The 106,680-nt window shown below is 40.8% G+C and overlaps 1 protein-coding gene across 4 annotated transcripts; it reads right to left on the reverse strand.

The window, feature by feature from the left end:
- Positions 1-1,410: 1,410 nt before the first annotated feature.
- asah2 (N-acylsphingosine amidohydrolase 2) lies at positions 1,411-101,024 on the reverse strand. 4 transcript variants are annotated; one of them, XM_078565924.1, is made up of 21 exons: positions 100,954-101,024; positions 91,931-92,065; positions 86,364-86,452; positions 76,309-76,458; positions 74,974-75,150; positions 69,436-69,563; positions 67,399-67,476; positions 60,149-60,269; positions 57,964-58,089; positions 57,343-57,429; positions 56,484-56,591; positions 53,447-53,528; positions 53,153-53,268; positions 51,764-51,858; positions 50,755-50,794; positions 46,699-46,797; positions 30,961-31,056; positions 29,191-29,343; positions 25,369-25,428; positions 24,167-24,255; positions 1,411-2,616 (listed from the first exon to the last, which is right to left on the reverse strand). In XM_078565924.1, exons 2-21 carry the CDS (start codon positions 92,049-92,051, stop codon positions 2,433-2,435), a joined length of 2,199 nt encoding a protein of 732 aa, XP_078422050.1. In that variant the 5' UTR covers positions 92,052-92,065; positions 100,954-101,024; the 3' UTR covers positions 1,411-2,432. The 4 variants fall into 4 exon arrangements, with proteins under 4 accessions (XP_078422050.1, XP_078422051.1, XP_078422052.1 ...); XM_078565925.1 differs by lacking the exon at positions 100,954-101,024 and adding an exon at positions 98,373-98,504; XM_078565926.1 differs by lacking the exon at positions 100,954-101,024 and having other exon boundaries at positions 91,931-92,162.
- Positions 101,025-106,680: the final 5,656 nt, after the last annotated feature.

A 106,680-nucleotide genomic window follows, 5' to 3' on the forward strand; every position in this document is an offset into this window, starting at 1 on the left:
GTTTTAGTTGGGACATTTTGATATATTAAAAGGTGCTATGCAAATGAATGTCGTTGCTGACTCAATATACTCTATTAAAGGGATACAAAATACAAATTACAAAACAATTAGCTTATGAAGCTGAAAACTATATTTAAAAATGTTGGAGCAGTCAATTTTGTTTTAAGTAGAATGAGCAGCCACTATACATGTAATGCATGGTTAATACCTGCGTTAAAACAGCAGACATTCCATACCACCAAGGTAAGCAAATGCCTACCAATTTTTTTTTTTGAGTGGATCGTCCATTTTCTTGTGATTACAATAATGTTGAAACTGTTTATTCAATTCCAATTACATTCTGCACATGGCTGTTACCAATCAAGATAATATTGTTTCATGGCACATGTCTAACTTTCTTACAGAAGTCCCACATTCTGATGTGTACGTCTCCTGGCAATTTGCAATAACTCTTAACAAGAACAAATTGACCTGCCTTTCAAAGTTACATATATTTTTTTTCACAACTAAAGCTTTATTTATTGTAATAGGGCTTTGGACATGATTTCTCCCCTGGAGATAATGGTTTATCTTCCAATTTTTGCCAAGTAAATCTTGAGAATCTGACCAATGCCAAGGTGATAATTAAATTTAAGCTCACTGCAAAGGTGGTGAAATAACCATGCTATCAGCAGATAACAGTTGGTGAAATATTTAAATTGGGGTGAACCTTGGCATGATTACTGATTGGCAGAACATATGGCAATTAATCAAAGGTGGCTGCCATGGACAAGTCAATTTTCTAGAACGTTGGCAAGGTGGTAATGTCATGCTTTGGTCACATTAGCGAAACCCACCTCAAAGAAGTGAGGTTTGGCATGATATCTGTCCACTAAGAATTTGCATTTCCCCTTTAATCCAAATATAGTAAAGGTAATTATTTAATGAACTATTCTTTGACTTAAAACATTTCAATTGTTTGTCTGTGAGTAGACAGTTTGGAAAGATCATGGAGGAACAGCACCTCATCTTCCGACTAGGCACTTTACAGCCTTCCGGACTGAATATTGGGTTCAACAATTTTAGATCATGAACTCTCTCCTCCATCCCCACCCACTTTTTTCCAATAATTTATATAGATTTTTCTTTCCCCACCTATTTCCATTATTTTTAAATGTATTTCCAAACATCATTTTATCTCTACCTTTTAGTCTATTTCGATCCCTTCCCCCCACCCCACCCCCACTAGGGCTATCTGTACCTTGCTCATTCTGCTTTCTACCCTTAATGTCACCATTAGCACATTCCTTAGACAATATCACCACCTTCAACACCTCTTTGTCCTTTTGTCTATGACATCTTTTGGTTATCTCCACCTATCACTGGCCCTCTATCCAGCTCTACCTGTCCCCCCCGCCCCTTAAACCAGCTTATATTTCACCTCTTTTCTATTTTTCCTTAGTTCTGTTGAAGAGTCATAACGGACTCAAAACGCTAACTGTGTTCCTCTCCGCAGATGCTGTCAGACCTGCTGGGTTTTTCCAGGTATTTTTATTTTTGTTTCAGAAAGATCATGCGTATTTTCTAAATTTACATTTAATAATTTTGTTTAAACTCTTGAGAAGTCCCCACCTTTTAATGTTAATAATTATAAATGTCCTTTAATCTATAAATTTGAAGACATAAAGATTTTTACTGAAGGCTAATGTCTGCAATCTTAACCATAACAGCAGCTTACTATAGTAAGTGAAGGAAGATAATTACTACTGAATATTAGCATGCTAATTCAAGGTTTTTAAAAAAAAAGCCACGCTTGCTTTGTTAATACTGTTTTTTTAATTAAACAGGAGTGTAACTGTGTAAATGTTTAATGATTGTGTGGTTTCAATTAGAAAAGCCAAATCAAATACAACTAATTGAATCTATTTTTTTATTAATTGACAGTCCTGCTTCAGGAAAACCAATTATTTAGGGATTAAACCAATTATCCAGTTATCACTTATTATGGTGCGTACAATTTCAGGCATTTTAAATCTGCCTGCTTCTCCTTTTCATCTCAATGTACAAGATATATTGAAAAATGTTTCCAATTTAAACCAAGGCCATTTGTTATGGAAAACTATCAGCTTTGTTAATATTACTATTTCATTTATTTTACTGGCTATTTATTAACTACACACAGCGTGGGAAGTTAAGCAGTCTTCCAGATGTTACAACAATTTATGGATGTTTTTGCACAGTTTGAAAATTCCTGTCATATTTCTGTCCCAGAAATATGCTTTATGACCATCAATAGCGAATCACTCAACCAGGCTGTGAGTATAATGCATAACTTTATCTTTTAAATTCAGTGCCCTACACTATGGTAAACAGAATTTTTTAAAACAAAACAAATAAAATTTAAATTGCAAAGTGTGAATTGTCTACTGAAATGATGTTATTGTCTATGAATTTCACTTTCTCACTTCAAAAGGGGATGAGGAGCCCTCATAAGGAGTGAAGACCGGTTTCAGAAACTTTAGTTTCTTAAAATGTCCAAAATGGCGTATTTTGTATGTTCCAAGCTCCGCAGTGTTTGGGATGTGCCAGGCCACTGTAACATTGCTATAACCTTTAGGTGCTTTGTTCCAGTACAATCTAAAAACAAAAACAAACCACAGTTATAAAATGCAAACAGAATAAACCACTTGAAGTGCCACAATCACCTGCAGAGAATCTCTCGACATTAACATTAATAAGTGAATACAAAATCAAGATGCAGAGTGTTTGCTGATCAATGTGTGCAAGGGGATTGTCACTGGCACTCATCAGGGTAGAAATTCAGTGCAAAACGGATGGTATTTAATTGGCTGCCTGTTCTATACAGTGCCTGGTATTTAACACCATCGACTGCGAAACTGAATACTGGGTGCGGCGTATAATGGACTCTAATTTGATATCTCCTATTTTGCACCACCACCCAAGACATATTTCTACTCCATCATTTCTATTGTCAAATACTTGGCACACAGAAAGTCAAACGAGGCTGACAGTGTCGTTTAACCAGAGATGACAAGTGATTAAGGAGAGTTTTGAAGATAGTGTTGCTGAGCAAGTTTATATACAGTTCCAGTGCAACAGACACAATTGCCAGAGCTGCCTATTAACAATGGTTTCATGTACATGAACCTCAGAATCGCTACAGCACAGAAGGAAGCTATTCGGCCATTGTGTCTTCGCTGGCTGGCTGCAGGAGCAATTTACCTAGCGCCACTCCCTGTAACCCTGCACATTCTTAATTTTCAAATAATGATCCAATTCCCTTTTAAATGCCTGGATTGAACCTGCCTCCATGACACTCTCAGGCAGCGCATTCCAGGTCCTAACCACTCACTGCATGAAAAAGTTTCTCCTCATGTCTCCATTGCTTCTTTTGCCAATTACCTTAATTCTGTGCCTCTTGTTCTTGATCCTTCCACCAATGGGAACAATTCTTCCCAATCTACTCAGTCTAGACGCCTCTGATTTTGAATATATCTATCAAATCATCTCCCTACCTTCTCTTCCCCAAGGAAAACAGTCCCAACCTCTCCAATCTACCTACATGACTGAATTACCACATACCTGGAACCATTTTTGTAAATCTTTTCTACACTTTCTCTAATTCCTTCAAATCTTTCTTAAAATGCGCCTCCCCAGAACTGGACACAATACTCCAGTTGAGGCCGAACCAGTGTTCTATATAAGTTTAACATAATCTCCTGATGTGCATGCTCCATGCCCCTATTAATAAAGCTGAGGATCCTGTATGCTGTATTAAGTGTGCTCTCAAATTGTCCTGCCACTTTCAATGACATATGCACATATACAGCCAACTCCTATAACCCTTTTAGAATTGTAGCCTTTATTTTATATTGTCTCTCTGCATTATTCCTACCAAAATGAATCACTTTACACTTCTCTGCAGCAAATTTCATCTCCCACTTGATCGCCCATTCCACCAATCTGTCTATGTCCTTTTAAAGTTCCTCACTATCCTCACAGTTCACAAAGATTCCAAGTTTCGTATCATCCAAAATTTTGAAATGGTGCCCTGTGCATCAAGGTCTGGTTCATTAATTTATATCAGGAAGAGCAAGGGTCCTGACACTAATCCCTGGGGAGCTCCATTACAAACCTTCCTCCAGTCCAAAAAACATCCATTAACCTCTACTCTCTGTTTTCTGTCACTCAGCCAACCTTGTATTCATGCCACTACTGTCCCTTTTCTTCCATAAGTTATAGTTTTGCTCACAATCTGTTGTGCGGCACTTCATCAGATGCCTTTGGAAGTCCATGTACGTCACATCAACAGCATTACCCTCATCAACCCTCTCTGTTAATTCTTCAAAAAAACTCCAGTAAGTTAGTTCAACATGATTTGCCTTTAACAAATCCATACTGGTTTTCTTTAATTCACTCATACTCGCCCAAGAGACAATGGACTTTGTCCTACATTATCACTTCAAGTACCTTTCCCACCACCAAGGTTAAAGTGACTCTCCTGTAGTTGCTGGGCTTTTCTTTACACCCTTTTTTGAACCAGGGTGTAACATTTAGAAATGTCCAGACCCCTGGCACCATCCATGATTCTAAGGAAGACTGGAAAATTATGGCCAGTGCCTCTACAATTTCCACTCTCTTCCCTCAGTATCCTTGACTGCGTCTCACCTGGTGCCTTATCAACTTTAAGTTCAGACATCTTATCCAGTACCTACTCTTCATCAATTTTAAACCCTTCAAGTGTCTGATTTACCTCCTCTTTCACCATGAGCTTCACAGTATCTTATTCCTTGGTAAAGACAGATGCAAAGTATTCATTTATTAACTCAGCTATGCCTCCTGCCTCCACGTGTTCCTAATCAGCCCAGTCCTCCTTTTACTAAGACTGTCTGTAGTATGCTGGGTTATAGCGAGTACTAGAAACTCAATCAACTGTATCTAACTGTGGTTAAAAATATTTCTGGAGGTTTCATTAGGCTCTTAATCAAACAATGTGACGGTGTTTAACTCTTATATACACAGCATTTTAATCCTCTCTCCAATGTCTTTAATAGGAAATGAAAAACAGTTTTTTAATGTTCCTATAATTTTTCTCCTGGTTCGCTCATCACAGTGTTCTGGAGATTAATCTTCAATCCCTGGAGATTCCAGGACAATCTTGAAGGGTTGGCAACATTAATCAAAGTGCTTAGTAACTTTTCTTTTGCCTCTTCCTGCAGTAAAGTGTTGTTGGTTTTGAACTGGAAAACGAATAAAGCAAACCCTCTCCAAGCATGTACACTTTCAGTTTAGCTGCATAATCATTTAAACCCAGTAGAACTTGCTTTGACTAAACTACAAATACACATTTTCTCGCTGTTTAATACATGTAAACTGTGCTGTGTTCCAGTCACAGATTAGCTTGTATTTTAAATGCACTTTCAAACACATTTATTTCAGGTCTTAAACCATTTCTAGCTTTGCAACATACTTCCCATATCTCTATCTCCATGCAGGGTATGGCTTGAATAGTGATAATCTCCTGATGCCTGCACAAATTCATACTGTTAGCAGTTATTATCAATACAAGATTGCACCAGCTCTCAATTTCAGCAGTCAGGCTCTGTTAATATTCTCTGTGATGAAAGTCTCTTACAGACCCCTGAGCCAATCAGAGAAGGATTGTCAGAGGTCATTGAACCAGCTTAAGCAGGCAAGGTTCCATGGGGTAACTGGACTACAGTTTCTCAACATCAGTTCAAAATTTGTATAGTGCCTGTAAACATTGCACTGGGGCAATTTAAATAGACCAGAGACAAGTTCTAATGTTCCTATTTTTAACACATGCCGAGGATAAATGAGATAATTTTGTTTCAGGTACATACAACCAATAATATACTATGCTTACAGCAATAGGCAGAAATATGATGCTTTAAATTCTCATTTTGAGACTGATGGACATATATTTACGAAGACATATTCCTTCTAAATTACCACAGTAACCACAGGGGGCAACAAGAATCCAGTTTCATGTGTGATGTTGCAAATGCATTTAAACTTGCCTGTGGCCAATTGTGGGTGAAATTAGTTTTAAACCTACAGACCACCCAAGGTGTCACATTTATACCTACAATCTTATTATGGTTTACTTCACTGCAGTTACACATTGGGTCAGAAGTATTAAGCTTAATTAGCACATTCCTTAGATAATATCACCACCTTCAACACCTCTTTGTCCTTTTATCTATGACATCTTTTGGCTATCTCCAACTATCACTGGCCCTCTATCCAGCTCTACTTGTCCCACCCTCCCTTACACCAGCTTATATTTCACCTCTCTTCTATTATTACTTAGTTCTGTTGAAAAGTCATATGGACTCAAAACGTTAACTCTGTTCCTCTCCGCAGATGCTGCCAGACCTGCTGAGTTTTTCCAGGTATTTTTATTGTGGACCTGATGTCCTGTATCCTAGGGCTTTAAAAAAGGTAGCTGCAGAGAAATTGAATGCCTTCGTTTTGATCTTTCAGAATTCTCTAGATTCTAGATCAGTTCCCAAGAATTGGAAAATAGGAAGTCTAACCCCTCTATTCAAGAAGGGGGAGAGAGAAAACAAAATTAGGGTTCATGATATGATCATGGATTGAGGATTGGTTAATGGGCAGAAAACAGAGTAGGAATGAGCAAGTCATGTTTTTTTAGCTGGCTGTAATTCATGAGAAACCACAAGGACCAGTGCTTGGGCCTCAGCCATTTACAATCTACAATCAATGACTTAGATGAGGGGACTGAGTGGAACATAGCCACATCTGCTGATGATACAAAGTTAGGTGGGAAAGTAAACTGTGAAGATGGTGCAAAGAGGCTGCCAAGATAGGTTAAGTGAGTAGTCAAGAGCATGGCAGATGGAATATAAAGTGTGGAACTGTTTCATACCCCTGCTCATTCCCCATATCCCTGCAAATTTTATAATTTCATCTATATATGTAAATCCCTTTACAACGTTGTTATTGAATCTGTTTCCAGCAACTTTTCAGATAGCGGATTTCAGATTGTAACAATTCTCCTTATCTCCCTTTTGGTTCTTTTGCTGGAACCTTCATTTTTAGTTTCTAGATACTCGCTGTAGCCTTAAGCCATCAGAACCTTCTTTAGATGGTTTAACTTTTCACTGCTAAAACTGTTGCTTTGAAGAAATTCAAACTCCCAGTTGTTTCCTGAAAGAACCATGCCACAGGGTTTCACATTTTAAACAAAAACTTTTATTGCACAAGAATTAAACAAATGACTAATTTAACACTTCATTTTATAAATCTTAATTTTATCAAACTGCTTCCCATTTTGTTTTTAATTCCACTCAAGAGTTATTTTCCAGGTTTTTTCACTTCTCCTGGGACCTAGCCAAAGCGTGCCACAGTTCTCAGGAATTCACTCTGACTCTTTTCAATTTCCCAATCTCACACTTAGACTTCCAGAGCTCTCTCACTCTGTGAGGATTCCATGACCAATCTCTTCCACTAGCTTTACCAGGCAGATCTGACAATTTTAATTCCTCATGAATTTGAATTTTTCATTCCAAGCATGGGCCTCAATCACAATCCCTGCTTAGTGTCTCCAACCCAGAAATACTCTAGGTTCTTAATGGTTCTATGCTCTCTGTTCTGGCTGCTGTCCGGTACACAACTCCCTTCTCACAGCCTTCCAAGCTGACCCATTGTTTTTGAGAAAACATACAGACAAACCCAAAGAGAGTGACTGCCCTTGACATCAAGGCTGCATTTGATTGAGTGTGGCATCGAAGAGCCCTAGCAAAGCTGGAATCAATGGGAATCAGACGGAAAACTCTCCACTGGTTGGAGTCACACCTAGCACAAAGGAATATGGCTGTGGTTGTTGGAGGTCAGTCATCTCAACTCCAGGGCATCACTGTAGGAATTCCTCAGGGTAGTGTCCTCAGCCCAAACATCTTCAGCTGCTTCATCATAGGCCTTCCTTTCATCATAAGGTCAGAGTGGGGATGTTCGCTGATGATTGCACAATGTTCAGCACCATTCGCGACTCCTCAGATACTGAAGAAGTCTATGTCCAAATGCAGCAAGACCTGGACAATGTCCAGGCTTGGGCTCACAAGTGGCAAGTAACATTCACGCCACACAAGTGTCAGGCAATGACCATGTCCAACAAGAGAGAATCTAACCACTGCCCCTTGATGTTCAATGGCATTACCATCACTGAATCCCCCATTATCAACATGCTGGGGGTTACCATTGACCAGAAACTGAACTGGACTAGCCATATAAATACTGTGGGTACAAGAGCAGGTCAGAGGCTAGGAATCCTGCGACAAGCAACTCACCTCCTGACTCCCTAAAGCCTGTCCACCATCTACAAGGCACAAGTCAGGAGTGTGATGGAATACTCCCCACTTGCCTGGATGAGTGCAGCTCCCACAACACTCAAGAAGCTTGACACCATCCAGGACAAAGCAGTCCACTTGATTGGCACATCCACAAACATTCACTCCCTCCACCACCGACACACAGTAGCAGCAGTATGTGCCCTCTACAAGATGCATTTCAGGAATTCACCAAGTCTCCTTCGACAGCACCTTCCAAACCCACGACCAATAGCATCTAGAAGGACAAGGGCAGCAGACACATGGGAACACCACCACCTGGAAGTTCCCCTCCAAGTCACTCGCCATCCTGACTTGGAAATATATCGCTGTTCCTTCACTGTCACTGGGTCAAAATCCTGGAACTGCCTTCCTAACAGTACTGTGGGTGTAATGGACTGCAGCAGTTCAAGAAGGCAGCTCACCATCACCTTCTCAGGGGCAACTAGGGATGGGCAATAAATGCTGGCCCAGCCAGCGAGGCCCACATCCCGTGAATGAATAAAAAAAGAACAAAAGGGTCCCTCCCTGCAATCTATCCCCAGGTGGCACACCTGGGATATCCCACAGAGAGATTGCAACTAATTAACTTCCATTCCAAATTTGTCCTTTAATCTGAAAATTATATGGATAGTTTAAGACCTTCCCTTGTTTACTCTTTGCTTTCATCTTTTCTTTGATATGGCACCCACATGAACAATTTAAAACCTTATCAAGACTCCTTATTCCGCAGGCATCTTGGCTCCACCAAGACTCAGTAAGAGCTCATTCCATCGGTCAGTGTTTTCCCAATTCCAACTCGGACCTCATTAATTAAACATTGATGATCCTTTGAATGGTGATCATACTCGGGGTGTTTACCAATTTCTCAAACCCAAGATGTCTCCCACTTATCTTACATTTAAAAATCCAATTTCCACAAAGATAAAAGTTTGTACAATAGGAAAATAGATGTTTTCATAACACCAGACAGGCCCTTGGTTTAACATCTCATCTGAAAGACAATTACTAGACCCATAATGTTTTCACTAATTGGACGTCCTTTTATCTGCTTTACACAGATTGTTGCTTTAATACTCATGCTTTCAGATTTTCATGAGCCATATTTAGTCTTGTGTTTAAATTAGTACTAATACAATGGCTGCAGAAATATGAATTCATCTTGATTGAAATTATTACATAGACAGTGCTCCAGGCAGGAAGGATGTGCAGGTCTGGGCTCAGGGAATAATATGCTCAAGGAAACCAATATACCTAGGACTTAACTAACTACGTACTATGATAAGTACCACATGGAGGCATTTGGTCAGGATAATACAAAGTGTCTTTTACCGAGAAACTGTAGTAATGAATGCCTCAGAGTAAGCTGATTTACCCACTGTGATTACATTTTATGTTAAACAATGTTTATCGTGAGAAAGGTGGAAGTTGTTTAATTGGTGGCTGGTCTGTGTCAAAACAAATCAACTTTAATGTGTTGCTATGGCAATATTTTTGAATGCTGCATAACTTGGAATTCATAGTATGCAGCTTGCATTACAATAGTGGTTTTCATTGGTAGTTTTTACTTCAAATACATCAGTTACATTGTTAATATACCCTTAACACATTAACGATACATGTAGGGTATCATGAGATTAAACCAAAAGTGGAAATAAACTCTATTTTGAAGTACACACTTGTGGATTTATCCTAGCGGTCTATTCAACCAACATGATACTATCTATGACATCAACTGTGGTTCAAGCTTAGAGATAACTGCAATGGCTGGGCGTAATACCTTGCATGTTCACCCAATACTCATTGCTTTCACTGGACTAGAACATAACATAAGAACATAAGTAGTAGGAGCAGGAGTAGGCAATTCAGCCCCTCGAGCCTGCCCCGCCATTCATTATGATCATGGCTGATCTCATTTCGCCCTCAACTAGCTATCAAGCCAGTTCATAGATTTCTCAAAAGAACTTGTAAACAGAAAAAGAGCCATGAATAATATAGGTTTTGACAAATTTCTTCTAGCAGGAATATCTTCTTGGTCCGCTCATTATGTTACATTTATATTTTAAGTTTTAAGGCCTGACTTTGGTGTTCACGCACCAACAAGAATTGGCTCACGGCTCATGGGATCTTTGGCTTTATAAATAAAGACACAGAGTGCATAAGTAAAGAAGTTATGATGAACCTTTATGAAACTCTGATTCTGTCTCAACTGGAGTAGTGTGTCCAATTCTGGGCACTGCATTTTAGGAAGGATGTGACGACTTTAGCGAGGGTGCAGAAAAGGTTCATGAGAATGATTCGAGGGATGAGGGACTTCAGTTATGAGGATAGACTGGAGAAGCTGGGGTTGCTGTCCAGAGAAAGTTGAGAGGGAATTTGATAGATGTGTTCAAAATCATGAGGGGTCTAGACAGAGAGAAACTATTCCCATTGGTGAAAGGTTTGAGAACCAGATGACACAGACATAAGATGACTGGCAAAAGGGCCAAAAATGACAAGAGGAAAAGCTTTTTTACTCAGTGACTGATTAGGATCTGAAATGCACTGCCTGAAAGAATGGAGGCAGATTAAATTGTGGCTTTCAAAAGGGAATTGGATAATCAGCTGAAGATAAAAAATTGCAGTGCTATGACGAAAGGGCTGGGGGATAGGACTTGCTGCTTTTGCAGAGAGGCAGAATGGCCTCCTTCTGTGCTGTAACCATTCTATGACACAATTATTACCTGCTTCACTATCATAACAATCAGAACTGAGGGATTCTCTCAGATCATTGTCTGAATCTGCACTGTCAACATATTAAATAAGCTCACACTTGACTTCATTAGTTCAATTTTTCTGCCTAACATTGTTGAACTTTTCCCAGTGCTGAACTGAAGGAGAAAGGGACTTTTAACTCAAGAATAACTCATTTAGATAAACAGCTTCAGGATTTTACCATCACGACTGTACAACTGGGAGGTATCAGTTCGTGCATTAATGACAATGACTGTCAATGATAGTCATATAAATCTGCATTGAGATGTAATCATTAACTAAACACGAGGCAGTTCAGTGACATTGGTTACTGACAAATATGAGCAGCAATGAATAGTTTAAAAGTTTGAGATTGATCAAATTAGTCAAACGTCCATCCTGTACTAGAACTAAATGACTGAATCACGTTAAAACATTTATTGCTTGATCAGGGCTTATCACCAGGCCTACAAATTACTTCTCTGAAATATTCCACCTGTGTTTACATTGGAATCATACAAGCACAGAAAGAAACCACTTGCGTCATTGTGGCTATGCTGGCTCTTTGAAAGAGCTATTTAATTTGTCCCACTCCCCGCCCTTTTCCCATAATCCAGCACTTTTTCCCTTCAAATACTTACCTGCCTATAATTCCTTTTTGAAAGCCCTGATTGAATCTGCCTCCATTACACTCTCAGGTAGCGCATACCAGATCCTATCCACTCACTGTGTAAAAAGGTTTTTCCTCATGTGATCTTTAGATGTCTGCCAATCTATTTAAATTTGTGTCCTCCAGTCCTAGACACTTCCACCAACGGAAGCAGTTTCTCCCTGTCTGCTCTGTCTAGACCCCTCATGATTTTAAGCACATCTATCCAATCTCTTCTCAGCTTCTCTGTTCCAAGAACAACCACAGTAGCTGAAGTCCCTCATCTCTTGAATCATTCTCATGTATCATTATAACACAACAAAAAGATCTAATACCTTGGGATTATCTCCTGTACAAGGCATTAGGCACCAATCACTCATAAGGGATTGGGTAAACATGTGTGGGTTCATTTATTAAGACTAGACATGTGAGAACAGTTAACCATTGGCACAAAGCTTGAAGTAGCATCAGCAGAGCTGTCTGTGCTGTGCTCTGTTCAAAGCAAAAGTGAAACTAAGACAGGATCACAGGGCACATCTCCCTTCTAGTGTCATACGGTGATCCCTTAAAGGCATATTACAGCATCCCTCTTCTTTTTTAATGATACTTGCCCCTGCCTTCCAAAGAAGTATCACTATTTACAAAACATTTTCATGTTTAGTTACCATTACATAAGTGCATAGAACTGATCAATCTATGAGTCTCTAAAGTGTGAAGGTAATCTGCTGGTACACCCAGACCTTGTAATGGTAACTTTGTCTGGGGGTTTCATTAAGGGCTCACAGTGATCTGTGGGATTGTCATTCTTGGATGTTGTTCCTGGTTGCATTTGGGATCTTGTCCTAGATGCAATAGGACTGTACTGTGTTTGAGGAGCTGGAATGGATCTGATTTGTCCTTGGTGATGCCTCACCATTGCATCCTTGAGTGTAATGCCTTCAAAGGACCTTGATTCTGAGCAAATCCTTGTCACCTCAGCTGGTTGCCACCTACCTTCTGTGGGATCCTGGATGTGAACTTGTTGCCCCAATGTAAACTTGGCAATTCTGTACCTGCATTGTTATCATTCAAGAAGTTTTCAAGACTGTCCTCTGGTTTCTGAGAGAGTAAAATTGATGAGAGTAGGTAAATTGATATGCATTAGTCTGCCAGATATAAACTCTGCCAGTGATGCAATAGTTGCATTTAAAGGTGTTGCACTCAGATGTAACATTGCAATATGTAGAGCTTGCTTGGTCTGTCTTCATTTGAGAATTGGGGATCTCACTGTGAATTAGTTGTTCAGATAGGCCATTAGATCTAGAGTAATGAGGAGAAGAAGTAGGTTGATCGATATTCCACTTCTCGCACATATCCTGAAATGGCTTACAAACAAATTGCTGACCGTTATCCATAATGATCTTTCTATGCACACCAAACAAACTGAAAATAGCACTTAGAATGTGTGTGCAACAGTTGTGCTTGACATATTGTGCAATTGTCGAATAATGAGGTACTTGGTAAAATAGTCAATGATGACAATGAAGTCAGTGCCATGGACATGAAAGAAGTCGGATGCGATTTTTCACCAAGGATAGGTGGGAACTTCATGTGGAATCAGTGGTGCTTTGCGCTGACTTGGCATATGCTCTTGACAAGCCTTGCAATTCTTGACGATGACTTCACTGTCATTGTTCATACCCGGCCAATAGAATGTCTCTCTTGCGAGTCTTCTCGACTGATCTATGTCCATGTGTGAGTGATGAAGTTGATGAAGAATATCAGGTCGCAAAGATTACAGTATGATGACCTGCCTCTACCTTTAAAAGTGACTTCCTAGGAGATGCCTAGCTCATCCTGATTAGGCCAAAATGGTCCCACGTATTTGTGGACATGCTGGATTGAATCAGACCATCCTTCGATAATGGTTTTCCACAGTTTCTGTCGTGTGGAATCTTTCAGGATTTCTTCTTGCAGCTGTTAGCATTTGCATTGCACAAAATGTACCAGATCAATTTGGAGAAAGTCTTCAAGTTCAACATCAATGAAGTCAACTTGTAGATCTAAGGGTATATCTTCTGCTATCACTGAGTTAGGCAATCTGCTAAATGTATCTGATGTGATCGCCAGGTTACCTGGCTTGTACCTAATCTCAGTCATAGGGCAGAATATTAAACTCGGCATGTGGGTGCATGCTTGACACTCTAGAGTGTAAAATGACGTGCGATCACGTTGGGCGTGCGTCCCGACATCATCGCGCAGTCTTGCGATGTTTCATTTGGCGGGCATGCGCCGGAGTCAGCTGTGTGCCTGCTGATAATTAAAAGGCCTATTAAGGCCATTAACAATCTAATTAAATTTAAATTTACGCTGCCTGTCCAACCTAACGGTTGGCGGGCAAGCGAAAAGGCCAAGTGGCTTTTACGTTTTTTAGGGAACCTCATCCACAAGTGGGGTGGCGTTTCCCAAATCAAATAAATATTAAATAAAAACTTTATTTTTGAATTAAAAACTTGTCCAACTCATGTGACAGAGTCACACGAGGGGACATGTATTATTAAATTTTTATTCTCTTCACTTTTTTTTTTATAAAACACAGCCCTTCAGTCTCCCTGAGGCAGCTCCGTGCCCGCCCGCCTCCGCCGAGCACCCCCGCCAAGAGCTAAATCCTGCTCATAACCTTGAATCTTTATCAAGAGGCATTGCAATCTAGGCAGTGCACTGGTCAATGGTTTTCACCAGATCATCTCCAGTGGCTTGTGGTCGTCTCTACCACAAATCTTTTGCCAAATAGACAGGTATGAAAATGCATGATTCCAGACACTAAAGATATCGTTTCCTGTTTGATGTTGGAGTCGTGGGATGGTGTTACAGACAGGGATTTTGAAGCAAATGCAATCACTTTGCCTTTTCGTAGTATGTATGCTCCCAGACCTTTCTCCGTTGTAACTATCTCCAGGGTAGTTGTCTCCTTAGCATTGTAATACTGCCTCTGATAATGGCTGTTCCAGAGCTTTGAAGAGGTATTGGGGGTCTTCGTGTCACAGGAATGGTACATCCATTCGCAATAATTCCCTTAGCAATAACGGTCTTTGAGCGAAATTGGGAATGTATGGAGACAAGAAATTAAAGAGGCCGACGATACCTTGAAGTTTATCCTTATCTTGAGGTGTTGGCATGGATTTAATATCTGCTTTACTTGGGTTGGGACATATGCCAGCACTGAAATAAATAGAACCAAAAAAATTGATCTGCTGCACATTGATATTGCACTTCAGACTGTTGAACACCAATCCTTCAGTATGTGCTGTTTGCATCAATAAGTGCAGATCATGGTCATGTTCTTGTGCCGTTCTTAAAACAGCTATGTCAACTGCGATACAGATGCACCCTGGTACCGTGAGCTTGAAAGTGTTCCTGATTGACAGATAGCCCATTGAAAACAGTATTGTCTGAAAAGAGTATGAAATGTACTATGCTCTTGGGACTTCTCTGCAACGTGTCCTGACCAATGACTATGCTTGGCATCAAGCTTTGCAATAAATTTTGTACCTGCAAATCTTGGATTCAACTCCTCTTTTGTGGCTATTTTGTAAGGACAACATTTCAAAGCTGCATTTAAACATTGTGAATCAAGGCATACTCTCAATGATCCATCCTTCTTAATGATACATGTGATTGAGCTGCACAAATCTGTATGCTCTTATACTCTTCTGATGACTCTATTTCTCAATTTTGTCTAGCTCGACCTTCACTTTGTTTTCTAAGTGGATGTTGCACTTATTTGGTCGATCAGTTGATGGACCTGCATTCACCTGCAAGTGTAATATTGCAGCTCCCTTGAAATTGCCTGTATACTTTGATGTTAGATCATGAGCTGAGGTGATGGGGTAGCTTCTGAACTTGATCTACCTTGTGATGTCTGACTGATTCCATGGATTGTTACTAGTATGAGGTCACGACATGCCGATAGACTTACAATTGCTGGGCCTTTAGTTTCCACAATGTAAAACATCTGTGACACCCAGAGGATTGATTGTACTTGTACTCTCAAACTTTGTGCCATCTGCAAAAGCAGAGACGTCCCAGTACCGACAACTGGGGAACACTACTGTGTAGCTTCTTCCTGTTCAAAAAAAAACTGTTCATCACTATTTTCTATTTCTTATCCTTTAATCAATTTCATATCCAAGCTGTCACTGCTTCATTTATTCCATTATTTCAACTTTGCTAACAAGTCTAATGTGTGTCAGTTTTTCAAATACCAATAGGAAGTCCACTTACACCTCATCAACCACATGAGCCTCATTAAAAAAACTCAATGAAGTTCGATAAATATGATTTGCTTTTAATAAATTTGTGTTGGGTTTCCTTCATTAATCCACACTTGTCCACGTGACTGTTAATTGTGCCTCGTAATAAAGTAGTAGATTTCACCAATTCAGGGGTTGATCCCACAATCTAGAGGGTACAAGGGCCATATGCTAACCACTTCAGCTGGACAGTGTGCACTTTGTTTTAATAAAGTGTCTATACTTTGTTGATTCACTATGAAACCCAACATACAGAGTTCAACATCAAAGAAAAACTGCAAACTGTCAGGCAAATACTAGCAGACTTTCCACAGCATTCTCCAAGGTCACAATGAAACAAATTTTCCACAGAGTGCAATATTGCTTCTGCAGGTATATTTATATGGGGTCGGCTGCCTCTGGAGCTCATTAAGCCCCACATAAGTGTAGAAATATGCAGCTGCAGGAATCAATACATCACAGAATTATTTTTATTTATTCTCGGAATATGGGTGTTGCTGGAAATGATTGCATTTATTGCCCATCCTTTGTTGCCCTGAGATGATCTTAGTGCTTTTTTTTAAATTGGCTGACTTGCTAGGTCTACTATTTGGTTTGAGACTGGAGTCACATATTGCCCATAAGGATGGCAAGTTTTCTTCCCTAATGACAAGAGTGAAGCCATTGGGTTCTTAACAATCCAACAGCTTCTGATCCCTTTTTGCTGATGCCTGTTGGTATTTCCAGATATTTTTGGAAAATGATTTTTTATTCTCAATCTGCCACTGTGGGATTTGAACTCTCATTCTCTGGATTATTAGTCCAGGCCTCTGAGTTTTGAATTCACTTTTTGATTCATTAGCAGGCCCAAAACGTTTCCTGAACTTGCAGCAGTTACAATGACTAATTCAGTTGGAGTGCAGGGTATAAGGAGTAGTGCAAGATTAGCAAATAGGTTTACAGACAGAAGAACCTAACAGAATCAGTAACATTCTCTTCCCCAGGAAGTTTCCTATGATCCCTCTGACATTTCATGATAGTCCCATACAAGTGAAAGGTTACAGATAGAAAGACCAGCTGTTCTATCGATAGTCAAGTACCAGCAAGACTGTCTTAGTCCATGGGTTTAGCAAATCACAGGCTTAACCTGCCAGCAAAGAAGTGACAAGAACAAAGTTGATTTAGATCCAGTCTGTTAAGTAGTTCATAGAATAGTTGATTTAGATCCAGTCTGTTAAGTAGTTCATAGATTAATGGTCTCTAACAACCTAATTCTAATTTCAATCTTGCCAAACTTGGGATACAGGGAAATGCAAATGACATTTGCATTCTAATCTAATCTAGGCTTTCATTCCAGTGCAGTACTGGGGAGGTGCTGCTCTTTTGGAGTTGCGGTTTTTCAAATGAGACGATAAACCAAGACCCTGTCTACCCTCTCAGGAGGTGCAAAAGATCTCATGGCACTATTTCAGAGAATAGGGGGTTATCCCTGTTGTTGTAGCAGTCAAGCTGGTACTTGACTATCGATAGAACAGCTGGTCTTTCTATCTGCAACCTTTCGCTTGTATGGGACTATCACGAAACGTCAAAGGGGTCATAGGAAACTACCCGGGAAAGGGATTATTACTGATTCTGTTAGTGCTTCTGTCTGTAAATCTATTTACTAATCTTGTGCTACTCCTCTACCTCCCCCATTGAACTAGTCATGGTAACTGCTGCAAGTTTGGGAAGCGTTTTGGGCTTAATAATCAATTAACAAGTTGATCCTCAACTAAAATCACTGAAACAATTTATCTAGTCATCATCCCATTGCTGTTTGCGGGAGATTGTGCACAAATTGACTGCTATATTTCCTACATTACAATAATGATGACACTTCAAAAGCACTCAGTTGGCTCTAATGCACTTTGGAACATCCTGAGGTTGTGAAAGGTGCTGCAGAAATACAAGTTCTTTCTTTACAGTAACCATGGCATTCTGTCCATAAGTTAAAAGTTATAAGTTCACATTTTCATCTAAACAAATTAGATTTGAAATATAAACATGACAGAATGGAACATTTTCTATAAAGAGATGGAAAGGTCATTGGCCTAATTATAGTTTTTGAGTTATTTACTTCAGGGTGAAGTCTTCAGATTTAAAAATGACAAAGGTCACTTTGTAAATCTGAGTAATACGTGAGAAGCCCAAGATTTCTGCCTTGTTTATTTTAGCAGAAAAAGTAGTCACATATAAAGCGTTGGGACGTCTTACTACATTAAAGATGCTATGTAAATGCAAGTTCTTGTTGTATAAATGATCGCCAGGTAGTAATGGACTATTAACCCCTAAAGAATCCTTCCTTTCCAAAACAGATCAACATCATTAACAAAAATGGCCACTTTAACCCATTGAGGCCTTGTTAATAATTGGACTACCAGCCTGGATTATTGTAACAATCCCTTAGCGTTTAGACAGGTATGCCTCCTCTCCAGCAGGCAAGCCAGGAATCCTGCTCTGCCACACCCTGGAATTTCAGCTCTCTGCATCACCCAAACAGAAAAACTTGATGAGTTTACCATCTTCTTCTACATCATGAGGACTACTTTACTTAAATGCTATTGTCCAGGGCTTCCATCTCACTTCAATGAAAGAGAAGATTTCAAAGATTCCACAGCAAGAGGATTGTCTGTTTTGTGTATCTATTTTATGTGGTGCAGTGTTGGAAAGATTTGCAGGCTGACTAGCAACCTGTTCAATCATATTTTGAACGCTGTGGGAGTTGAACCCAAGCGAGCCAGAGTGCCACCAACTGAGCCACGAGACCACCACTGCAAAAAGGGAATCACGCAAATGAGTTTTGTGCCCAAAGGCAATGGTGAAGCAACTGTTGCTGGATAACCCTCAGGGTCACAAAGAGAAAGGGGAGCCCAGAAATACAGGGAAAGTAGGAAGCTCAGAGTAGGATTAAGCAAAAGCATTGGGCGGAATATTCTGCTTTCACTGGTGGAGTGGGGTGGTGGTGGACCTGAGCCCCACTGGCTTTTCGCCTCCACCAGAATTAAGTTCTGGGCAGGAAGGCCCATGCAACTAAATACTACTTAAGGGCCTCATCCTTCTGTCACTGGTATTAACCCAGCTACAAGCAGGGCCCATCTCTATGTGGCGTGCATGGCAGGTGAAACTGTGTGGGCCGCTTGTCAACTGGGCGGGGGGGTGGGGTGGTTGGAGAAGAGGGGGTCCCTGGACCAAAGGCAATCAGTGCCTGATGCCGGATCGAAGGGCTGGACATCAGGAAGGGGCGGTTCCCACTGAAAGCCACCCCCCCCAACCCCACCGCTTGCTTCTGAACCCCTTGCTCCTTCTCCCTGCGATCTCCATCCCACAAACACCTGCCCTCCCCACATTACTTACCTGTATCCTTGGTCCTCCGTTAGCATCTGATTGGCTGGCAGCTCTTGCCAGGTGGGGCTTCTGCCACCGGGGTCTTGATTCCAGGGAATGGCCCACCAGTAGTCTTGCCATTGCCTGATTGTAGTTTGGCGGGCTTTCCCAAAAAGAGGTACCGTGGGTGTCTTGCCGGCCCTCCAACTGGCAGGCAAGACCCCCGGTGCCATAACAAGATTCCATTATTGTGTTCTACTGCAACAGAATCAGTAAACTTGACATGCCAAGAGGGGCAATGGATGAGAGGTTCAGGGTCATACTGAACATCTCAGGAGTTGGCTGCTTTGTCACATACCAGTCATTGAAAAGGCAACTATAACCTTCCATAAAGCACCTTGCTACATACAGTTCGTGCAGCATCAAAAATGGAGGCAGCAGCAATTCTTCAAGACACAGAGCACTATGGTCTGTATGCATTAAGGTATTTACACACCCTCCAATTCTATAGCATGCTCAAAAGGAAAGGATATCTTCCATCGCTATGCCAATGGTATGCAACCTCCTCCAATAAATTATTCAGTGACCTGGGAATCACCAATAATGTTTTCATCCGGAGAGGACCTTTAGAGGAGGAAGGGTGACAATGGCTGGTTCTTCAGATGTACTGATAGCTGCAAATGGGAAGGCTAATTGGAATTTGAGGGCACTCAGTGAGCGGGTATTTGAGGTGAAGCAACACTTAAATTCTTGAATCAGTCATAGAGAGCTTTACTGTATCTTATTTCCCTTTGAAGCATCTCAATTACATCTGCACCTATGACCTCCAGCAGCAGTACATCCCATATTCTCTCACCCCTTTCTAAAGATTACTTTTTGGCTTCTCTTGTAGCTACTTTGCCCAATATCTAAGATTGTGAGCAGAAATTAGTCTGGACTATTTGTGTCACATGAATTTGGCCTGGTAATATGTGAGTGCACAGGAAGGCTTTTAGAAAATGCACTGAGGTGAAAACAGGCAAATAAAACATTTCCCCTAGTGTTAATGCAGGCTAATTCAGTGAGAGATGGTCAACCCTTGCATCTGAACTTCTTCATACAGACAACTAAGCTCCAGCAGACAAATTGGGAAGAAATAACCCAAGTTGGGTGAAACCTTCTTGTCTGTACAGGTTTTATTTCAGATTTCCAGCTTCCGCAGTATTTTGCTTTTATCTTTATGTCTGTATAGACACTTTGGCTTGATGCAGGATATTGAGGTACGACTATAACCGCTCGATTGTGCTAGCTCAAAACTGGCAAGTCTGGCTGCCACTCTTGCCATGCTACCCAAACCATTTTGTGGAGGAGTGATAGTCTGGACAGAACACAATAAAACACAGATTCTAACATGGAATAGAGCTGTTTGTCACTGGGAGGTGGTTCCTTAAAAAAAATTGATAACTTGAGACAGGTGTCTGATCCTATAATAATGAATGTATTGTTTTATTAGTCGATCTAAAGGTACAATGCCCATTCTTCTATCCCAAGGTATTCTTAGGTTCAAAGCACACGTTACTGTCTTATATCAAAGACTGCTTCCAATTAAAATAAAATACATTTATGATCTTTTAAGCAAAGCTACAAATATCAGAAGTTGCAGCTGATTTGTTTCAGTGTCTGACATGAGCTACAGAATATTTTCTTTTTACAGACATTTTGCAACAGTTCCCGCTTTGCAAGTTATCAACAAATAAAATAGTTTCTATTTGATTTTGAATCTTTAGGTTTTTGTTCATGTGAAAATCCTTGTGTAAAGTTTTCACAAAATAGAATTGGAAGAAATTCTTCATTTAGAATCTTCGATCTAATCTTGCTAGTGTTCTTAAAGGGATCTTACAAGCACAGCTCAGCAATAATATGAAAATCAGCGCAGATGTGAATCAAAGATCAAGTACACAAATGGAGATTTTGCAGAAGTATCCCTTTACATTCATAGTCCGATTATATCACTAACATGTCCATCACGTATTGTCACTTCCCTAACTAATGCACATTCACTCAAGCAGCCTATCAATTTAAACATACAGACTTGCAGTGAACCAGCTATTCAAACATACAAATGAACTCAATGTTAGAATCTGACATGATCAAACTCTCCTATCTTCAGCCATACAAAGAAAGGCCTGTCTACTGTGGGATCATTGGAGCTCAATCACTTCCCGCAATAATATTGAGAGATCAATTGCTCTATTGCTTCTTCTAACTCGAGATTTTTTTTCCTGGCACAATACCAGCATTAGCCTCATGGAATTAATCATTTCTCACTCCAGCAGTTTGATTACGTTGAACAGAAACATGAACTAACAATTTTGATAAATAACCACTCATATCATCAACAATGGCACTATCTTGGAACTGTCCTTGAAAGTTTAAAGTTCAGTAACTTCAGATGCTGACGTCTAGTCAGGTCATGAACTTCTATCTCAAAGGTGCTTGTCACTTCCACTCCCTCACTATTGGCAAACTAGTTTATGTAGGGTTTTTCTTGCAATAGAGCACACATATTAGATTAGATTAGTTCTCCCCTTTAACATAGAAAAATCTACAAGCACATTGACTTGAATCATTTAAATCACATCTCCCTATTTGGTGACTGGGCAGCAATTGTGAATGAGTCTGCAATCAATGCAACCTTGAAATTCTGAACTTCTACACAACAGGAAGGAGGAAGTACAAGGGAAAAAGCAAAACAGGGTGGCAATGAGAGAATATTCAATATTTGTAAAGGCACTTTTCCATTTTTATTGACCCTTATCAGTTCAAGATATTCCAAATGACTGACCATGATTCACAGCTTGATGCCATTTATGGAGATTGTGGGTTGAATTTTGATGTTTGTTTTGCTGATGGTGCAGACTTATTGTAAACTTTAATAAATTAACAACTAAAACCTTCCTGTCATAGTGCATCAAAATAGATAGGAAAATTGATCTGCGTGCAAAATAAAAACCAGGTTCTTGTTGCTCAGTACACAATTTAGACTTAAAAAAAAATTGCCTGGTCCAAAGCAGACATAGCAACAAGGGCTCCTCTTCAGAATTATGGGAGACATGTGGCTCTTTATTAATAACTGGCTTTTATACAGTGCCTTTAACAATCTCATAAGGTGATCCTTCACAGAGGCACTCTTATATATTATTGTATTATCTGTAAATATCTGTCGAGAGCTAGGAACCAATTAGCTGGAAATTAAGTGTTATGTGTAAGTGTTCCAGTGGGCCACATTTCATGGCTGCACTAGAGATTCGTGAGATATGTAACAGAACCTGTTCAAACCAGTCCTTCTATTGTGCAAGGCAGCATGGCAAGTTATAGATAAAGAGTTCTGATCTTTCTGAGCTTAAAGTGTGATTACTATCAACATCTGGGAACCAAAAGACAAAAAGAACATATAGCAGCACATTGAGAGAAATGGCCACTGAGCAAAGCAGATTTTGGAGGGTTGACTAAAAGCTTGGTCAAAGAGGTGGTTTTAAGGAGGGTTTTAATGAAGCAGAGGCAAATGGAGAAGCGGAGGACTGAGACAGGGAAATTCAGAGCAAAGAGCTGAGTAAGGTGAACTTTCACACCAAAACTGTTCATTCATCTTATATGCTGAATGTTCAAAATTCTCTCAATCATTAAATTTTTCCAAAGAAATATTAAATATTTGTAACAATGTCTTTGCTATTTCATCCCTATTTATTTTAAAATACAATCTGCCCAGACTGGGGTTCTTATCCTTTGAGTTGGGAGCAAATTTAATATTTCTCCTCTTCTTATTTTAAATGCGCTTATATCAATACAAATTTCATCTTCCAATGTCATGTCTAACATTCCCTCCAATTTCTATTTGCTGTGTGCAGCCTGCTCATTGCACTGGATAGTGTCTTTGTGGTTACCATACAGCCACACATGTGCGCATCTTAAAAGGAACATTGTTGGCGTGCGACTGCTTTCTTCCCTGCACAGTACAATTGCAGCTAGTCATGCACTTGCACAGCTTAGAGGAAACATTGGCCATATCCACCTGACCAGTCCCAAAGCAAAATAATTATTTAATATTTCTGTCATTTAACCATCACTATATATGATTTTGTCCTGACCAATCCTAGTGGCCCTATTTCCATCTCAACTCTCCTTTTTTTATTTACAACTTAGTTCATTATTTTTCTTTTATGATTCTTGATAATTTAGTTTCATAGTTCCTCTTTGCCATCCAATTAATTTTTGTTAACTTCTTTTCTCTTCCAATTTTCCCTGTGCCCTCCCCTGCTGCACTTGCAATTAATGTATGTCTTTCCCTACCCCCAACTTTTCCCTTATGTTTTTATTTATCCATGTTTAGTGAAATTTCATTGGCTTTGATACAGTGAACTCTTAACCTGGATGGATACAAATCACATCTGGTCACATGTTTGTGTTTGTTACAGGGAGATGTTGCAGAAGTGACGTTTGCGAGTGGGAATCCCAGGAACATACTTTTTCTGGACTCTACTGAACAACATTTTAAATGTTTCCCATTTCTGTTCTACATCATTGCTTACCAATGTTGTTGTTCATTTTATTTAATCAAGTTCTATTCTCAGCCCCTCAAAATCAACTTTTTTCCCATTATTACCCTGGTCTTCATCACATTTATGTCTTTCTCAACTAACATAAAATCATATTATATTATGATCACTATTTAAGATTTCAGATTTAATTCTAATGACAGTCTGGCTGTGGACAATGAAAAAATGATAAAGGAGCATTACCTGGTGTCCCATGAAGCATCATTGTACTTGACAATCCAATTGCCAGCGACTTTCTCATGCATTTCTACTGTCAGAAACGTCCCACCAGCCTAACACAGATACAGGATTATATGAGTATGAAAAATAGTCAGGTCAAGTTACCAATGTCCTTATATGAGTGATTGAATGGAACCAGTTTAATAGCCAAACCAAATGACAATGGAATTCTAATTATCTGCAGGATAATCTCTCCTCTTGCTGGAAAGTTTCATTTGTTCTACAATGTCTGGTTAACCACATCTGACAGGTCACACCTCTGCCCCTGTACAACCACCTGGAGTCCAGGCCCCAGACCTGAGCAAGCCAGGTCAAAATTGCTCCACCAGCAGTCACCCCAACCATGGCTTCCCATTCCAAAGACCAATACTATAGGTAGTATGTACTGATCTCCAGGCAACCTGACCTGCAGCCTCGACCTCACCAATATCATCGGGATCACTGAATCAATACCAAGACTGCCTGGAGTACAGAAGATTAAGGGGAGTGAAAAACTGGAAGTCTCTCTCTTGCCCAAAATGCTGTTGAGGCTACACCAACTGAAAATGCCAAGCTTAGAACTGATGTTCTTGTTAGGTAAGGGCATTAGGAGTTATGAAGCCAAAGCAGGTAGATGGAGTTAAGTTACAGATCAGCCATGATCTATGTTAGTGGGCTGGATGGCCTCCTCCTATTCCTTTGTTCCCCCATGTGCTCCTCAGCAGCTGTGTGCCAGCTGGTTAGAATGTGGGCAAGTGTTGAGGGGGAGCTTTAAATCCAGTTGAGCAGCAACTTTTAGAGATTTTCACCCAGCGCTCACGGCTGCTAGTCTAACTTGCTCAGCAAGGTAGTCTGCTCAAAGTAAGGGGAAAGGGTTACCTCACAAAAATCCGAGGACAGACTCCCCTCCCCTTCACTAGCGGTGAGCACAGCCCCAGTTCAAAAATTCAGAATTTAGAGTATTACTGTCATCTTAATGCACACATATGACGTGTTTTGTTGGATCTTGCACCCACATCTCCTTAAGGGTTCTACACACTGATTAAAACTAACCTGCAGTAAGAGGATTAAAGCAAGGTCTTTGACTGAGAAATGTAACACAGCTTCTGAAGACAACTTGCTTATTTCAGTAAATTATAAACGTTTTAGCAAGTCGCACATCCTGAGTATTTGAATGAATGACATACCATAGAAGCAACTGAGTTCCTGGGATTCCCACTCGCAAACGTCACTTCTGCAACTTCTCCCTATAACAAACACAAACATGTGACCAGATGTGATCTGATTCCATCCAGGTTAAAAGGTCACTGTATCAAAGCCAATGAAATTTCACCAGTTCTAAAACTAACTTTAAATATATTTTGGAGTGCAAAGTAAGCATAGTTTACGCTGCTCACCAACTGTTGTAACAATACAAATCACAAAAACTTGTCGAGCTGTTGGATGGTATTATTTTATTCATTCTACGGCCACTGCTCAGGTCTCACCAGGGCCCGATTCCAAAATAAGAGATCAGCCTCGGTAACCGATATGCACCCCACACCCATTGTGTTCAGAGGTCCCAGGTGTTTGGGGAGGTTGTCTAACATGGTTCCTTCCCTTGGGTTAAGATCTTGAAGATATAAAGACTGAGGCAGGAACGCTCACTGGCAGTCAGGTTTTTAAAACTGAAAGCTGCAAGTGTAAGCTTTCAGTAGGTTCAGAAAGAGTATGCAGGAGGGTAGACAGGAGCAATTTTTAAAATATAAGTTGGGCAAAATGAGGACATGTAGCAAATGTATTATTTTGTAGTGTTCCCTGAAACCAAGTTGTACTGATTGAATTCAGTTAGCTTGACCATAAACATTGTTCTGAAGGTTCATTTGCTGTGAAAAAAGGCAGCTTAAAGATTTGTATTTGACCTCACCTTACCAGGTGCTTTCTCAGTTTGACCACACAAAGATTGGGGAGGAGTGGATCCATATGCAGAAGACATGAATATCCAGTTCAGAGGACAAAGTGATACAACTTTTCCCCCAATTTATGCAATTCTCTAATGAGATATCGGACAACATAGGCACATCCCCAAGGATAAGGCTGCCGGGCCACTTACAGGAATGAGCAATATTGCTGAGTCTGAAAGAGTATCTAAGGTAACGCCCTAAACTCATGACGATGGTTTTTAGGCCCACAGCCTAATCCACAACCTCAGCCCAGATGGTGAAATCAGGCACTAGTCATATACTTCTCTACAGAAAGAGGAAATGAGATTCTTGGGAACCGCAAGCTAACAATAGTGACATTAGCTGAGGCATAGTAACAGGCTTAATGCCTTGGTTTGGGTCACCATAATGGGATTAATCAGTCTAATGTTATACCATTGACCATCTCAAACTCCAATGTATTTCTTACACCTGCATACTTGGAACAATGGAAGGAGAAAAATAAAATTACAAAATGAAATGTGACCCATCTACCTTTTTAAAAATTATATTTGAGTCAAAATGTCACAATTAAATTCACAAGACAAGCCTTAAAAAGTATTTTATGTACTTAAAGTGTGCGACACAAGACAAATTCTCAACCAGACCAGTTTAATGCAGCTTGCTTCTGTAAACAGCTAAAATGCCTCATGAATTGTAACTATTTGAATTTTACAATAAATTTTGAATTACATAATGTTCAAATAAATCAGTGTGTCATAAGTTAGTCCAAGTTAGTACTCAAAGCTCAGAAATAATCTGTTGGTTTGTGCGTGACCCACTGCTACCAGACTCTGGTGAGAAGGAATGTCAGTGATGGCATGCTGGACAAACCTAGCTTAGGTTAAGGCATGGCCAGCATTCAGAAAATTTTAAAACAACATTCTGGCAGCTCTCTCTTTGGGTGATGGGTACATGCACTGCCTGGCATGTTGTAGGGATGGGTAAATGCACTGCCTGGCATGTTGCTGTGATGGGTAAATGCACTGCCTGGAATGTTGCTGTGATGGGTAAATGTACTGCCTGGCATGTTGCTGTGATGGGTGAATGTACTGCCTGGCATGTTGCTGTGATGGGTGAATGCACTGCCTGCCATGTTGCTGTGATGGGTGAATGCACTGCCTGGCATGTTGCTGAGATGGGTGAATGCACTGCCTGGCATGTTGCTGTGATGGGTAAATGCACTGCCTGGAATGTTGCTGTGATGGGTAAATGTACTGCCTGGCATGTTGCTGTGATGGGTGAATGCACTGCCTGGCATGTTGCTGTGATGGGTAAATGCACTGGCTTGCATGTTGCTGTGATGGGTAAATGCACTGCCTGGCATGTTGCTGTGATGGGTAAATGCACTGCCTGGAATGTTGCATTGATGGGTGAATGCACAGCCAGGAATGTTGCTGTGATGGGTAAATACACTGCCCGGCATGTTGTAGTGATGGGTAAATTAACTGCCTGAATGTTGCTGAGATGGGTGAATGCACTGCCTGGCATGTTGCTGAGATGGGCAAATGCACTGCCTGGCATGTTTTTGTGATGGGTAAATGCACTGCCTGGAATGTTGCTATGATGGGTAAATGCACTGCCTGGCATGTTGCTGTGATGGGTAAATGCACTGCCTGGCATGTTGCTGTGATGGGTGAATGCACTGCCTGGAATGTTGCTGTGATGGGTGAATGCACTGCCTGGAATGTTGCTGTGATGGGTAAATGCACTGCCTGGAATGTTGCTGTGATGGGTAAATGCACTGCCTGGAATGTTGCTGTGATGGGTGAATGCACTGCCTGGCATGTTTTTGCGATGGGTAAATGCACTGCCTGGCATGTTGCTGAGATGGGTAAATGCACTGCCTGGAATGTTGCTGTGATGGGTGAATGCACTGCCTGGCATGTTTTGGCGATAGGTGAATGCACTGCCTGGAATGTTGCTGTGATGGGTAAATGCACTGCCTGGAATGTTGCTGTGATGGGTGAATGCACTGCCTGGCATGTTTTTGCGATGGGTGAATGCACTGCCTGGAATGTTGCTGTGATGGGTAAATGCACTGCCTGGCATGTTTTTGCGATGGGTGAATGCACTGCCTGGAATGTTGCTGTGATGGGTAAATGCACTGCCTGGAATGTTGTTGTGATGGGTAAATGCACTGCCTGGAATGTTGCTGTGATGGATAAATGCACTGCCTGGAATGTTGCTGTGATGGGTAAATGCACTGCCTGGCATGTTGCTGTGATGGGTAAATGCACTGCCTGGCATATTGCTGTGATGGGTTAATGCACTGCCTGGCATGTTGCTGTGATGGGTGAATGCACTGCCTGGCATGTTGCTGTGATGGGTAAATGCACTGCCTGGCATGTTGCTGTGATGGGTGAATGCACTGCCTGGCATGTTGCTGTGATGGGTGAATGCACTGCCTGGCATGTTGCTGTGACGGGTGAATGCACTGCCTGGCCTGTTGCTGTGTTGGGTGAATGCACTGCCTGGAATGTTGTTGTGATGGGTGAATGCACTGCCTGGCATGTTGCTGTGATGGGTGAATGCACTGCCTGGCATGTTGTTGTGATGGGTAAATGCACTGCCTGGCATGTTGCTTCGATGGGTAAATGCACTGCCTGGCATGTTGCTGTGATGGGTAAATGCACTGCCTGGCATGTTTCTGAGATGTACTGGATGTTGTCCTCCATTTTCTTGGGGCTAGAAAAGTACAAAACTGCAGTTACTGTTCTGTGACCCGTGCTGGGATTGCAGATATGGAATTAGTCAATGGGCAGAGGGCCAAGTTCAACTGTGATTTCTCTGCTTGGTGGAATAGCCCAACTCCACTGACATAAACTCCAGGAAGGGTTGGGATACCAGAGGGGCCTGTTTCCCAGCATGAACCAGTGATTTCAGCAAAGGCAGTAAACAAAGAAAATCAAGAGGAAAATTGAAGAAGGGGAAACCCCTGTTATGAATACAAATAGCTGAAATCTGCATTAGATGGATCAATTTGTAATTCCCTGTTTTCCAGAGAAAATGCATTTTTAAAACCAGGAATAAACATACTTTACTTACCAATCTGTATGATCTTTGTACATCAATCATGACATCCCCAAATGATGTATTGAGCGATGTTTTATCAACTGGATTTGGGGGCAGTAATGAGATCAGCTTTTTGTCAGAAAAATTGGGTGGTTCGGGACCCTTAGGCAACCGATCAACAGAATCCTAGAATATTGGAAAATAATTACAAATTAATAAGACTCCTTAGTGGCTTAAAGATCAACCATGAGAAAGTAGGAAGGATTGAATTCTGAAACCAACTTAGAAAATTGGATAAAGTATTGTTTTCACAAAGTCCAACGAAAGTATCATTTATGAGGTTGGAACCTGAATCTGTTCTCAAGCAACATTTCCTAAAACCAGAGAATCCAACTGGAAAACAGTGTTTATGTAGTGCTAGCTGAAGGACGCTACAAGATCAGGCTGATTGATCTATGCTTTGTGAATCAGTAGACAGCATGCTGCACAGTCAGATGAGTTTAGATTGAACTGATTCTGAAAACATGTTAATCAGTTGTGAAATAAAAAGCTTAAAAAATGTTTTAAAAAAATACAACTGTTGACTTAGACTGCGTATAGGCAGGGTGTGACGTTGTCAAATACAATGGTCTGTATTTGAGCATCCACCATCAGTAGTTGCAAGATTGGATCAATTCATTATTTCCCCTAATTTATATTGGAAAAAAAAAATCTTTTTAAAAAAGCATGGAATTTTTTTTTAATTAATGCCCCGGTTGCATTTCATCCAGCTCTTACTGAATATTGTGTACTGAAAAGGGAATTCCATTGAGAAACTCCTTTTACAAGTTATTACACAAAGTGACATGAAGTGACTAGAATGCTGTATTACATGAATCAAAAATATTGATTGTACTCATGATTCTTCTGTAAGAATAAATTCTACTCCCCCGGACACAATGATAGTGTATCTGACTGTTAACTTTACCACAGGGTACAATAAGAGCATAAAATATTGTCAAAATATAGACAACAACTTCAGACCATGAACTCTGTCCTCTGTCTTTACCCCTTTTTAAGGCAATTTTTAAAAAAATCTTATGTATTGATTCATTTAAAATTTTTAAATCCTTTTCCCCCCAAGCTATTCTCCTCACCACCCCCCCCCACCCCACCCTCTTTCCCCCCCCACCCCCCACCCCACCACCCCTGCCCCAAATGGGGCATCTATTTATGTTGTGCATTCACAGAGCGCTGACCCTTGTTCTGCTATTAACACATGCTATCTTACCTTTATGTCGTTATCAGCACCTTATTTGGTCTTTAACACTACCATTAACACCCCCTTTGTCCTATGTCCTTAAAATCTGTCAGATTTCCCCTTAGCTCCCACCTTTCCCTGACCTTGTGTTTTGCTCCACTCCCTCTTAAACAGTATAAAATCCATTACATTTCTACTTCTCTTTAGTTCTGAATAAGAGTCATAAGACTCGAAACGTTAACACTGTTTCTCTCTCCACAGATGCTGCCAGATTTGCTGAGCTTTACCAGCATTTTCTGTTTTTATTTCATAAAATATAGTCACTAGGTTTAGGCAGTAATTTTTCACAAGCTATCAGCCGTTAGTGGAATTATGATACATATATACTAATTAAATTGACTAGAAATTTATATCTATATGATAATTTATTTGTACAATTGAAGATAAAATTATTGAAGGAGGTTGACCTGTGTTTGTCTCGATCACTGACTGGCAGTTTTATATCATCATGGATTTAGGGTAAACAGCTTTGAAAATGAAAAACAATAAACACCATTGCTGACCTCTGCTATGGCCTTAGCCAAACCTTTAAACAGTTGGATGTAGGCTGAGAGTGTGTGAGGACCATATATTGTTGATGCAGCCTCATAGCGTTGAACCTGTTTGACAAATGAATATCAATTAATTTATCTGATTAGGTACAACTTCAAAAATAAGTTACAGCTCTCTTTGTTACTAAGTTCAATGCCTAGGAATTGATACTGGGGAGGGAGCCGGTTGACCCATTACCTATTCAATATTAAACACTGGGCCTCATTTATTCAAGAACATTGGGTTGCAGCCACCTGCTGGATATCCCCAGGCATCTTGCCAAGCCAGCACCAGCTGTGACCAGGGCAGCCCAGTTTTCTAAATGGGGGCCTCAAAGAGGTCTGAAGGAGGGTCATACGGACTCGAAACGTTAACTCTGTTTCTCTCTCTACAGATGCTGCTAGATCTGATGAGTCTTTCCAGCATTTTCTGTTTTTGCCTCAAAGAGGCGTTAGACACTGACTGGCATTTGCAAAGGGCTGGCCTCCTGTTTCAGGTGCTGGCCCTGGATGGCTCTTTTTCTGCCTTTACCAAACGATGAGCAGTGCATTCATGGCGCATGATGAGTGTGTGTGCCCCTTCACCATATTGAATGCTAAAACATCCATTTTGTACCGAAAAACAGGTGTAGCATCATTGAATTTCTTGGCCAGAATCTCAACCGTATCAGGGAGAAAAATCTATTTAACAATTGCCAAAAATGAGTTAAAATTATCTTTAGATTGCATCATACACTCAATGGACAACGCCATTGATGAAGTCATTCCTCAATTCTTAGCCCTACCCCAGTAATTCACATCAGATGGAGGCTTGGGCTGGGGAAACATGATTTGAGCAATAAAAGTTGAAGTATAAATTAAAGATATTGAACACTGAGTTTTAATAAGGGCACAATTAGACCAGTTAACTAAGTCAGTGACTTACAGCACAGGTTCAGCTGTTAAACTTTGAACAGAGTCCAAACAACCTGATGGAATTTTAAAAATGACATTCTGCATTTTAGTCTCCTCAGGCTGATTACACAGCAGGAAAATTGAAGTCAGATCAAATAAACAGATAATTCTAAAACCTCAAGCAATGCAGGGCTGGGCCCAAAAGCTCAAATCTCGCCTCCACGTACACTATGTGAAATTTGTCAGTTTCTGGCTGGACCACTAGATGGAGCAATGTACTAAAGCAAAGCTCTTCAGATTCCTGGCTTGCTGATAGTGTTGTGTGGCACTAACACCATGCTAAATGGGATGGATTTCGAACAGATATAACTCAACACTGGACAACCATAAAAAGCTGTGGGCCATCAGCACAGCTGAATTGGGCTCAACCACAATCTGTAACCTCATGGCCAGGCATATCCCTGACTCTACCATTACCCCCAAGCCAGGGGATCAATCCTGGTTCAATGAAGAGTGCAGGAGGGCATGCCAGGAGCAGCACCAGGCACACCTAAAAATGAGGTGTCAACCTGATGAAGTTACAACACAGGACTATTTGCATGCCAAATAGTATAAGCAGCAAGTGATACACAGAGCACAAGCGATTTCACAACCAAGAGATCAGATCTAAGCTCTGGAGTCAGATTGAAAACAGCGCGAGAGGAGAGACAGTTGGGAGATTGAAAACAGCGCGAGAGGAGAGGCAGTCGGGAGATTGAAAACAGCGCGAGAGGAGAGGCTGTCAGGAGATTGAAAACAGGGCGAGTGGAGAGGCAGTCGGGAAATTGAAAACAGCACGAGAGGAGAGGCAGTCGGGAGATTGAAAACAGCACGAGAGGAGAAGTAGTCGGGAGATTGAAAACAGTGTGAGAGGAGAGGCAGTCGGGAGATTGAAAACAGCGCGAGAGGAGAAGTAGTCGGGAGATTGAAAACAGCGCGAGAGGAGAGACAGTCGGGAGATTGAAAACAGCGCGAGAGGAGAAGTAGTCGGGAGATTGAAAACAGCGCGAGAGGAGAGGCAGTCGGGAGATTGAAAACAGCGCGAGAGGAGAGGCGGTCGGGAGATTGAAAACAGCGCAAGAGGAGAAGTAGTCGGGAGATTGAAAACAGCGTGAGAGGAGAGGCTGTCGGGAGATTGAAAACAGCGCGAGAGGAGAAGTAGTCGGGAGATTGAAAACAGCGCGAGAGGAGAGACAGTCGGGAGATTGAAAACAGCACGAGAGGAGAAGTAGTCGGGAGATTGAAAACAGCACGAGAGGAGAAGTAGTCGGGAGATTGAAAACAGCGCGAGAGGAGAGGCAGTCGGGAGATTGAAAACAGCGCGAGAGGAGAAGTAGTCGGGAGATTGAAAACAGCGCGAGAGAAGAGGCGGTCAGGAGATTGAAAACAGCGCGAGAGGAGAAGTAGTCGGGAGATTGAAAACAGCGCGAGAGGAGAGGCAGCCGGGAGATTGAAAACAGCGCGAGAGGAGAGACAGTCGGGAGATTGAAAACAGCGCGAGGGGAGAGGCAGTTGGGAGATTGAAAACAGGGCGAGTGGAGAGGTAGTCGGGAGATTGAAAACAGCGCAAGAGGAGAGACAGTCGGGAGATTGAAAACAGCGCGAGAGGAGAGGCAGTCAGGAGATTGAAAACAGCGCGAGAGGAGAGGCAGTCAGGAGATTGGAAACAGCGCGAGAGGAGAGGCAGTCGGGAGATTGAAAACAGGGCGAGTGGAGAGGCAGTCGGGAGATTGAAAACAGGGCGAGTGGAGAGGCAGTCGGGAGATTGAAAACAGCGCGAGAGGAGAGACAGTCGGGAGATTGAAAACAGCGCGAGAGGAGAGGCAGTCGGGAGATTGAAAACAGCGCGAGAGGAGAAGTAGTCGGGAGATTGAAAACGGCACGAGAGGAGAGGCAGTCGGGTGATTGAAAACAGCGCGAGAGGAGAGACAGTCGGGAGATTGAAAACAGCGCGAGAGGAGAAGTAGTCGGGAGATTGAAAACAGCGCGAGGGGAGAGACAGTCGGGAGATTGAAAACAGCGCGAGGGGAGAGGCAGTCGGAAGATTGAAAACAGCACGAGAGGAGAGGCAGTCGGGAGATTGAAAACAGCGCGAGGGGAGAGTCAGCCGGGAGATTGAAAACAGCACGAGAGGAGAGGCAGTCGGGAGATTGAAAACAGCGTGAGAAAACAAATGGTGACATCATAGCAAAGAAGCAATTTGATTGTTTGGAGAGTATCTAGTACATGGTTAAGGTTTGTTCTGTTCTGTTCCTAAGTTTTAAAATTGTACAGACACTACTTTTGTAAGTTGATTGGCCAGTAAGTGCTTAGAGTTAGGGACAGTGTGTTAATAGCCATCTTAGGGCATGGGGGTTAAGGTAGACCTATAAATTAAATATAACTAAAACTTTAAAATTAAAATAACTACTGTAAACACCTAAAACACATACCTGTGTCATTTAGAAACGTTTAACTTTTAGTTGTCAGTGTTACTAGCATTTAATAACCACAGTAGATTTTGGCTTAGATAGGAATTATTCCAAGTTAATTCAGAAATTAATTAAATTAACTAAATAACATGAGCAACAATGGCAGGTCAGGTGTTAAGTTGCAGCTGTGGAATGTGGGAACTTTTGGCCACCAAGGGGATCCAAGAGAAACACATCTGCAGGAAGTGTAAGCATCTTGAGGAATTCCAGATCAGGATTATTGATCTGGAAGCCAAACTACAGACACTGTGCACCAGAAGGAAGGGGACAAATACCTGGACATTTTGTTCCAGAAGACAGTCACACCTCTTAGAATAGGGTTGCTTGTTTTGGTCAGCATTGAGGGGCAGGAAGATTTGACCGTGAGTGGGGCAGGTAAAGGGACTAAGCAGGCAGTAGGACAGGAGCCTCCAACTTTGCAATTGCCACAACCTGTATGTACAAAAGCGAGGTCTGCAAGGTGGATGGGCAGGGTGTCCGTGGCACATGGTATAGAAAGCCGTTTAAGTGGGGGAGCAAACAGGAATGTAGTGGTATTAGGGGACAGTACAGTGAGGGGGATTGACACTGTTCTCTGCAGCAAAGAGCAAAGTGTGAGAGTCTAGGCGGCTGTGTTGGCTGCCCAGTGCCAGGGTTCGGGACATCAGCTCAGGGCTGGTGAGGACCTTGCAGTGGGAGGAGGAAAATCCAGTTGTCGTGGCCCATGTAGGTACCAACAACAGAGGTAGGACAAGGAAAGAGTTTCTGCATAGTCAGTATGAGGAGCTAGGTATCAAAGGTAATAATCACTATTATTACGTGATCCACAAGCAAAATGGCATAGGGCAAATAAGATTAGAGAGATGAATGCGTGGCTCAAAGGCTGGTGCGGGAGAAGTGGGTTCTGGTTTGTTGGGCACTGGCACTCATATTAGGGAAAGTCAGGGCTGTACCATTGGGACGGTCTACACCTGATCCATGCTGGGATGAGTGTTCTTGCGAATTGCATAACAAGGGAAGTAGAAAAGGTTTTAAAAAAATCGTGGGGGCAAAGGATCAAATGTGGGAAGATGTGGTACATTAAAGAGTAGAGACAAGGTAAGAGGCAGAGGTATTAATTTGGGAAATGATAAAGAGACCATGACAGGAAGAGACAGAGGTCTAAGAGTAAACCAACAGATGAGGCTAAAGGTTACAAAAATAATAAAAGGAAAAAACTTAAGGCTCTGTATCTGAATGCACGTAACATTCAAAACAAAACAGATGAACTGATAAGCATGTACGATCGAGGAGCCATTACAGAGACATGGCTACATGATGGGGTAGATTGAGACCTGAACATTGAAGGGTGTGTGACTTTTAGGAATGATAGGAAGTTAGGGAAAGGTGGAGGGGTGGCTCTGTTAATGAACAATAATATTAGCACAATAGAGAGGGATGGCCTCAGTTCAGGAAACCAGGATATAGAAGCAGTTTGCATCAAGATGAGGAATGATAAAGGCAAGAAGTCACTTGTGGGAGTGGTGTACTGGCCCCCCAATAGTAAGCACACTGTAGGACAGGGTATCAAAGAAGAAATAGTGGGAGCTTGCCAGAAAGGTACAGCAATTATCAGAGGGGATTTTAATCTACATATAGACTGGAACAACCAGATGGGCAATTGTAGCCAAGGTTACAAATTTAAAGAGTGTTTTCAGGATAAATTTCTTGGATCAGCACGTTCTGGAGCCAACCAGGGAGCAGGCTATACTAAACCTGGTATTGTTCAATGAGACAGGATTAGTTAATTACTTCATAGTGAGGGCGCCCCTAGGTAGCAGTGTTCATGATAGGATTGAATTTTACATTCCGTTTGAGGGAGAGAAGACTGGGTCTAATGCTAGCATTTTAAACTTAAATAAGGGCAATTATGAGGGCATGAAAACAGAGCTAGCTAAAGTGAACTGGCAATTTAGGTTAACAGATAGATCAACAGAGATCCAGTGACAGACACTTAAGAGACTATTTCAGAATACACAGAATAGAAACATTCCAACAAGTAATACAAATTCCAAGGGGAGGATCCACCATCTGTGGTTAACCAGAAAAGTTAAAGATAGTAGCAAATTTAAAGAAAAAGCATATCATTGAGCAAACATGGGTGGCAGGTCAGAAGATTGGGCAGAATATAAAAAGCAGCAAAGGATGACTAAAAGATTAATAAGGAGGGAAAAAATAAACTATGAGAGAAAGCTAGCTAGAAATATAAAGACAGCGTTTCTATAGATACTTAAAAAAGAAAAGAGTTAACAAAGTGAGCACTGGTGTGGCAGGGGGATGGGATCCCAGGAGTAGGATCAGATAGGTCAGATTCAGATCAGATAAATGGAGGTAGAAAATTAGCTAGGGACATTGTGATAGACATGGAGTTACAGGAGAAGCAAAGTTTACAAAGTGTCCAGCAAGGGAAATTGATGGGGCTAAACTGTTTATACTTCAATGCAAGGAGTATTACAAACAAGGTAGATGAGTTAAGGGCACAGGTAGACACACGGCAGCAGGATGTCATTGCTATAATGGAGACCTGGCTAAAGGAGGGACAAAACTGGTAGCTTAATATCCCTGGTTATAGAGTCTTCAGACACGATAGAGTAGGAGATAAAAAGGAGGGATGGTAGCACTAATGGTTAAAGAATCAATTCCAGTTATGAGAAGGGATGATATACTAAATGGGTCAACAAACGAGGCTTTATGGATTGAGCTTAGAAATAAATAAGGGGAAGTCACACTACTGGGAGTATACTACAGACCCCCAAATAGTGAAAGGGAGATAGAAGAACAAATATGTTGACAAATTTCTGCTTGTAAGAACAAGAGGGCAAAAATAGTAGGAGACTTCAACTATCCTGATATCAACTGGGATTCAAACAATATAAGGGGCACTGAGGGAGAAAAATTCATGCAGTGTGTCCAGGAAAATTTTTCAACCAATTAGTGACAAACCCAACGAGAGGAGATGCAATTCGAGACCAAGTCTTGGGGAACGAAGAAGGGCAAGTGGGTGAAGTGACAGTTGGCGACCATTTCGGGGACGGTGGTCACAATTCAGTTAGTTTGAACATTACCATGGAAAAGGACAGAGATAAGGCAGAAATAAAAGCCTTGAACTGGGGGAAGGCAAATTTTGCAGAAATGAGAAGGGACTTGGCTGAGGTGCACTGGACAGCACTGCTGGAAGATAAAACAATGGAAAACCAGTGGGAAGCACTAAAAAGCGAGATCCTAATTGTACAAAGTAGACATTTCCCCTACAAAAATAAAAGTGGTGCTGCCAAATCTAGACCCCCTGGTTGTCTAGAGGAACATAAAGGAAGATCAAACAGAAAAAGGAAGCGTACAATAAGCACAAAGAACTAAGCACTGCAGAAAGCCTAGACGAATATAGGAAGTGCAGGGATGAAGTAAAAAAGGAAATAAGGAAATCAAAGAGAGGGCATGAAAAAAGATTAGCAAGTAAAATTAAAGATAACCCGAAGATGTTTTATCAATACATTAATGCTAAAAGGTTAGTTAAAGAAAAAGTGAGACCTATCAGAGATGAAGATGGAAACTTGTGGGGAGGCTGTGGGAAGGGTTTTGAATGAATATTTTGTCTCCGTGTTTACAAAGGAAAGAGAGGATGTAGATCTAGTAGTCCAGGAGGAACACTGCGAGATATTGGGTGGGATAGTCATAAAGAGAGAGGAAGTCCTCGAAAGGTTGAAATCCAATGATTTTCCAATCTTCACTAGATGCAGGGGAGGTACCGGAGGACTGGAGAAATCCAAATGCAGTAATAAATTCACTATACAAAAAAATTGACTCTCATTCAAATTACTTTAGAATCACAAAGTCTAAGGAAAAAAAGGAACTAAAAGTTACTTTATACGGCACAATTTCAGCCAAATCATCCTCAGAGCATCTGCTATCTCCTCCCTGACTTCCTTCAGCAGCCTTGGAAACAATCCATCTGGCCCTGGCGACTTATCAACTTACAAGGATTTCAACCCTTCGAGTACTTCCTCTCTCTTTATGACTATCCCACCCAATATCTCGCAGTGTTCCTCCTGGACTATTATATCTACATCCTCCCTTTCCTTTGTAAACACGGAGACAAAATATTCATTCAAAACCCTTCCCACAGCCTCCCCACAAGTTCCCATCTTCATCTCTGATAGGTCCCATTTTTTCCTTAACTAACCTTTTAGCATTAATGCATTGATAAAACATCTTTGGGTTATCTTTAACTTTAAAAAGGGATCAAAGGAAATGCCAAACAATTATAGGCCAGTTAGTCTTACATTGGTGGTGAGAAAATTAGTAGAATCAATCCTGAGAGATAGGATTAACTGTCATGTGGAAAGGCATAGACTAGTTAGGGATAGTCAGCATGGATTTGTTAAAAAGGTCTTGCCTCACAAATTTGATTGAATTCTTTGAGGAAGTGACAAGAAGGGTTGATGAAGGTAGTGCAGTGGATGTTGTGTACATGGGTTTTAGAAAGGCATTTGACAAGGTCCCACATGGCAGATTAGTCAGGAAAGTAAAAGCCCATGGGATTCAGGGTAATGTGGCAAATTGGATAAAAGGTTGACTTTGTAACAGGAAACAAAGGATAATGGTCGATGCTTGCCCTTGCGAATGGAAAGTTGTCTCAAGTGGTGTTCCACAGGGCTTGGTGTTGGGACCCTTGCTGTTTGTGTTATATATTAATTGGACGTGAATGTGGGGGGCACGATTGGGAAATTTACAGATGACACAAAGATTGGCCGAGTAGTGGCTAGTGTAGAGGATAGCCATAATCTCCAAAATGATATAGAGGGGTTGGTGGAGTGGGCGGTAAATTTGGCAGATGGATTTTAACATAGAGAAGTGTGAAGTCATACATTTAGGGAGGTCAAACAGTTACAGGGATTACACAATAAATGGGAATATACTAAGAGGGGTAGGTGAAGTGAGAGATCTTAGCGTACAAGTACACAGGTCCCTGAAGGCAGCAGTTCAAGTAGACAAGGTTGTAAGGAAGGCATATGGAATGCTCTCCTTCATTGGCAGAGGTATAGAATATGAAGTAAGGATATAATGTTGGAATTGTATAAAACACTGGTGAGGCCACAACTGGAGTATTGTGTACAGTTCTGGTCACCACATTACAGGAAGGACGTAATAGCTCTAGAGAGAGTGCAGAGGAGGTTTACAAGAATGTTGCCAGGGTTAGAAAAGTGTAGCTACGAGGAGAGATTGGATAGGTTGGGGTTATTTTCCTTAGAACAAAGAAGGCTGAGAGGTGACTTGATTGAGGTGTACAAAATTTTGAGGGGAATAGATAGAGTGGACAGGATAAAATTGTTTCCCTTGGTGGAGAATTCTAGAACCAGGGGACAGAGATTGAAGATAGGTGGCAGAAGATGCAGGGGGAACATGAGGAAGAACTTTTTTATGCAGAGGGTAGTGGGTGTCTGGAATTCACTGCCCAAGTTGGTGGTAGAGGCAGAAACTCTAAACACTTTTAAAAAGTATCTGGATCTGCACTTTAAGTGCTGTAAGCTGCAGGGCTATGGGCCGGGTGCAGGTAGGTGGGATTAGAAAGGGCACCTGGGTGTCCTCGGGCTGTCATGGACAAGATAGGCTGAATGGCCTCCTTCTGTGCTGTAACTTTTCTATGGTGCTATAGAAAGTGAATCTGGGGAATTAATAATGGAAAATAAGAAGATTGCAGATGAATTGAATAGGTATTTTGCATCGGTCTTCACTGTAGAGGATACAAGTAACATCCCAGAGATAGCTGTAAATCAGTGATTGTAATTTTCTTGAGTTCCTCCCTCCCTTCCAATCACCAGTGAAGTGCTACTTAGCAAATTGTTGGAACTGCAAGTTGACAAGTCCCTGTGTCCAGATAGATTCCATCCAAGAGTCTTAAGTGAAGTGGCTCATGAGATAGTTGATGCGTTGGCTTTAATTCTCCAAAATTTCCTAGATACGGGGAAGGCTCCATTAGATTGGAAAATAGCTAATGTAACTCCTTTATTCAAAAAGTGAGGGAGACAGAAAGCAGGAAACTGTAGGCCAGTTAGTTTTGTCAATGTATCAGCAATTACATTGTCAAGGTCCAATAACAATCATCTTGACAACTGGCAATTGCATTGTTAAGACAATTGCATTGTTAAGACAGGTGATGGGCATTAGCTCACCCATAATGGGTACAGCAGTAATACTCCAGTGGGGGAAAGGAACTGGGAGTCTGCCATTCTGGCTGAAGAATAAACATGCTGAAGGTAAAAGACCAACTTTAGACTCATTCTTCCCTTATATACAATTATTGGAGCTAACAAGCTTAACATCTGTCATAGGGAAGATGTTAGAAGCTATTATTAAAGATGTTATAACAGGGCACTTCGATAAATTCAAGGAAGTCAGGCAGAGTCAACATGGCATTGTGAAAGGGAAATCATGTTGAAGCAATTTATTGGAGTTCTTTGAAGTAGTAACAGGTGCTGTGGATAAAGGGGAACTGATGGATGTGCTGGACTTCAATTTTCAGAAGGCATTTGATAAGGTGCCTTAATAAGGTTATTGCAGAAAACAAAAGCTCATGGTGTAGTGGGTAATATATTGGCATGGATAGGAGATTTGCTAGCTAACAGGAAACAGAGTAGGCATAAATGGCTCATTTTCTGGTTGGCAGGATGTGATGAGTGGTGTGCCACAGGGATCACAGTTGGGGCCTCAACTCTTTACAATTTATATAACTGAGTTGAATGAAGGGTCTGATGCTATGGTTGCTAAATTTGCTGATGACACAAAGGTAGGTAGGAAAGCAAATTGTGAAGAAGACATAAGGAGGCTATAAAAGGTTATAAATTGGTTAGGTGAGTGGGCAAAGTTCTGGAAAATGGAGTATAATGTAGGAAAATGTGAGGTTGTCCATTTTGGCAGGATGAATAAAAAAGAGGGATGTTATCCAAACAGTGATAGACTACAGAGCTCTGAGATGCAGAGGAATCTGGGTGTTGTAGTGCATGAATCACAAAAGGTTTGTTTGCAGGTGCAGCAAGTAACCAGCAAAGCTAATAGAATGTTATCATTTATTGCGTGGGGAGTTGAATACAAGAGTAGAGGTGTTATGCTTCAGTTATACAGGGTATTGGTGAGACCACATGTGGAGTACTGTGTACAGTATTGGTCCCCTTTTGTAAGGGGACATGATAATGCATGAGATACATGATCTCAAGAAATGACTGAAGGTGCTGGATACTGCAAAAGCTATGAGTCCTAATGATATTATGGCAATAATACTGAAAACTTGTGCTCCAGAACTTGCCAAGCTGTTCCAGTACATCTACAACACTGGCATCTACCTGGCTATGTGGAAAATTGCCCAGGTATGTCCTGTACACAAAAAGCAGGACAAATCCAACCCGGCCAATTACCGCCCCATCAGTCTACTTTCGATCATCAGTAAAGTGACAGAAGGGATCATCAACAGTGCTATCAAACGGCACTTGCTTAGCAATAACCTGCTCACTGATGCTCAATTTGGGTTCTGCCAGGGCCACTCAGCTCATGTCCTCATTACAGACTTGGTTCAAACATGGACAAAAGAGCTGAACTCAAGAGGTGAGATGAGAGTGACTTACCTTGACATCAAGGCATTTGACCGAGTCAGGGAGCGCTAGTAAAACTGGGGTAAATGAGAATGGAAGGAAAACTCTCCACTGGATGGAGTCATACCTGGCACAAAGGAAGGTGGCTCTGATCGTTGGAAGTCAATTGGTTGTATATTCATCTCAGTTCCAGGACACCATTGCAGGAGTTCCTCAGGATAGTGTCCTAGGCCCAACCATCTTCAGCTGCTTCATCAATGACCATCATAAGGTCAGAAGTGGGAACGTTCGCTGATGATTGCACAATGTTCAGCACCATTCGCAACTCCCCTGATACTGAAGCTGTCCATGTCCAAATGCAGCAAGACCTGGACAATATCCAGGCTTGGGCTGACAAGTAGCAAGTAACATTCATGCCACACAAGTGCACGGCAATGACCATCTCCAACAAGAGAGAATGTAACAATCGTCCCTTGACATTCAATGGCATTACCATCACTGAATCCCCCACTTTCAACATCCTGAGAGTTACCATTGACCAGAAACTGAACTGGACTAGCCATATAAATACTGTGGCTACAAGATTAGGTCAGAGGCTAGGAATCCTGGGTTGAGTAACTTACCTCCTGACTCCCCAAGGTCTGTCCACCATCTACAAGGCACAAGTCAGGAGTGTGAGAGAATGCTCTCCACTTGCCTAGATGAGTGAAGCTCCAACAACACTAAAGAAGCTTGACACCATCCAGGATAAAGCAGCACACTTGATTGGCACCACATCCACAAACATTCACTCCCTCCACCACCAACGCACAGTGGCAGCAGTGTGTACCATCTACAAGATGCGCTGCAGGAACTCACCAAAGTTCCTTAGTCAGCACCTTCCAAACCCACGACCACTAAAATCTAGAAAGACAAGGGCAGCAGGCACATGGGAACAACACCACCTGGAGGTTCCCCTCCAAGCCACTCACCATCCTGACTTGGAAATATATCACCGTTCCTTCCCTGTCGCTGGGTCAAAATCCTGGAACTCTCTCTCTAACAGCACTGTGGGTGTACCTACACCTCATGGACTGCAGCAGTTCAAGAAGGCAGCTCACCACCACCTGCAAGGGCAACTAGGGATGGGCAATAAATGCTGGCCCAGCCAGCGACACCCACATCCTGTGAATGAATTCAAAAAGGTGAACAACAGTGAGGCGGCGACATTGAACTGAAGGGATGAGATGACTGACACATTGTAGAAACAGACCTTTGTTGAGAAATCTCAGGCCCATTAAGTTTCACTTGATGATGGCATTTAAATGATTTAGCAAAAGTAATCTTTAAGTCTTTAATGGGTGACAGCAAATTAAAATGACAATACCTGCTAGCTGAATTGAATGATTTTTGTTAAAAAATCTGGCCAATTTCACTCTGAAAAGCAAAAAGCCTCCCATATTCAAAGGGACTTTCTGTTAGAATCAAACTTGTCATGAACCTTCGTCCCATTCCCCCGTGTTGATAATTCTAAGAATCGCAGCCTGCGATTCACGGCAAAATCCACAGCCTAAGCTACCCATCCTCTCTTTGAAAAGAAAGCAAACTCCAGGAGTTAGAGAGGAAACCAAACAAGACAATCTATTTAGAAAAAGCAGTTAGCAAGGATCCTATTCATTATTGAATAGCCCATCTTTACAGTAAATTACTGCTTAATGCTACTGATACCCTGTTAACAGGGTTTACTGAAGCCGCTAAACCGTAATGGCCCGAGTATGTTACAGGATATCAGATGGTATATCAAGATTCATTTGACAACTCTACCAACAGTAACAAACAGTGAAATGACCAGCACCAAAACCAAGCAGCTAAAACTGACCAATAGAAATAAATAAATTCCAAAATAATGAGACCAAGGCAAGTTGCTCAAAGACTGATCGCTTGCTTACAAAATGCTAACTATATGGGTAAGATACACAAGTGAAGGGCATTGCTTAATTAAGCACTTATAAAGAGGGACTGGCACGTTTGAATCCTTCTACAACTGGTGGGCACCGGCGGGGCTGGGATGCATTGTTGACCCCCAGAACCACATTTTATTTTGATTTGATAAGTTTCCGTTCTGATTTTGCTTTCAGTTGGTGTGCCTTCAAGGGACTATCCCCTTAAATTGTTAATTTGTTAACTTGACCCTTCAGTTTTGATTTTGCTGAAAAGTGTATAAAGAGGGACTGGCACACTTGAGGCCTTCAGCAACCAGTAGGCACTGTGGGAGCTGGGATGCATCATTGGCCCCTGAAACAACATTTTGATATTTTATAAATTCATTTACGGGATGTGGGCGTTGCTGGCTAGGCCAGCATTTATTGCCCAGCATTTATTGCTCATCCATAATTGCCCTTGGTTTGTTTTCTTTAAATCCTTATCCCTTTGTTACAGTGCCCTTTTAAAGGGCTGTCACTTTAATTTAGTTGCTTAATTTGTTAATTAGTCTATTTAATTTGGTTCAATCAGAAGAGTATAAAGAGGGACTACTAGGACACTGGGTTAGTAGGTAGGAGGCAAACATTTGTAATGCCGCATTCTGGAAACAAAGAAAGGGATTTTCCTCTAGTTCCATACTTGACCATCTGCCTTGGGATCCATTTATCATTACCTCTCCTCCATCTGCTGTTAGTTCACTTCATCTTTTGTAATATTTTTGAACATGTAATGTCTGTGTATAACCACAGTATAAACAGATTTATGTTGGGATATGTCTCCATGTTGGTAATGTGTATTCTCAAAATCTTCAGGCTTTTAAAAGTCAAGCTAGAGGTCACCTACTCCATCTTAAATCATCATGATTTCTTAGTCATTAGTCAAGTCCTGTGCTATGAGAACTTGCCCCTCGCCTCTCCCGATCTCTGTAATCTCCTCCAGCCCTACAGCCCTCTGGAAACTCTGTATTCCTCTGACTCTGTTGTGCATCCTTCACTCTCTTCACTCTGCTGTCAGCAGTTGTACCTTCAGCCATCTTAGCCCTATACCCCATAACTTCCCCCCTATAGCCCTCCACCACTGTCTCCTCCTTTAAGCCCCTCCATAAAACCCATCTCTTTGAACAAGCTGTTTGTCATGCCATCTACTGTTCTTGCTGGACCATAAGATGAACTTTATTCCTCGGAAAAAGTTGCCTAAATTGTTGGGCATCTTATGGTCCAAAGATTATACCCAAATGTTTCCCAAATATTACCTTTTAAAATCCTTATCATCCGGTGCATCTTATTGTCCAAAAAATACAGCAATTCTTTGGTTTAGCCTCAATTTTGCCTGATTACGCAATTGTAGAGCACCTTGGGACATTTTTCTATGCTAAAGGTGCCATAAATAAAAGTACCTGCTGTTGTTCTCATTTTTTAAAATCTAATTGCATTACTGGGTAATGGAGTTATGTGGTAGATGTCTGTCATGTATCCTCTAGAATCTCACAAATTACAAATAGAAGATAGCCCAACTGACTCACCATTCCAGTGCTTGCTCTTCAGCTGAAGCCATCCATTCTAATCCCATGTCCCTGGCCTTTACCCATTCCCTTTTGAAGTCTTTCTTTGCAAATTACTTCATTAAATCCCATTTAAATAATATTATAGCCACAACCTCATACTGCGCTGAATACAAAACATATAGTGGAGATCTGGAAAAAGGGAATAAGTGGAACAAAGAAAAAGTATGAGAATATATTAGTGACTAAAATAAAATGGAACCTAGAAGTATTTTATAAACATATAAACAGTAAAAGGATAGTCAAATGAAGGGTGGGGCTGATTAAGCACAAAAACAAAACTTCAATGGAGCTGGAGGGTAGGGCTGAGATACTAAATGAGTACTTTGCATCTGCTTTCACGAAAGAAGAGGATGCTGCCAATGTTATAGTAAAGGAGAAGGCAGCAGTGATAATGCATGGATAACAATAGATAAAGATGAGGAAGACTGGTAGTCCTTAAAGTAGGCCAGTTACCTGGTCTGGATGGGATGCATCCTATGTTACTGAGGGAAATAGGGATAGGAATTGCAAAGGTCAATTTCAAAAATCAGTGTCTTATGCTGTACTGTCCTGTCCTCTCAAGGATGACTAAAAGGCAATGTTGCTCTAGATTACCAGGATGACCACCTAAAAGCTTTAGATCGCCTGCATATGTCAATAAGGCGCCCAACCACTACTTTAGGATCTCTCATGGAAACCGGGCTTTCCTAAGCGGAGCACACATCTACTTTGCTGCACTCAGAATGTCCAGGCATGAATGCGGCTTAGCAAGCAGCCACGACCAGAGAGATACGAAAGAAAAACATTTTCTAAGTTTAGATGTTGAGCTCCTTTCTGCTCAACAACACTCCAGAAGGCCGCAGCTGGCTACCCGCTGCCCCCTCCTATTGTCCTCCTCATTCCCAAATAGGCATCAAAGCCCAGGAGTCAATTCTGTGAAGGATGAGCTCCCCATAGTGCCTTGGACCTCTTAATTTTTATGGGCATTGGGGCCAATTTGTTGTTCTCACCCCAAAACCGGGCACCAACAAATTTTAACACTGAATTTAATTAAAAATGGTGGTCATTTTAGGAAAATCTTGAAAGGAAAATGAATTAGTAATGTGCCACTGGGAAACACCTTTAATATGAATTAGATTTCCAGAAGGAACACAATCTGGTGTTAAATCACCCTCTAAGAAGGCATGAAGTGGTATATTACCTGATATTCTTCATATGTAGTGATATAATGTGTATAAACATTACATAGACCTGAAACAACAACATCAACATCCTTCAAAGACCCAGTGGATTCAATTTCCTGCAAGGGAAAAAGGCATCCATTATTAGTGCTGCTCTAATTAGTGCAATTGTTTTTATAATATATATATATATATAACAATATTAACCCTTCTAAATAATGAGTTCCCTTCATGCTCATTCATTGGTGTCTTTAAAACATCTTGGTAACTTCCAATTAAACATTATTAAATAATGTCTGGTGATGCATGATACAAAGCCTGAGAGATTCATGTTTTGGGGAGCTTGAAGGAAGGTTGAGTTTTTCGTCAAGGAATTAATTGAAGGAAGGTTGAGTTTTTAGCTGGAGTTTATTGAAGGAAAGCTGAGTTTTTAATCAGGGAGTTTATTGAAGGAAGGTTGAGTTTTCAGTCAGGGGGTGTAATTTTCCTGGCAAGTTTTCTGATTCAATGGGCCAGATTTTCAAACAACCATGGAGGCAGGATTGGAGGTGGCTAGGTCGAAAAATTGCCGCTGGAGAGCAGCACGCTAGTTTGTCAGCAGCTTCCCTCCTTGGGGCCATTTTCAAGCAGGTTCGGTCAGAGGGGCAACAACTACAGCCTCCTGGTAGCAGACTGAGGGAGCCAGCGGTCAGGATGGACTTTCAACCACACTCGCACCCCTACCAATGCTGAAACATGGCCACACCTGCGGCCACAGACTGCCCTGTGGAGGCTTCCTCTTCCGCAAAGGCAGCCTGGCAACTGTGGCCATTTTAATTTTCAAAGAGTTTAAAAGTGCTGAGAGAGCACCTATATCTGGAGGGAGGATGATGGGAGCCTGTCCATCATCCTTAATTGGACAGTAAATATTCCGTGTCCATTAATTAGCCAATCCTTTCAAATTCGTGTTGTGTGTGTCACTCCGACGTCATGTAGGGTCAAGATCCAGAAATCATCCCACCATTTGGGTCCCAACTCCAGAACAACAATTCTGCCCAATATTTGGATTGAACAACAAATGCAATCCGCCCTGGTTATTGGGAGTATGGATGACTCGGGGTGGGAGAGTGGAGCTGATGGTTAAAGATGTTTGATATTGATTATTTTTGTAAGGAATGTAGCAACAAGGAACAGTGATTTTGAGACAGTTGGAGACAGGACTGAATCTGTACAAACGGACTGGAATAATGTACAATCCAATCTAATTAGAATCACCCATTTAGCTAATAAAAAAGTGAACATACTCAGGGAATGTTCTCAAAACGCAGCTGACAGTCTGGGGCTACCCCACATACAAACTCAGCATTTAAAGAAGAGAAAGGAAGAGTTGCATTTATATAGAGCCTTTCACAACTCAGGAGGCCCCGAAGTGGTCTGCAGCTAATTAAATGCATGTAATTTTGGAAGCGCAGTCACTGTATTAAGATTGCTTTTCGATTTTATCTCTACTTGCTGCAGACTGCCTGCATTTATCATCTATAAATTTAAATTACATTCAAGCTCATGCCGACTCTCAGAGAATGGAACAGAACCTGCTGAAAGAGGGAGTGAAAATTGAAATACAAGCAAAAGTAATATTTGAATCTTCATGTTTGTGAATTATACAGTGCAGCTATATCTATGAGGGCAGTAATGATAGGTGTTTTAGTACTCTAATGGACATCTGGGTTCTCAGCCAACAATACATAATGCAGCTTGGCTGAAAGCTCAGAAATTCATTAGCCGGCTGAAACACCTGAGCCCCAGAGAAAATGTTGCTTGATTGACAGCTCTGGCTCTATGATCTCTGCCATCAATTGCACAATGTTTACTTACATAAGATTAAGAGCTTTCAAGTGCTTTCAGTTTATACTTCAAAGGGTCTGGATGATTGACACTTTTATTACCCTGTAGTAAAAGGACTTTTTTTGAAACGGTGGAAAGTTATGAATTAATGTCTATTTTAAAGCTCTTTTTAAATGGCCTATTGTCACTATAGGATTAATTGGTTTCACACAGTGTATGGGCATGAAAATGCCACAGCTTGGCATGGGAGTTGGGTAGAGGGGTATAGTTTGGCATAAGAGCCATAAAGGGCCATAGGAGTTGTGTGAGTAGGCATAGCTTGGCAAAGGGGCCATGAGGAGACCTTTCAAACTTGCTTTTAAAAGTTCCCTTCATGTAGACAATGGTTCACATCTATCAAGTGCTGTGAACCACAACTCATCGAAAGACTGGCCCGACTCCATAAACACTGCAGAGGACCAGGACATATTCCCACAGCGGAGCCAGGTTGGGTGTGCCAGGTGCAGGCTTTTGATTTGAACAAGCTCAGACCTTTAAAAGGCACTCCTGAAAATCAGAAACTCCTGGAATGGGGTCAGGAATCCCAGAATCGAGTCCTGGCGCCATTTTTAAAGGGCTCCAGAGTCATCCCGACTCAGTGAAAATCCAGGCCTAAATCTCTCTATGACAAATCGGAGGGGTGAGGGGGGTGGGGGTGGGGGTGGGGGTGGTGGGATGGACCTGGCATCAGAAAATAACTAAACTGAAGTAGCTCATTGGTGCCCTACTGAAAAGTGAACCTGCCACCCTCACACTTTGGCCCTGTACTATGTTGAGAACTCAATGCCTCCTAAGTAACAATAAAAACTCTTGTCATTTGTAATAATTCCTAGTGACAATTAGGTGTCAGCCATGGCTTAGTGAGTAGCACCTTCACTTCTGTGCCTAAAGGTTGGGGTTTAAGTCCCACTCCAGAGACCTGAGCGCAAAATCTAGGCTGACACTTTAGTTCAGCACTGAGGGAGTGGTGCACCTTCCAAAGCGCCATCCTTTGAATGAGACGTTAAACCAAGAGCCTGCTGTCTGCCTACTCAGGTGGAAGTAAAAATTCTCCCAGGTGTCATGGCCAATACTTATTTCTCAATCAAACATCATGAAAAATAATTATTTGAACATTGCAGTTTGTGGGAGCTTGCTGTGTGTAAAATGGTTACATTCCAACAGTGACTATACTTCAAAAGTACAACATTGGCTGTAAAATGTTTTGGGACCTCTGGAAGTCATGAAACAGGCAACAGAAATCAAACTGTTTCTGTTTCTTGTCAATTGATTTTTAACATTTTGAACGTTTTATAGGAACTTCAGCACTTAAGGGTTTAATAGGGCTGTTTATGTTAGCAATGAAAATAAACTGAAGTGTAGGACGTAGTGATGCAAAGCATAGTATTTGAGCTGTAATGAGCTGTACTCTATAGTGATAGCATATGAAAGTCTCAGTGTAACAAGTTCAGGATTACAGGCACCAAGCAGAGGCATTTACGAGGTGGGGAGTATCAGAGAGGTAGGGTCACTCTCGGCCATTTTTGCAAACCTTTTACTGGATTGAACAGAGAAACAGTGCATGACTAGGGGCCTGGAGTTTGCCTGCTGTTTTTGGGCAAGGGCGGGCCTGGTTGATAACAACGCGTGAGGGAGGAAACATAGAAAATATAAATGCAGTGGTGCTTTATATGTAAGAGTAGTGTGCAATCCATGTGCACCTCAAATTGATTTTGTATGCTTCATTAAAAATACAAAGCGAGTATAAAAACATTGCTTTCTTCCAGCTCTGTTACAGTCCCATAGACCTCCATACCTCAGTCACTTGGCCCTCCCTCCTGTTTAAGTCCAGACAGTGTCAGTGAGCTATTCAACCTCAGAGGGTATTACAGCTGTGCCTGAACTGTGTCCCATCCCACATTCACACTGGACATTTTCTAGCAAGTATTGCTGGATTGCAATTAAGAGGAATTGTTTGTTTAACCTCCACTCTGCACTTGGCTCATGTAAGGCCTTAAATGCTCCCCTGGCTGAGATCAGTTGATAAAGCACAGTCTATGAATCACACCCAGGACTTTCTGACCTGTCTGGCTTAAAGCTGCAATTCAATTGTGCCTTTATCTACCAGATCATCAGGGAGCTCAACTGAGCTACTTTTGATGTAGTTCTCAGTTTAAGCATCTTCGAACACATCTGAAGTACTCGGTGTAACTTGACATTGATTAATAACTTACATGCTTCACAGCTTCACGTAGTCTTCTTCCTGACATAGTGCTAGGGAAAAGAAATCAAAATGGAAATTTGGAGACTTTAAAAGCTCCTTTTCACAAGGATAGTTAACCACCCCACAGTGAACAAATAATCCAAATAGCTGATTTCGCTTGAAAGCTACATTAAAATCAGTGAATGGTGGGAAAGTGTCACAGAGTGAGTGTTATTAAAATGGACAGCATGAAAACAAACATAGGCACATACAACAAACCAAGTGCAATATGTATCTGCAAAAAGACTCACCCTTTTCTAAAGTAACCAAAAAGATGATAAGAGATTCCCCAACCAGGACTGTATTCCCTGGAATTTGGACAGTTAAAGGGTGATTTGATCAAATGTTTCAGGCTATTACGGGGAACAGACAGGATTGATGGCGAGAAACTGGCTGGGGATCTCAGGACTAGGGGACATAGTCTAAAAGTTAGACCTTTCAGAAGAGAAATTAGGAAACGTTTATACCTGTAAAAGGTAGTAGAAATTTGGAACTCTCTTAGCAAATACTAAGAGATTTTAGTATCTCTTAGTATCACTAATGCTAGATCAATTGTTAATTTTAAAACTGAGATTGATTGATTTTTGTTAACCAGTGGTTGTCAGGGATATGGGGGCAAAGGCGGGTTTCTGGAGTTGGATCTGCCTGATCTCACTGAATAGCAGAACAGGCTTGGGGGGCTAAATAGCCTATTCCTGTCCCTATATACTTGGTTGCCCCAGTGACATTAACTAAAAAATCAAATAATAAATCCACCCTTTTTCAAATGAAATACATTTTAAAAAGCAACCACAAAGGAAAAAAGAGAAACTTGTCAAACTAAACAGCTATATGGTACAGGATTACAATTAGTGAGTGTAAGCTTTTACAACACATTTTACTACAGGGACTACAAAAAGGAGCCCCATTGCAGCTGTAACCATTAGCCTCCTTCTACCTGCTGTCTAAAGTGGCATTATAAAACTTCAGCAAAGACTCACGTGAACTCCCCGGGAACAGCTGTAATCACAAATGCCCCAAGGGTAAGAATTTGTACATCCACAATTTCCGGGTGCCAAGGCAGAGGTTTCACCATCTGTAAGGTGAGGATGTAGCACCCAGTTAAATATGACGCTGCTGTGATAAATTTTTAATCTGAAGGGAAGGGACGGTCATGCATTTCAAACAAAAATGGAGAGGAATTACCAGCAAATGAAATAGCCTGGCAAGATGAATTCATCACTGAAAAAGAAATATTGTGCAAGAAGCACCTTAGCTTCATCAAGATTAAGGAATTTTCTAAGGGTCTTTATGAAGGGGAGAGGAGATAGCAATAGCAATCTTATAATAGCGAGATCTAATTACAGAGCATTAAACAAACAAGAGGTTTATATTCCAGGTCTGTCTCTAATGCAAGGTCATTAAATCAAGTCATATTTCTCAACAACCCAGTCATGTGGAAAATCAGTTCTCAAGTTCAAGGAGACGGCTTGGTGTGAAAGAGGCACCCTCAAGGATTACTGCTTTATCATGCTTCAATGGACTTCAAATCAGAAATTGTATGATTAAATTTTCATGTAAATTGATGTCTTCAGTGTGGATCTTAACATTCTATCACAGTTCACCTGTGCAACCACCCTGACCTGGAAATTTGTCAAGATGGGAATGCCAAAAGTGATGGGGAAGCCAACCAAAGCTCCAACTATCTGCAGATCCTTCAGTATTAATGTTTCCATCACTTGTGATGAAGGATTGTATCTTATAGGATAGACCCAGAGGCGTAAATATAAGGACATGTTAGATTCCCAATACACACTGGGAATGATCTGCATTTTCTTGCTCGACCAAAATTGGTTTCAAGAAGGGTGGAAAAAGGAAGGAATTCAGTGCGATCAGTCCCGCTGGATTGCTCCTAGTTGTGGGCCACCTTATGTAGACTGATGGGGCCTGGACTGGCGTGAGCTTCATTAGCATAAATTTTGGTGGGGAACGGTGCTGTACCACTTTCCTGCTCCTCATATTCTGGCTGCCAAGGTCCCACTGTGCCTATAAAGGCCATAGTGGGATTGAGGCCTTGAGAAAACCTGCAGTCAGTGGAACCTTGAAAGGTTCTGCATATTTTAAGGAAAAAGGGATTAGACCTTTTAAAGGTCTTTCTTTGTTACTTTATTTTTGCTTTCTTTTGGAAATGGGAGTACATTTTGATCTGTGCAGGGATATCTCCCTGACTGAATGTGAGCTAATCATTTGGTTAACAGCTGGTACTTGAACATATTGTTGCCCAACAGACATTTTTTGAAGGCATGCCAAACGCTTGTGGTGCAACAGCCCAAAGTTGAGCAAAATTATACAAATTTTCAGTATATTAAACAAGGAAAGATTAAACTTACTTCTCCTGTATTGAAAAGGATTGGTTTGGGGTAGTGGCAATCCTGAGTTTCATTGGAGGGTTTTCCCAGGAGCATGTCACGGATGGCATCCCAAAATGGATCTCCTTCGACAGTTCCTATGGACACATCATCACAATGTAAATCAAAACCTACCCTCTGAGGATGACATTGTTTTATATATTGGATAAACTGTTGAATTTTCATTTGTTTCCCCCCCCCCCCCCCACAATGGGAAATGGGGCACATTTTTTTTTTAAGCAATTTGAAAACTCCAGCCTTCCGTGCCAAACTCACCCTGTGTAAAGTTAAAGGCTCCAACTCCATCAGTAGTACCAGCAGCAAAGCTGTACCCAAGGGCAGGCTTACACGTGTGGCCCTGGAAAATAGACATTCCATGAATTTAGTTTATGACCTCAATATTTACTGGCCTACACTACCAAATGACTGGAAAACATTTCCAAGAAAAAGTCTCATTTTGGAAAGCATTAAAATGCTTTGGTTTACGTTGTTAATAACAAATTCTTATTGTATGTTCATTAAAACGGTGAGTCACCATATTTACTTCCTTTATCCATGGGGAGAGAGAGACAGGTGGATATTAAATTTCAAGGGCTAGCGAAGAAAGAGCTGGACAGCATGAAATCACTACAGAATTGTTAAATAAATACTTTGTCTGTTTGTCTTGGCAGTAGGTGATACAAAAAACTTGCCAGAAATATTGGTAACCAAGGGTCAGGGAAGAGTGGGGAGCTTAAAGCAGTTAATATTAATACGGAAAAAGTACTAGGGAAATTAATGGGACTAAAAGCCAACAACGCCCCCCACCAGACCTGATGGCATACATCCTAGGCTTCTAAATTTGGTGGCTGCAAAGATAATTGATGCCCTGGTTGTGATCTTCCAAAATTCCCTAAATTCTGGAGCAATCCCTGTGATTTGACCTTAAAGAGATCTAACTTATTTACCCTTATGAAAGCTGTTTCCAAAATTACCCTCTCTAGATAAAGTAATGTCCTACCTGAATTTATCCCTTTTTCAGTTATACTGGTGCCTTCTCCTGCTGTCCTGTATCAAATACCTCTGCTAAATCCTTTGAAATGGGCAGAAAAGGGTCCACCCAATTTTTAGCTAAGGATCATGAAGTGATTGCTTGACATTCCAAGTTCATCAAAATTTGGAACTGCTTGGAAAATGGCTGCCATAGCTGCATTATTTAAATATGGTTAAGAGGCATACCTAAAAACCTAAAAGGTATCTTCAAAGTGATTATTACTAATCTAATGAACAAACACTAAACAAAGAGCTGTGAGTTTTGAGTGGAAGTCTGTTGAAATTGGAAAACAAGTTTTTTTAACCTGGTCAGTTTTGGCAAAGAACAAGAATTAAAGAAATTCGAGGGTCAAACCTCTGCTTTAATCAGGGTAAGTGAGGAGGAGGCCTGGACAATGGGCTGACTCACCAGCTCCAGTATTCTCGATACCAGTTCATCTCATACTCATCGCAGTTCCAAAGCATCACTGCAGGAGTTCCTCAGGGTAGTGTCCTAGGCCCAACCACCTTCAGCTGCTTCATCAATGACCTTCCTTCCAACATAAGGTTGGAGGTGGGTATGTTTGCTGATGATTGTACATTGTTCAGCACCATTCGCGACTCCTCAGATACTGAAGCACTCCATGTCCAAATACAACTAGACTTGGACAACATCCAGGCTTGGGCTGACAAGTATCAGGCAACAAGACATGATCTAATCATTGCCCCTTGACATTCATTGGCATTACCATCACTGAATCCCCCACTATCAACATCCTGAGGGTTACCATTGTCCAAATTCTGAACTGGACTAGCCATATAAATACTGTGGTGACAAGAACAGGTCTGAGGCTAGGAATCGTGCGACAAGTAACTCGCCTCCTGACTCCCCAAAGTCTGTCCACCATTTACAAGGCACAAGTCAGGAGTGTGATGGAATACTCTCCACTTGCCTAAATGAGTACAGCTCCTACAACACTCAAGAAACTCGACACCATCCAGAACAAAGCAGCACACTTGATTGGCACCCTATCCACAAACATTCACACCCTCCAACATCGATGCACAGTGGCAGCAGTGCGTAACATCTACAAGATGCATGGAATGACCACATCAAGGCTTCTTTGACAGCACCTTCCAAACCCACGACCACTACCATCTAGAAGAACAAGGGCAGCAGACAGATGGGAGCACCACCACCTGGAAGTTCCCCTCCAAGTCACACAAGACAATGTCCATGCTTGGGCTGACAAGTGGCAAGTAACATGCATGCCACACAAGTGCCAGGCAATGACCATCTCCAACAAAAGAGAATCTAACCTTTGTCCTTGACAGTCAATGGCATTACCATTGCCGAATCCCCCACTATCAACATCCTGGGTGTTACCATTGACCAGAAACTGAACTGCAGTAGCCATACAAATACTGTGACTACAAGAGCAGGTCAGAGGCTGGGAATCCTGCGGTGAGTAACTCACCCCTTGACTCCTCAAAGCCTGTCCACCATCTACAAGGCACAAGTCAGGAGTGTGATGGAATGCTCCCCACCTGCCTGGACACCAACCCCACATAACCCCCTTGCTTACCAAGAATCTATCCACCTCCACCATTTAATAAGATCAATAAGATCAGGGCTGATCTGATAGCCACCTGAAATCTGCTTGCCACCAACCCCACATAACCCCCTTGCTTACAAAGAATCTATCCACCTCTGCCTTAAAAATATTCAAAGACTCTGCTTCCACCAGCTTTTGAGGAAGAGAGTTCCAAAGACTCTCAACCCCGAGTGAAAAAATTTCATCTCATCTCTGTTGTATATGGGTAAGCCCTTATTTCTAAACTCAGGCCCTTGGTTCTTCCCTTTCCTTTTGACCTTCTTCCCTCTGAAAATTCAGAATGTGAATGGCTGAGAAACGGTCTCCCTCTTCCTCAATCTGTTGCTTTACAGGTTGCCACCACTGAGGTTCAATTCGACCCTCTTGAATTACTTTATTTTTATCACTGGTCAAGGAGAGCAACCAAGTTATTCATCGGGGTCAGGTTGAGTGCTGTGAAGTTGTAGTTCAACGAATATATCCTATATAAAAACCATAGTTTATCAAGTTTTGGTAAAAATTATCTTGTGCTATGATGAGTTTCTCATTTCACCCTCTTGCCACATAACGCTGAGCTTCCCCTGACAGTGTTCCCTTGAGGATCATGTTGTAAAAGTTTACTGACAACAGACAAGACCCCTGTGTCTAATGAAGTAAAGCTAGTCATATATACAAAAGAAGAAGAAAGCAGAAAGCCTGGTACTCACTCTATTATGTGTTGAATTGAATTGGACCGTGACATCAGTCATGTTGACCCATTGATGTGCAAAGTTGATAGGACCTTTAATTTCTCTAGTGGCTGTTCTGGACAACTCCTGAAAATAAAATGCACATAAGATAAGGAACTCCAAAACAAGTCAGCAGTATTTCTCTATTTTAATTCACAAAGCCTGCACCTCCACGGATAATGTGTACATTTTTATTCATGTATAATTTTTCAATTGTACAAAATATTCTTTACATCACTAGTTCCTTGTTTTCTGGAATTTAACAACCGTTACAATTGAGAATACACCAAACTGTCCATATTCTCCTAAATGTAAAGGAATCATACCACAAACTGTAATACTGTACCTGCCAAGTATTCAAGCATTTTTTGCCAACTGAGTAGTTTTCCTTTAGCAATTGATTTCTAGAATTTTTGTCTGAGTTGTCATAATCCCAGCTACAGGGCTCCTCTGAGCAGCCGGGTCATTCACCATTTAAGAGTACCAGACAGAGAAAAGTGACTTAGCACAAAGGAAGTGTGGAGCAGCAGCTCCATTCCACAGTACTGCTGTCAGTGGAGTTGATCAAGACCTCTGTTCATGCTTTCCTTTCAGCTTTGGAAAAGCATTCATTCGAGCAACAGAAGGGTTTGTCCCTGACTGAAAATAAACCAAAGCAATCCTATTGATTTCAATAATACATCAGGGCATGAGAACATTACGCTGCTTCCTCCAAAATTATTACAGTACAGTTCCTCTGCCTAGTTATCTTTGGACCATTTATCATTGACCAATAATATTCCAATATTTGCTTCATATTACTTTGAGTTGTTGGATCGTAATCTCACTGAGCACCCACCTTTGCTTTATTGTAGATATGGCGACCAATAATTGCAGTGCTCTCAAACATGTCCCTTCCAGGACCTGCAGACATGCACATCGAAGACTGTAAAATTAGAGATGAAAGGATTAGAGATGAAATCACAATGAATCATGAATTTATAAAACTGGTCAGTGCACAAGACTGACCTAGAATGAGGGCTAACTGAAGAAAACTAGAATTCTTTGTTCCTGTGTTTAGAATCATGGATAACTGAAAAACAGTTACAAGGCTGAGGAGGTAGAGGTGACATGAAAACTCTGCTAAAAGAATGATGTTCAGCACAGACTGGCAGTTGAATTCCAGATCTTAGTAAGCTCTAAAAAAAAATGTATTTAAATACATGCCAAGTGTACAAATAAATTCCGCTTTTTAAATAAAGGTAATTTTCTTATTTTTATTTGGCTGGCTGACTGGTGGGATGGGGAGAGAACATTTTATTGAGTTGTTCAGGCTGAAAGACAACTGCAGATATGACTGAGAGTGAGGCAGTGGGTAGGCCTTTCTGGCAGCATTGTGGTTTAATGACCGTGACGTGTGATCCATGCTCTCACTGATCTGCTATTATGGGTGCTCCGAAATATCAAACATCCTACTCACTCCTCCAACAGGGCAGGTGCTGTCAGGATTGTTACATGTTTCACCGGTGTTCACACAGTGAGGGCCTAGTGTATTCGAAGACACATCCCCCAGATTGGAGGAAGCGAAGGCTGAAACGAAAGGTCCCTGCAAGTGCAAAAATCAAGTCAAAATAATAATTTAATTTGCACAACAGGTAAATCATGTCCCGCAAGCAGGGTTGGGTGGGGAAGAACTATGAATAACAGAGGGCATAACTGACATTTAAACAACTGAATTATTCAGAGACTTACATTAAGATCATGTACATAATTTATATTATGTCTATTAATATTTTATGGTTTATAGGAAGGAATAATTAAATTTGCAAATCATATTAAGGCTGCAGATACAGAAGCAGAGTGAAACACAGAATTAACTTAGACACTGCTGAAACCTTCGTCACAGTCCAGTGAGGAGGGGATTGAGGGTTCCATGACCACAGACTGTAAATTGCATCTCCCTCCGGCTCTGCTTAATCCCTTAGTGGGACTTTGAGCGAATAGGTCATCTTCCTTTCAGGTTTGATTTAATATTTGCTTGCTTTGGCTATTCCATGTAACTATTTGCAGTGTCTGAAGGGCACCTCCTGCAATTTTCCATTACTGGAAAGTGACCTTCTGCCAAATCACTATTGCAATATACCCAAAGTGACCTTATACAATGGTACATAAATCTCTGAGGCCTCAACTAACTATCAACTCAACATCTTAACATTAAAGAAAATTACACCCTCAGCCCTCCCTGTGTGCCTGTTCCCTGGAACCACAAACTTGAGAGAGATCAGGCTTAACTCTTCCTAGTCACAGCAATATTATTCATTAGATGGTTTATAGGCAGGCCACATGATGTGTGGTAAACTATGGTTAAAAGTTTATTTCACAAATTAATGTTGAACTGTAAAAGTTTGGACATGTTCCTGCGTTGTGGTGCAATATGGAACACACACAGTTACAGGTTTTTACATGGTAATAGCAGTGTCTTCAAGTCATCACAGCTAAACAATATATGTTTTGGCTTGTAAGAATTGGTTGCAACTTTCAGATATTGGGGTGCTTTAAAACATCATGGAATCCTTTATATCAGTGTAATAATAATAATTATCAAGTACTCTTTTGGTGTACTAATGAGAGTGAAATGACAAAGCTGAGATTGGTTAAGGTTAATACAGTTTATATTTATTAATAGCTTGACAATCAAAAAAAAGATTTTGGACTGTTTTATTCTTACTCTTTTGCCTTTCCTTTCCTGAAGGCATTGAGGTATATTCAGGGTCTAGTTATGGGATCAGTGTCAACCCTCAGCACGAATGCCCATTCTCCATTTTGGAGCCTAGACTGACGGGAATGACGGGCTATTCAGCTACCTGGAGGAAGGGGATCAGCACAGCAGAATCCAATGCTTCTGGCAATTCACACCTCCCACTTTTCAAGCAGCATTACTGTATTAGGAACCATGGATAAATGTTTCCCTCCTTAACACAGAAGCTTTAAAGCCAATAGCAGCACAAGCGCCACACAGGCTGAAACGAGTTAACATAGTACATGCTGGAAATCGACCTTCCTACTTTATTAGTTCAGCCCCACGTTTGGAAGTGCACTTTGCAGCTGAGCCATTATAGGGGTTGGGGTGGAAGCTTGAATGTTCAGTTAGTATGAAAGTCAGACAGATATGTATTTTTATACAGCTTTTCAAAACCTCAGGTCAAGCCAAAGCAATTTACAACCAATGAGGTACTTTAGAAGTGTAGTAAATGTAATAAATACGGCAGCTAATTTGTGGACGGCAAAGTCCCACAAAGAGCAATGTGATAATGGCTAGATAATCTATTTATTGTGGTGTTGGTTGAGGGATAAGTATTGGTCAAGATACCAGGTAATCATCCCCTGCTGTTCTTTGAATAGTGCCATGTGATCTTTGAGATCCACCTGAGAGCAGACCAGGCCAAGGTTTAGCAGCACACTCAGTCCCGGATAAGATTGTCAGTCTAGAATTTGTGCTCAAGTGTCTGGAGTTGGACTTGGACCCACAACTTCCTGACTCAGAGGCGAGGGCACCACCACTGAGAGTGTCTCTAACTGTCGTATTAAAGTCACAATAGAGCTTCCAACATAAAGATTTCCTGAGGTAAAACCACAGAGCATTGACATGTTCCTATAATACTAACCTCCCCGGGCAAATATCCAGCATTCATCTCCTGTTCAAACAGGTAAGATGCATATCCCATGTTGTCACTGCTAACCAGGTGATTGCTATTGTTCATGCTGACAGGGTGGACAGCAAACCAACTATAACAAATCAAAGAGACATAAAAAAGTGATTGTTAAAAATGGTTAATGAGTCATGTTGTTGATAGGGAATTCAAAGTGAGTTTGAAAGGCAAAAATATATCATCATGCTTCTGGTTTCTTCCAGATACATTGATATTTTGGGAGAGGAAATATGATATCCCTTACCCTAAAAGGGGTTACATAAAATAAACATACTTCTTCAAGAGAGTATCCATCTAATTAAGCTGGAATGTCCCAGCCTGCTGAAATTTGAAGAAAATTAAGACAATATCATCTGTTGATAACTTCACCAAAAAACATTAATTTTTCCAACAACCAATCAAAACAACCGAAGGATAAGATTTCACGGTTTAAAACTTCTACTGAAACAAACAAGCTAAAATCAACAAAAATTAAATATTACTTAACAGGCATCAAACTAAAAAAAGATACTTTAACATTAACTAACTAATGCAATCAAGTTATGTATTACAACTCCTTTCACTGTGTACTGCACTTCTGGTAGACGGGTAGCATTATAAGAACGAGTGCCAATTACTTCCAGCTTTGCAGCAGGCTTACTTCTCCCCGCCATTCCAGGGTGTAACTTCCATTGCCTTTTGAAAATCATTCCATTCAGCTTGAGTATTCCAGGACTGACTTCCACCAGCAAGGCCCACTTCAACAACTCCTTGCTCCTTAAATCTTCAGAAGTCCCATCTGTTCCATCTTCCTTGTTTTGAATAGAGAACCAGCTCTCACTAGCATCCTGCTTGGCTGCTAACAGAAAAAGTCTTTTCCTGCTCCTCACAGCAGTAGCTGCATTGTCTCTCTATCTCTCTCTCTGTTTCTGTCTCCAAAGAGCAGCTGCCCTTCTACGTCAGTGCGTGAAAACCGTCACTTGATTTTCAATAGGTTTCAGTTTGGTTTCCTTTTCCCATGACAACCAGACCGCATGCGCCTGTCTCCATGCAGAGTTTAGTATGACTACCATCCTCCCTACCCAGAACATTCTGTTTCACCTTAAGTTAAAGGGGACATTTCAAAACATAACATCTTGTAAAGTCCAGTGTTCGTAGCAACCATTAAAAGCCTGAAGCTATATTTAAAAATAATTCAAATGCACAATGTTAGGACCCAGTCACTGGATTTTACAACTACAGATCTTGAAAGGTACAGTCAAAAACATTTTTTTTTTTTTAAAGTCTTGCATTTGCCTGCATCCATTGTGTCACATCTTATGAAGTTATTACATCTGAAAGTGTTGCACTTCAGTGGGTCACACCTCTGTGTGACTGAAATTAGAAACTGGCTGAAACACAAACTTGAAAGTGATGGAAGATGAGGAAAATGAGAGACCAGGAGGAGACGGAGCTTCAAAGGGAGAGAGGGGGAAGAGAGGGGGGAAGAGAGAGGGGGAGAGAGAGGGGGAGAGAGAGCGGCAGAGATTGAAAGAGAAAGAGAACCGCAGGTGACTTTTTGTTCCCTTCAAAATTCATTTCTGGCAGATTTTGAAACTTGAGCTAAAGGCAACCTAATAAATCAAATCACCGTGTATGTTACCACTAGCATATTGTAGGCCTTAAAGTAAAAGAGATATTGATGGTATCAGTAAAGGCACTCATATAATATAACAATATATTGGGCACTTGTAAGAGGAGGAGGAAGGCGAGGGGAGCAAAGACATAGGAAGAGTGAAACAGAAACAATGAATAAAGAGAGTCAAATAGACTGTAAAATACCCCAGAAAAAGAGAATGGATGGAGGACAGTGTCAGAGAAAGCATCACACAAAAGAGAGAGGAGGGATACAGATATAGCCAAAGTTCTGTCCTCCTGTAACTGTATTATAATAACATTGTGCAGTATATGGTAACTAGATCACCATTGTTACAGATGGGGAAACCATTTCATTTATCTCATCCATTCATTAAAATCAATCCCACTACAGCATCCAACAACTTCTGAAATTATTCCTGGACTTTTGCATGGTGTTCACAGTGTTGTCATTATGAACATCATATCATCTGACTGACTGTAAGCAATGCTATAGAAGGTCCACTGGTAACTTAAGAAACAAAATCACAAGCATCAACTCATACATACTCAGGAATGATCCAAAATCGAAGCTAAAATATGTAGTATCAATCAATTCTGCTTTCTAATTTACCTCAAGAACTTGCAGAAACATAAATTATTTGGAAAATTATCTACTTTTCTGTGGAAAGTACCATAAGCAAAAGTACATAACATTCATTTGAGTTATACAAAATTTCATCTAAGCTGTGAATTAAATTCGGTTGTGACTGTTGCTAGGTGTCTAAAGGGGAGATGCATTAATTTCTACAACAATGCTTTCTTTTTTGAAGAATGCATTTCAAAATATTGTGCTTTCAAGAACTTCCTATTCGCTTTTCTATATTCACTGTATATATTGTGGTATCTTGGTAGGAGCTGACGAGAAATGTACTCTGAAAGACAAAAGAAAAATGCACTGCCTGGAAGTGTGGTGGAGGCAGGTTCAATTGAGGCATTCAAGAGGGCATATAATCATTATTTGAATACAAACAATATGCAGGGTTATGGGGAAAAGGCAGGAGAATGACACTAAGTCAGAATGCTCATTTGTGAGCCGGCACAGACATGATGGGCTGAACGGCCTCCTTATGCACTGTAACAACTCTGTGATTCTGTATTTATTAAGTTAAGACTCAGTGTGAAGTTCCACTGCAGTAACCATTTAGATGCTGTAGGGATAGTTGCACAGTACATTTGATTACTGCATTGCCCTCACTGAAGGTTAACAATCTCTGAAGAAAAGAATGTGTGTTTATACGGGCCAAATAAGCTCCTGTTCTCTATCATCCTACATAGGGCTTTTATAGTGTCAGCATGTCACAAACTGTAATTATTATTATCTTACAGAAAAATGCAGCAATTTGCACACAAGTTGCCGTAAAGCAACAATGTGATAAATGAGCACATCATTTTCTTTTAGTAAATTTGGGTGCGAGAATAAATGTTGGCCCGATTATTAGGGGAGCTCCCCCGTTCTTCTTCAAATAATACCTGTTACATCCACCTGAAACAGAAAATAGGATCTTGATTTAACCTCTGACAGTGCAGCACTTCAGTCCTTCACTGAAGGGCCTAGATTATAACCATAAATCTCTGTATTTGCATTTGAACACATTCTGACTCATCTTTTGATTCATAGGAGAGTTCTAGCACTAAGTCAAGGATGGGACTTTGAATGCTGACTTCTTTATTTTTGATAAAAAGGCCTTCACTGTTAACGGTAAATCCATAATCAGGATTCCATGAAGAAGTATGTTTAACAGCAACTTGCTGGAGATGACTAACAATGGTACAATGCTAATAGGGTCAGGAACTATAGCTAATGCCAACTGACCGTGCTGTGTTTCTTTATTTCTAATATTCAAGGATAAAGGTTCAATAATACAACCATTACATCAGTAGCCACTCTTGATAATTCCACTTTCAAGAATGTAGCTTCGTCCCAAGGAGAGACAGAGAAAGGTATCTAGAAACAGTCAGGGTTTCTGCTGTAAGTAACTAGGCAGTCTAAAAGTGCCACTCCTGCAGAACCAGAAGAAAGGAACCTTCTCTCCCCTGTGTAAACCCTGATACTACTTACTAAGCACACCTGTTAAAGCAACCCCCAACAATTCGACAGTAGAAGCCACCCCAGCAGCAGAGACAAGTCTATAACTTCAAGACCTTCATTTCAGACAAAGCAACACCTCAGCTTCAAAACATATTAGCTCTGCACCGAATATGGACTAACCTTGATTTTCATTTTATTTTCTTTTTCTTCATTTTATCTTCATTTGTAACTAATCTTTGTGTATGTATGTGTTAGTAGCTTTATCTTTTCTTAAGTAACTTCTAGAGCAATGGTGTGAAATAAACAAACCTTTTCTTTTTTTTAATTAAAAATGCTTTGCTGGTGGGTTATCTTAGATTGGATTTTTCACTCACACACACATACACAAATGAATACATTGTTCACAGGCAACTTTGGAGAAACACTCGATAAAGTGTGACACTATACAAAGAAAATAATTCTACTAAAGAGTGACAAATCCCCAGAACCAGATCATTTCCAGGATGGAGTAGGTGAACCAGTATGAATTTCTAAAGGAGTAGGTTATGCCTGATGAAACTGATTTTTTTGAAGAGCTGACTAAAGTAGTGGACTGTCCACTGCTTAACTCACCTCTTCAAAAGTTCGATAAAGGCCCTGATAAGATACTGTTAGCTAAAGTTGATGCTGATGGAATTAAGAGCAAATTATTGACATGGTTCAGAGATTGGCTGACAGGTAGGAGACAGAGCTTAGGGATAATCAGCAGATTCTCTCATTGGCACGATTTGACTAACAGTATTCCATAGGGACCTGTCTTGGGGCCTCAGCTATTCACTGTATTTATTAACACCCAAGCTGATTGCAAAGAAAGCCACAAGTTTTTCTGATGACACAAAGATAGTTGGCATTGTAGGCAGTGTAGTTGGAAGCATAAAATTATAGAGACAATAATAGATTCAGTGAATGGGCAAAATTATGGCAAATGGATTTCCATATATATAAATATGAGATAGATCATCTACTTTGGACCTATAAAAGGGAGATGAGAGTGCTTTCTAATTGCTAAGATGCTACAAGAAGTGAAGGTCTAAAGATGTTTGGGGGTCTTTATTATGTGTGTTATTAAGATGTCACAGACAGGTAAAGAAAATAATCAATGGCCCTTGACAGCTGGAGGATTAGAATACAAGGGTGAGGATCATGTTTCAACAATACAAGGCCCTGGTTAAACCACATCTGTAGTACAATGTTTAATAAGGCACAATACTTTTGGAAGGATATATTGGCATTGGGGGGAATGCAGTGTGGATTTACTAGAATGGTACTTGGGCTCAAAGGGTTAAATCATAAGGAGCTATCTCACAAACTAGTTGTATTCCCTGAAGTTTAGAAGAATAAGAGATGATTTGTTCAAAATTTACAAGGTATTAACAGAATCAGATAGCTTTAGAGAGAAGCTATGTCTAGGACTAGGGGTCCAACTTAGCCCCTTGGACATGTTCCGTCATTCAATCAGATCATGGCTGGTCTGTGACTTAACTCCATATGCTTACCCTCATCCCATAACCCTTAATACCTTAGTTAGCAGAAATCGATCAGTCTCCGGTTTAATATTAACAATTGACCCAGAACCAACTACTATTTGTGGAAAAGAGTTCCAAACTTCTATCACCCATTGTGTGCAGAACTATTTCCCAGTTCCACTCCTGAAATGCTTGCCCTTAAACTCCCGACACTTCTTTGGATCAGCGCCGTGGGATTTGTTATGCCTACCTTCACATGGCCTTGGTTTCACGTCTCATTTGAAGACAGTGGGCTAGGCTTTTGTGGAGGCGAGAAGGTCGAATTAGGAAACTTCCCGAGTCCGCAGAACCATCTCCTTTAAAAGATCCGCTGCCCACCATATTTTCATTCCGGGGAGGCGGGGGTGAGATTGAGTCAGGCCTGCTGCCTCCAGAGGCAGGTTTGAGGTGGCAACAGAGCTGGGTGGACACCCAGGCCAGGTTAGAATGTCCAGCTCCATTTACTGGAATATCAGCCCAGTTTTAATTATGAATATCAGGCCCTCAAAACCCCTCCAACCACCCCATGGTCCCTCTATATCCCCATGCCCTCTTATATCCCCAATGCCCCATCCATGCCCTCATACACCCATGCCCACTCCCTGCCCTTATATCCCCCCCCCCCATACCCCTCCATGCCCCCTTGGAGCCCACACGCCTCTTCATACGCTCAGACCCCTTCATATCCCGCATGCCCCCTCCATAGCCACTCCCAGTACCCATTATGAGCAGACCTCAGGACATCTTTAAAATGGATATTAAGAAAAAAATAAACTTACAACATGCTAATCTCATTCAAACACACCATACTGAAAAAAAAACACACTCCTTCAAAAAAGCCACTCCAAAAAAAATTTAATACCAAATGGGCAATCTGTTATAAAGCAAATGTCTATTTCACGAAACACATCAAAGATAGCTAATCCTTTAACTTCTTAAAACAGTCAATCAAAATGTTTATACAGCCCCCTGCTGAGATAAGTGGTTCTGGACCATTTGAAACTCAGCCAAGCATTCAGAATGGGCTCAGTTATGACAACAAAACTTGGAGAATGTCAAGAATGGAATCTATTGAAGCTGAAAAATCAGATGAGATTTTTTCCTAAACTACACCAGGTGTCTTGTCAATCAAAACAGTCCAGGAGTGCATGGGGTTGCTTTTCTCTGACAACTGCTGGAGGTTTTTGAAGCTCTCTGGACATTTAAAATCACTTCAGATTTTTACAATAGAGATCCCAATCACTGCAGTAAAAACACATCTATCTTACAATACAGCATCTAACTATTTAAACTGGAAGTTATTTTTTTGTATTTCAAAGCCTGTAAATGAAAGAATTCAAGGAGCGGGTGAATGTTTTCTTTGGTTTCCCAATTAGGACTGGGATCCCTCATGGTTCATGCCTCTACTGAGAGGCTGTGAACTACGTGTACTTACTGAAGGGACCCAACTCCACTAAAATTGTGGGGTGGTGGAGGGGATATTTAAACTGCCCACCCTTGCAGTGGAGCTGGCAAGGGTGGAAGTGCTTCAAGTGGGCCAACTGCCTGCTCCCTTATCCTACGCCAGCGAAAATTGCTAGAAATGGGAATGAGGGTGAGAATCCCAGAACTGGGTCCTACCTACCATTTTTTAAGGGGGCTCAAGTCATTTCGATTCATGAAAATACAGCCCAGTGCATCTGTGAATGTGACACATCCTCAGTACCACAGTGGAGTGTCAGCCTAGATTCAGTCTATCATGGGGTTTGAACCTACAACCTCCTTACTCCTAGGGGAGAGTGCCATCACTGAGCCAAGCTAAAAGAAACCAAGATAATATTATAATTCCTCAAACAACTGCGCATCATTTTTGTCAAATTCCCAATTTAAAATTAGGTTTGTGCTGATCCAGAGCTTAAAAGTTTAAATATTGCTGTAATTGTCTGTCTCAAAGATTAGCTCATAATGTGATTATTGAAGATGTGGAAATGCTGTACCTGAGTGTTCCAATACCATGTCCGTCTAGATCCACCATCTTGAGTAGAACTAGTTCTTTGTCAGTGTTTGATTTGTATCTATATCAACGATAGCATTTAAATAAGTTATGACACAGACTTTGTTTAAAATATTTATTTAATTAATTACTTTTAAAAATTCAATCACTTTATCCGCGTCTTCAAGCATCTCTCACAGAAAAATGCAACAAAACGAAAAGACGTTGGGCTGGATTTTCATCCTCGAGGCGGGTATTGGGAGTCGGGAAAATTCCTAGCTCAGTACGCCCACCTCGGGAGAAAGTGCCAGGAAAGATGGGATTTTTATGGTGGGGGTAGTGGGATGCAGGCTGCAGGCTGCAGTCCGGCCAGCCGACCTGGGAATAAGTTTGGAGGCAGCCACAGGGGCTACTGGATACAGAAGTGGGCTGTTTTAAAGGCTCCTCTCGGTACTATGGGACTTATATGTTATAAATTACAATGAAAAACTAAGGCCCTCTAGCACTCACTCCTCACAACCCTTCACCCCCCCCACACACTCGCCATGTCCCATCCATGCCCCATCCATGCCCACCTAATGCCCACCACCCCTCCCATCACCCCACCCCACCCCCAACCCCCAACCCTCGCCATGTCCTGATAAATTTATTCCCAGTTGGGGAGCATAGAATAAGCAGCAATGTAAATAGAGGTCCCAAACTATGATACATAGCCATCCTTGATTCCCCAGACAAGGTGCAGCAAGGTTATGGCACCATTTAATGATGAGGACCCTGGAATTGATCTGCAGGGACATTCAAGCCCTTGGGGGGGTGATAAGACCATTGGAACTTTGTGAAGGGACACAGACCACATATTAATTTTAGGAAAGAAGTTATTATGAAGCAGAGTGGTGAATTACACTGGTGCTCCCATATACTGAACTGTGCTGGGGAGAGCATCATCCTGCTGAAACACTCAGTCAATTATTTCTGAAGTGAATTGATGTTAAATAGACGAACTTGACAGCCATTCTGTGTCAGCAGCATCCTACAAGCAGCACTGGGAAAGAAGATAGGCAGATTTGCATTTATATAGTGTATTTCATGACCTCAGGATGTCCCAAAGTGCGTTACAGCCAATGAGCTACTTTTAAAGAGTTGTCATGGTTGTATTGTAGACAAACTCACTGCATTCCAGTTTCAGCCTAAGTTTTATACTCAAGTTGATGGAATGAGACTTGAACCTACAACCTCTGAGTCAGAGATAAGAGGACTGCTGACTGAGCCCCGGCTGACACCTAAAGATCCTATGTAAAGACTAACTTACATAGCAGTGTACTGTAACAGGGGTTACTGTTATTTTCTTTTAAATCATGAATGAGGAAGTGATGACTCTAGTAGTTGCTCGGAACAGAGACTCAGATATGTCTGCCTGTAGTCTATGCCATCTAATACTTACAAAAAGATGCATCCTATTCTCTAATGCATAAAATTGGAATATGTGCATTTTTCAAATGTAATACTTTCCAAAACAAGTGGAATAATAAATAATTAGGAAATCTTGTTCAAATGAAATGGGTTTAATTTTTGAATGGCAAGTTGTTTATACTGTTGTTTACAAAATGTGTATCAACTCACTAGGTGGAGCTATGGCCTGCTACTTTGAGCAATATGAGTGACAAGGGGCCATGGAGGAAAAAGAACAACTCTAAATAAAAGGGTACATAATTTGATATATTACACCGCAGGCTTAAAATGTTGTTGGTCATGAATTTCGCTCATGTATGGACATCCTTTAAATATTTTGTACACTATCAAACCAATGAATGTACAGGTACTTCACAGCATAATGTTAGTGTTGTTCATGTAAATTTATAATGATAGGAAATCTGAAAGTCATTTTAATAGATAACTAAATAGCTGTCTCAAGCATCATTAACAAATTGGCCTGGAGTTACAATTACTATGGTTACTGTATTTACCTTGCTCTCACTACATGTATAGACTTCCTGATTCCTTATCAATTATACCTAAGCCTAATATTCAGTTGATTGGGTACCTGGCTCGTTCTCCTTCTGGATTCTGCAAGTAAGAATAGGGGCTCCTGTTTATGTTGCTGCCTTCCACTTTTCCCTTATTTATAAATATTCTTCCTGCTTTCATGTTCTTGTGTGCGATATCAATGCTCTGAGGAGATGGGAATTGAAAAGATATATTTTCAAGCACATTAACGGAGTGAAGATCAAAATTGTCCAATTACACCATTGAAGTGATTAACATTTTGAAAGGATGTTTACAGTGTTCGGGAAAGGAAGCTTGTTCCTATGATCCTGGTATCAAAAGGGTTCTAATTTCAGTGAGGTTTCAACAGGTAAAAACAAAATACTGCGGATGCTGGAAATCTAAAACAAAAACAAAAATACCTGGAAATACTCAGCAGGTCTGACAGCATCAGCGGAGAGGGATACAGTTGATGTTTCGAGACCGTATGACACTTCATCAGAACTAAGACATATGTCTTAGTTCTGATGAAGGGTCATACGGACTCAAAATGTCAACTGTATCCCTCTCCGCAGATGGTTTCAAGAGGTGTTCTTCCCAATTGACAGGGAGTAAAAATCAAAGGGCAAGTTGATCCATATATTTCTCATGCACCTCAGCCCCCACTGACTGGAAAAATGGGTGTTGGTGAAGACAAGAAGAAAATCAACATGCATGCCCTCTCTGTTAGGAAATTGTCTTGACAGTAAGAGATACTAAGGGGAGCAAGGTAATTCGCATTTGGAAATATACCATATTTTTAAACTACATTTCTTCCATAAAATTGCATCCACCAGTACGACATTTCTCAAAAATATTTACTGTTCAGAAAAACAATTGTAATTTTATATCTGAAGTAATTTGATTTTAAATTACTTGTAAATACAAATTAGTAGGAACAGGAAATGGCCATTAGACTCAATAAGCCTTTTCTGTTTAGCATAAAATTCAATGAAAGCAATAAGCTTTCCATTATCTAGAGAGGAATATTTTTCCAATTTGGTTCCATTGTCATTTTTTCCAAGCGATGATAGCAGTGGATAATTAAGGAAAGATTCCATTGAAAATGTATTAGGTTGCATTACTATACTGGAAATGTCATCCTAGAAACATTATTTCCTTGAGTGCATTGCAAAGTAAAAGGTTGTTGGTACCACAAACTACCCAGCAATGAAGGTGACATAACATGGGACCACCCTGTCTATAATGTGCCTTGCTTCACTCTGTGATACAGCACTTACAGGGTTAAAAAGCAGCAGCACTCTCAGAAAATGCTCCGCTTGATTTGATACAATAGCTACAGATATAGTTATTGTGTTTGATCAAGCACCTTAAGAGGTTATGCAATTCAATTGAAATGCAAGCATTTTGTGTTATGTTTGCCTATATGATTGATTGGCATGTCTCCAAGTTTGAGCCTTGCATATTTAAATTTCCTACGTTCGTCAGCTTTTTGAGAATTACTTATCAGGTATTGCAAAAGTTGGGCAGTCTATTAAATTTCAGAGAGATATGCCAAAGGGAAATGCTATACACGGTCTGTGGCAGACTACCACAAAGGCTCAGAAGACAGAAAGAGAAAGAGAGAAAAAGAATGCACCTTCACTTCTATACAGCTTTTCATAACTTCAGGATGTTCCAAAATGCTTTATGATCAATGATGCACATTGGAATTGTAGTCACTGTTGTCATGTAAGAAATGCAGCAGCCGATTTACACATAGCAAGCTCCCTACTCCCCACCCCACCCCACCCCACCCCACCCTAACTAAGGCAATTTGGTAATCACCTGTTATTGTTTTTAACCTGTGTGATGTTGGTTAAGGGATAAATGTTGAATACCAGGGAAAACACTTCTGCTTTGTTTGAATACTGTCATGGGATCTTTCACAACCAGAATAACAAGTCATTACCATATTGCCATTTGTGGGAGCTTGCTGTATGCAAATTGTAAACTGAAGCGAAGTAATAAGGATTTCCTATTTGATCCTTGGTGTCCTTCCCTTGATATTGGGCAGGAGAGGCATACTGGTTGCCTCTATTGATAGGCAGATAGGGAGCAAGAGCTCATCTGAGAAAATATCTAGCGTTAAAACTCCAAACATTAAGCATAACTATTAAACTAAACACTCCATCTTGAATGACATGTCTTTAAATTAGATCATTAATTGGTATGATACTATTTGCAGCTGTGTCTGATTAAGTTAGGATGTGGTATTGAACAATAATCTAGCTACATAATTACATTCTGAAGCACATCCAGAGTGTGTGGAAATCTGAATTACATTGAGCATACATGCAGTGATCATCATATTTGGGAACTGTGACATGTTGAAAATGTTTTGTTGCCTTTATTTGATTGGCTCAAATGTCATTGACAAAAAGCAACAAATCATTTTAAATGCCACTGAATGGTTGTATAACTACCACTGAAGAACCAGGAAATGTTGTGGTAGTTAATGGAGTTTGTTTGAAAGTAAACAGTCATTGAAGGAAGCAACAAGAAGCCGCTACCTCTTTGAATGTCAAGCTTCTAAAAAAAAAAATTTAACCTTCCTTACAGGAGGCTCAGAATCCTTTCCTTCCCCATTTTGCTTCATGGCTGAGAATAAGACCATACTAAGCACCATAACCACAGTCCAGGCTCCAAATCTCAAGCAGCAGGATGGCTCAGGAGAGACACAGACGTTGATGAATCAAAACCAAACCTGTAACAACTTTAAGTGTCAGGGTAGGTCGATTGGTAGCACTCTTGTTCCTTGCTGCAAACTTATCAGCAGTTCTGTGGATGCCGTTTCAAGTCAAAAATGACGTTTAAGCTGTACACGCACACTTCTGATATGGGCAACGCTGGAAGTCATTTTAGGCAGCTTGTCAGCAGCTGAACTGGGAGTGTGCAGTGTAGGTGGATCTTGATGTCAGGCAATGTGCAATGTTACTTTGACTCTCTTAGGCACACCACCACCTTCTCATGGGCAATTAGAGGTAGGAAAGAAATGCTGGCTTTGCCAGTGATGCCCACACCCCAAGCATGAATATCAAAAAAAAAAATTTCAACCTCAAATGTTCCAGCTAACACCCTCTCCTAACCTTGATCAGCAGCAGGAAAGACCACTCACCAGTGCTGTTTAAAGAGATCATCGCTCACTCTCAGTTCAATTGCTGGCTGATTCCTACTGCCTGTTGCTAAGTTAATGGAAGTTTATGGAGATTTGTACTGCTATTTAAAGTTGGTGAAGTCGACACGGAGTGCTGTGTCATATGGTGAAGGCTTTGGTTCTGACTTCAAGGATTCTGCTCACACCACTTGCTCCCCAGTCATCAGTGTCATAATTACCATCTCCCTTGGCCTGCAGCATGACAGAGGGAATGACCAGAAGCAACACAGAGGAGGACAGGCTTTTTTAAGAGAGGAGGAAGGAGAGAAGGGCTCTCAGCAGGAGGCCATATCCGTCCAGGGTGTGCAGGGAACATTTCTCCAATCTTAACCTCAACGAGGAACTGTGTCTCTGTTTCACTAAGGAGGTCCTCACTGAAATCTGTTACCTGATTCAGCCTCAGAGCAGGGCAAGGATGGCATTACCAGTGGCTGTGAAGGTGAGCTTGGCCATGAACAACTTCTTGTCAAGCTCCTTTGAGGCTGGAGCAGGTAACATCTTGCAGTTCACTGTCCGATGTTGCATATAGAAGATGAGTGACCCTCTGTATCTCTGCATCCAAAAAGAGGGAAATACTTTAGATTCTCTTTTTCCAGAGAGAAGCAACCAGAACAAGCATGCAGTTTTTCCAGGATAGTGGGCTTCCCCATAGTGCATGGTTCTATTGACTGAACACATGTCACTTTACAGATGACGTATGTAAATCCAGAGATGTATGGTAGTCACAGAGTGTTCCACTCTCTAAACGTACAGCTGATGATACAGAGCATATCATGCAGGTCAATGCCTAGTACCACAGTAGCAGTCATGTTGCCCTTATTCTGCGCCAGTCTGCTGTACCATCAAATTTAGGCCACAATGAGAGACCAGAGAGTGGTTACTGGGCAACATGGGCTATCCAATGACCATCTCATGACTCTGGTGGGTAACCCATGCATGTACATAATGTATACTCTGTACATAATATATTATAACGAGAGTTATCCTGTGACATGGAATGTTATCAAGTAGACCATGGGGCTGATTAAACAACACTTCCACTGCCTGGACTGCTCTGGAAAAGCCCTGCAGTACTCTCCAGAAAGCTTGTGCATGATTCGCAGTGTACACTGCATCTGGCACAAGTTCAACATCATGAAGGGCAAAGCACTTACCTAAGGTATACAGTGAGCAGCTGAGGAGGAAGAGGAAGGGAGGAGGCAACCAACAAATCCCCTTCTGATTGGCCTGTTTGTGACTGGCTCAAGTGACTACAGTAGAGTAATACAACCCCACTTGCCAATTCAACAACAGTCCCAGAACTTGACATCCTCTTGGCCAGAATGCTGAAATAAAAGCCTTGACCAAACAAATATTCAAAAACCAACTTTATCAAACAAATCATCTATCATTCTACTCATGTGAAGTCGTTGAACTTCTTGCAGCACAGCATTCAGGTCCTCAGGGCTACACTGCTGACATTGGCCATGTCAGCTACCTGCTGCTACTGCCTTCAGTATGGAGAGCCTCCCGGTCCTAGTGAATTGAGGACCCCCGTCCACCTTCTGCACCATGGCCTCTTTTACTGCATTGGAACAGCTTGGAGCCCACTCTGCCATTTTGTGTCTTTTCTTTTTAAACTTTCCCAAGTCAAACTCACTCTTGGATTGATTTCCATCACCTGTCTTTTATGAAGGGCTGGTCGGCTTTAAGTAGTGCCAGCTAGCTTGACCTCGTACTGACCTCTCTCAATTTTGCTTCTCCTGCTTAGGCATGCAGCCACTCAACAGCAATCATGTAGATGAGCAAGTGGCATGAAGTTTGCGGGCTGCCCTCATCGGAACAAACAGGCATGGGTTAATTGCATGTCGCGGTCCCCCCCACTCGTTTTCAGGACTATCCAGTTTTGCTCTGATTCAAAGTTGTGCGCTCAAGTAACTTGACAAATTTATCCCCATAATCTCGGGAACACTATGATGAGAGAGAGACAGTGTTACATTTTCTGACGGGCCATTGTTTGGATGAATTGTTAATCTGACGTCCTGTCCGCCTGCTCAGGTGAATGAGAAAGATCCGTGATAGCATTTGAAGTTGAGCAGGGAGGTCTTCTCACATCCCTGGTTCACATTCTTCCCTCAGCTAACATCATGAAAAACAGATTATAAGGTGATTTATTCATTTACAGTTTGTGGGGCATGGCTGTGCAAAATTGCTGCCAGAATAGTAGTGATAACATTTCAAAAGTAACCAACTGGTTGTGAGGCAAGTTACAATGTTTAGAGGAATTTGCTCTTATATACTTTACACCCACATTTTACTTCGTTAATCAACATCCAATAACTAATGTTAGTATTTGTACAAAATATTACACTCAAATGCATAACATTACCACATATTAAAATACAGAGAAGAGTGTCTAACCTTTATTATGCCATTGATTAAGGCATTGATGGATGGCTTGATGTAGCCTTTACTTGTGATCAGGCAGAGTGTGTACTGAAAGTAGCCTGCAGGGCCAGAGTGGGTGTGAGTACCACTCAAGACAACATTGTCTTGTCTGTAGAGATCCCCGTATTTGCTCTTCAATCTTTTTAGAACCTAAAATAGACAACAGTATTCATCTTAGACATAACTAGCTTCCTTAAAATAAATGATATTGACTAACTTGGTGGTAATATATTTTTTGAACAAAATGGCCAAGGACTTAGCTATTTATTTCTGGGATTAAATTTAAAGGCGCTAGCATCTTGTTCTTTTTAGAGCTTCCTGTAAGTTTATCAATATGGAATATGGAACATCAGGTATAATACGAAAAGTACATTGATCAGAATAACAAGTGACATTGTTTTATGTAACACAAAAATAGTAGAGGGAAATAACTAAATATATATGGATATATAGTATATATATTAGCAAGCTTGAAACGTCTAAAGTAAGGTGTAAATGAACAATGCAGTCACAGTTGCTAAGATGGCAGCGCAAGCACAATATTCTGCTCTATGACTTTCAACATTCAGACAATGACAAAATAAAGTCTACTTTCATACTGCTCAGCAAATTAAGGTCAACAACAGCTATGAGGAAAAGAGAAGGAAATTCTGGGACAGATTTGAAAATCCAAAGTGTTATCCAAAGCTAATATCATTTAATGCATGAGCTACAGTGAAAAGATTAAGCAGATTATACTACCCACATGGCAAGATGAAAACGCGTGAAGCCTTTACAGTATAAATCATGGAAATAGGCAAATACCCCGTGAAGATAACACATAAAATATGGTCACACTTGAACTTTGCGAAACAATGGGGTGAAATTCAACTCATTCTGGTTTCCAGCACAAAATAGGTGGCGTAATAGGGAGGTACGCTGTTAGACATTAGCCTGGGGCCTGATTTGTATAATACCGGCGAGTTGTGGACACCATGCGGGTGTCCAAATTATGCAACTTGCTGGTTGTGGCCTGAGGAGTTTTGTTTCAGAATTCTGTTCCAATGCTGAGTTGCCCTTTGGACCAGATCTTGGATGAGGATGGAGGCAAAGTGAAAAGGGGGAAAGCCCAGGCCAACAGCAACCTGCAATATTTTTCTGCTCCTCCTGCGGCTCCACAGTAGTGCAACTATTGAAAGGTTTGCTTACCGTTCTCTGAAGGGCCTACTAGTCATTTATGGACTGTTGGTTAGGTTGCTGAGCATCAGAGTAGGTAGAAAGGAAGTGGGAAATACATCAGTCAAGGTGGGCACAAGAGTTCATGCTTACCTCTAATCTGAGTTTCTGAGATACCATTCCAATGTCAGCACTGACGAACACAACTCTCTTTGAATTGTTAGGGTCTGCTACAATAAAAGCTCGACTGTGCAGACGGTTATGGAGTCCTGCAGCGGTCTGCTCTGGATTGGCATATCCCATCTACACATTACCAAAAGCAAGTGTTTACAAATCACATGGCACTTTCTTTTAATCACCCTTTCACGCTATTAGTATTCATCAAGGGGAATCCCAAAGTCTTCTATTGGCACACAAATAGTAAGAGGGTGGTAAAAGGAGGAGTAGGGCCGATTAGGGACTAAAAAGGGGATTTACACATGGATGCAGGGGGCACGGCTGAGGTGTTAAATGAATACTTTACATCTGTCTTTGCCAAGGAAGCAGATGCTATCCAGGCCACGGTGACAGAGGAGGAAACTGTGTCACCAGAAGGGTACAAAATTGATGAGGAGCAAACGTTGGATAAACTGTCGGTACTTAATGTTGACAAGGCACTGGGACTGGATGAGATGCATTAAGGATATTGAAGGAAGTAAGAGTGGAAATTGCAGGGGCACTGGCCATAATCTTCCAGTCTTCCTTAGACTCAGGGGAGGTGCCAGAGGGCTAGAGAATTGCAAACATTACACCCTTGTTCAAAAAATGTTGTAAGGATAAGCCCAGCAATTGCAGACCAGTCTTTTTAACTTCAGTAGTGGGGAAGCTTCTCGAAACAATTATTTGGGATAGAATTAGTAGTGGCATGGGAAAATGTGGGCTGATTAGGAAGAGCCAGCATGGGTTTCTAAAGGGGAAATTTAACTAACTTGTTGGAGTTTTTTGAAAAGGTAACAGAGAAGATCGATGAGGGTAATGCTGTTGATGTGGTGTACATGGACTTTCAAAAGGTATTTGATACAATGCCACACTTGAGAGAAAAGTTATAGCTCATGGAATAAAAGGGACAGTAGCAACATGTATACAAAATTGGCTAAGTAATAGGAAACAGAGGGTCATGGTCAATGGATAGTTTTCGGGCTGGAGGAACGTTTGTAGTGGAGGTCCCCAGCAGCCGGAATTGGGACCCTTGCTTTTCCTGATATATATTAATGATTTAGATCTTGGTGTGCAGGGAACAATTTCAAAGTTTGCGGATGATATGAAACTTGGAGGCTTTATAAACTGTGAGGAGGACAGTATAGAATTTCACCAACTTGCCTATGTCCTTTTGCAGTGGGCAGATAGGTGGCAGGGGAAGTTCAATGCGGAGAAGTGTGAGGTGATGCATTTTGGTAGGAAGAACATGGAGAAACAATATAAAATAAGGGGTGAAATTCTTAAGGGGGTGCAGGAGCAGAGGGACCTGGGTGTATATGTGCATAGATTAAAGGTGGCAGGACAGGTGGAGAGAGTGGTTAATAAAACATACAATATCTTGGGCTTTATTAATAGGGGCATAGAGTACAAGAGAAGGGAGGTTATGTTGAGCTTATATAAGACACTAGTTAGACCTCAGCTGGAGTATTGTGTAAAGTTCTGGGTGCCACACTATAGGAAGGATGTGAACGCATTGGAGAGAGTGCAGAAGAAGTTTACAAGAATGGTTTCAAAAATGATAAACTTTAGTTATGAAGATATATTGGAGAGGCTGGGATTGTTCCCATTGGAGCGGAGAAGGCTAAGAGGAGATTTAATAGAGGTGCTCAAAATCATGAGGTGGCTGAATAAAGTGGATAGAGAGAAACTGTTCCCGTTCATAAAAGGAACGAGGAGGAGAGGGCACAGGTTTAAAGTGATTTGCAAAAGAAGCAAATATGACGTGAGAAAAAACTTTTTCACACAGCAAGTAGTTTGATACTGGAATGCACTGCCTGGAAGTGTGGTGGAGGGAGGTTCAATCGAGGCATTCAAGAGGGCATTAGATGATTATTTGAATAGAAACAATGTGCAAGGGTCCAAGAAAAAGGCAGGAGACTGACATTAAGTCAGGATGCTCATTCGGACAGCCGGTGCAGACACGATGGGCCAAATGGCCTCCTTCTGTGCCATAACAATTCTGTGATTCTATGGTGGTCACTGCCAGTGAAAAAAACTGATTCTGCCATCTTTGCTCATGTCAAGTGCAGACATTTACACAGGTTTACAGAACATTTAAATCCACGTTCAAGGAAATTTATTTTGTAAAGTTTTCATGCTTTGGGAAAGTTAAGAGAACTTTGTATCGGATAAGTGTAATATTTTTGTCCATTACTGATCAAAGGCGCTACATGAACGAGATGCCGGTATAACAGTTTGAGGTGCTATAGTGGGAGAAACACTTTTCTTCCCCATCCTTGATAAGGCTTTCAATTCAACATAACCAATGTGACCAAAGCTGCTTCGCTCTGACAGATGGAAGAACCCTTCATGAATTGAGCTCGGAAATTGTTAAAGGGGTTGCTGGCGGGGTTCAGACTAAAGCGCATGGCATTTTTGTTTTCAACGCAATGCGGAACAGGTTTGAAGGGCCGAGTGGCCTAATCCTGCTCCTAATTCATATGTTCATATGTGAGAAACATGTCCATTCATGCGTGTGAACACATGCATCTTTACAACGTTTATTAGAATCAACAACTGAAAATGAGAGTTTTCTGCCCAGTTTTTCCAAAAACTACAGGGCAATTTCATCCTCCCAAATGCTGAGTTTGAAGCTGGACAGATGTCGATCCTAAGGAGTAGCTGAATGCATGGTTGGAAGACATTGTAGGAGGGAAAGAGGGAACTAGCGTTTCAAATCTGTAGATACATCTGGTACAGGAGGTCAAGAGAAAAGGGGCCAGACAGTACCTGAACAAAACTGGTAGCAATGTCCTGGTGAAGGTGAGAGAATCAACTTGCTCCCTGGCAGTGACAACCACCACAGAATCACAGGATTGTTATGGTGCAGAAGGAGGCCATTCGGCCTGTCATGTCTGCACCAGCTCTCCGAATGAGCATCATGAGAGAACTGTGGGTGAGAGTTTAAGCTAACACTCAGAGCGTAGTGGCATACCTATGCAGGAGCATTTAAGAATAAGTATAGTGAAAGGGAAAAACAGTCTGAAACAGTCAACCCAAATGTTTTATATGGAGAGATTAACCTTGGGACTGTATATAAGAGTTGAGAAGGAAGATAATGAAGATAAATGGAAAAGCAAAGGCACTGAGCAGTATGAATGTTTATGTATGTAGAGAGGAAGTGTTAGAAATAGAGGCAAAGAAGTACAGGTACTAATTGGAATAAAGGGATATAATGTTATAACATTAGTAGAAACTTGGGCAGAAGCCAGGCAGGATTGGACTAAACTCCAGGCAAAATAAGTTTCAAGGGAGAGAGAGGAAGAGAAGAGGGTGGTGTGATGGCCTGAATAATTAAATACAGCTATTGAAAAGAAGGCTTTAAGTTGATGGTGCTGCTCAGATAGTCCATCTGTATAGAATTAACAAATAACAAAAGGTTGTAGTATTATTTTGGGAGCACATTTTATGGTCAAAGTGGGAAGGGTTTTTAGAATGCACTCAAGAGGGTCATGGTCAATGGATATTTTGTTAGATTTGGTCCCAACTAACGAAGGAGACATACAGGAGAGCACTGGGTAGACGATGATCGCTGGAGAATTAGATTCACATTGGAAATGCATAAAGGAAAAGAGAAACCCAAGATAAATCTGAATTGGAAATTAGCCTATTGCAGTGAGATGAAGGAGCACACTGCCCAGAAAAATTGATTGTAAGAAACACCAAACCAGCAGGGGGAGATATTTAATAATGAGATATAGTGCAGGTTCAATACTTCCTAGCAGAAAGTGAAGTGGATTGTCAAAAGCTGGGATTCCATGGATAAACAGGGGGATTAGAGTAAAAAGCAGCACGATAAAGAAGCAAAGTGGAGAGAGATTAGGAAAGCGAAGAGAGAGCATGAGAAAATAATAGCGGTCAATAATGGGAAAAACAAGGGCTATTAAAGCATTTAATAGGTAGGTGGACATGAAGGGGTGGGACAATTTGGAGATAAAGGAAGCCATGTAGTACTTGAGAGTGGCGTGCTGATATATACTTTGTCTCAATTTTTAAAGGGGGTGGTGTTCAAGTGGAACAATATGGGTACTTGAGAAGGCTGTAAATAAACCACTATTGAATAGTAAGATCCAAAATTAAGGCATTTTTTTCAAAAAACAACGAACGGAACAGAAAGTCAAAATGTCATCAGACCCAAATGATATGCTCCCGGGATCACTGAGAGGGGTTAGGAAGGAGATAGTAGAGGCTTAACTCAATTTCTTTGTAAACCACTAAACTCTTTAATCTGAAATTGTCCCAAAAGTAGGGGCAAGTGCTAAACCCCAGTTCATGGAAGGAAAAAATGAATAACCCACGAAATCGCAGGTCAATTTAGCTCAGCTAAGTATTGACTAATTTCAAGACCATAATATCAGATGAAATTAGTGAAAATGTGCAAAGGTATGGGCTAATCAAGTAGAGTCAGCACAGTGTTATAAAGAGCAGCTTGTGCTGCACTAATTTACTTGAGCTTTTCAAAGCCAGCAGAGTGTATAAAGGGAATGCAATATGACTCTTTCTCATGGACTTTCAGAAGGCACTTGATAAGGCACCTTAAAAGAGACTTACTGCAAAAAAATATAAGGTATGCAGCTTAAAATGAATGTAGCTGCTTGGATAAAGCAATGTCTAAGAGACAGAATACAAAGAAGAGCAACAGTGTTATCCTTATTGGCAGGAGCTAGTCAGTGGAGTATCCCAAGAAGCTGTTCTGCAACGTGTTTTCTTCTCTATCTATAAACATTTTTGGATGTAGACGTAAAGGGAATGATAGTTCGCTGATTACATTAAATTAGGGGGCACGAGTGGTTGGAGCGTTCCGCAAAGTAGTAGCCCACACATCCTCATACTTATCCCAGTTTCAAGCTCAGCCTTTATACATTACTCGCTCAGATCTACAAATGCCCCATTGAAGCTTTTTCCCACATGTTTATTGTGTGGAGTGTCTCCCTCAGAAACCATGCATTGCCCCAAACCTTTGTACAACATACCCTCTGCCTCACTACCCCTGTACAATCTAATGTTTCTGTTGAGGAATGAGCTTGATCCTGCAAATATGTAATGTTAGCTAAATTTACTGAACTTCGAAGTACAGTGAGGAAGAATGCAGGAGGACATGAATCAGTAGACTTGGCAGATGTTGAATCCTATACAAAGCAGAGAAATGTGGGGTATCACATTGTGGGGAAAAATAAGTGATAGCCTATAAAGTGCATAGTAGGAATCTTAACAGAATGAAGGGATAGTAATATCTAGAAACGTGGAGGCATATGTTTTGAAAGCTGGGCGTGTAGTTAAAGGTGGCCAGAACAAGAAAACTGAGATTCAGAGTTTATACACAGACATTGAATAGAAAAGCAAGGGAATGAATTAAATTTGTATAATGTAACTGAACAGGCCACAGTATCTCATAAGTGAAACAATTCTAGAGTCAAAGAGACTGTACAAGGATTTACCTGAATGAAAGGGCAGTAATAGTTTCAGAGATTGACAAAAATGGGACAGAGAAGATTTAGTGGTGGATTGCGAAGTGCAGGAGAGGGTGGTGGGCATGTACTAGAGGTTTTCAAAATTATAAACGAGTTAAGAGGATAAACAGTGAAAGACTCTTTCCACAGATGGCCAACAAGGATACATAGATCCTGGATTATCACTAGAACAAATCAGAATGTAGAAGAGATATTTTCACAATGATGGGTTATTAGAACATATGTTCTAATCACATGCAGCTATTGAGACAGGGACAAAAACAACACTTGAAAAGAAATTGGTTAAGCATATGGAATGAGTACATTAAAAAATGGGAAAGAGCCTGGAAATTGGGATTTTAGTTGATAGCTGAATTTAAAGAGTTAGCAAATCATAAGCACTATGCCTGAATGGTCTCCTCTCTGAAATGTTCTCCGATTTATAAGCAACAATGAAGTGTACAGAATTGGAAGCAACCTTGCAGCATGGGTTGGAAATTGATTGGGAGGTTGGAGACAGTAGGAATAAAGGCATGATTGGCAGGATGTGATGAGCAGTGTTCCAAGGATCTGTACTGCGACCTCAGTTTTTCAGTATGCTTATCAATGGTGTGGATGAAGAAAGGGAGAATTGCATTTTCAATTGCAGATGATACTAAATAAGGAGGAACAGTACATGTTGCAGATGAGAGCAGGAAGATGCAAGTGGGGAGATGCAGATTGAAGGAGTTGTCAAACTGTCTCAGTTTTCACTTTGGAGTCATAAAAATAAATCAGAGTATTTTCTAAATTGAGAAACTGGGAACTGCGGAGGATCAAAGAGATATGGGTGTCCATGTGGGAAAAAAAACACCAGAAGCTATGGTTCCAAAAGACTATCAAGAATGCTAAAGGAATGTTGGACTATATGTCAAGGGGTTAGAATACAAAGGGGAGGAAGATGTACCCCAGTTGCATACAGGCTTTGTCGGGCCCCATCTGGAGTACCGCGTTCAGTTGTGGGCACCGCACTTAAGTGAGGATATAATGATCCTACTGGTCATGCAGTGTAGATTTATAGCAGGGCTCAGAGAGTTAGAAAACATAGAAAATAGGAGGAGTAGGTCATTATGCCCTTTAAACCTGCTCCGTCATTCAAGATGATCAAGGCTGATCCTTTATCTCAATGCCATACTCCCACTCTCTCCCATACCCCTTGATGCCTTTGGAGTCCAGGAATCTATTTCCTTCTTAAATATATTCAGTGACTTGGTCTCCACAGCCCTCTGTGGTAGAGAATTCCACAGGTTCACCACCCTCTGAATGAAGAAGCTTCTTTTCATCCCAGTCCTAAATGGCCTACCCTGTATCCTGAAACTGTGACCCCTTGTTCTAGATCCCCCAGCCAAAGAAAACATCATCCCTGGATCCAGTCTGTCCCGCCCTGTAAGAATTTTATATGTTTCAATGAGATCCCCTCTCATTCTTTTAAACTCCAGTGAATACAGGCCTAGTCAGCCCAATCTCTCCTCATACGACAATCCTGCCATCCCAGGGATCAGTCTGGTGAACCTTCGCTGCACTCCCTCTATTGCAAGCATATCCTTTCTTAGGCAAGGAGACCAAAACTGCAAATACTCCAGGTGTAGTCTCACCAAAGCTCTGTACAGCTGCATTAAGAAGTATTTAGATGAGCACTTGAAACGCCATAGCTATGGGCCAAGTGCTGGAAAATGGGATTAGAATAGATAGGTGCTTGATGGCCGTCACGGACACGATGAGCCAAAGGGCCTGTTTCTGTGCTGTATAACTTTATGACTCTATCCTTGCTCCTGTAGCCAATTCCTCTCACAATGAAGGCCAACATACCATTTGCCTTCTTAACTGCTTACTGCACCTCATGCTTAATTTCAATGATTGGTGTACAAGAACACCCAGGTCCCTTTGTACATCAACATTCCCCAATCTTTCACCATTTAAATAATACTCTGCCATTCTGTTATTCCTACCGAAGTGAATAACTTCACACTTATCCATGTTGTGCTCCATCTGCCATATATTTTTCCCCACTCACTCAACTTGTCCAAATCACCTTGAAGCCTCGTAACATCCTCCTCATTACTCACATTCCCACCTAGTTTCATGTTGTCAACAAACTTGTAAATATTACATTTGGTTCCCTCATTCAAATCATTGAAAAATATTGTGAATAGCTGGGGCCCAAGCACTGGTCCCTGCAGTACCCCACTAGTCACCGCCTGACACTCTGAAAAAGACCCATTCATTCCTACTCTGCTTCCTGTCTGATAACCAATTCTTAATCCATGCCAATATATTACCCCCAATCCCATGTGCTTTAATTTTGCACTCCTCCTTATGTGGGACTTTGTCCAAAGCTTTCTGAAAATACACCACATCCACTGGTTCTTCCTTATCCATCTAGTTACGTTCTCAAAAAACTCCAGTGGGTTTATCAAACATGATTTCCCTTTCATAAATCCATCTGAACTTTGTCTAATCCCGTTGAAATTTTCCAGGTGTCCTGTTATCACATCTTTTATAATAAACTCTAGCATTTTACCCACTACTGATGTAAGGCTAATGGGTCTGTAATTTGCTGTTTTCTCCCTCCCTCCCTTTTTTAAATAGTGGGGTTACATTTTCCACCCTCCAATCGCCGGGACTGTTCCAGAATCTACAGAATTTTTGAAGATGACAACCAATGCATCCGCTATTTCCATGGCCACCTCCTTTAGTACCCTGGGATGTAGATTATCAGGCCCTGGGGATTTATTGGCTTTCAGTCCCATTAATTTCTCAAGTACTACTTTCTTAGTAATACTAATTTCCTTCAATTCCTCCTTCTTACTAGACCCTTGGTTCCCTAGCATTTCTGGGAAGTTATTTGTGTCTTTCTCCATGAAGACAGAACTAAAGTAGTTGTATAATTGCTCTACCATTTTCTATTATAAATTCTCCCATTTTGGACTGTAAGGGACCTACGTTTGTCTTCACTAACCTTTTTCTTTTTACATACTTATAGAAACTTTTACAGTCCATTTTTATGTTCCTTGCAAGTTTGCTCTCATATTCTATGTTTCCCCTCTTAATCAATCTCTTAGTCCTGCTTTGCTGAATTCTAAACTGCTCCCAATCCTCAGGCTTGCTACTTTTTCTAGCAACTTTATATGACTCCTCTTCAGATCTAATACTATCCTTAATTTCTTTTGCTAGCCATGGTTGGGCCACTTTTCCTGTTGTGTTTTTGCGGCAGAAAGGAATGTATAACTGTTGTAATGCATACATTCATTCCTTAAATATTAACCATTGCCTATCCACCGTCATGCCTTTTAATGAAGCCCCCCAATCTATCTTAGCCAACACATGCCTCATAACTTCATAGTTTCCTTTGTTTAGATTTGGGACCCTAGTTTCGGATCAGATTACTTTCCTTTCCATCCTAATGAAGAATTCTATCATGTTATGGTCACTGTTCCCTAAAGGACCCCACACAACAAGATTATTAACCCCTTCTCATTGCACAAAACCAAATCTAGGAAAGCCTGTTCCCTAGTTGGTTCCTTGAAGTACTGGTCTAAAAAACCATCTCGTACACATTCCAGGAATTCATCCATCACAGTATTATTGCTAATTTGGTTTGCCCAGTCTATATGTAGATTAAAGTCACCCATGATTACTATAGCACTCTTGCTATGTGCATTTCTAAGTTCCTGTTTAATGCCATCCCCTCCCTTACCACTACTTTTAGAGCTCTATGGACAACTCCCACCAATGTTTTCCACCCCTTGTTGCTTCTTAGCTCCACCCAGACTGATTCTACATCTAGATTTTCTGAGCCAATATCCTATCTCACTATTGCACTGATTTCATCCTTAACTAAAAACGCCACCCCACCACCTTTTCCTTTTTTGCTGGTCCTTCCTAAATATTGAGTAATGTTGGATATTCAGTTCCCAGCCTTGGTCACCCTGGCACTGGGAGTAATCCTGAGATGGCTACCTTTGAATTAAATTATGAAACAAGTTGTGTTTGCTTGGCTTGTAGAAGATTAAGGGGTAATCTAATGGAGACTCTAAAATGATTTTAAAAAGAGATTCAATAGGATAGATAAAGAGAAACTATTTCCTTTTGTGAAGGAATCCAGAACAAGGGCAGCAGGGCAAGCAGGGCAAGCTTTTGTGTTCATGGTCCACCACACAGCAGGTACCTAATTACAGCAAGGAAAGTGCCACCGTTTCCAACAGTGGATTACTTTCCTTTCCATCCTAATGAAGAATTCTATCATGTTATGGTCACTGTTCCCTAAAGGACCCCACACAACAAGATTATTAACCCCTTCTCATTGCACAAAACCAAATCTAGGAAAGCCTGTTCCCTAGTTGGTTCCTTGAAGTAGATCACTAACCACAATGTATAGAGGTTGTAGGGTACACAGATTTGACACATGGTATTGGAATTCTGCAAGAGGAAAAGGGAAACCTATATTGTCACAGAACAGTTAATATGAACAAATTGACTTACCAAAGGCAAATCTGCTATTGGACCAGTGCAATCAGCACGGCCAGCACCAATCCGATAATAGCTTCTTGGTACTTCAGTTAGTTTTGAATCTGTAACACATGACAAGGAATTTAAAAAGGATATTGGATAATAATTTCAGTAAAAAATCTGAATCCTGATAAGTTTTCCAAGAAGTTTACATAGTAACCCAGTACTGTGCAATACTCAGATCTTCGGAATTGTAATTTGTCACCAATTTGCGAATACACCTGACTTGAAAGGGAAAACATTGAGGACAAATATCTCAGCATTTAAATACAACTTTATAACAGACCTGATTTGTGTTTCTACCCAAGAGATTCTGCACAAACTTGCTCTGACAATATTGAGATGCTGCCGGTTTTCATTCATGGCTGGAGGGCCAGAAGGAACGACAGCAGCAAGTGCGGAGAGACCCGCAGTTACAGGAAGAAAGGATTAAGAAGGGGAGGTGTCCCAGGAGACCATACAAACTTACAGAACCAAAAACATTATACTTTCAGCTAGTGAGCAGTGGGTCTCGCTGCCTTACTTCACCAGATAGGGTTGTAGGCAAGTCTGGCACGCTCAGCACTGGCTGCAGTCTGTAACACAGGACTTCTGCAGCTTAAAGTCATTCCAGCATCAAGCGGTGACATAAGTTAGTCAATTTGTAGTGCATTACTCAGTCAAACAGGTCACTGATGGGGCTCATAGACTCTTTGTCACTGGCTATAATTTTCCAGTCTTCCTTAGGCTCAGGGGTGATGCCAAAGGACTGAGTTATGAAAACCAAACTTACTTTGGTGGTTGAGAGCGGAGGTCAGGAACTTCAACTCCCAACAGACCTCAGAGCTTTTACGCAAGCACCAACCAGGAGCAGGCTGCACATGCACAGTTCTACATTCTTACTTTCTTTGGGCCCAGTGCATTGGTGCAGGAAGAAAAACAGGAACGGGAGCAGAGTGCCATTGTCGGCAAGTGTCCCAGGCAGGGGACAGGGAGAGGTCCCAAAGAGGGAGGAGACAGGCAGATATCACAAAAGGAGCATTGTGAACTGTGAGGAGGGGTTGCTGTGGTCTTTGCCACGGTTGCAGGCTTCTCCAGAGACAGGGCTTAATTGACTGCATCTACATGGCTTTGAGTACTCACATTGTCACAGGCAGAATGCATTTTCTTTCTTACCACCCTAATCAGTACGTTTTGCATGGAAAGAGTTGTGTAACTTAAGAACATAAAATAAATAGCAGGAGTAGGCCATTCTGCCCCTCATGCCTGCCCTGCCATTCAATAAGATCATGGCTGATCTGCCCCAGGCCTGAACTACTCTTTTGTGCCTCATCACCACCCTCAACTCCCCGATATTTCAAAAATCTATCTACCTCCTCTTTAAATACTTTGTGATCTAGCCTCCACAACTCTGAGGTAGAGAATTCCAGACATTCACTACCCCGAGAGAAGAAATTCCTTCGCATCTGAGTTTTGAATGAGTGTCTCCTTATTCTGGAAATATGTCCCCTAGTTTGAGATCCCCCCACTAGTGGAAATATCTTCTCAACATCTACCCTGTCAAGCCCCCTCAGAATCTTGTACGTTTCAATAAGATCACCCCTCATTCTTCTAAATTCCAATGGATAAAGGCCTAACCTATTAGCCGTTCTTGATAAGTCAACTCTTTCCATTTAAATAATAGTCTGCGTTTTGATTTTTCCTACCAAAGTGCATGACCTCACACTTTCCTACATTAAACTCCGTCTGCCAAGTTTTTGCCCACTCATTCAACCTGTCTATATCCCTTGCAGGTTCCTTTTGTCCTCATCACAACATACCCTCCCACCTATTTTTGTATTGTCAGCAAATTTGGATACATTACACTCTGCCCCCTCCTCCAAGTCATTCATATCGATAGTAAATAATTGAGGCACTAGGACTGATCCTTGTGGCACTCCACTAGCTATGTCTTTCCAACCTACAAAAGACCCTTTAATCCCAACTCTGTCTTCTGTCTTACCCTTGAAGAGTTAATTCCAATTAAATAATGTGGCAACAAGCTTTTGAGAGTTTAAAATAGACAAAATAAGAGAGGGAACATGGACAGGAAAAGGTATCAAGAGAGGAGCAGAGAAACAGGCTCCAAACAGGAAAATGGCTGCAGGGAGCAGACTTTCAGTGAAGAAGGCAGCCGCAGGTTGGTGACTCCACACTGTGAGCCATTGGGGCAAAGGCGCCCCTTTGGATCAGCTGTGTTCTGCTCAGCGTGGCCAAAGAGTTGAAATTGAGAGTTGACGCTTGGGTGCATATTCAGGAATCCAGGGGAAAGGAATCTTGAAGACAAGATTGAGTCCCTGTGAGGTGGGCAGTCATTGATGTTGTCAGAGCCTGGTAATTGAAAAGGGCCCAAGAGGAATTCTGAAGATCCAAGAAGACATTCGGAAGTTGTTGAGTCCATGCTGCAGGCCAATGGGGCAAATGTATCCCTTTGGAGCAGTAATGTTCTGCTCAGCGTGGCCGAAGAGCTGAATTTGTGCTTGTGAGTTGGTGTTTGAGTGAGTACTCGGGAATCCAGGGGAATGAAATCAGGAGACGAGATTGAAACCCTGCAAGGTGGGCCATCATTGATGCCATCCGAATTGGAGCAACTCCTGGAGAGAATTCCAAGGTTAGATCTTTGAAGGTGAAGTCTGGGATCCCTCATGAGAGAGACAGAGTTTCAGTGAGATTGATTGGTTTAATGTTACTAACGTCTGGATGGGTTGTTGAGAAATCCTTGGACTCTGTCTTGTTCGCATCCACCATTTATTCTGCAGTGTGGTGTGTTCAACCACAGTTTGCTTGTTAATTCACATGTACCTCATATTAACCCTGAATGTTAGAGTATAAGATAGATATTGTAAATTGTTTACCTTTCTGACCTTGTATTGTAAAGTCTAATCTTGTTTGTTCAAAACCTGTGGAATCTTGTGGGTTAAATCACTGAGCAAGTGTCTCGAATCTCAAAAACAGAAAATGCTGGAAAAACTCAGCAGGTCTGACAGCATCTGATACATCTTGCACTGAATTAACGCAACTTCACATGTATCTCTCTCTCTCACACACACGCAAAGATTGGATACAGATAAAGATAGTGCACCTTTACAGATTACAGTTAATTCAGTCTCTGATTTACAATTTCCAGTTTCCCACGTGACAGGCCTATGGTTTCTTGAAAGGATTTAATAATTTAAAGTTGAAGTGCGAGTCTTGTAAAGCATTGGTTTCACAGCAGTTTAGGGCTTCTTGTAGTCGACTATCCAGGAGGTTGGCTCTCAGGTGAACTTTGAAATTGGAGCAGTTTAAATACTTTGGCTGCTTGATGACTTGCAGCTAGTTTCAGAGTCTGGTTCACAGACTGGCTGACAACTGATGGTTCATGAAAGGCAAAGATGTCACAACATTTCTCTGCAGTTGTTGCCTCATCAGTGTTCTTCTGTAGTCTGCCAAGGTCCCTTCTGGGTCTTGGGATAAATAAGGATCTCAGTTTCAGAAGTCAGTTTCTGACTCACTTGGTCAACGGCATTGTCCACCCAGAACGGCTTAGATGGTTTCACACTTAACCTGTGGATAACTGGTCTCATCAGCTTTCCTTTGTTAAACTGCAAACCTGGAGACAGAGTGTAGGAGTCCATTGACTGTTTTGAGTAAGCTTCGAACAATGCCAGGTGTGAATTCCAGATAACACTCACTTTGATATGTCCATTACAGGGGGAGGCCCCCACCCATGGTTATTGAATTCGGAACTTTCCAGGAGCTTGATAGTTTGTGTTGAATAAGCAAAGGTCACCTGACCCATTGGCAGTCATTTTAACTGTTCAACAGCTTCTAGTTTAAACAAGTAAAAGAATCTCCATATGAAGTCAGTCCATGTGCAAAGTTATGAATATGAATGCCTTTACTGAGCATGACAACATGAAGATCCCAGAGTATTCATGAACAGGAAGGCCTTCCGTTTTCTGAACATGCTGTTGGTGTGCAATGACAGCAAATGCATCATTCAGGCCTGTGGCCGGTTTCCTGGCAGTGGTCATGATGCCTTCCTCCTCTGATTCCCAACTTGCCCTCTTTTCCACTCAGCATGCCAGGCTGGCTGCTTGGGAACAAAGGGTAAGCCCTAAATATGAGGCTTATGATGCCCGTCAGAAGCCTGCTCACAGATGCAGATAAGTGCTAGAATTAGACTAGACCTCTATCAGTGCTCTAGTAAACAATCTGTATTCTCAACCAGAGGTGCTGTTGCTTGGATCAATCTGGACATTTCTTGCAATGCAACCCTGAGTGAGTCTCTAGAGTGATTATTTGCTGCATGCTCCATAAAATTGCCTTGAAAAGGCTAATCCTTGGAGCTAATCGTGGAGTCACAGTAGCAAGGAGAACAGAAGGAAATCAAACGTGCCAAGGAGGAGCAAGTGTCACCAAGCCTGCCCTGTATGTCCAATTATCAAGAAAAGCTTTAACTGAATAATCCCTCTTCCTCTGTACCAACAGTACCTTCCTTTATCAGACTCAATCCTCTATCCTCCAATTGAAAGGCTTCAACGTCAGCACCAATGCAAGTATGAAATGGCATGGTCAATGAACACCAATCCAAAGAAATATAGCACAAGAAAAATCTGGTCAAAGAGTGAGATTTTAAATCACCAGCAAACACATGAAAACAAAAGTCATCCTTGCCACCCTGTTACAAACCCTAAGTGCCAGTCTTAGCTGCTCTTTTGCCTATCATGCTGCTCTTACAAGGTGTTACACGAGTAACTACATCATGGGTGGTGGAAACTGCTGCTCATGCTTTGAGTGAATGTGAGATGGCTGGATGGGTAACCTCAAGGAGTTCTGGTCCAAAAGCTTGGCTGCAGATTGTAGCAACTTGACTATGAACAGATTTCCATTTGTATGTCACCCTGCTACATTACAGCTGAATTTATATCATGCGGGTGCACATCACACCCGCTTCGCAGCTTGAAGATGCAAAACCTAGAAGTCAAAATTAATTGCTTCAATTGAATTGTGATTGCAGGTTCCGACCCACTCTGTTGACTTCCAGGTTTTGCCCCAACAATTCCCCGTTGGAAGCTGCTCTCATATTAACAGGGCCACTGTCTTCCAGATGAGACATTAAGCTAAGGGCCTCATCCACTTGTTTGGTTAGATGTAAAACATCCTACGGCACTATCTTCAAACATGAGAAAAGTTTTTTCCAAAAATTCAACCAACATGAACAACAATAGATTATTTGGTCATTCATTCCTTGGTTTGCAAGATATTGCTTTGTGTACATTGGCTGCTGTGTTCATTGATGTCAGCAATGACTATTTCAAAACTAATTGCTTTTGAACCACTTTAGGATGTTCTCAGGACCTGATATCATAGTAATGCGTGTTTGTTGTTTCTTTGATAATGCAATAGTGACTATTGGTGAAACAGCTTACTGATGTAAACATTTAATATTTCACTTTGTAGCACAAGTTGCTTCTGGGTTTTTGTCAAGTCAAGGTACCCGCAGCACTTTAAGAGTGTTGGTTCCTTCACCTACTTACCCACATATGACGTTTCTCCATCTTTGACAAAGAAAAGAGCACTGAAGGCTACAGCCACTGCTGTCATGAGCACAAACAGCACAAGAAGTGTAATCACCAGGGGTGTACATTTGGAACCCATTCCACAGATCAAACCTGATGAGAAATAGAACAATTAGATCCCGTGCAGCACCCTAATCACCCAACAAGATACAATTTACATCACAACTCTGCAACTACTGTGAAAGGTCAGTTACCATATACTGCAATTTTTTATTAAGTTGCTGCCTTTTCAATGTTACACACATCTTGAGCGATGGTTGGCGCACAATATTAATTTGAGCAGCCCAAGCAGAAACAAAGCCAATCACAGGTAATTATAGGCAACTTATTTATTTGGTTCTGAGGATGTGGGTTACAGTGGCAAGCCACATTTATTATCCATTACAAGTTCTCCAGAGAACAGAGTGGTGGGCCAGGTTGAACCATTGCAGTTTCTGCAGTGATGGTGCTCCGACAAAGGTATTGTGCTTCATTGTCATCGTTTGTACAGATAAGTGGCTTTACTAGACCATTTCAGAATGCATTAAGAGTCATATAATTCTTGTATAAACACCTGTGATCTGTTCAATTTCTGTTTTAATTAAATAGATAGCTGTACAAGTTGTGCCAGGCTCTGTACCAAAGTCGCACAGCAGTCATACTAAATTCAGAACAATTAAGTCTCACTCTTTGTCTCAGGAGAGGGCTCTGAAATCCCAATTGTTGTTAAGGTGTGGAATGGCCCCTCGTATGTATTCTTCATTCTTTTTTCTGTTCTTTCATGGGATGTGGGCGTCGCTGGCAAGGCTTGCACTTGTTGCCCATCCCTAATTACCCTTGAAATGTACAGCTTGCTAGACTATTTCAGAGGGAATTTCAGAGTCAACCACATTGCTGTGGGTCTGGAGTCACATGTAGGCCAGACCGGGTAAGGATGGTAAATGTCCTAAAGGCATTAGTGAACCAGATGGTTTTTTACAACAATCGATAATAGTTGCCATTGTCCCCATTACTGAGGCTAGATCTATATTCCACATTTATTAATTGAACTTAAATTCATGGGATTTGAACCCACGTCCCCAGGATATTAGCCTTGGCCTCTGGATTACTAGCCTAGTGGCATTACCACTATGCTACCATCTCCCCTTCCTTCCTCCCTTTAAGTTTCTCTCTCTTTAAGCCATCCCCCTGTTTTTTCTCCCCTCGTTTCCCACCTGGAGCTGCCAGTATGTTTTATGAAGGAACGTTGGACCCCAGTTGCAGTGGCTCATGGATTCAGGCTTTAAAGTCACCACAGGGTGCTGTGGGGACTTTGAAGAATGGGACAATATTTTTGAGAGAAAATAAAAAGGAGAGATAAAAGCAAGAAAGGAACCTGAGTGGATGACTCTAACTGACTGCATCTAACCTGAAGGAGTGCCTTCAAGCTAAGCAGCAGATAAAAAACATAATCATGTAATATAACCAGAGACTTAAATATCTCACCTGTCCTCTGCATTTCACTTGCCTTCCAATTAGGGTCTTTTTATTCAAAGGTATTACTGGCAGTAAAAAATCTGTCTTTGACAGATGGTGTACAAATGCAAATTAATATTCCCTCCCTTCCCCACTCTCCTGTTGCACTTTAATCAGAGCATTAAAAAAAGGCTTAAAGGAGGATAATGGGGGGGGATGGGGGAGGTGGGAGAAGCGCCTGCTAAAAACCAGTGCCCCACTTCAGCGTCTAAGTAGTAAGGGAACGTGTTTAAAAAGCATCCTTGAGTCTAATGGCTAAATGGGCTACCCACTCACAAAGGCTATTAACCCTTTTAGGTAAAAGAATCAAATCAAAAGGATATGTCCAAAGTACAGTGAAACCAGCTGGTGTTTTTTTTTGCCTGTTTAATAATCCATTGCACTTGTACTTTCTCTGAAAGGTGAACATTTTTAAATATCTGTTTTTATTATTTGAGTATATTTCCTAAAATGAGACATACCACCCTCTTTTCTCTCTGGTACAGTGTGACACCAACAGGTTTGTTCTGGCAAGTTAGAGATTGTTGTTAAAAAATGGAAGTTAGGGATTTCTAATTCGACAAAATAGGATTAGATGAAAAGCATCTCAACTCTGGTTCCTCCAGGTCGGAAAGTTTTCCAAATGAATAGTTAAGCCTCATATGTCAGGAATGCCCTTCTATGGCCTTTCACCCTCCCTATCTCTGCAGCCTCCTCCATCCCTACACTCCTCCTCAATCCCACCATTCCTCCAATTTGATCCTCAGAAGCATCCCTGATTTTAATTGCTATACAATTTGTGACCTTATCTTCAGCTGCCAAGGTCCCAAACTCTGACATTTCCTCTGTAAGTCTCTTCTGTCTACTTTAAAGACACTCCATAAAGCTTACCTCTTAGACCAAGCTTTTGGTCACTTGTCCTAATATCCCCTTAAGTGACTGTGTCAAATTTTGTTTGATATTGCTCCTATGATGCGTTTTGAGACGTTTTACTACATTAGCGACAGTATAGAAGTATGGATTGTTGTCTGTGCTGTATTTTCAGATCTGTGTCAAGTTGGTGGTAGGGATACCAGAATCAGTGACAAAATTCCTGGGTTCTGGAAATTAAAACCCACTGTGCTTCTTAATCCTGATTACTAAGCAGGCACTCACGCAGAAAATGGTTGTGTGTGGTTGTTGGGTGAGGACAATTTTGGGCTTGGCTGTGATGCACAGACATGCCAACTCGCTCAAAATTATCACAAGCAAGAGGATTTCTGAGTGAAATTAAGCTTCACTCATGATCTTACGATAGACTTCTGAAATATCTCAATTTTTCACAGGCATTCAAAATGGCCAATGATAAAGAGGTGGCTGCGGATTGCACCAATTACTAATAAGGTAGGTGGTCTGAGCAGTGACCAATAGGAGAGGGCTAGATTGCCAATGATTCTCTGAGAGGTCATCATGCAGCACCAATAGAGAGGTGTGAACAGAACTGCTGGGGAAGCCGCAAGTGGGAGAGCAACTGTTTAAAACAAAGGGTGAGCTGGGGCATAGGTAGGGGGAAGGGGGTTGTGGGTTAGTAAGATGTGTGCGCGGCTGAAAGGATCAGGTAAGTATAGTACACATTTGTTTAGAGTAGAGGCAATTGAGGAAGTTAAACTCTTGCATTTCAAAACTCTACTTATCGCTGCCCAAGGCTAAAAACCTGCCATTCAACACAACACATGGATGTATTATTAATAATATCCTGGCCTTTGTATACAGCGCCTTGTGAAATCAAAATGTCTGGAGCTTTCTAGAAAAAGAGCTTGGGTATCTTTAACATATAACTCTTCTCCCCCACGTCCCCTTTGCTTTCCACTGCTCTGGCATTGCCTCACTATCACATCGCCCTCTTGATGATGAACCCTCTTCTCTCCCAGCTTGACATCCAGCAACTGTCTGGCCCCGAATTCTACATCCAGTGCCTTTTGCTGTAGGTTCATTCCTATGAAGTAATATTGTCTTTGTAAAGAACTGTGGTCTTCTAGAAATTAAGTCACGAATGAGATGTAGAAACCAACTCTCAATTGATATTTATCGATGTTTGAAAAAAAAAAGCTCCTGATTTTTTACACCAAATCTCTCAATTTTTAAGATTTTGGTTCTCAATTTTTCCCTCACCCTGTACTGAGGCTGCTCCCAATTCAACAGTCTGCTGGAGCTGCATGGTCCCAGACAGACAGATCGTCATTCTGTATCGGAGCTGGTCTTCTACAGACAGGCTGCACTCTGTACTGGAGCTAGCCCACAACAGTGTTTGTTTTTTCCAATTTTATCTTTTTCAAATCTGAGATGACTTGGATCTCTATCCCTAACTGCCCTTCAAAGGGAATTTTAGAGAGCAGTTAAGAGTCAACCACATTACTGTGGGTCTGGATTGCAGATTTCTTTCCCTAAAGGACATTTGTGAACCAGATGGGTTTTTACAACAGTGATAATTGTCATGGTCACGATTACTGAGAATAGCTCTCAAATCCAGGTTTATTAATTGAATTTCACCAACTGCTGGATTTGAACCCATGCCCCCAAGGCATAAGCCTGGGCCTCTGGATTACTAGTCCAGTGATTTTACCACAATGTCACCATCGCCCCAAGGTTTCAGTATGTGCAAACACCATTCAGTAATCTTCAAATTAAATCTGTCTGAAATTTTCAAAGTGTTAGATAGCCTGAGTAGGTAACCATACAAAAAAAATGCATAAAGAAGTTAATCATATAAATCATTATTTTTCTTATATTTGGAGTTAGCATTATCCATTACTGGAAATGGATATTATTATTCTCTTGCACATAAATTAATTTGGCAGTTCAAGCCTAAAATAAAGCCTGGAATAAATTCTGCCACTTCTTAGGAGCCCAGAGGTAAATCCAGTAGCTTTCCGCTGTTAACTTAACCACGTTGTTAACTTTATTTATGTATCAGAGCAAGTGTTTACAATCTCAATACCCCAGAAAAAGTATCTGGGGCAAAAATAAAGTGTCCGATAGAAACAGATCATAATTCATATTCATATTCATAATCATAAACAGATCATAAACTCAGTTGAAGATTTGCAGGGTCTCAGGCATTTGTAGCTAATAGTGTCAATGACGTTTGTAAATCTCCCTGTTAAAAAGACACTGACCTATAATTCCAGAACAGTAAACAGATTTAGTAAGAATAAAATCCACAAAATAGGTCAGGCAAACATTCATTATAAAATAAAATTTAAAAAGGCCATTCATTTGCCATGAATTGTCCTCTAATGACTTTCATTCGTCTGCTTTACTTCTGCTCAGTGAGACTTGTTTGGAGCTGGAGTAAACCCAACAGTTTTACCCAAGACCGCCAGCTTGTAAAATTCGTCCATGTTAATCAATCATAATCCTACCTTAACCATGAACCACTTACTTCAGCTGCAGGTACCACAATGACACAGTTTCAGCTCTTGATGGGATATGATCATTTCCCACCAGGCGACTGCACATTGCACTAAAACTGATTAGATAACATAGATTAGGTAACATAACAAGAGCACAATTTGAGACCTATCAACAGTTGATATAGTGGACTTTCAGCTATTCCAAAGGCAGCAGGTTATTTTCATATCTTGTGAGATAAAACAAAAATCAATCTGAAAAGATGAAATATACATATATGTGGCTTGATGCCACAGTCACTTTGCATTCCAAAATGTGGCAAGTATGGACAAATTAAGGCCAAATTAAGCATGATCTCCTCTGTTTTGCTTTTGTTTTTGACCACACTGAAGTTATTATGCTTCGTCTTCTTCTAACTCAGAAGATGTTGCACAATCAAATTGATAAACTGAGTATATTATGCAATTCTGCTGAGCTCTATATTGTAGCCTTAAAGGAGAAGGTACAAATTTCCACCAGTCTCTGGGCTGTCAATGTGCAATAAAAATAAATTTGAATGGTCACTGAGTCATCTGCTTTGCAATTCTAGCACATATTCACTACTTTGTGTGAAATTCCAGTCACAGGTTTCTTTGCGGCATTTTGATAATTTTCCCCAATAAGCTAACCAAACCACAAGAACAAATTATACCCTGTGATTCGATTTAAGGCTTTAGGTAACCTAAATTTTGAAATGTTGTTTAAAGAGGAGAAGGCATTGTTAGTAATATCCAAGATACGAATATTTCATCTGCCCCCCCCACCACCCCTGATATTAAAATCTCTCCATTGTTTTGTTTCTGACTGCACACTTGGAGATAGTTTGTCATTGTTGACATATCCTAGTCTTCAAGTATTGTCAGGATTTCAAACTTTCGTATTTTTGTCTGTTCCTTTTTAACTTTGTCTTGTTGCTTTACTGCTCCTGGTGTTATATCTTAGGTTGTGTTTACTGAAATTGAAATGTATAGGAATTTGAGGAGGATGATCAAGAATATAAACTGAAAAGCTGGAATTCTTCTATTTGGAGTCATTGGTACTATCTGTGTAGTGAATCAGGGGTATACAGCTGCACAAACACTCAATACATTGGATGGCTTAAATTATCACTGGAACACTGTGCCAAGCAATTCAACATCTGAACCTAGCCTTCAGAATTCATCAAACTTTATTTAATTGGTAATGCAGTATCAAGATGATGTGCAAAGAAACTCTTATGGCACAAGCCATGATCTAAGGAGTTCAAGACTGATACATTTTAGATGTTCTTTAGCCAAAGAAAGAGTCTATTATGGTCTCAAAAAACTAGCTGCCCACACGGGTGCTGAAAGATCCATGCAACAGTTGTTCAAAAGAATGAATAAAATCTACAATATCAAGACAGTCTAAGAAGGCTTTATGAATTGTCTCAATGGTTGCAAATGGGTGGTAAGGAGGATGAAAATCCATAATGGAGGTCAGAAACAAGAGGACAAAGGTAGTGCCATGCCATACTCACTTTTCTGCAATTATATCTTGGGACTCCCGACAAGTTTACTCATTCATGGCACAACTGCACTGAACCTGTATTTGTATTTCTGACAGGTCACTTAGATTTTGAAATTGACATTTAACCAAGCACAGTGAAAGTCAAGCGTTTTTAAACATTTTTTCATATGTAGATTCTGCAAGGAAAAACAAATTAAGTTTCAATTAAAATAGAGAGTGGCAGGGGCAGTGTGGAGAGACAAGACAGAATATGCAGCAATTACTTGTTTTATCTGTAGCTCTGTGATATTAGTCGTACTGTGGCCACACTGTTCTATTGTTGAACAAGGAGCATAGCAAACCCATCCAAGACCTTTGGTTTTCTTTCCATATATGTTATCACATCTCTCATCATTTTAACCTTTAAACTCACAGAAGGCTCAGCAAAATAGCAGGCTCCTGAGTCAGGTCGTATTTAGCTTATGCACCAATGTTGCAGAATATTCATGTTGCAGTAATGTTATCAAAATCTAATAAGCAGCATCTCTGTAATGGTGTGGACTTTAAGCCTGGCATTGTGGGCTGCTGCAATAAAAACTAGTATATAGCATGAAATAAAAATAAACACTGCCTTTTCACCTTTGAGGCCTAGGTTCAATACATTTTCTATGTTAACTAAACATCTTAAAAGAATCTAATTAGTTTTTACACATCCATCGTACAACATTGAACACAGCCATCATCATACAGTATCCATTTTAGGTCAGTTATCTTCCAAAGTCCCAGTAGCTCAGAACAGTGTTAGGGGGAAATTAAAAATGCTAAAAGAGCATACAGTAAGAATTTACTGAAAAATCCCAAAATCTCCAGGCAGACATGGCTGCTAAACATATTGAGAGTTGAAGATTGCCAGATGAACATTGCATAGCCTTGAGAGGGGACACAAGCAGGACATACATCAGATTAAGTGTACTCCCCTCACATAGGGAAGGGGCAGATGGTTTTAGCTTAGCTATGGGAAGACATACAATGGACAAAGAGGGGGCTTTGATGAAACACAAACAGTCTTGAGCTGTGAGAACCAAGGTCTTTGCCTACGTGTTTTAATTTTGATTGGATAATATAATTATGTATACCTCCTTTAGAATAATTGGTTAGCAAAATCACATGTTTATGCACTCAATAGGATAGAGTTAGTATGGGACCGATGTGTCGGTTACCGATTGGATGTATTCAAATGCACTCAAATGTATTATAAGAAGAAAAAGTACAAACGTAATGAAATGTAATCAATCTGGGAGCTGGGTCTTCATTCTTAGGAATGATTGTGGCTCCCTTGCATATGCTTGAATAAAACCGGTTAAAGGAAGCCTGAGTCTCTGTGGTCGCTGTGTGATTGGAGAGCGTAACTTATCCTCTTCAACTGGCCTATGTGGTAGTTGTGGGATCGGAGGGTGTGCTCTTCTTCAATAGTATTCAATTATCTCCATCCACATAATCCTCAGTCCTGCACCAAAGATATTCAGTTAGTTAATATGGAACAAAAAATTTACTGCTTTATTTGGCAAACACTCCAATATCCAGAACTCAATCAGGGCAAGGTTGTGGGAGCATGTATCTTTCAAGTCTTTCTAGAGTTTAATTTTGTGTCACGTGTAGTACTGTAATCACAGCCAAACTTAATCAGTTTCCAACTTCATCAAAATTTCTAATATTTTAAAAGCCTTGATCATATCCCTTCAATCATTTTTTTAAACTATTGTGAACAACAATTGAGGCTTCCCTCGTAGCAAAGACCCCAAAACCATTCTTGTCCTCAGCTCTTTAAAAGTAGGGTGCCTAAAATTGCACATAACATATAAATTATGCATCATGCCATGTTTGGAATGGGATATATATTTGATAACTATTTAGTCTTTGAGATGCTTAATTTTGCATGATCAATTCACATATTCTCTCTCTACTTTGAATCTGGCCAACCTATACTTGGCCAAGGAATGCTTGGTGCAGAGACTGAATGATGAAACAGAAAAATATTTCATTCTCTAATATTGATACAACCCCCATAAAATTCATAAATTTAAATTAGGGAGGAAAATAAGCATGTTTACACCTGCTTCAACATGGGATATATGTCATCTGATGAACTTCCTCCAATTACTTAACAGTTTTTTCTTTCTTGCTTCATGAATTATTTCTCAACCATGCAGAAAAGCTGCCAATCTATCCTTGGCTTCCAGTAACTTAATTGTACTATAACAAAACAAGAGAGGGCATTATGGTGATCAGCTACCATTTTTTGTTTCCCTTCTTTCACCTGCAGGTTGTGCTTTGCTAGCAATCTGATCAAGATTTTGAGCTGTCATGTGAGAATCATGGGTACAAAACCACATTCTAATTGCCCTTGGGGATAGAAGGGCAACCTTTAAAGCCCAGTGTAGTTTTTTCATATTCGTGTGTTTACAAGTAGAATGACTTCCCTTTATTTTAATGTCTGGTACATAGGAAAAATAATCTGAAATACTCAATACAGTAGATTGCAACATATTAAAACACAAATTCAAAATAATTTTACATCGTATTAAACAGCAGTTAAAAATGGTATTATTTACAAACTCAATTTTCATGACTCAGTCCACCTGCAGAGATTTTTTTTAACTTGCATCCTTCAATATATCTGAAAAATGATTAAACATATTTGAGTCTTTGCCAATGTTGCCTCTTTACATCAACAGAATAAGCACTGAGTGTACATCTCCAGCTCTATCAAGGGTTTAGAATCCTAGTTTAATTCTTACTGTACAGTTCATCAACTAACTGGATATTAACTTTTGTCCTGTACTTCCCAATTAAAAGCAGCTAAAAAGTAGGAAACAAAATGTAGTCCATTTGATTCACAGGCCAAATCAAATTCTCAGCTTTGCAAAGATAATTATAACGAGTACATTCAAAGGTTACCTCTAAACTGGTGAAGATATTTTATTTTAATTAATGACATTTCTAATGAGCATTTTTCCAATCTAGGTTTTCATTATTAAATTACCTCCTGTAACAACTGCAGGTTACTTAATATAGTTCCAATTGGCAATAAATATAATCCACTTGTTATACAATGCCCCTGCAATCTAATGCAAATTATTTTGAACAACCCTCTTTGTAATTCCCTTCAGTAACTGCCATTTGATGCCACATATAAAATTGGGATGTTCACAAAAATACAAGCAGAGGGATAGGTAAAAATCCTCTGATCCATCCTATCTGTCCTATACAATTGTACATTTTCCACCCCACCCAGTCATGTGGTCGCTTGGGAGAATCTAAAAACCAGATTTTTTAAAAACCTGAATATTTCTCTCCAAGCCTACTAGGCAAACAAAACTAGTCCAGATCATTCTGGCTCCAAGGTCTCCGAAGCATGTAAGCTTTAGTAAGAAGTGATGTCCACCCCAAGCAGAAACAAATCCAGCTCTAAGAAACTCAGCAAATCTGTGTTCACCCCAGTAGACCACAGCCTGTTCCTGACGTCCACTATTTTCTGGGAATAGAACCACCTCCTAATCTGGATCAAGCCTCAGACAACTTAAAATTGTGACCCCTGATCATCCTAAACCTACTTAATTGGGACAAACTGTCAACCGGAACACAATGTATTTCCCTTGATCAACTTATAAACCTCAAACAGATCACCCCTCACTCATGCCCCCACCCAGTCTACACTTTTCTAAAGTGCACAGTACTAACTCTTTAGCCTATCTTGATAATATTTTATACTGAGAATGAGTTTAGTGGCCCTCCTCTGCACCCTTTCCAAAGCCTCAATATCACCCATTAGTTAGGGAAACGCAACTGGATACAGTATTCCAAGTGAGGCCTAAACTAAGACTTGCATAAGGATAAAATAGTATGCTTTGTCTTATTTGTAATTGTCCTATGAATGCATTCAGTTGTCCTGGTCCACATTAGGACTAATGACATAGGAGAAAAAAGGGAGGAGGTCCCCTTGACTGAGTATCAGGAGATAGGGAGTAAATTAAAAAGCAGTATCCAATGTTTGATAATCTCATGATTACTACCTGAACCACATGCTAATTTGCATAAGGATAGACAGATTAGAAAGATGAACATGTAGTAGGAAGGAATTTTATTTTATGGGACACTGGCACCAGTCTTGGCAGGAAGGAACTGAAGGCTGGGACATACCGCACCTAAACTGAAACAGGATCAAAGTCCTAAAGGAAAGGATCATTAGGGGTCTAGGTAAGACTTAGCTAGTAAGAAAGGGGGAGGGATGGAACAGCTGCCTGAAGGTAAAAGAAAATCAGATCAAACTAACCAATATATAAACAAACTTCCAGGAAAGAGATAAAATTATAGAACATAAATACAAATTAACTGCTAAAATTAAAGTGAAGATTGATATATACAAATTAAATTAACCATATAGCGACATCGGAAACAAAACTGAGGAACTAAATATATTAATTTGTAGACAGGAGCCGCATAGTAGTGATAACTGAAAAACAGGTCACAATGAATAGGAATGGCAGTCGGAATATTTAGGAAGCATACAGGGGAAGGGACACTAGGGTAGTTGTACAAGCGAGCGATAATACAGCAGAATAAAAGGATATGACCAACATTAAGATGATAACAAAAATTATTACACAATTAAAAGGGATCTATCACACCAATAAGGATATACAAACCACTTGCATATCGGAAGGGAATATGTAGGTAAATCTATTAAGTGAATAAAAGACTCAGAATAATAATCGTAGGAGGGAAATGGGGACGGGCAAATGGAGTTTCTACAGTGTGTACAGGGCTCTTTTGTCACCCAGCCAGAATCACTGTTGAATCTAGTCATGAGAAATGAACCAGTATAAAGTAGTAAGTGCAGGGGGCAGTGAGGCAACAACAATCACAATATAATAACTTTTAAATGATGAATTAGAGATATCAAAGTAATAGACTAAAAAAAAGTTATGAGGATATGAGAATGGATCTAGGGAAGGTAAACTGGAAAAAATATTCATAGACGGAGCAGCATTAAAAATATTTTAAAAGGTGATCAATGCAATTTGGGGAAAATAATATACTTATAAATAATGAATAGAGGTAAGGGCAAAGTTGAATCTAAAGAAAAAGACACACTAAGTACATAGACATTAAATGGGAGGGTGAGAAAACGGAATAGAGATTAGGAAAGTAGTAAATAAAAATATTAGAAAAGCAAAGATGAACTACAAAATGAAATTATCAAAGAATATAAATAAAAACAATTTTGATACAACTACAGTATAGGAAATTAGGATAGGGATTGGGACATTAAGGGATGCAAAAAATAAACTCATATTGGCCGTAAAATGACAGAAATATTGAATTACATTGCCTCACTATTTGGCAGAGACACTAATGAGGTGGACATAGCATTAGGTGAGATATCAAGACTGTTAGGATAAAAAGGAATGAGACAATTAGGTAGGTTTAAAGAGGATAAAATCCTTAATCGAGATAGATTGCATTCACACATACTAAAAGAAGCTCAGGAGAAGGTATCAGAGGCACCAATACATATATAAATTCAATAAAAGAGTGAATGGTATCAGAGGACTGGCAGACAGCTATCATTCCTCTACTTAAAGGGAATAGAACACATCCATGGAACTATAGGCCAGTTAAAGTCAGAAAGGTATTGGAATCTTTACACAAAATTGTAGAAGAAAATCATGAAACTGAAAATAAAATAAACAGCATGAATTTCAAAGGGAAGATCATGCTTGACAAACCTTATTGAAGTAACAGAAAGAATAGATAAGTGTCATGCAATGAAAGTAATATCCATTGACTTTCAAAAGGCATTTGACAAGGCACCATATATTTGACTCATGACTAAGGTCAGAGTATTTGAAATCGGGGTCAAGTAGCAAAATGGGTAGCAAACTGACTGCAAAACAGAAAACAGTAGAGGTTAGAAGTACTCAGACAGATAGAAATAGAAAGTGGTGTTCCACAAGGATCTGTTCTGGGGCTACTGTTGTTCACAATTCATATAAATTTGAATTTGGAAATTGTTAGCACAATTTCAAAATTTACCAAGTACACCAAAATGGGTGTACAATTAGTACTGAGGCAGACTGCAACAAAAAAAAATACATTAACAAAGTTGCAGAATAGTCATGTAAAATTAAAGTGAATTTCAAAATAGATTAAGTATGAGGTGGCATGTTTTGGCGAGAGGATTAAGGAAGCCATCTGCTTCTTGCAAGTAAGAGATTAAGTGTGGTAGAGGCACGACGAGATCTGGTCGTACAGATCCACAAAGATTATTCATAGTAAATAGGTTAATAAAGCTATCAAAAAAAAAACACATTGAGGTTTATTTCTAGAGCAACAGAATTCAAAACAAATAAATTATGTTGTATGGAACTTAGGCCACACTTGATACTGTGCACAATTCTGGTCTCCACTTTGCAAAAACAATGTAGAAGTATGAGAAAAAGTGCAAAAGAGATTTACAAAGGTGATATCTGTTATGATCCCTGGACAAGCCTGATCCGACATTGGAACCCAGCTTGATAGGTCCTAACTTTTATTTGTTTAGATATGTGGAGTGGCAGCTTCTGAACAGAGGTACAGCGGTCAGCTGATGAGCTTTTAACAAAAGAATTAAACATTTATTAAACAAGAAAAGATGTACTATATTATAATACACATTCACCCACTATACCTTTACAGATGTATACAGATTTGTAAGAATAACAAGTTACAAAAGCTATCTTATACTCTAAAGTCCACAGTAAGTATACAGTCCATGTAAACCAATAGCACACTGTGGTCAGACACACCACACTCTGAAGCCAAGTGACAGATGCCACCTCAAACAGATGCTATAGATCTCTCAACTCCCCCCAGGTGCTTGTCACACCATAAGCCAACCAGTCTCACTGAACAAGACCTCGCCTTGGAATCGTCTCCCAAGCCGATGCTTTCTCTCAGATGACTTGCACAAGGGTTCACCTCCAGGGTTTCAAACTCTCCTCCTGATGTTCCTCTTCCCTGGGTCACCACATGCACTCAAGCTGTTTTCCATGCACTCTCTCTCACCAACTCAACATTAACAGTACACCACTGCTTCACATGCCAATAGCAGAGTTACAGGCCTTCAATTGTCTCTTTGGACCTTCTTGCCTCAAATCTGCTTCCTACAGCTTTTTTGTCTCTTTAAATCTGAAGCTTAGAGCCTTTCTCTCTGCCACTCACTCAACTTCACTTAACAGGACCTTTTCCAGGTTCCTGTCCTTCCTTTGACTAGAAGGTCATCTTTGGACTTAATCTTCTTCCACTCCTCTGGATTTTTGGGGTTTTTCTTTAGCTTGGGACCGACTATCTATCCTCTTTGCTCCAGTCTCTCCTGTCAGCAACTTTCAGAACCAACTGCACTCAAACAGCTTCCAGAACAACTGCTGTTCCTCCTGTATGTGTGTGTGTGTGTGTGTGTGTCTGTGGGAGGGACCTGCCTCTCTGGGCCCCTGTTGCTAGGCAACAGTTCAATTCTTCTACCCTTACATGTTTACTTTCTCTTAAGGGTCGTAAAACTCCTCATTAGAAATGCAGGCACCTTTCTAAAGTGAAACTAAAACTCCATTTGACCTTTCTTAACACACACAGAAATACAAATCAAACTTAAACTTTAAAGCTAAAACTCATTCCTAACACCCACAAATACCGATATAACTTATTTAAACTATCTTTATTTCCTAACATATCAGAACTGAGAGTGTAAACTATCAGGGAAGATTGAACAGGTTGGACCTTGTTGCCCTATAAAAAAGAGGTGATACGATAGAGATCTTTATAATTATGAAGGGGACTGATAGAGCAGACATAGAGATGAGGTTTCCACTTGTGGAAGAGTCCAAAATAGGGGCCATAAATAAGATAATCACAATAAATCCAATAAGGAATTTAGGAGGAACTTCTCTACTCATGAGTATGATAAGAATGTGCAACTCACTATGTTAATGGAGTGGCTGAGGAAATAGAATAGATGCATTTAAGGGGAAGCTAGGCAAGGAACTGAAGGAGGATAATATGTTGACAAGGTTAGATGAATTAAGATGGGAGGTGGTTTGCATGGAGATAAACAGTATTGGGCTGAATCTCCTGAGCCTGTGCTGTAAGTTTTGTAAACTAACTCCATGCTCAAGCATTAGCAGAAAAGCATGGTAAATCACATACACATAGATAACAAAATAGGAAGAGGCAGGGGAGACAGGAAAAAGGCTCAATGTGGTAAAAACAAAACAGGCAAAATTAATTGAATGTTGTCAAAACCA

Source organism: Cetorhinus maximus, chromosome 20 (genome assembly GCF_964194155.1).
Source record: "Cetorhinus maximus chromosome 20, sCetMax3.hap1.1, whole genome shotgun sequence".
Classification (NCBI taxonomy): Eukaryota; Metazoa; Chordata; class Chondrichthyes; order Lamniformes; family Cetorhinidae; genus Cetorhinus; species Cetorhinus maximus.

Coding starts and splice junctions, on each gene's coding strand:
- asah2 (XM_078565924.1), bottom strand. CDS start 92,051: ATGGGTTCCAAATGTACACCCCTGGTGATTACACTTCTTGTGCTGTTT. Junction 67,477..69,435: donor CCAGAAGGAGAACGAGCCAG/GTACCCAATCAA, acceptor TCGTTGATATAG/ATACAAATCAAACACTGACA. Junction 58,090..60,148: donor CTGGATATTTGCCCGGGGAG/GTTAGTATTATA, acceptor TTGCACTTGCAG/GGACCTTTCGTTTCAGCCTT.